This window comes from Amblyomma americanum, chromosome 6 (assembly GCF_052857255.1).
Source record: "Amblyomma americanum isolate KBUSLIRL-KWMA chromosome 6, ASM5285725v1, whole genome shotgun sequence".
NCBI classification, from domain to species: Eukaryota; Metazoa; Arthropoda; class Arachnida; order Ixodida; family Ixodidae; genus Amblyomma; species Amblyomma americanum.
The window spans coordinates 57,321,647-57,464,877 of record NC_135502.1 but is presented as its reverse complement, the minus strand read 5'-3'; the positions used below and the strand labels follow the sequence as shown (position 1 = coordinate 57,464,877).

The window sequence follows — 143,231 nt, the reverse complement described above, 5'->3', positions numbered from 1 at the left end:
ATGCTTCGTGCATAGTACCCTTCAAAAAACAAGTCAAGCAGGGATCTTTTCTACCGCAAGAAGAAACCTTCTGCTAGCATTTCAAGGTCATTCGGTCTTTAATAGTGCCGCAATGCCTCTGTTATAAGGCTGGAGCAAAAACCTTTGACCTTAAGACTTTTGACCAAGACTGAACAAGGCCTGAGGCATGTGGATACAATAAAATTAATACTTCGGACAGTGTCGGAATTCACCCTATACCATCAAAACTGCGGGCGCTCCTGCGTACTCGCTACTGAGTGTTACGCATACATCGTTAGTAATGGACGCTGCTCTTTCTACGAAGAAAAAAGAATAAGAACAGCATTGGGCCAAACATGCATCCTCTTTATCTCGAAGACTCAAGTCTTCTTTCATTACTTGGACACATAACACGTGTACGCCGTGCAAAGCGTCGCGCATAAACGTGATATCGGGTGCTGGCGAACCTGGAAGACGAATCGCGAATAGCGCTGTCCCATGTGACTCTCGTCGGCGCTGGTGAAGAACTTGCCGAAGCTGAAGTACGGGTTCTTCATGGGGTCGAAGCCGATGCCGTAGCCGACGGCCCAGAACATCAGACCCCCGAACAGCACCGTGGTGGCGTTCTTCACCAGGATGTTCACCTCGTTCTTGCGCGACACGAACCCGGACTCGAGGAGGCCGTAGCCTGCGCAGTTTGAAACGGTGCGAACACACGCACTAGCCGTAAATAGAACAGTCTTTGATGAGGACCTTGTCACGGCTGTCACCGTGGAGAGGTTATCAGGGGTCGGAGACTCTAGCCTCACCACTCTTCAATCTTGAGGTTAAAAGCGTGTAAATCGAGTTCTATCCCGAGATTCCCGCAAATATTTTTATTTTATTGCTTCACTTCCACAGACACATACATACGCGCCCGCACACACACACACACACACACACACACACACACACACACACACACACACACACACACACACACACACACACACACACACACACACACACACACACACACACACACACACACACACACACACACACACACACACACACACACACACACACACACACACACACACACACACGCACGCACGCACGCACTCAAACGTTCTAATTGCACGTTCAGAAACGCACATCTGTTGAAAACGTGCAGTAAAGGTTAAACATCGACACATGAAACATATCGCGCTCGGTAGTATACCGTTGCTCATATGCACTGAGCCCGTGGACTACAAAGGCATGGATGCATGAAGGCAGCATGCACGTGTTCCTTTAACTGACTGAAAAAGAAAGGAAATCAACCATTTAAATAACCTAAGAGACGCATCCAAAAACTGATATAAACGCAAAAAGCAAACGGAAAGCTACATTGAAATAGCCATTTGTTTTTTTTTTTCCTCCCACCCTGGAATCGGCCAGTGGCGTATGTGATGTGTTACATAGCGTACAAAAGGAAAAGAAACTGCAAGCTGGGATTCCATCTGCGATGTATCCCTCGCTATGTTGAGAACTAAAAGAATAAGAAAATGAAGAACGTAAAGGCGAGTTATATGGCTAACATTCCTGTTAAGCGGTAGAAACCGCGCTAAAGGAATGCCATACAGTTAAGATGGCTCGCGTCCTGTCCACCTTTGCCAGTGTCTTACGTCCCTTTAGCACTCCATCTACCTCCAAAGAAAAATGAAGCGCATCTGCCTGCACCCTTCACGTATAACGGGCTCAACGCAATCATAACGCACAGCAAACAAGCCGAAAGAGTGGAAAGCAATTTTTGTTCGCTAGTAGGTGAAATAAAATTGAAAAAAAAACGTAAGGAAAGCTACTAAGCAACCCCATAATCTGCAGAATGACTCCCCTGATTTTTTTTCTGGGAAAGGACGGGAAGGGATGCGATGTTAGAGATGGACAAGTTTTAGAAGACGTGGTTGCCCCCAAAAAAAAAAAATTCGTTGTTTCGTTATATAGAGGGTGATTTTCTTTAACCTTTACAGAATTTTATTTCAAAAACTGTGAAAGACGCGTCGACGCGGTCTGTTGAGCTGGCTGGATTGTACGGCAAGGCGGGCATTATATATACCACATAGGGATCAGTAACTCAACGATTAGTTAACTGAAGTTAAGTGATAAACTATTTATTTCTGATTTTCAAAGGCAAGGTTACATTGCGAAATTAATGGCCGTCAACATCGAAGGTGAGTTGTGCTTTTAAATTTTCCTAATCGGCAATAAGTTTCGAAATATCGAACATCAAAAATACACATTTGAAAGCTCGTTGAGCTGGCTTTCCCGCATTGCAATTAATAAAATGGCGTCTTTCGCGCGTATGCATCAAACACAGGCGCATCTGGCGTATTTGATGATGCAGAAGTAGTTAACTTGATTTAGGCGACGATACCACGCGCAGCGACGCCATTTTATGATTAGGTAATGCGGGAAAGCCAACTCAGCAAGCTTCGATATTTCTGACCACATTGCCGATCAAAGAAATTTAAAAACAGAGCTGACATTTGATGTTGACGGCCATCAATTTCGAAATATAACATCGTCCCTGAAATCAAAACTAAAAAGGTCATTAGTTAATTTAAGGTAATTCTTCATTTAATTATTGATCCATATGAAGTTCGTAATGTTCGCCTGTTGTACAGTACAGCTCAGCAGACATCACCGACGCACCTCTCACAATTTTTAAAATAAAGATCTGTAAAGGTTAAAAAAAATGACCCTGTATGCCAGTCATGTGGTATTCAATCCTGCGAATAGAGCATGCATATTCTCTTATGCTTCCTAGCTTTTCAGTGATCTGAAATGCTACGAATAAACAATTTCTTTTCAACGAACCCTCATCCCGCAAAATTCTGAGTGCACTGCAGAAGCAGCAGACGCCTCTGTTGTATATACATGTGCCCGTTTTGTATGCCAATCTTCAGCGTCCATGTAAGGCGAAGATTATCGGATACCACAAAATCTATGCCCTCGAACCAGCATTTCATGCTCGTGAAATAGTGAATATCGCTTTTCCGCTACGTGGCAGATCTCACTACACCATGATTCGGTCACTGGAAATCTTCACTACACCTCCGCCGTTCACTCAACAAAGTGGCGCACAATACATTTGATGCGCTCCCGTCATTATCAACCATCACCGCTTTAGACATACCTCTACAAACTGAGCTCCTTAAAATGCACTTCTTGCTGTAAGATGTAAAATTTAGAGGTAAAATGTGTCACCAAGACCCGCTGAATTTCGCGCAAGAGGCGTATGAACGAAGGTTTCAAACTCTATACGAGACGGACCCTATCGCGACACATGACGCGATGTATATGCGCATGTGCTATTACGTTATACAGAAGCATCGAACTTAAGGTATTTGCATGTCGCAAGCAATGCTCCGGCAGCACAGCTATTACTCGCGTTCTTCGTACAGGAAGCACAAGGACTTTTGTGTACCAGCCAGGCTTAATGCTGTCTAAGGCCAGCAAACGTATCTGGCCAAACTGCCAACCTCATGTCCCACCCGCAGCTATGTACTCTGCATTGGGAGTTCTGATTATTGGTAAGCCTGGAAAGAGTTTTAGCAGATTCCCTTCCCAGCACTGCATCATTGCCTCGTGCGAGTTTACCATGCAGGGTAGGCCTGGACTCGAAGGTGTAAATACCTTTCGCTCAATGTCTGCATAGACACTGTCTGCTTCAGGGTCTATCATCCTTTTCCTCATTTCCTTTTCCTCCCATAGAGTTCCTTTGATCCCAATGAGGAAAACCGTTAAAACAGAAACCTCGCAGAATTCTCTCGTAAATAACATATACCTCCTTCTCACAAAGGCTGACTCACCGGACTGCATGGTGAAAATGAGAAAGGAACTGGTCAGGATCCAGACGACGTCATTGGCGTCTTCCTTGTTGTCGAAGCTGGTCTCGTTCATAGCCATCCACGACAGTGCGAGAGGTAGCTGCTTTCAGGCGTGACAGCGTCGCTACACAGGCGCTGTTCCCGCTCCTGTAGGACCAGCACGCCGGGTGAAATGTCACGTGGTATCCCCAAGATTGATTTCAGATAGGCAGCACAGGAACGATCGGGCCCCCCTCCTCGCTGCCACAATGAATGCGGTCGGCTTGGAGAGAGAAACTTGCACCCAATGAGGGTGAGGTGGCGGAATGTTTGAGCCATAAAAGCCCACATCGACCGGCCTAATGGATTCTTTCAGTCTTTTAGCATTGGCGTTGGCTCCAGGTTTGAAATTGTTTAGAACTGGATGGGCACTGAATTTTAAATCTATACTTGAAAATGTTCAATGTATTTTTAATTCGATTTTATGCCAGAATCCAATGGGCAACCTTGAATATCAGTCAACTAGGAGAGAAAAACTGAATCTATCTTCTTTTACGAATGTTTTCACGACCTGATAGCACTAATGTATCACAGTCTTTAACGCACCAACAAAACGGCTGAGGCATCAGAATGATTTTTCGGTGAGAACACCTCGTACTGAATCTGTAATACAAAAGAAGTTGTTTAGCTAACCCCAATGGGGACCATGCTGTTGATACTTTCCTCCCGTGATGTATTGAAGCTTTCCTCGCATCTGTGATTGGTATATATACCGCTAGGAGAAATTATTCCGGAGCCCTCCACTACGGCACCTCTTTCTTCCTTCTCTCAGTCCTTCCTTTATCCCTTCCCTCACGGCGCGCTTCAGGTGTCCGCCGAAATGTGTGGCAGATACTGCACCACTTCCTTTCCTCAAAAACCAATTTAATAACACGATGCTGCGCATCACGCGTGCATTCCTGCTTTAGCCCGGGTTCAGCCAGCTTTTCCAGTGTTTCCACCCAGTATCCCCGCTGTGATCTGACGGGTATATACTAAATGTGTATAGTGGGCCACTGTTAATATGTCAATTGCATTGGCTACAGCTGAAACAGCTCGCACTGCCCGCTGTGATGTGAAATTATTTTATTTGTTTATTGTTCCAATTAAAAGCGCCATTGGTTTATGGTACACAAACTTAATATCGAATAGTTAACTATTAACTATTACAGTTAGTCTCCTCAGTGATTTATTGACAGGCTTGCAGCCCACCGAACGTAATACCGAACGTAATATCCACATCAGTTCTAATGGCGAAACATACAGGCCCGCATACTACCCAACCCAGCCCGATACATCCTCCACATGGTTTGGAACTGCCCTGACTAACTTAGAGCATACAATTATCAGGAACTCGGCCATGAGCAGTGGGAGGCGAAGCTGGCCTCCCCCTTCAGCGCCAGCTGATCGGCCAAGCCTGGAGGCAGTCTTCGACAATGGTGTCCCGGGCCTGGGCGACAAATCCCTCGAAGTCAATAACAGTTTACTCTCCATCTCTTGCTCCTCATCGTTATCAAGGTCACCTGGATAGCATATTTTCATACCTACGCGGCCATGTGTGCAGTGTGCGCTTTACGTGGGAATGTATTGTGTCCGCTTACGTTGAGACGCTTTGTTGTTATCCAGGAGAGATTTGTTATTATTCGTATGAGGTGCACGCCACCGAACAGACGGACGGATTGAAAATTGGCTTTGAGGAAAGAAAAGGGCGTGTAACTTTCATGCATTTCCTCATTCCCCTTGAACAAGAGTACCCAGGTTCGAACCCGGCTGCGGCGGCCACGTTTCTGTGCAGGCTAGACGCATAAGGCCCCCGTGCGCTCTGCGATGTCAGAGCACGTTAAAATTCCCAGGTGGTAGAAAGTATTCCGGGGCCCTCTACTACTGCACCTCTTCCTTTCTTCTTTCAGTCCATCCTAAATTCCTTTCCTCACGGCGCGGTTCAGGAGCCAATGTCCGGACCCCGTAGAGTATCTGTTACGGGTCCAATGGACTTATTTTTGGAAATGTGGCGGAGAGTTTGAAGGATGCTTCACTCCCGCCACCGGTTGGCCCGGTATTGCCCTACCTCCGGGATCGGCCTTGTCTTTAGTGCGTCTTTACTATCCTGTCTTTCTATCCCATCTTTCAACTCTCCTACTATCTGCACGTGGTAGCGATTGTGGCTCGGCTTGAGCGAGTGAGCAGGCCTGTGCGCTTTCCTGTTCTTTCTTCCTGGCAACAGACACAGACAGACGGACGGACGGACGGACGGACAGACAGACAGACAGACAGACAGACAGACAGACAGACAGACAGACGGACGGACGGACGGACGGACGGACAGACAGACAGACAGACAGACGGACAGACGGACAGACGGACAGACGGACAGACGGACAGACGGACGGACGGACGGACAGACGGACAGACGGACAGACGGACAGACGGACAGACGGACAGACAGACAGACAGACAGACAGACGGACGGACGGACGGACGGACGGACGGACGGACGGACAGACAGACAGACAGACAGACAGACAGACAGACAGACAGACAGACAGACAGACAGACAGACAGACAGACAGACAGACAGACAGACAGACAGACAGACGGACGGACGGACGGACGGACGGACGGACGGACGGACGGACGGACGGACGGACGGACGGACGGACGGACGGACGGACGGACGGACGGACAGACAGACAGACAGACAGACAGACAGACAGACAGACAGACAGACAGACAGACAGACAGACAGACAGACAGACAGACAGACAGACAGACAGACAGACAGACAGACAGACGGACGGACGGACGGACGGACGGACGGACGGACGGACGGACGGACGGACGGACGGACGGACGGACGGACGGACGGACGGACGGACGGACGGACGGACGGACGGACGGACGGACGGACGGACGGACGGACGGACGGACGGACGGACGGACGGACGGACGGACGGACGGACGGACGGACGGACGGACGGACGGACGGACGGACGGACGGACGGACGGACGGACGGACGGACGGACAGACAGACAGACAGACAGACAGACAGACAGACAGACAGACAGACAGACAGACAGACAGACAGACAGACAGACAGACAGACAGACAGACAGACGGACAGACGGACAGACGGACAGACGGACAGACGGACAGACGGACAGACGGACAGACAGACAGACAGACAGACAGACAGACAGACAGACAGACAGACAGACGGACGGACGGACGGACGGACGGACGGACGGACGGACGGACGGACGGACAGACAGACAAAATCCTGAGCCGAGGCTCGGAATCAAACCAGGGCCTTTGGCGTTAAAGGCGGAGACGCTACCACTCCGCCACGACGGTTCAAGCTTCAACCACGAATAAGGGCGCATCTAGTGAATGCACTCTTCCGATGCAGAAGTCTCGATATTGTTAAGAAACTGAATTATGGCTAGCATCAAACTGCCTCAAAAGGAATCCCTTGTCTGTATTACTTTGGAAAGATATCGTATTCATAAACGCTTTCCGTGCATTTTTACTTCGCGAACGCTGCCGACAGCCGTAAATCCAAGGGTTGCCCGTTTATTTGCAGAGCACATGTTCACATTGAAACAATGTTCTCAGCCAGCATTTTCATGTGTCTGGGACAGATTAGCACGCAACAGCACGGACAGCAGGAGGCATGTATTTTAAAGCTAATCCATTACGCTTCGGGATATAAGCCCAATGCAGTAGATTTAAGCTGTTATGTTCCACAGTGCTGCATTTCCCTGGCTGCTACGTTCTTGCGGGCCGGTCCCAGTGCGCCTTCCATAGATTCACAAGCAATACAAACTCGGCTTTTACATCGCAAATGTGGCAGCGTTCCTGCACACACATCGTGGATGCCACCCCGCGCCTGCCAGTGCAACGAGTGGTGGTGGTGGTGGTGGTGGTAGCGGTTTTTTATTAAAATAATAGTAAAAAGGAAGGAAAAGATTTTTGCTATCCCCGGCATCTGCCATCGATACTGAAGCACCTGAGCTGGGGCAGCGGAAATAAAGGATAGCAGGCAGAATGGAGAAATTAAATGAAAGAGGTCAGGGGACAGTAAGAGAGGACAGGGGGAGAAGTAATATATACAAACTATTTACACAATAAAAAATGTGTCCAGGTAGTGCGCGTGATTAGTTCATTTTAGAGGAATTAAACACACGCGCACGGCACTGTGTTGGCTACAACTGGAGTGGGGCGTCCAGTTAATATCGATCAAGGTAGAACTCGCGGAGCGTTCGGTCATTGCGTGTAACTACCTGACTAAGAACAGACGGGACCTCAAGCCCGTGTGTTTGAGGAATCCACAGAGGCTCACCAAAGTTCGCTCACGAGTGCGCGCACTGCCCTGCGGCCACAATAGCAAAGCTGAGCTCGCAATCTCCAGCGGGCTCAGCTTTGCAACGAGTGCCAGAGTACGTTTAAAATAATGACATCGGCTTGGCCTGGCTTGGCTAAGCAAGTATCAGCCTCGGCGAGCACTACAAGGGCCGCACGTGCCTCAAGGCACGTTTGGCGTGTGCGTGCGGAACGGCCACAGCATGCTAGCCATAGCGGGACCCTGTAATGCTTGTCAAAGCTTGGCCGCGCTCCGCTGTGTTCGGCGGCTACCAAAGCGCTCAGACCGCGCCGATGAACCCAGCGCTTACAGGCGGCGTAAATTTTGTTGATGAGGTTCCATCGATGCAGTAAGGCAAGCTGATGCCACCCAAAGCACGAAAACGAAACTATGCCGCCATCAACAGCGCGCGGGCAGCGCTTTAGGAGGTGCCGTTGGGTCTCCAAGGCCTTTGTTTCTCTTGTACGCTTTTCCCTAGTTCCCTACAGTGTAAAAATGTTTCTTTACGGCATAGGCTGCTATACGGATCCCACCTCGAGCCGACGCGTGGATGAAGTCCGTCGAAAGTCACCGACAACTGCGGCCAGGAGAGAAAGATGTAACGAATGTACGAGCCGGCGATGGGAGAACAAAAAGAAAAAGTGGCGGTGGTAGTGGTTTTATTAAAAATAATAGTAAAAAGGAAGGAAAAGATTTTTGCTAGCCCCGGCATCTGCCATCGATACTGAAGCACCTGAGCTGGGGCAGCGGAAATAAAGGACAGCAGGCAGAATGGAGAAATGAAATGAAAGAGGTGAGGGGACAGGAATAGAGGACAGGGGGATAAGTAATATGTACAAACTATTTACACAATAAGAAATGTGTCCAGGTTATGCGCGTGATTAGTTCATTTTAGAGGAATTAAAGCACACACGCGCACAGCACTGTGTAGGTTACAACTGGAGTGGGGCGTCCAGTTATTAATCGTTCAAGGTAGAACTCGCGGAGCGTCCGGTCACTGCGTGTAACTACCTGACGGAGAACAGACGGGACGTCAAGCCCGTGTGTTCGAGGAATGCACAGAGGCTCACCAAAGTTCGCTCACGAGTGCGCGCACTGCCCTGCGGCCACAATAGCGTCTTGATGGAGTCTGGTAGTATGCCCTGCGCCCTATAGACCTCGAGCATATCGCGACGAGCATCGGCGAACGCGGAGCAGCGAAGGAGCAGATGTTCTAGTGTTTACACTGCACCGCATCCGTCACACACATCACTCGTCGCGATTCCGTGACGCACCCGTCGTTCCCCGGGCCACACGCAGCCAATGCGCGCGCGGAGGATCATTGCACGTTGCGACCGTGTAAGTGCGCGACAGCCGGTGACACTGTCGATGCGCTCACCTCCCGCGATGCGTGGGTCGGGGTGCTGCTTTCGGAGATGGTCGTGAATGGCCGCACGCACGTCCTCCAGCGCAAGGGGCAGATCGCTGGCAGGTAGTTGGTGTGCAGCGGTCGCGAGGTCGTCAGCTTCTTCGTTGCCGGCGATGCCGCAGTGACCGGGCACCCACTGTGCACGCACGGCACAACCTCTCTGTGCGAGGCGCTCGATGCGCGAGCGAATTTCCCGCACTAGTGGGGTACCGCGGCCGTTAGATTGCAGGCGGCTGAGGGCGGCGCGGGAGTCGCACAGCAGAGCACTCCTGGGCGGCGGAGGGCCGAGGGTGAGCAGCAGGTCCAGCCCGAGCCGGATCCCCATCAACTCTGCCGTGGTGGAGGAGCCCAGGAAGGTTGCGTGTTGCTGGCTGTGCAGTCGTAGGGCGGGGATGGTGGCCGCCGCAGCAAGGGAGCAGCTGTCGCGGGCCACTGAGCCGTCGGTGTACACGAGGAGATGGTCCTGGAGCTCCTCGTGTATGACGGCTCTGGCCAGCTGCTGCACAGCGCAGAGGGGTATGCTCCGCTTTCCCGCGATGCCGAATATCTCTCGCTGTACCTCCGAGGCAGCAGGCCAGGGCGCGCAGGAGCCGTAGGGGGGTGGGCCTTGGGTCAATTGCTCATACTCGAGCAGCGCCGCGCCCAATCGTGAGCGCGGGTGCGAGCGCATACGCTGCAGCAGCGAGCCGCCGTCCGGTGCGCGGTGAAGCCGGTCGATGTGATTCAGTGCCCTGCGCGCTGCTTGGAGCTCAAGGGGCCACGCTCCTGCCTCGGCCAACGTTGCGGCGCACTGCGAGTTTTTGGGCAGGCCTAGGCACACGCGCAGGGACTTGCGGTGCTGAAGCTCGAGCTTCTTCCAGCACGGCTTGCGCACCGTGACGAGCGGCAGCGCATAGAGCACCGCCCCCAAAGCTGCGGCATTGTATAGTCGCAGCGCGGCTTGCTGGGAGATGCCCTGGCCTCGAGCGGTGAGCTTGTGCACGGCGGCGGTGATCCTCTTCATCTGCAGACAGGCCTTGGTCGCCGCGGGGCGGAAGGAAAGGCGCCAGTCGATGTCCAGGCCAAGATACCGCACCGATTTACGCCAAGGAATCGGAGTCCCGTCCAGTGACAGAGGCGCAAGGTGCGCGCGCAAGCGCGAAACGCAGGCCATGGCCACCGATTTGTCCGCGCTCAGCGACAGACCAGGGCCGCGCAAGCTGGCATCGATTGCGGTCAGGGCTCCCTGAAGGCACCCCCGCACGCGGAACGCCTCGCCCGGTGGTCCCCGGCACCACAGAGCTATGTCGTCTGGCTATGTCGTCTGCATATATGGACATGTACACATGGTGTCGCCGGCAATATTTGATTTTGATACCTGTGAATAATAAAAAGGAGGTGACAATTCGAAAATGCGTTTCGCGGTTTGCCTTACTTATCTGTACAGCTTTTGAGAATGCACTGCCCCAGAGGGCGCAGCGCAGGCCCTTAGAAGATTCGCCATGACCTTTGGGGCGCGCACGATGAAGCCTATTTCACCATCCAATAGGTTATACACCAAGGTACCCTTGTTAAATTCGTAAATCTACATAATATGGTTTTTCCAAGAAGCGTCAAAGAGTGTGCGCAGTAATTAACTATAGAGTTCTTGATGTGCAAAAACGTGAGAGAAAAGCGCTAGAACGGCGACCCTGAAGACGCACTCTACACCACAACTGAACTTTGACGTCAGGGAGATGAGGTGGCACTGCTGTCGGCGCATGAGGTTAACAGTTGGGGTACGGCCCATTGCAAAAGTAAACGAATGCTTTCAAAGTAGTTTCTGGAATTGCAGTGCACCTATGAAGTCGTGCCTTCGTTCACAAAACTCAACTTTCCAAAATTTTCTTCTTCTTTCACTCCCTCCTTTATCCCTTCCTTTACGGCGCGGTTCAGGTGTCCAAAGATATGACACAGATACTGCGCCATTTCCTTTCCCCCAAAGCCAAAAAAAAAATTCCCTTCCTACCCGCCGCGGTGGCTCAGTGGTTAGGGTGCTCGACGACTGATCCGGAGTTCCCGGGTTGGAATCCGACTGCGGCGGCTGCGTTTTTATGGAGGAAAAACGCTCAATAAAAACGCTCAGGCGAACGAGTGCTGTGCGATGTCAGTGCACGTTAAAGATCCCCAGGTGGTCGAAATTATTTCGCAGCCCTCCACTACGGCACCTCTTTCTTCCTTTCTTCTTTCACTCTCTCCTTTATCCCTTTCCTTACGGCGCGGTTCAGGTGTCCAACGATATATGAGACAGATACTGCGCCATTTCCTTTCCCCCCAAAAAAAACAATTATTATTATTATTATTATTATTATTATTATTATTAAATTTTCCTCAATTCCCCCTATGAAAGATGGATGGATGGAAACAACTTTTATTAGACGAGAAATTCTTCCGGAGCCCTGCACTACGGCACCCCTCTCTCTACTCTTTTAACCTTCTTCCCTTCTCTGAAGGTGCAGTTGAGGCGTCCACCAATAAGTGAGACAGTCCCCGCGCCATTTCCTTTTCTCAAAAAACCAGTAATTTGAAACGGTGAACATTTTTTACCAGTAACTTCGTCTCTCTCTGATAACCAGTCGATTCATTAATGAATCGTGTTAAGCGTGCGATGCGTGTGCTCCAGTGCAATTCTTTGAATTGGTTTCTGCTTACTGAAGGGATCGAGTTATAAAACGTTTTTAGTATAGATTCACGTGAAATCTGCGAAACTAGAATGTCTGGAAAAGGGGGGCTGGTAATCACACTGCTGGACTATTCGGCTCATACAGCTGTACGCGACGTTAGTATTTCATGCGACCCGTGACAGTGGTCATGTTTGTTAGGTGTCAGAGGAGATATAAATGCCCTGAGAAACAGACACCACGCTTTGTAAAGACGGATGGATGGATGGAAGCAACTTATAATACAAAAAGGAAAAGAAAAACCTTCCAATGTGGTCTCCTACTGATCCAGGAGTCCACGGGCTTGTGCCTCACATAAGGCTCGATCCACCCGACATATCTGGCCGGCGGGCTGAGCGGTCCGTAATGCAGCCTCCCAGGAAGTATGAGTGGGATTGTATACGGGGGGGGTACTGCCTGTGTGGAAGGGCATTCCCAAAGATTGTGCAAAAGTGTGGATCTGGGCACACCACAGGTGTTACAATGAGGAGGAAAGGTGGGGTGAAAGCATGAGAGGCGGTAGGGTGAAATAAAGCAGCCCGTCTGTAATTGTCGCCATGTGGCGCTGGATACGGGCTACAAAGTAGTGTGGGGTGGTGGTAATGTCATTCGGCTGAGTTTGTAGAATGTGGTGATTTCACGATATGTAGAAAGGTTTGATGTGGCCTCTTGCGCGGGGTTGGGTGCGCGATCGTCCGGAATCCGGGAGGAGAGTTCTCGGGCCAGCGCATTATAGGCGGCGCTGACGATACGGCCGGCCACCCCCGGCGTCCACGAGCGCCTCCTGTGTTTGTAAACGTGGTGTTGGTCTATAATTCTAATCGTCAGTCTTGAGCATCGCTCTAAATCTAGTAGTAGTAGTAGTAGTAAGTGTTTGTTACAAAGTAATAATAAAAATGGAAGTTAAAAGATTTTTGCTAACCCCGGCATCTGCCATCACCGTGGCGGCGGCACCTGAGCTGGGGCAGCGGAAATAAAGGATAGCAGGCAGTATGAAGAAGTGAAATGAAAGAGGTGAGGGGACAGCAAGGAAGGACATAAGGAGTGGTCATATATACACTATTTGCAAAGGGTAACAATAAAGTTGTCCAGGTTGTGCACTCTAAATCTAAGAAGGGCCAGAAAATCGTAAGTGGGCCCGCTGGTTTGGATTTCTTCCTTTTTTTCTTTCACTCCTTCCTCTATCCCTCCCTTACGGCGCGGTTCAGGAGTCCACCGAGATATGTGAGACAGTTACTGCACCATCTACTTTCCTCAAAAATCAATTTTACATTTTCATTTCCCATGGTGGCTCAATGCCCCGCCGCGGTGGCTCAGTGGTTAGGGCGCTCGACTACTGATCCGGAGTTCCCGGGTTCGAACCCGACCGTGGCGGCTGCGTTTTTATGGAGGAAAAACGCTAAGGCGCCCGTGTGCTGTGCGATGTCAGCGCACGTTAAAGATCCCCAGGAGGTCGAAATTATTCGTTCCTATCTTCTTTCACTCCCTCCTTTATCCCTTCCCTTACGGCGCGGTTCAGGTGTCCAACGATATATGAGACAGATACTGCGCCATTTCCATTCCACCAAAAACCAATTATTATTATTATGGTGGCTCAATGGTGAGCGCGCTCGGCTACTGAACCGGAGTTCCCGGGTTCGAACCCAGAGACAGCGACCGCGTTTCGATGGAGGCTAAACGCAAAGGGCTCGTGCACTGTGCGATGTCAGTGCACATCAAAGATCCCCAAGTGGTTGAAATTATTCTAGAACCCTCCACTTTGACTCTACCTCCACTACGGCATTTTTTTCTCTCTTCTTTCATTTCCACCTTCCTTCCTTCCCTGTTGGCACAGTTCGGGTGCCCACCGAGATTAGAGACAATCATTGCGGCATTTCCTTTTCTCAACATCAATTTTCAGTTTTAATTGCGGCTATCCTTCCTTTCTTCTTTCATTCCTACTTTAACCCTTCCCTTACAGCATGGTTCGGGTGTCGACTGATATGTGAGACAGATACTGTGCCATTTCCTTTCCTCAAAAACCAATTTTCAATTTTTATAGCTTTTCTATCCTACATTTCTTATTGTGAAAATAGTGTGTATTTTACCTCTCACCCTATCCTCTCTTCCTGTCTCCTCACCTCTTGCATTTCATTTCTCCATTCTGCCTGGTAGCCTTTACTTCCGCTGCCCTAGCTCAGTGCTTCAGTATCGATGGCAGATGCCGGGGCTAGCAAAAATCTTTTCCTTCCTTTTTACTATTATTTTTAATAAAACCACTACCACTACCGCCCTACACTACGGCACCTCTTCCTTTCTTCTTTCACTCCCACCTCATCCCTTCCCTTACGGCGCGGTTCAGGTGTCCGCCGATATATGACACATACTGCGCCATTTCGTTTCCCCCAAAAAACGATTATTATTCAATGTCCCTCTTCCAGGTTGGTGCGCTACCGCCACTTCAACTGAAGTGGCGGACAAAGAGGCCTGTGTGCTGTCCGATGTGAGTGCACGTTTAATATCCCCCGGTGATCGAAATTATTCCGGATCCCTCCACTACGGCGCCTCTCTCTCCTCTCTTATTTACACCTTCTTCCCTTCTCTTAAGGTGCAGTTGAGGCGTCCACCAATAAGTGAGACAGTTACCACGCCATTTCCTTTTCTCAAAAAACTAGTAATTTGAAATGGTGAACATTTTTTACCAGTAACTTCGTCTCTCTCTGATAACCAGTCGATTCATTAATGAATCGTGTTAAGCGTGTGATGCGTGTGCTCCAGTTCACTTCTATGAATTGGTTTCTGCTTACTGAAGGGATCGGGTTATAAAACGTTTTTAGTGTAGATTCATGTGAAATCCGCGAAATTAGTATGCCTGGAAAAGGGGGACTGGTAATCACACTGCTGGACTGTTCGGCTCATACAGCTGTACGCGACGTTAGTATTTCATGCGACCCGTGACAGTGGTCATGTTTGTTAGGTGTCAGAGGAGAAATAAATGACCTGAGAAACAGACACCACGCTTTGTAAAGACGGATGGATGGAAGCAACTTATAATACAAAAAGGAAAAGAAAAACATTCCAGTGTGGTCTCCTACTGATCCAGGAGTCCACGGGCTTGTGCCTCACACAAGGCTCGATCCACCCGACATATCTGGCCGGCGGGCTGAGCGGTCCGTAATGTAGCTTCCCAGGAAGTATGAGTGGGATTGTATACGGGGGGGGGGGGGGGGGGGGGGGTACTGCCTGTGTGGAAGGGCATTCCCAAAGATTGTGCAAAAGTGTGGATCTGGGCACACCACAGGTGTTACAATGAGGAGGAAAGGTGGGGTGAACGCATGAGACGGTAGGGTGAAATAAAGCAGCCCGTCTGTAATTGTCGCCATGTGGTGCTGGATAAGGGCGACAAAGTACTGTGGGGTGGTGGTAATGTCATGCGGCTGAGGTCGTAGAATGCGGTGATTTGATGATATGTATAAAGGACCGATGGGGCCTCTTGCGCAGGGTTGGGTGCGTAATCGTCCGGGGTCCGGGAGGAGAGTTCTCGGGCCAGCGCATGAACGCGCTCATTACCGGGAATCGAGGCATGCCCAGGGATCCGCGACAGAGTAACCGTTCGGTCGAGAGAGGTGGCTGGGGCAAGAATATGGTGTGGACGGCGTCGCCACACCCTTCAGGTGGTGGTGGTATGCGGCCTAGTTATCTGTGCAAATTTCGGTTATGTTTTTGTCAATGGTGGAGTGGGCCAGCGCAAGTGCGATGGCGGCTCCTTCCGCCTCTGCAGGTGAATTAGTTCGGACAGTGGCGGTGGTCCCCACAGTGCCGTCTTCATAGGCTGCGACTGCCGTGAAGAATCCTACTTTAGAATTTTCTGACACGTCGACATAGAGGATATCGGAGCGGTTGCTGTATGTTTTGGTGTAATAGCTCGCTCGAGCCTGTCGCCTACCCTGATGGTGGCTAGCGCTCATATCTGTAGGGGCTTCTGATATATGTGATCCTGCGTGCGCAGAGAAATCATGTAAGGTGTATGATTTGTTGGGGTAGGAATGGGTGGTTTGAGACGGAGCTATCGCAGTAGGCATTGTCTTGTTTCCGTGCGAACTCCGGCGGACTAATTGGTTGGTGCGTTGAGCCCCTATCAATTCGATCACGGTATTGTGGGTACCAGTGGCCAGGATGCGTTTCGTGTTAACCGTCCGTGGAAGCTAGACGTAGGGCGGAGGTGACAGCCATGCGTAGTAGGATGTCTGCCTGTTGTGTTTGGCGCTGAGTGAGTATTTGGCATGGGAGGTGGTATGTAATGCGGCTGATGATTAATGCATTTGTCATATTGAGGGTCTAGCCTTCAGACAGCCCATGATTGCGTGCTGCTACCCGCTTGATTAGTGCAGCCACCTGTTTGGTCTGTCTTTGCATGAGCTGAAGGGTGGCGGTACCATCGAGTGTGTTGTTAATAAGAAGGCCGAGAATCTTCACCTGAGACACAATAGGCACTGGATTCCCGTACATGTGTAGCTCAAGGGGGGGGGGGGTCATTGGGCAGGGGTTTCAGCTGCAAGAGTTCCGATTTATTTGGAGAGCAACGAAGGCGTGTGTTTGCTAATTGGGTGGTGGTGATGTCTATGGCAGATTGCAGGATATCCTGGGCTGTTCCAATGGATCCTCCCGTTGTCCAGAGGATTATGTCATCTGCGTATATGGCTGTGTGGAGCCCTGGGATAGCACTAAGGGCCTTTGCCAGTGGCGCTAGGGCAATGTTAAAAAGTAAAGGTGATAGGACCGCCTCGTGTGGGTTTCCCCGGTTTGGCAGGGGGAAATGCTGGGAGGTGACATCCCCAAGATAGAGTTTTGCCGTGCGTCCCTGAAAGAAGGCCCGAACATATTGCCATATGCGGGTGCCGCAGCACATGGTGGCTAATGTCATCAGGATATGGTAATGGCTTATTGTTTTGAAAGCCTTATGAATATCCAGGGCCAGTATGGCTCGCGTAGACGCTGTACGGCGCTTAGTGTAAAAGAGAGACTATTTAAGGGTGAGAAGTACGTTTGCGCCGAGATGTTTGGACGGAAGCCAAATTGAACGTTGGAGAGGAAGCCAGTTGTTTCTAGGAATGGTTGCAGGCGATTGAGAATAACGTGCTCGGAGAGCTTGCCGACCCAGCTCGTTAAGGAGATGGGGCGCAAATTTGGAAAGGTGAGGGGTTTTCCCGGTTTGGGTATAAATCGCATGGTGGCATGGGTCCAGGCTGACGGGAGCGTCCCAGCGTGCCATTGGTTATTAAAGAGATCCGTGAGTTCCAGAAGCGACACTTCGTCCAGACTGAGTAGTGCCTTGTAAGTTACGCCATCCGGCCCCGGCGCCGTAGAGCGGTGAATACTAAAGAGTGCTCGGCGGACTTCGGTTAAAGTAATGTCGGCATCAAGTTCCGGGTTAGGTGGAGGTAGATTGGGTGGATCTGCTGACTGAAGGGATTGTGGTATATAAGTGTCCCGTAGTTGGTCAATGCCGTCTGTGCCCTTTTGAAGCTCTAGTTGTATTAGACCTTGTGTGCTTACTTGTGTCTCAGATTTATTGGTTTTTGGATCTAAGAGAGCGCGTAGGAGGGACCACGTGCGTTTGGTGCTTACTATACCCTTAAGGTCGTTACAAAAGGTTGCCCAGTTTGCGCGGGCTAGGGTGTTCGCGTATTCGTCTGCCTCACGATTGAGAGCGGCTATGCGGAGTCTCAATTTACGATTGTGTCGCTGGTGACGCCACCGCTTGAGAAGTCCCTGTCGGGCCTCCCATAGATGAGCCAGATGCGGATCAACCTGCGGTGCCGCAGGGGTGTTTTTAATGCGCTTGCTGTTCACCCGGATAGCCTGCACCAGACGGTCTGTCCACTCGCTGACAGTACGGGGTTCGGTAGAATCAGCTGCCAAGTATGAGCGCAACTTATCCCAGTCAGTGACGAGCTGTGAACGAGGGCTGAAAATCTTGGAATCGTAAGCAATAGTAGTGGAAACCGGAAAGTGGTCACTCCCAAGGCTGTCTTGGAGCACCGTGTGAGATTTAACGATTATGTTCGGTGTGGCCCATGTGAGATCGGGTGTGGTGTCGCGGGTGACACTTGTGCCAATGCGAGTCGGTACGGTGGAGTTTGTGATCAGGCCAATGTTGTAATCAGCCATTGCGGTAGAAATGAGGTTACCTTTGGGGGTATCTGAGATGCATCCCCAGTGCGTGTGACGTGCATTAAAATCACCCACCACAAAGAGCTTTGAGGATTGAAAGGAGCCCAGGATGCCCGGAATAACTCTGCCTTTCTCTTTGGGATTGCTGTATATGTTAAGATTAGTGAGGCCATATGTGTGTCCGGGTGAGCTGAGCTCTATCGCGGTATACTGAGTGTCCATGCTTGAAGGCGTGTTTGTCGGTGCGCGGTCTAGCACCGGCATGGATGCGAGTGTCAAGATTGCCGTACGTGGCGTAATGGTGTAAAGACGATAATGGCTTTTCGTTCCTCCGACTCTCATTAGTTTGGGCTGCTCGAGGATTCGTTGCAAGGTCGCCGATTTCCCATAAACGTAGACGTGTGGGAGGCAATGCAAAAGTGTCCACGATTAACCGAAAGCTTTTAAAGCGAAAGCTTTACTGGCCGCGAACTTGCGATTTCACCGTGGCGCGATTTCACCGCAGCAGCGCTCCGAGGAGGCACGTGATGTTACAACGCACACCTCACTTCGGAGCCGAACCGGTCTGGCCGGGCCGGTGGCGGCTGGCGCACTCGGCGCGAAATAGAGACGTGCTCCAAGTCTCCGGCAGTGCGATCAGAGTGCGCCGAAGCCGCCCAACGCGTCGGAGGTCAAGCGCAGTTAGAGTATAGAGGGTCTCGCTCTGGCCGACGTGACGTTGTCGTGCAGGTCGCCGTGCACAAAAGTGCGTTACGCCGGAGTATAAGCTCGCCTTAATAGAGCCTGCGCTTAACCGCTAACCAAAGTATTCGGTGGCGGCATCTATGGGAGCCACTGAAACCACCCGCACTCCCACTGAATATAGGGGAAAATCTGTGTCAAGGCTCGGAATTGAACCAGGGCCTTTGGCGTTTGAGGCGGAGACGCTGCCACTCCGCCACGACGGCTCAAGCTTTAAGCTCGAATAAAGGCGCCTCTACTGAATGCACTGTTCCGATGGAGAAGTCTCTACGCTTTCGCTACGTATATCTTGGCCTAACAGAGCTAGGCCATCAGCAGTTTTTTTAGAGCGAGCGCTCTAGTCCTCCCGTAAAAACCTGAAGGTCGTGTGGCTATGATATTTGACCTTCAAATCAAAAACTGTCGAAGCTTGGCTCTGATGTCATGCCACATGACTATCCACACCGCTCACGAGCTAGCCAGAGTTCTCTATTTTCGGGTAGCCGTAAAGCCTCACCGAGCAATGGGGGAAAGAGGAGAGTCTGCAAAATTACGGGGTTATTGTTCACCATTACAAACTGGGACGTAGGCTGGTACCCCACCAGACCCAAAACCAAATGATAGAGAAGTAGTAGTAGTAACTTTATTCATAGAAATATATGGGAGGGTCTCGGTGTCGAGCCACTCTTCACATCTTTTGATGTGGTCTGTGGCTCTTGTGGCAGGGTTGGAGCCCCTAGTGCAGGGCCCCACTGAGTCTTGCCGCCAGGTAGGCTTTCCGGACCAGTCCTGCCTGAACCGCCGGATACTCACTGGAAAGCATCCTCTCCCACTGCTCTACACTCGGGATTTTGTTTATTGCAGCGGCATTTGTTTTCTTTTAACACCACGTTGTATGAATCAACGTGGCTTTGTCCTCGCACCACGGGCATTTGCTGCTATATAGCACTGGGTGGATCTTACTTAGCATGCTTAGATTCGGGAATGTTCCCGTTTGTAGCTGTCTCTAATAGACCGCTTCCTGCTGGTGGAGATTTTTGTGAGGTGGGGGATATCTAATCCTGAACCCCTAATAGTAATTCAGAATTTCTAAGTATGCCAAGGACACTTGTTCCGCGTCACGCTGCTCGAAGCTTGTTTTGGTCTGAGGCTCGGTTTGTAAGCTCTCCAGCTCTCCTATCCGCTTCGACATTCCCCGCGATGCCTGTGTCCCGGTACCCACATTATTATGTGTTGCAATTGTTTTTCCTTCGGCGGTAATTTGGCTGTCTTTAGGATGCGGAGCGCTGCCCCCCCCCCCCCCCTTTTCCTTTCATGTAGTTTCTGCACACTGTTTGCGACTCTGTTAGAATTATTAGGGACCTTTGAGCACAATAGCCCTCTGCTGCCGCTAGGACAATGGCAGCCTCTTCGGCCTCCTCAATCGTGCCATCCCTGATAGTTGTGCTGGCTATTTCTGTGAGCTTATAATGAATTGCCGTTGCAACCGCTCTATTTCTGTTGTGTTGTCTAGTTCTCCCTTACGCAGCCGCATCCGTGTACGTAATGTTTTCTTTTTTGCCTATGTTCTGTTGCACATACTTTGCCCTAGCTTCCCGTCGCCCTTTGTGCAGGTTCGAATCCATATTTTTGGGAATTGGTGCTGCCCTAATTGTTTGCCGCAGTTCATCGGGTATTTGTTTTGATCTTTTTATCTCTGACAGTGCAACCTCGTTGCCGCATCTTTTGAGCAGCTCTTTCCCTGTTTTGGTCTTTTTTAGCCTCTGGAACTGAGCTACCAGTGGGGCCTCCCTTAGCTTCTCAAAGGTGTTATGCAGACCTAGAGCCATTAGCTTCTCCGTCGAGGTTGATTGCGGTAGGTGTTGCGCTGTTTTGTATGCTCTCCTAAGTATTGTGTCCGCTAGCTTTATTTCTGCTTTGTTGCAGTTGTAGTACGGTATGCCATATGTAATTCGGCTAACCACTAGGCTCTTTACAAGCTTAAGCGTGTCGCTCTCCCGCATGCCGTGTGTTTCCCTAGAGACCCTGGTTATCACGCGGGCGACCTGTGTCGCCGAGTTCTGTATTAGTCTGAGCGCCTGCGTGCACCTTTGGTTGGATTGAAACCGCATTCCTAATATTCTGATGGTTGTTCTTTCCGGTATGAGTTGCCCTTCTAGATAAACATTTAGGTTTAGTTCTTTTGTTTCCGGTACGGATCGATTGAGTTTACCTCGCCAGACCCTTAGTAGTTCTGATTTTTCTGTCGAGCAAGCCAAGCCCCTGTCTCTGACATATTTTTCTACGCACGTTGCGGCAGCCTGCAGTTTCGCTTCCTTTTCGCTTAGTGAGCCCTCCGTGACCCACACAGGGATGTCGTCCGCGTACATTGCATGCCTTATGCCTTGTATGGTTTCTAGCTGTCTAGCCAGCTTAGCCATTGCTATGTTAAAGTGTATGGTTGAAATCACTGACCCTTGCGGCGTTCCCTTATTGGGTGTTTGAAAGCTCTTGGACCCGATTTCCCCGAACCCTATTGTAGCCATTCTATTTGTGAGGAAAGCTCTTACGTATCCGTAGATTCTTTTTCCGCAGTTCAAATCGTCCAGACCTGTTAGTATGGCTTCGTGGCTAACTTTATCAAAAGCTCCCTTTATGTCTAGGGCCATGATTATGCGTTCGTCGCATCTGGGTACGTTGGCTAATATTTCGTCCTTGATCTGCAGCAGGACGTCTTGCGTGGACAATTTTTCCCTAAATCCAAACATGCTATGGGGGTATAGCTCGTTTTCCTCCATGTAATCTTGCACCCGCCTGGTTATAATTTTTTCGTATAATTTCCCCAGGCGCGAGGTTAAAGACATCGGCCTGATGATTTGTATCTGCAGTGGTTTACCTGGTTTGGGAATCATTACTATTTCTGCGTGCTTCCACTCTTTTGGAATGATTCGGATCTAGAAAATTAGCCATGGCTGGTACAATCAAAATAATAGAGAAGCTGTCGCGTGGAGGCGGCTACAAACCAATACATTTATGAACACGGTATGGGCTAACTACGTGTACCCAGAGCTGATGTCGCATGATCGATGCACACACTGTGGGGCGAGAGGGACCCTCGACCAAATAATTTGTGAGTGCCCAAATTATCCCGGGGCTGGCAAAAACATTGATAGTAGATAAGTCTGGGAGACCCCGTAAATTAAGAAGCCCGGGCATTGCGCTCCAGCGCACCACCGTCCATCTGGCGGAAGAGGCCGCTACCAGTCAAGGACTGACAGCGAGTCTCTAACCGCGGACGTGCTACTCCCCGTCTTCCAGGCCTAAGTGCCAGGGACGGGGACGAATGTCTTTTCTGATGGCAATAACAGTTGTTCAATCAATCTCCACGCCCAGCCGCTGATGCGCATGTTGAGCCGACGGTGAGAGAGAACTTTATTTGCCACAGGTGTCGGGAATTAGGGCAGGTGGGTCCTGTGTGGCCCTCAGGTGAGGGCAACGTCGACCAGCCACGGACCAGCGAGGCAACGTGTGCCAGTCTGCGGATCGGCCCCGTCGTGCTCCTCAGGTCCTCGGACTGTCGCAGTGCCCGGTGAACAAATTGAGTTTTCATTATTTGTCTCATCACTGCGTTAGTGCACTTTAGGTGCAAAGATTCTGTTGAATTGTAATCTCTCTCCATTGTTACTTTGCACGAGTTGCATTGTATTTGTAAATCACTTCGCATCCGCTCGTCCGAGTGATTGTGAAATCCTCTGTATCGTCTCTTAGCTGTATAAACTTTGTTTTGTTTGTGAACCTTTGGCTCCGACCCATTCTCTGGCTTGCGACTGGCGAAAGCTGGGCACCAAACGACCAACCCCCTTCTCACTTGGTAGCTGGTCTCCGGCTGAGCTTGCCACGCTGTGTCGAGGGCAACTCCTTTGTGACCGAGACCGCTACCCCCACATGCTCTAAGGGTGTCTGGGAGCGCACGCAAAACTGCGCGAAAAGGTAACACCCACCCCTTCGAAGCGCGCAAATGGCGATTTCGGAGCAAAATTCGGCAGAACTTCACCGCCCGTCGCCGTGTCCCCGACGCCCGCCATCTTGGTTTTGTTCGGTAGTGCGCGCGCCCTTCCCTACATCCTGGTATTACTCACTACTGTGAAATCTTTATGTAATGTCGGCATTCCACCGTTTTCTGAGGGCTCTACAACGACCTCCTATTGGCCTGCACGTGCAATTCAAATGTGATTTTCTCAGATTCACGTTTTTTACGTGACTAGCCTTACGGAAGTTTTCTTTGTTTTTATGGTGCAATTTCAATTCATCTTATACCATTCAATTCAGAAAGAACTAATCTATAGAGCTATGCTACTTTTTATGGCTGAGTCGAACATATTTCGAACATCAAATTTTATGAACCATAATGTCACCCAATTATATTTCATACTTACAGTGCTTGGACATAATTGAATATTTGTACATAATGATGTACCTCAACAACAATATAAAGAGCATAGCTCCAGACGGAAGGTCTTTGGCTATACCATTTAAATTTCAACCAAGAATATTAAGTGTCTTAATGAGCTGCCAGAAATTAACCAATTAGGCTTCAGCTAGTTTCTCATAATATGAGAACTAATTGAGATATACTGAAACTAATTATATATTTGAAAATAGGAAAAACAAATATATTATACTCACCTAATATTATTAAATATCTTTTAAAAATTTTCATTTTATGACCAGCACCTCTCCTTAATAAAACTATGTGTTTAAGTTTCGTATTTTTCTAAACAATCAGAAAAAACAGCTTTTTTTACAGAACTTTCAAAAGTTTCTGCAGTGAAGCTTTGGCTGTCCACATTCATGACTGCTGCACAGTCCAGAGTTAAAGTTTTTCTCTTGACCTGTACAAACATGTCACAAGACGAAATTATCAGCACAAAACTTTTTTAAGTCTTTGGCTTGTTTGATAGACAAGCGTCAAAAAACTGACTTCGTTTGCTGTCGTGATTGGTAAGCCGAGTAATAAAACACTCGGCGGCCCATGCCCCATTGCTAATAAGTGCCATTTTTTTTTTAGGTTGTAAGCGGAATAATTTTTAGGCTGTAGCTTGGTTCCTTGCAGTGAAGCCAGGAAGTAATTACCACCATATTTTCCCTTCCAAGCTAGACTTTGCAGCGGGAAACCAATCATACGTATGCCTGCAGCCTGGGCCGTATGTAGCTTTATTGCAGAACGTAGAAATCTGGCTCACTCCAATAGTGCCCAAATACAAACACATGGAAGACATCTAACCAGCTCTGCTCAGCAAAGCGGCAGCTTTTTGTGAGTGCGAAATGAAGCTTCATGCTCCAATTTATATGCCCTGGCAGTGTTTATTTTAAGACAGCTTGCACCTGGCAAACACCCATGATGACCAATACTTGCTCATTTAGCTTCAGTTCTGGTGGAAAAGGACACAGAAAGCAGAGAAGTACATGCAAACAAATTAAAGCCTGTGCTGGACAAAATTCTGGCAACCATGCTTGAAAAATGGTGTATTTCAATAGCACGGAGAATGCAGTATTAGGAATATACAAGTTGCGTGTTTCAACACGCAAGAACAGAGTGCACACTAAAAGAAGGCACTTTATTCAGCTTTGCGGCCCGAGCTTCTTTGGAAATTTCCACAACAGGAGAATATCACAAACATTCCTTGCTTCAACATTCCCTTCTTTTCTTGCCACGTTAAAAGAACAAAAGAAAGTGATATCACACAGCTTGAATACAATTCTATGCTAAGCATGCAGTACTAAACAAAAAGCTGCTGTCAAGACCACTGCGCACCGATTTCCGTTAAAATGCGAGAAGCGTGTATGGATGTCACATTCGAGCTGTACGATCGTCACGCCGTAAGTATAGGAAAATTACTTCTTCCTGTTGATGACGACAGCGAACAAACTAGCGCTAAATCTCAGTTGATGAGATGGACGAAAGTTTGGCCATGACCTCTGTAACGGGCATGAGGCAGGATTTGCTAAACCTGGCTGAACCAAGTCGCGTCGCCCAATTTTGAAGGGATGAGCATGACATGTATGAGCATTATTAACGCCACCACATTAATGGACCGCGTCAAGGATCTGAAGTCTCCTTCCTGCGCAGACTGATCGGATCAGCATGCTGTGCGGCATTGGGAAGGGTGGGCCATTTTTGAAATGGTCACAAAAAAACAAAAACAACTACAGCGTGCCTTTTTCGAATGTCACGCCAAATTTTTGAAAACTTGACAAAGGTCTCCATTCATTTCAAATAATTTGAACTTGCACTATTTAATTTTTCTGCGAACTGAACAGAAGGGTTTCTTTTCGCCATTCGGAAATTTATAATATTCGTGCACGCCTACACTTACTCTCACCCACGAACAGACAAATAGCGGGATGCCAGCGCACATGCGCTGAAAGTTAAGGGGCACTAGTATTCTGCACATGCGCACCCACTGGCGCCCTGCTATGAAGTTGACAAATGAGGCAATTACTGGTCCCTTTATTTCCCCAAAATCAATTTTAGGTTGCCCACGGCACATGCAGCTCTCGTAAAATGCTCCCCTCAGTTGCTCGGCATTAAAACTGGCCATCGACCCGCCGCTCCCTGTGATGCCTCCACAACGTAAGTCATAGTGAACTAGAATACTAGTATTCTAGTTCTCAAGGATAGCTATACGCCTATGCCCTAAGTGCGCTGTCTATGACACACATGTTCTGCGCCAAGCCGCCTTCTCTACCAAACAGCATGGAAGCCCTATTGTACCCCTGCAGTGCCCGCGTCTTTGACAAGGCATTCACCATGCCTTCCCATAGAGAAAGGGAGTGTAGAAATTTCTCTTTGGCCTTTCCTTTCATCGAGCAGTTGAGCATCATGTGCCAGCTGAGGAAACTCCTCATACTTCTCAACTCCTGACTACTTCCACTTCAACTGGTCCTTCTCAGTCTTTATTCAATTCATATTCAAACCCCTGATGTTCAGGTGTCAGCCCTGGGCGGCCAACTCGCTCCCTTTTCTTTCTTTACATAATAATAAACTACAGTTTATTACTATAAATCATTATTATTTATATTAATAAGCATATTATAATTAATATTAATAATTATATTATTAAAATTAGTATTATTATTATTATATAAACTACAGTTTATTATTATGGGTGGGTTGTATAGATACAACCTGGAGGTGCGCAGTCACATAATCCGCATGGACTAGGTACCCAGCTTGTGTTCACCCATAAATGACATAGTATTTTAGTGGCCCCGAAGACTTTGGTAATCATGAGAAATGCCTTGGAGACTGTACGATGCCCTCCGGAAATTTCCCCAAACGTGCCACAAAAAAAAAAAGAAGAAAAAATAAAGCGTGTACTATATTTAGCTTTCACCAATTTTCTCACCTCTCTCTCTGGGAGCCTCGTTCCACTTACAAAGGCCATGGCTGGTCACAGAATCTGGCTCCCGCCACTATCTTGGGCGGGCAGTGTGGGTAAGCGTTAGCGCTGACTATCCTGCATCTCCACCGATGCCGACTTCACTATTAGTGCTCCCTCATGATGGCGAAAAACGATCTTGCCTTTGTATGTGAGCGTTTCACAGCTCGGCTGAGATATTAATTGCATGCACTGGACCATTTATTTGTTGAAGTGCCATGCGCAAGAAGTGGTTTAGGATATCTTAAAAGACTGATGCAGGTTTCACAACTGCTGATCCTTAGAGAAGAAACGCCCAACTTTTAAAAATGCATTCTTGCATGCATGTGCACAGCTAAGGTTACTAAAAACACACTGAACTGAAGATGACTCTTATATAAGAAAATTGCGTTGACCCAGCTTCACTGCATGCAACACAGCATACAAGAGAGATTACGTGTTTTCATGGCATGCGTCCGTACGCTGAAGCTGTTTCTGTTCAAATTAGTTTCACCCTCTTTATAGAAACAACCTATAAATACACATTCTATTACAAGTTGTGCCACATGGCAGACTTTCCATCAATACAAAGAACCAAAGAAAAAGAAAGCTGCCACTTCTAGCAAATCATTAACAATGTGAAACCGAACACACCCCTCTCGCCCCTTTCTGATTAGGCACAACTAAATAACAGGCAGATTTACATAAGCACATATTTCCAACGACAGCACTGCACCCCTACATGTGGATAACAAGACAAAGCTACTCTATAGAACAACAAATGCAGGGTTTGCCTTCTGGAAAAGGATTAATACAGGAACAGTGCCGAACAAATTTATAAGCCAAAAGCTAAGACACCAGGGACTCCTACTACATCAAAAAAGTTCCCACACCATTCATTATGTTGGCTTCAAACTCGAAACGTGTTTAGAGTCTTCCCAATGCAGGTGAAGACTGTGGTTCTTCAATACGCGCATTTAAGTCTCTTTACCCAAATTCAGGGACACTAAGCGTTACGAAATGCCATGGATATAGTTTCATTATAATGGAACATGAACAGTAACAAAAATTTTTTTAAAACTCTTGTCTTCCACCCACTTCTGGAAGGGCTAGTACTGTCAGGCTACGCTACTGTACACATTCAGTGACATTTTATGGAAGGGTGACAAAAGCCAGCCAGATCAGTGCAAGTTAGCATTGTATGGATAGTGCACCGAACAAGTGATGCAAAAAGAAGCAACACAACTGGCTGATATAGTACATCTTATTGCTTCTAGTAGTAGCTCTGCCCTTTCCCCCTCTTTCATTCTATGTTAATCCATACGCCATCCCTCCTAATGCACCAACAGTGGGCGAGAGCCATCCCTCCCTAGCAATAAAGGCTTTATTCATTCATTCATTCCGTTTGAGGTTTCATATATTATGAACATTAGTGAAATCTGCCGTTGTTCAGCTCTTCATGCAGCAATAAAACCTGCTTCTTTACAGCCAGCAGGTGTCTGCACAAAATGCTCAAATGTCAAAATGGCACAAAAGAAAGAAAGATGAGCAGAAACTGGTTTCTTCCAGATCTCAGTGACACTTCCTCTATCCACAGGCATCAACAAAAAACTCAAGCATAACATGTATTAAAAAAAGACAAGAACTATGGTTCCATGTATGGTTACTTAACAAAGGTCGAACAGCATGGATGTGAAAGCTTAGCTTTTCACAAACCAACATGTGCACATTGATACGTATAATACGGCATGACTGCTTGGTTTACAAACTTGTAGATTTCCACTTGAAAAATTCTCGGTGACAGTTTACATGTATGTTGTGGCCATGACTCACATCTGACTCAGCATCAGTGAACAGCAACTCAGGTCATTTGTGAGAAGGACAACTATTGTTCTATCAAAAGGCAAAGAGTTTATCTGATGACTCCACTGATGCAATGATGACAAAGAAGAGATGGTGTTTCACTGAAAGCCATGCAGTAAACACTAGACACTCAGAAGAAAACTTTGAGCCCGCCAAAGCCGAGTCAGATTAACACTGAAGGACCAACCGATGCAGGGCTGGGTCAGAAATAATATTTTCAAGAAGTGTTTGTATAGAGCGGTGGGCTTTTTGTGATGTCTGAAACTAATATAATATTTGCTGACCACAACGACTACAATGTCTGTGAAACTTAATGACTGCAAACGGTTAACCGATGTGACAAATACCAGGGTGGGGCAGAAAAGTAGGTGCGCTTCCTAATCTGAAAGGAAGCACTTCAAGTAAAAAGAGTTCCTTTAATCAAGGGACACACAAACCTCTACAGCAGTGCCTTCTTTGGCAGGAACAACACGTCAAAAACAGCTCTTATCACCAGTAAACATGGCCTGCCGTTATCACAATAAGATGATCAACCAGTAAGGAATTTTTGGTCTGCCTTGTTCCTTCCGCATACATGTCTAAACTTTCAAACTACCATGTTAAAAACGCATCTTGTCCCAGCTCAGCCGAGTCACAAAACCTTGGCAGATCTCCTTAACAGCAAAAATGGCGAGCTTCTGCACTCTCCTGCTCTATCCTTGGTACTATGTAGCACTGTCCTTCATACTGCAGTACTAAACAGCAAATAGACTCTCGTTAAGAAGAATTCAGTTAATATGAATTCTCGAATAAGATTAACACTGCAAGACCTTTGGTTTGTTTCCCGTAGGAATCAATGTAAAAAAAAATCCACTCAAGACAAACTGTTCCGCATATTCTTCAGTTAAAATTAACTTTTGCAGTGACCGCGTACCACGGCAACCCCTCGCAACGGCGCTTGCGGGGCATCTTTGCGGCTGTCGAGCAAAGTAAAAGTTTATAAAATGCTTCCACGCAAGAATGTCTACCTCGACAAGATAGGTTCCGTGCAACTTCACGCCATTGTGAGGAAAAGCTCTCTTGCGGCTGTGCACTTCCTTGCGGGAAAAGTTTCTTGTCAATGCAGAAAAGGCAGAGCATCTTTGATCCTGCCTGTGTGCAGCGCATACTAGATGCCAGATCTCAGCATTGTGCATACGTCAAGAGCCGCGCGCTGCCGCCGGCTGACTCAGATGCGTGTAGGCGCAGAATGCACCTGCTCGTTGACTTAGGGCATAAACAGTTCGGAGCGGAATTTTTAACTGACATGGTGGCGGAATAGACGTTATTGCAGCATAAAGACGGCCAGATATTGAAGCCGCATGGGCACCGCCTGTGGCGGACGGAAAGTCACATGGTGCATCTGCTCATTGAGTTGATAACAGCTACACTGCAGAAGGAACGAGATAAGAGAGAGCTGCATAGCTGCCCAGCAGGGCACCTTGACAGTGCTCCCAGCCTCAGAAATCAAATCAGGAACAGAAAAGAGACAGTGAAAACAAGAAAACTACGCCAGCCCTGTTTTTAAGTAGGATAACGTGACTCTTTCATGCCTTCACTGTTCAGCTCACTTCAGGCATAGTGCCACATATAGGTTCTATTAGCAGTTATCCTCTCACTGCAAGGTCATTTTATTCATTGTTTTCATGTGACACAAATAAATTTGGAAATGCATAGCATGCTCATATATCTTCTTTGTGGGCACTTCTGTTAAGATGAACTTGTGATATGACGAACAAATTTTCTGGTCTCTTCAAGTTCGCCTTAAAGGGAGCCTACTGTACTCAGCTCTACTTAGGACAATAGTACTAGGTATGTGACATTACTAAGTGCAGCTTAGTAAACCCAGCATTACAGTGCCACCCTGTGTTAGAATGAGCCAATGAACAATCTGAAGAACATACACAATGGCAGTTGTTCTTGTAGTTCTCGCTCTACACTGACCCCTGCAGTACTAATGAAGATGGGCATAAATGCTGGTCCTATCTGAACTCCGTGCTCATCATTACTTGTGCAGAGGTCATGTTTGGTTGCAAGTTTTGTATAATGCTAGTTTCACTAATGCTCGTTACATGTTTTGCCCCCATAAATACAACGAGCCACCATCTGTGGCAGTTTCAAGCAAAAAATGCAAAAAGCTTTCGCAGCTCTGTGTGGAAAGCAACACATGTTGATCAGAAAGCAAAATGGCTGCTACTGCTTTTCATCTTGTCTTTCAGCAGGTGTTTCACCCTATTGATGGTGATGCAGCTCTCTTCTAATCCCAATGGCACCATTTCTTGTTGGCAACTTGTTTCAGCCAAAGCAGGCAAGTGTACAGTCACCAGGCTTCATACTGGGACAAATTCCAGCATCAAACACCACCTCATTCAGATATCCGAGGACAAACTGCTCAGCACTTTAGGCAGCAGAAGCATTTGTGCCAGTACCCTCATGACGCAGGAGTTGCTGCTCCAGCTGCCTCCCAACCAGCGATCGAAGACAGCTCAATTTGTTCCACTGAGTGCACAAGAAAGCACAACAATACTAGTAGTCGCCTATGCTTGTAGTGTTTCTAGGTATCCCTCAACAGCTTGCTTTGCATGGTAGATGCACTCATTGGCTCCTGGGCCTCGATATGATGCACCAAGCAGGGTTAGAGGCAGTTTACTGCTGGTGATAGTCTCACACATATTCGACATGCGCTCGAGGTGGCCAACCAGGTACTGTGGAATGCATTCCTGTAATGGCGAAAGGGGCAAATAATGAAGCTTTCCCTATTTTCTTTCAAGAAAAAAGTTTTTCTACATCTAAGGATGTGAAATGTGCATTGCACAGAGCTAGCACAAAAAGAAAACAAAATTTGCAAATATGCACTTAACAACATGACCAGTAGCACATGTTAAAATATTGCTAGTGCAGTGAGACCCCATTAAAGCGTGCCTTGCGGGACCAAGGAAATATTAAGCTCAAAGCGACAGCACTTCCTGACCGAAAACATCTTAAATGTATCCCCTGACATAACAAAGGCTGATACCTGAGGTGTTCCCTTGAAGGAAGGCACACATGGAAGCTTTTACTCTCGTGGGACCACAAAAGTCTGTTATGTATGCCTGATGCTGAGGCAGCCAAGAAGCTACTAGCGTAGCTTCGAAGGCATTTAATCCAGGCCCCAACTGCTCTATTAGGCCTCATATTCGGCTCAACAGGCGAATCACATATAGCGCACATGCAGTTTCTGCAACGGCAGGGACTCGGGCTGTCTTCAGCGGCACTTGTCCTGTCAGCGTCGCTTGCATTGGGTGACGCTTTGCCAGTGATAGAGGCAGCAGTGTCACATTGGACTATGCTACAGAGGTCCCAACTGCACTGTCTATGTCCCTAAATATAAAGAAGGTGAGAGCTCCCAAGGTGCCTTTGAGTTGCAACATTTCTGTGAACAGCCCTTGGCAACCACGGCAACATGGCAAACATGCAGTGCACTACAAATAAGGAAAAGCTAATTCTGCATGCATTCCACTAGATCGTACCACTGTATGCATTCAGTAAGTCTGCCTGTTATGAAACTTGTTATCAGAGTGTTGAACTCTATTTGCATTCACCTCAAAGTGCTGGACCATTATGAATATTGGCAAGAATAGTACATCCATTCCACAGCCAAGCTGTCTAAGGCTCTGGGTTCTAGTCTAGCAGATATAGGTTTGAATCTCGCTGGTGCATAGGGCAGTTTCTTCAGCATCCCAACAAACAGCCACATACATTATACAATCACACCAAAGTAGGCACTAGACATAGATAGACACAAAAAGGAAACAGACAATTCTGGGTTGCTCAAAGGCTTTGACAGAACACATGTTGCATTCTGAAGGTCAACGTGATTACTGTTAGCAGAAGAAAGTGAACAGAGTAAATTAAAGCACTGAAGGAAAAAAGTAAGCCATAAAGCCATTCATGGTGTTGCAAGTATCAAGTAACAGCAAAACAATAAAATATGAGCGTGCAGTATTACTTGTAATGAGTGAAAAACCAAAACTGAGTCTCATAGTATTCATTATATCGATCAAAACCAAACAATTGCTAATATTGAACAGATAACTGAGAGAAGTCAACCGCAACAAAAGTTCACTTTGGCTACGATACATCCTACGTAATTTACTTGGAAGTCATGAAACTAATCGTCACAAAGGTTCCATGCTTGTTAGAAAACTAGCAGTACTGTTGTTACAATAGTTTAAAAGCTCTGCACCAGATGACACATTCACTTGGTGGCATCGCATAGTTAGGCAGGTTACTGGATGTGACATAGGTGCGGAAAACTGGGTCTCTCCTCAAGCCAGCTGATTAGAGTGAACATATTATGGACAATGTGGAACGAAACACTGGAAGCTAAGATGCAGCTTTACAGTCCCAGATTTGGTACTTTAGTAAAGTTTTTCAAAATTTCAGGTGCAATTACCATGGCGAAACACTCTGTAGCCGTTGGAGGCGCGAACACACATGCGCAGTCAAATGCACAAGCAACACACGTTTCGAGGTTTGGCTTGAAAAAAGGGAATTTTTGCGAGCAATTGCTACTGCACTCACTCCTATTACAAAAGCCAATCTCTTGTTTTTAGGATTTCAGAACTAGAAAAGGTCTCTCTACGGGGTGAAAATTTTCATTGCAGTTGGCCTTCGAGCACTCTCTCAGAAGCTATGTAAAAAACCAGGCCCCAGAGCAGATGCCACTGCACAGTTACGGTACCTGTACCACTTGCACAAAAACTCGTGCCTTTGTGAGCTCCATGATTACTGCGCAGTGCCCCTTTGCAATAACAGCACTCTGTACGCACCTTGAGTATATTGACATGGTGCCTAACGGGTGGCTCCTCAATTTGTAGGTACTTCCGAGCAGCCTCCTTGGCGGCTTCCAAAATGGCATCTGGATCAGCGCTGTCAACCTCTCCGAAAGTTTGTTTGAACCAGCGGCCTCCCATCATGACCTGAAAAGCCCAGTTGCAAGAAAGCGCCATATTCATGAATGTTAGTTGTTGATCATATCCAAGATTTTGTTCCTTAGCTTCGGAAGACTTTGACAAAACATGAGGGACCCCTCATGTGCTTGACTGAAATTAGCAATTAAAACTACTTCCTGAAAACAAAAAGAGTACAGCTCACATACCTCCGCAATAAAGACAGTAGTAGATTTCATACCACAACAGTGCCTGTTTTCATGACTTTCACTCTACAAATTCTTCACACGGACATTGACTTTCAAGTTCCTTCCCAACAAGCCCATGTAGAGCATAGGATAGTGGCTGCTGTTTACGAGGAGTAGTTGATTTGAGAAGAGAAGAGATGCTACATATTTACTTCATGCTGCTGCCACCTGGAAATATCTGCTGTTGGGAACAGAACTGCCGCTGAAGTTGTGATTGCTGTTAAGTGTATGTTTTCAAAAACTGCGAGATATAAACCATACTGCACACTTTCTCAACATCGAGCAGAATAGCAGCTGCTGAGATGCTGCTACATTCGCTGGTACAGTAAAACCTCATTAATTTGACCCCCGTCAATTCGGTAAAGCAGATGATTTGGAGTGCCAGCATGGCCCCTGCCAATGCACATGTAATTCTATACTGGTTGGGTTCGAACCCCGGACCAGGACGAATTTTTCTTTAACTGCAAAGTTTTTGAGAAAGCTGTATAGATTTCCTTTGTAGCCGTATGGCTGCGCTTGGGTGGATGCCAATGAGTACTTGCTCCCTTATTAGTAATTTTATACCGCGGGACACCTGTTAACCAGGATGCCACTGTGCCTGCACTGGCTAATTCGGACCCGCTCCCGAAGTGGGACCGTGTCAAGGTATGACCCACACAGCAAGCAATTTTCCAGGCATCCAAACTCAAGCCTGAATCGCATGGTGCATAGCTGACGATAAACCTCTGATGTTCTATGTGTTACTAAGCGGGGAAACAATCTGGCAGAGTAGTTTTCTTTTTCAGAGCTCCGCCACCAGCTTGCGGAGATGCTGGTCATTGGCCACACATCAGTCAGCCATCCAAGCCCAGTTGCGTGCAATTTTGAATGCCAATTGGCACATTTCGGGTCTTTTCTTCTGCATTTTGAAAGGTGTCTCACCGTTTTGGTGGCAACACGTGTTCTCTAGCTTTTGTCTGTGTGATTCCTCCACTTTTTTTTCAGCGCACCAAAACTGTGCACTTACTAGGTGCTGTTTGCGGCTTGTGTAGTGAAGCCTCCCCACATGCGACGATGCCACTCACAAGGACACATACCAACGCTACTGCGTTGCACCATGAAAGAGGCCACAGAGGCTTTTACACGTTTGCAGTAATTCTGCTTTGGTATTACTGATAGTATGCATGCAGTAAATCATTTGACGGAAATGTGAAAAACTGTCGCTGCCCCATAATTTTCATGTCAGAAGCAGACAATCATAACTTAGCATTACACTAAATAAGTTTAGGTCAATATGAAAGCGCTTCTCACACTTTTTGGGGAAGCATATGATAACTGAACCTCTGGATGAGTCAAACGATTTTAAAAGCATTAGCTCTTACTCTTCACGTTTCGAGATTCCGTGGGGTCTGCTACCACCCTGAGATCACAGCACCATCTGTGGCAGCAACTACTCATCACGTTTCAAGATTTCATGGGCTTGCTACCACCATGAGATCACAGCGCCATCTGTGGCAGCAACTAGAAAACAGCACATCTCACATTGAGACTTATAGCGCCATCTACAATCTATACATTCGTTCCGTTATATATACTCCGACAACAAGGGACACCCATCCGGGGACAGTTGGGTACCGAATCTGGTAGGCAAATAAAACCCTATGGGTTGTGGTATAGAAATAAAATCACAAATAAATAATAGGTAAACATTGTATAAATTGTATACAGCAGTTCTCATGCAAGAAATCTTAAACAATGACAAATGTTCCTGCCACCTGTTATGAATATAATTAATCAAATTACAAAGAACAGATGATCAATGCCACATAGTAATTTCAAAAGCGTCCTCAGCTGGTAGTTCTAAGTCTTTGGTACATTGCTGCCTGTAGCCTTTTTCAGCGATTTAGTAGCTTCTACAGCAAATGTGTAAAGGGAAATCTATTCTATGTGTTGGGTAATCCGGCTGTCAACAAGTCATATTTTAAATTGTAGTTAGCAACTGTAACAGCACTTTAGAATTTGTACTGTCCGCATGTAGAATACATGGCTATTGTAACTAGCACTAAAGAAATGCAGGACATCCAAAACTGGTTTGAAGACAAAGGCTCACCGTGATACGTGTCTTTGTGTCGTACTGCCCATCGTGTTCAGGGAAGCAGCAGGAGTCAAAGTTCACGTTCAGCAAGTGCGGCACCTCAGAGGAGGGCACCATGAAGCCTGACAACTGAAAGCACAACAACGTTGACAATTTCCATGTGAACACAGGACAACCACACTACTATGCATCGTTTTATCTCCTCAGCTCCAATTTACAGCTATACAATGCTCATGACAACTATCAAAGACCGGCCGTGTGCTCATGACACACACTTTCGTGGTGCTGCATTCTAGACATCTAATTTTCTTGAATATTTCCAGCTCGTACCTGCTTTGTATAAGCACAGAGTAAAAAATCTGCACATGGCACATTTCCTCACAATGGCAGTTTGGCATCACAAATTTGTATATTGCTCCAACATGAAAAAATAATTAAATATACAGTAGCCTCCCTCTAAGGAGAACTTGGAGGGATCAAAAAATTTGTTCGTCTTATCTGAGGTTCATAACAGAGGTTCCCCCTAACAAAGACATGTAAGCATGCTTGAGGTGTCCATATACATGTTACATGAAATTAACTATAAAGCCTTTCAGAGTGAGGACAATTGCAAACAGAGCATTTTTGCACTATGCATAAGGTGAGCTGAAAGCCGAGAGCATGAAACAAGCTCACATTATCGTACCTGAAAATAGTATTGGTTCAGTTTTCTTTTTTTCACGGTCTCTTTTTTTCTCAGTGTATTCCACAGCGGCTGCTATTTGCGTGCCTTTTGTAATTTTTGCTTTCCATCTTGCTCCGAAGATTCTGAAGGTGCCCAGCAGGGTAGCCGTGTATATCTCTCTCTTATCTCCCTCCCTCTGCAGCATAGCTGTTACCAACTTCATAGGCAGACACACCACACGCCTTTTTGTACGCCACAAGCAATGCGCAAGGTGCCAATATCTCGCCATCTCTGTGCCGCGATAACGCACGTTGTGACACCGTGTCAGTTCAAAAATGTGGCCCCAGAGTTTTTAAGCCCCAAGTCAACGGTGGATGTACTTTGTGCATACATGCCTTTCAGTCTGTGGGTGGCAACATGTGGCATGTGATACATGAAATACATTTACTGGGATGCTCAAACAACATGATAAGTTTTAATAGTCTTAAATTTGAACTTCTTCCTTTCTTTTTGCATAACAATCCTATTTATTTAATTTTCACAGACTACCACAAGATCCAATTTATGAAGCACTCTGTAGTAGAGACTATGGGTTAATTTTGACCTCCTGCAGTTCTTTAACATGAGCCAAACTCTCAGTATATGGGACCTTGGCATTTCTCCCCCATCAAACCACAATCTCAACTGCACACAGAATAGCAAAAGATATCATACACCTAAAACACCAGGATTAACATAGCTAAAGCACTGATAGCATCCTCACAAGATTAGCTTCCATAGTGCCAGGAGTTCCAATTAATGCAACAAAAACCAGGAGAACAGGAAGATGGTTCTTCTTTGCCTTGATGTGAGTAAAGATATTGATCAAGTTTCTCACAACACCTGCAATGAAAAATCAACTTGCCTCATGGGAGAGCACCTGGCCCTTGAATTCCAAGTTGACGATAGCCAGGTGAACAGATGGTATGGACAGCAGTGATTGAGCAAGCTCTGGCCAGTCATGGATCAGCAGCTGGGACAGCTCTGCACATTAAAAACTCAGATTTATGCTCCAGCTTCATTGTTGCATAAAACTAATCTTAAAGGAACACCGAGGGAAAACAAAAGTTGGCATGCATCGATGGTGTACCACATTCTAATAAGAAAGAGATCACTCTCACCCAAAATGGAGGTAGAAAAGACTAAATATGCAATACAGGTGTCGCCATCATCGACAGATTTCACTAGTAAAATGTGTGCATCGGCACCAATTTTCAGGCGCAGATCCCAGAGGCTATGCTACACTGCCATTCACTTCAAAGTGGCAGCAACCCAAACTTTTTGCTAAGGGCGTCATGAGTTTGAATCGATTGGCGGGAAGATTCTTAAACCTAATAAGGATGAGTCTTTTGCTGCCAGACAAATGTTAACATGCCCTGAAAAAGGGAGAGAATCAATTCTTACTGATAACAGCAATTGGATGGAGTTGTACCCAGTGCCCCTTCAAGTGCCCTCATTAAATGATTAGACAGCTATCACAACACTGTGCAACAAAGGGAACTAAAAACACACACCATCAGCTTGCCCTTCCACTATTTAGGCATTATATTACACTGGAGATTTGAATTCTGCCCCATAAAATATTAAGCAACAAACTGCCTTTCAATGTTACTTTACATTAGCAGCCACCATTTTATTTTAATGTACTAGTAGTACACTGTACCAAGCTCTCTGTGGGTACGGCAGGATTCCAGCCCAACAGGTTCTAAAATTAACTACAAGGACATGGTTTTTTTATTTTTCCTGCAGATACGGAGATATATGTGCTCGATGAGAATACAAATCTTGTTTCTGCCAATCCAAAAAAACAATATTGGGGCACCTGGGCAAAGAAGGGAAATACCAAAAAATACCAAAAATGGTTAGACCATAAATGTTGCTTACTGCGTGCTGGAATGCAGCTGAAAATGTAGTCCACAGGCATGGCCAACTCTGCAAATGACAGCTGGATCAAAGGGACAAAATATGCACAGTGAGTCACTCAAAGCACATGCACAGGTATGTCTGCAAAAAAGTTCTTTCAGCATTTACAAAGCAGCCAAGCTATATATCACTGTTCTGATCACCTTTACTAACTTTTCAGCACGCACACAAATAACCAACCTTTTAAAACTGCAGGCCTGCTCTTTGTTTGCGTTATCACAGTTTACAAATCATCTGAAATTCAATTGAGACAGGATAATTTTTATGCTATTTGCTCCATTTCAGGACGGATTATATTTGACATTTGCTTCCTTGTTATGTTTCACATTTGTTTCTTGATTATAGTGAAACCTTGTTGAGATAAGTTCCCAGTACACATGCTCAAAGTCACGGACAATAAACATATCCCATAGAATAACACTATTTTTCTTGCGATTAATACGTTTCCAGACAACACGATTCCAGGCTAAAAAGTTCAAAATTTTGTTAACTTCTGGTCGTATAATGTGCTCTGCAACCAACCGGACATGTGCAAATATACAAGTGGGCCAAACCCAAGGGCATGCGACTTGCAGCCAAGATGCAGTGGTAGTCACCTGCCATCATGGCTTCTCTGCAGTACTCATGTGCATGGGGAGAACCATACAAAGCAAACAACAGGGGCGGGCGGAGTCTGGGGAATGCGGAGACACTTTATTGTTTGTTTTTTTTTTGCTCATGTCCAAGTCTTAGTCGCCCATTTCACGAAGAGCAAGAACATTGCAACAGTCAGCCACCACGATGGCTTTCCCTCAGTGCAACAGTGCAAGGGAATGAAGCATCCAAAATTAACAAGGAAGTTATTTTTGCATCATCTTCAGCTGACCAGATGTGTTGGTAAGTTTCTTCCGCACCAATGACAATGCAAATACAAACAGAATTCTGCGAGTACTAAAAAAAAGAGCTTTTCAGACATTGTGCCAAGAAGTGCTAATCAGCCTTTTTAATAAGTGGGATTCTCAATAAATGCCTTTGTACTTTATTCGATAGTTATTTATTTTTCAAAATTATGTGGCTTTGGATTACATGTTTTCCCTGATAATACTGCCACGTGCCTAAAGCGCCGCGCGGCCTCCACGCTTAGTCGAAACGACGACGATGCGGTGGTTGGCTCTTGAGGCGCTCTGGCTCTGTGACCTGGACCCTGGCTCTCTAACTAAAAGCTCTCAGTCCTGGGTTCTCCCCGACGCCTACCTGCACGGCTCCTCAGGTCGTGACACTAATGGAGGTGCGACCGATGCTCCATTCTCCTGCGGAAGACTCTATGCGCCCACCTCTTGTGACCACCCCTGTCCATCGTGCCAGCCGGAGGATCTGAGGGCTGTCCCCTGAGGTCTTCTCTCGTGACGGCGCACCCTCGGCTTTCACTCCGCTCATGGCGGCGCCACTGCCCGCCGTGACTATGACTGTACCTTCGGCCCGCCCCACCTATCTGACCCTTCAGACCCCACGAACACCTAAGCCCTTTCACGGTGGCCAGTTCGAGGATGCCGAGGACTGGCTGGGCCACTATGAACGGGTTGCGACCTTCAACTGCTGGGACGACGCGACCAAGATGCGTAACGTGTATTTCAGCTTTGAAGACTCTGCCCGCATGTGGTTCGAGAACTGTAAGGCTACCTTGTCTACGTGGCTAGACTTCCGACGTCAGCTCCTGACCACGTACACCAACAACGACCGCCGGGAGAGTGCGGAGCATGCCCTGACCTCTCGAATTCAACTCCCAAATGAGGGTGTTGCAATGTACGTAGAGGATGTGACACGTCTTTGCCATCGCGCCGATCCGGCCATGAGTGAAGAATAAAAGCTGCGGCACCTGATGCGCGGCGTAAAAGACCAGCTCTTTTCCGGCCTCGTACGGAACCCACCCAACACTGTCGCGGAGTTTCTGGCCGATGCCCGGCAACTGCGTCTAGTTCCGACGCTGTCCACTTTGGATCGGTTCGACTCCGATCCCGGGATGAATCCGATCTCCCTTCGTGAACTCATCCGTTCCGTGGTCCGCGAGAAGCTGCAGCACCTTCAAGGAACATTTGCCCCTCGCATCGATTCCGTTACCAGCGTCATCCGCGAGGAAGTTCAGCAAGCACTCAGGGCACAAGCCGCTCCGGTCGTGCCGGCACCGCAACCAGCCCCATGCGTTCCCGTGCCGTACCCGGCCCCTGTTCAGCCAGTCACGTACGCAGACGTTGTGCACCGCCCAGCCCCATTTCCTGGGCCTTCGCCTCACAACCCTCCAGTGGTCACGGTGCATGCTGCTCAACCGCTTCCTTACTGGGCCGACCGACGCCAGGCGCCGCGGAAGACTGATCTCTGGCGCACTCCGGATCAACGCCCACTCTGCTACCACTGTGGTGAAGCCGGCCATCTCTACCGGCGGTGCGCATATTGCAAAATGGGTCTACGCGGATTTTCTCTGGACAGTCCCCGTCCACGACCTGGAGAGCACCCTCAGGACATCGCCGAGTATGTCGCCCGCCAGCGTAGTTCTTTGCCTCCTCCCCGCTGCCCGTCTCCCCGCCGCGAGTCGCGCTCGCCTTCTCCACGCCGGTTTTCACCTTCCGAGTCCCGTTATGCCTCAGCACAACGTGGTTCCTCGAGCCCTCATCGGGAAAACTAGCTCCGGCGACCTTTGGAGGCGAGGCTGCCGAACGCCGATCCGCCGCAAAGCTTCCACCGCCGCACCGACCGACTCGCCCCGACGTCGAACGCCGCATCACCATACGATTTTCCCCCACACGTCACCCGAATCACCCCGACGCTGCAACCCCAGTCGCCGATCAGCTTCCGCCACTGCACCGATTGAGTCACTCCCAATAGCTATAGACAGGCCGCGCTGAAGGCAAAATCTCCTTGGACATCCCTGTTCTCGTCGACACTAAGGTCAGCACGTTGGTCGATACGGGCGCAGATTACTCCATCCTTAGCGGGCGGCTGGAGACTTCCCTGAAAAAAGTGACGACACCGTGGGAAGGCCCCGACATACGTACGGCCGGCGGACATGTTGTCTCACCATTCGGTATGTGTGCGGCCCGGGTTACGGTTCGAGGCTGCACCTTCGTCGCCATTTTTCTTGTTCTGCACGAATGTTCTCGCTATGTCATCCTTGGCATCGACTTTCTTCGCGAGCACAGTGCTATAATAGACCTCCCGAATCGCTTGGTGATGTTTTCTACCAAAATGGTCACAGCAAAGCCGGCACACCAGGGTTCTCGGTCCGCCCTGCGAGTCGCTGACGATAATGTTACGGTGCCCCCATGTGCCAGCATTCTCGATAGAGTTACTTGTGACGAGCCACATCGGGGACTCTGGGTTGTCGAGCCTAATGTCTCTCTCATACTCACTAAGGGAATTGCGGTGGCACGAGGCCTTGGCTGCCTTCATGACGATTGGACAGAGGTCCTTGTTACCAACTTTTGCAATGAGCATCGACATCTATTCTGTGGCACAGCCATCACTTACGTCGACCATGTTCAGGAAGTGGCCGAATGCTTTGCTTGCGAGGAGGGCACACCTGGAGGTGACGCAGAAGCACTCAACGATGTCAACATAAATCCGGGCCTGTCATCCGCTGAAAAGGGGCAACTCCAGGACTTCTTGCGGGAGTTTCGTGCGCGTTTCACGTCGTCATCTAAGGTGCGACAAACGTCGATAGTTAAACATCGCATCATCACGCATGAAGGAGCTCGACCCATCCATCAGCAGCCCTATTGTGTGTCCCCTCGGGAACGAGATGCTATACAAACACAGGTCGAAGAGATGCTCACGGACGGCGTTATCCAACCGTCAAGCAGCTCGTGGTCGTCTCCTGTCGTCCTCGTGAAGAAGAAAGACGGAACACTGCGATTCTGCGTCGACTATAAGAAACTTAACAGTGTGATTAACACCTCTTTTTGGGCTAGTTGGCGCATACTTGAATTGTGTCTCGTTGTCGTTCGTCTTTGTGGTTTGCATGGTCTTGGTGCTGGGTTTTCTCTAATTTAACAGTGTGACAAAGAAAGACATGTATCCGCTGCCGCGTATCGATGACTCCCTCGACCGTCTTCGTCAAGCCAAATACTTCTCTTCAGTAGACCTCAGGAGCAGTTATTGGCAGATAGAAGTCGATGAGAGGGACTGTGAGAAAACTGCCTTCATCACACCGGACGGGCTCTACGAGTTTCGCGTCCTCCCATTCGGGCTCTGCTGCGTTCCGGCCACTTTCCAAAGAATGATAGACACCGTCCTCATAGGTCTGAAGTGGCAGACACGTCTTGTTTATCTTGACGATGTCATTATTTTTTCCGCAACGTTCACGGAACGTCTGTACCGCTCCAGAACTGTCCTCGAAGCCGTTCATTCCGCCAACCTTTCCCTCAAACCACCAAAAATGTCACTTTGGGTTCACCGAATTGAAGTTTCTCGGGCACGTCATTAGTGCTGATGGAATCCGAGCTGACCCAGAGAAGCTTGCTGCTGTTGTTGCCTTTCCGGTCCCCGTTCACAAAAAAGCAGTCCGACGTTTCCTGGGCCTGTGCTCTTACTATTGTCGCTTCATTAGAAACTTCGCCCAGCTTGCCAGCCCTCTGATGCTCCTAACCAGGGATGATGCATAATTTTCCTGGGACAATGAACAGCAAACTGCCTTCAACGAATTACAACGCCGACTCCAATCGCCGCCAATCCTAGCACATTTCGACGAAGAGGCCGACGCGGAGGTACATACAGATGCGAGCAACGTCGGTCTTGGCACCGTTCTCGTCCAGCGGCAAGACGGTGTCGACAAAGTAATTGCCTACACCAGCCGTGCACTGTCGCGCGCTGAGTTGAACTACTCTGCCGCCGAAAAAGAATGTTTAGCGGTAGCCTGGGCAGCAGCTAAGTTCCGCCCATACCTGTACGGCAGACCATTTTGCGTCGTGACCGACCACCATGCGCTGTGCTGGCTGAAAAATTTAAAGGACCCTTGCGGCCGCCTCGCACGTTGGGCGTTACGCCTGCAAGAATTCGATTTCACTGGCACCTTTAAGTCCGGCCAGAAACACACCGACGCTGATAGCCTGTCACGCGCTCCCGTCGAACCTCCTCCACAAGACACCATCGACGACGATCGCTTCCTTGGAGCGGTCAGCACGTCTGAGCTCGTTTCCAGATGGCGTGCCGACGCCGAGCTGCGTCTGCTCATAGAACATCTAGAAGGCGGGCACCCTGAGGTACCACGGTACCTGGCTCGTGGGCTATCATTGTTCTGCCTCCCGAGCGGGGTGCTTTATAAAAAGAACTCTACTTCCAGTCCAACAACTTACCTGCTCGTCATACCGTCTGATTTACGGGAAGAAGTTCTCCTTGCCTGCCATGATGAACCGACTTCCGGCCACCTTGGTGTCACACGCACCTTGTCTCAAATCCGGCAGAACTACTACTGGCCCCAGCTCACTACACGCGTCAAGCGCTATGTCCGGACATGCCGGCAATGCCAGCGGCGGAAAAAACCGGCGCTCAAGCCTCCTGGACTGCTTCAGTGCATCGAGCCGCCACAAATACCATTCGACAAAGTCGGCATGGATCTTCTGGGGCCATTCCCTCTCTCGTTGACCGGCCACAAGTGGATCGCAGTCGCCACAGACTACTTGACCCGTTACGCTGAAACGAAGGCCCTTGCGCGAAGTACTGCCGCCGAAGTTGCCCACTTCTTTATGCACTACATCGTGCTTAGACACAGCGCCCCATCGACCATCATTACTGACCGAGGCAAGTCATTTACAGCCCGGCTCTTACGTGACGTCTTAACGCTCAGCCATACAGCTTATCAACCAACAACAGCGTATCATCCCTAAACCAAAGGTCTAACGGAACGGCTCTACAAAACATTAGCGGACATGATCTCGATGTACGTTGACGTTGAACATAAAACTTGGGATCAGATCTTGCCGTACTTCACCTTCGCATATAATACAGCGACGCAAGAAACCACCCAGTTTACCCCGTTCCGTCTTGTCTATGGTAGAGAGGTCCACATGATGTTGGACGCAATGCTCCTGTACAGCGATGCAGAGGTAACCCCTGAAGCAGGCTGCTTCATGGAACAAGCAGAGCAAGCCCGTCAGCTGGCCCGCTTGAACATCAGGGACCAGCAATCCGTCGATGCTCGACACTATGACCTGCGGCACAGGGACGTGCACTACGAGCCGGGTGACCAGGTATGGTGCGCCGCCTGAACAGCGTCAGCTACGAAGTTGTTCCCGATGGAACTGTGGTCGCCGGCCGTCAGCGTCGACGGCCTGAAGTCGTTCATGTAGTGCACCTAAAACCGTACTTTTCGCGTGACTGAACGCTGTGTGCACGCTGTGTTTTGTACCTTTATCTCCTTACCCCACGTGCGAACTTGACTCTCCTCACCTTTCAACTAGCACCAGATGTATAGTTCACCTCACCCCTATTTTTCGTTTTTTTTTCCTTCCTCTCTCCCTGTACATAACCCACTCCACATCGAGACGATGTTTGCTTTTGCGGAGGGGAATAACACCACGTGCTTAAAACGCCGCGCGGCCTCCACGCTTAGTCGAAACGACGACAAAGCGGTGGTTGGCTCTCGAGGCGCTATGGCTCTCTAATTAAAAGCTCTCAGTCCTGGGTTCTCCCCAACGCCAACCTGCACTGCTCCTCAGGTCGTGACAATACATCTTTTCTCCCCATTTTTCATAAAACATGTCAACAAGGTTCTACTGTAATCAGTCACTTTGAAATGCACGTCTCAAAGGGTCTTTAAGGGTATGTGAACAAATTACAAATGATAATGTATAATGCATTATATAATTAGAAGCCAGAAACAGCTTCAGTTAACAGCCCAACAGCATGTTCACCTTTTCTGTCTGTTTTTCCTTTTTGTTTTTTCCTGTTTTTTCCGTTTTTCCTGTCTGTTTTTCCGTGTCGTGTAAAGACTTCAAACTGACGCCAACAGAAAATTTAAATGAGCAAACAAAGAATAAATTCATGACACATTAATCTAGCAGCATTGACATTTTCAGGCTACATGATTCTAACCAGTACCATAACGGCTACTAAGACCATTAAACTGAAACTTGGCGACAGCATTCCTGCACTGTTCTAAACAGCAGCGTCCTCAGAAGTGCCAATGTAAAATTTTATATACATTTTAATGCATGTTGAAGCTGCAAGGCTTTAATTTTGTAACTCTTCTTGTGCAAGCATTCTGCTGAAAAATAGAATGTGCCTAATGCACTAGCAAAACCCCTGCAGGGAACTATACGGCGGCTTGATGATTCCGTACGGGGTAAGCACAACCTACCCTTCGCACTTTAACTCCCCTGCCCGACACTCACCAGGATCTGGCCATCTGAACTTGGTTTCAGAGACACGTTGGCTTCATTGACAAACACGTGGACATTAGGCGCTGCATCCAGTTTTTCTGCGAGAGTGTCACACAGCTGCTGTAAGCCACGGCGAAGGCTCCATGTGGACCAGTCAGCGGAACGGGCAAGCAAGCTTTCAGCCCCGCCGGCCTCCAATTTAAGCATGTTGAATTCCTGTTTGTCCTTCCAGTTCTGCAGGAACAAGTGGGTGGATACCAGCTACAAACCAGAGAGCTAAAAAGAAAGTCGTAACTTGTTCTGTGACTTCAATGGCAAATTAATTTTGTTCATAATTGTACCCTGCAGGGCTAGCTGGTTTCATGTCAGAATTCTTGCAGTAACTACACGCTCCCCGCCAGTGTGCGCTCTAAATGGCAGAAGCCAAGACACATCACAAGAGAAATTATCGTAAGCTGAGGGAATCAAATAATATAGGGACACATGTGTCAGTGCTACATTTATTTACCTCTCTCTCCTTCTTGCTCCTTTACCTCACTCCTCAAAAAAGAATTCACAAACCTGCAGGAAGCGAGATGACGCACACTGTGACAAGAGTGCGGCATACTGTTTTGTTTGCTTTTGTTTGCTTATATTTTGCAGAGATATGAAACTATAAATTTTAAAGCACTGCTCAATACACATTCATACAAAGTCAGCACTGTGTTCATCTCCTTCTCTATTTGTCTACACCTTTGTGCACTGGAAGTACCTTCAGCTTTTCTCCTATTGAAGTCGCCCATTGAAACCAAAATAACATGGCCTCTAAGCATTTCTTGTTCAAAATAATGCTGGCAATGAATTTCGTTGATGCAGATCTAGTGTGTACTTACACCCAACAAAGCCTTAGTATTTTTGTCTGGAACTGGACTAGTAGTGACAGTGCCGTGTACTACTGAGCAAGGCACCCACCAAATAGTATAACCATGGCCCTTACCTGCTCCATCTTGCCCTTTAACACTGAGCCGTGAGTCAAGGCTGCTTGAAACGCTTTGGGCAGCAATGATCGGAAGCTGATCTCCTTGGAGCAACCCCCACAAAGGGTGCGTGTCAGTGGGTCCATAATGTAGTCTGCAACCTGTTCAATGTGGCCACATCATGTATGCACATTCTTGAAACAAATATCTAGAAAGAGAAATCTAATGAACTGAAGAATGTAGTAACAAGGATGAACAAGAAATTGAACAACATAAAGCATAGTTCTGCTTAGACATGTCAGCACACAAGATTCACTCGATGTAGATAAATCCATACATCAAAACTCTCATTAAGAGTTTCTGAATGAAACAAGAACACACACACACAGGCTAGCCACCAAGTCTCTGAAGAAAAACTGCATCAGTTGACATTAAGACTACGATGCCTTTCCAACCATTGCAGTGATGCCCTGTTTACAACTATACGAGTAAATAACAAGTAAAAAATGTGCCAGCTGTTCGTACTTCCTTGTTGAATCGCTTTCGTGAGAAGTCATAAACACTCTCGTCACTGCCAATGCTGGGTCGACCAGCCAGCCACAGGTCCTTGAGCAATGGCAAAAGTAGGGGCGTGCGAAAGATGTGACCGGGCCAGAGCAGCTCCTTGAAGCTGCCAGGCAGTGGAGTGAGACGGCCCTTGCTCAGGACCAGCTGCTCTTGCCCTGTAAGCACATGAGGACAGTAAAGACTGGCTTTCAAATTACTGGCCACCTAACAATCGGACTACAGATCTTGAGTTCTAAATGTAGCAAGTAGTATTCATGTTAAGAATACATGACTCGTAAGAAATAACTTTTCAAGTTGCAACGCAAAGAATTTCGTCATTAAAAGAGATTTCTTCACTAAAATTTTATGCAGAGCTGTTCATGAAACAACTGCTCATTACAATTGCCAAAGATGTTTAAAACAGGAAAAAGTGTGACTACCACTGCAGGCAACATTAAACGAGAATGACAAGCTTCATTAAGAAAACAGTGATGCTGACTTCTGTCACAGAGAAGGCAATAGACACACTAAAACAAGTGGTAGGGAATATGACACGGTATATACTTCTATTGGCAGATGCTATTCTGCTGGACGAAAGAGAGCATTAGCTTGAATGCACCCATCCAAATTTCTAGGGATAAAAAAAGCGGCTTTTCTAAGCTGCTTCTGTACTGGTCCGAGTGAAATCTATTGTGTCTAAGAGGAATTGTGAGACTTTGGTTGATCAAATAGGATTTCAGTTAAGGACAAGTTTATCTTTATTTGCAAAGTATTAAAGCGTTCAAATTCCAATCTTTTAGCTCTCCGATTCTCTGGTTGTGAGAAAGCCTATCAAAACCAGGTAGCTCACCAAATGGAAAATGTGGCTGACTCAATCCCATTGTCACATAGCAAAACTTGCTTTGGGCCGTCGAGTCATAACCTTGAATAGTAGTTCCAGGAGCACTCCAGCAATGTTTGCTAGAGCACAGCATCATATTAACATTGCTAGCAGTGCAACTGCAGACCTTTGTTCTAAAAGTGACAATTTAAACTACTATATGAGAAGCAAGCAAGCTAACATGCGAAACTGTTGAAGCATTGCCACTTGCAAGCAGACTGCATGGGCATCATTATCAGTATCAAGAAAAGAGGCGCAGAATTTGCACACCATATTGATTTTGAGGCCTCCGAAAAAAGTGGAGTGCCTGAATTTCATGTTTTTATCCTTCTGATATATGTATATGTAATGGTTTCTTGCATTAAAATAACACACACCAATCAGGACTATGACTGTGCACTTCATTTCTTCCACCCTACACCTGCTTCACTGGTTTCCAGACTGCGAAAAAAAAAACAAAAACCGCCAATTGTTCTAGATATCCAGGTTTTAATATCTGTCATCACATGCAGTTTCTTTCAGAATAAATAATGGGTTAGCATCAACAATAAGATTTCCAACCCTTCCCTCTAAATATTACCATTTCCAAGAACAAGTACCTTCTTTTAGAGCCCCGCTCCTGGATTGTACTACGTACTGACAACACCCTTCATCACAAATTACAGGTTGAAGGGTCAATAGAAATGGCATGAGTCACACTAACACAGAAGAAGTTCCATGTATTTTAGATGGAAATTAATAAATAAAGGTCAAGTACAGGTGGTACTTATCCCTTTAGATTTTTCACATAGCTTCCATAACCTCCAAACCCTTACCTTCAAACGCCAACTTTTAAACACCCACCCAATGCAGAACAATTTCCAGACTAAAAGTCTTATATCAGCTTTATCGTGGGCATTTCAAATATCCCAATCGATTTGCCTTCATGATCCATTCAAACATTCTGCACATGCTAACCACAAAAAAACAATGCGACAACCAAGGTGTCGCATTAATTCATATAAATATTCTCTGTTCCCATGTGCAATCGTCCTTTGAAATCGTTTGCCTGCCATGGCAGCAAACTGTTGTGCTGTCGACACTTCTGTGAATTGTGTACAAAAACTGCAAAAGTGCATTTGTCATTTATCTATTTGATTGTCTTTTTATTTCAGTCAATAGCATTGTTCCACACATCCCAGAGTATTCCTTCACTGTTGTTTTCCAAGTGACTGTGATGTCTGTTTATTGTTTGTACAATTCATTGTAACCACTCCTGCTTGGCCCCCAAAAAAGGCCTGCAGTATACTTGCACAAACAAAAAAACCTGCTCTGTGTCACAGTGTCTTAGATTAGCGCCGAGGCAGTTACACTCTTAAAAAAAATTGTCACATGCGTACTCAACCAGCCTCCAAATCTGTTATTCTATAATTTTTCACCTCTTCTGTTATCTTTTCCAATTAGTCTCTCGATACACTCCAAGGCAACTTGCCTAATCAGATCATTCTTTAAATCTGTGAAGCATAGAGAAGAAGCTATACTTCGTCTCACCAAATGCATGTAGAGTCATTGAATTTACGGTGCATACCAAGGTGTATGATAATCAGAACAAAATGTAATTCCCCACTCTGACATTGCTGTCGCTCTTTCCAATATATTTTCGCAGCAATCCTCTTAAAAGTGCTTGTGGTACATTATATGTACTCAAGTAACGAAGCATCATTATTTCAACATGCTGCGGAGGGTCATATTCACCTTCCTCATCAGCTCACGCAACCTGAGGTTTTGCAGCTCTGTGCAAAAGTATAAAGACAGAATATAAGCTGCCGTTATGATAGAAATGACTGCTCACTTTCCTCACAAGCATAATTCTTCGCAACAGACTTCATATGTTCATTCAGAAATCATAAAGGACATGAAACAGAGAATTGAATTAATGACTTCAAGAAGCCCACATTTTTCTTTAGAACTTCTGTGACGGCTGCAAATGTTGGAGTAGTTGAGGATGAACAGACAGGTAAATAAATAACAAACCTGCACGTGATGACCTTGGAACTGCCAACACATACTCAGACAAGCCGAGGTCCTGAACCTGCAATGATCCACACAGCACATTATGTCACATAATATTGAGGCAACCAATTAACATAATTTCGTGGTAAGAGAAGAAAAAAAAACATAAAAGCTTCATATTCCATGCATATTCTAAATAATTAAACATAAGTAAAATTGCAAATGACAGTGCTAAGCTGTGCAATCAATATGCGAAAAAACAATGCTGACCTTTTTAGCCTCTACTAATATTCGAACAACTAAACAATAGCAATAGCAGTCCAACTTGCCAGGATCAAATATTTGGCTAACTGGCAAAATATCATTTACCACTCACCACTATACTGACACGTGATAAAACACCTCAGGTTGCCTGTGCATGCTGTTGCCCCATGTACATCCGGAATATCACGCGGTAAGTCAATTTCTTACAGACCTTTTCTTTTGAAGGTTAGGAGGTTGAAACAGTATGTAATACTACGAAAAACAGGCACCTTAGAAAGAAGTAAAAAATCTACAATACACAAACATGGGCAATTGTAAAAGTGAACAGATGTGTTTACTTTCACATAGCTGCATACAACTTAATGCAATACATTGGTAATGCTTTTCAAAGAACATTTCAAATTATTATCACCCTGCTCAGTGCCAACAGTAAAGCCAGTTCATCCCATACCTGTGCTCCAGCATATATGAGTAGAAGAACTGCAGATTGGGCTAGCTGGTGTTGATGCATAGTGGGGGTTCAACAGTGCAAACACACACAGACCAAGTAAAAGACGAGACACACAAACCAGCGCTGAGCTTACAACTGATTTTTTATTAGGAAGAAGCACGTCATATATATATATTTTTTTGTGTGTGTTAATATATGACGTGCTTCTTCCTAATAAAAAATCAGTTGTAAGCTCAGCGCTGGTTTGTGTGTCTCGTCTTTTACTTGGTCTGTGTGTGTGTTTGTGCTGTTGAACCACCACTATATATGAGTAGTCAAGTTTAAAGAAAATGGCACTCTGTTAAACTGCTGGAAAAAGGGGTAAGCATGGCATGCCTTCAGCATCTGGAATGTTTTTCTATGAGAGCTCGGCATCTTGTGACATTGATCACATAAACTTAGCCACGTTACATCTGATGTCATAAAATACTTTTACTGAATTCCCTCAGCTGTGTTGCTCTGCAGAAATCACCCAGTGGTCGAGGAGGACAAGGTTCGCTGCACTGATGGCAGCAAAGAAAAGCCATAGTTGCTTTTGCATTCATGCCTAAGTGCAAAGGAAATCCTGGTATTTTTTCAGCATTGTTTAAAGTGATGCTACCATTACCAGTGTACTCTCTACTCTTCAGTCAGTGGGTAAGTCTAAAAGCATTTCATGAGGAACCAAAAAAAAAAAAAAGCCTCCCGTGGTTGTTCTCAATTTCCAACTCTCACACCTGCTCTTACAACACTACAATTGTTTCCGTGGTTGGGTGATGAAGCCTGTTCCATGATGGTACAAATTTCTACAGGTTCCTTGGGTTACGTGACACCCCGTGGTGTTTTACCCATGATTTCATATTCTCACACCTGCTCTTACAACACTAAGAATGTTCCAGTGATGGCACGATGAAACCTGTTCCTCTTTTGTATGCACTCCATTAGACAAAAGCAGTCACCTGTGCTCCTAACTGTCCACTGCAAATCATCATTATTACGATAGCTTCAAAACCAGGGTGAAACAATCATTGTGTTTCACAGTGAAATTTGCTTACATTTCTTTAAATTACCGCCTGGGAAGGTTCAAAACGCTCACCTCATGCATTTTTTTCATCGAAACATGCAGTGAAATTTTTATGGCATGCAGCATACCCACCAGCTGCAAGGAATTTCGTCCTGCATCGCCCCCAGCATTCAGTGAACTGGGTCCATGTTCGTAGACTGTGCCGTCAGGTAATGCTGTGGATCGAATCCAACCACCAAGCCGTCCGGACCTTTCAATAAGCAAAACCTGCAATGCATATTTTATTCCTTCACTGTCTAACACATAAGTCCGAAGCAACCTTGTCAGCCCCTTGCTTCCAAATTCATATTAAGTATGCAGAAGGGTTGAAATGCGGGCCAGTTGGTTCATAGTCCCTTGTCTTGTGTGACTGGTTTTTTCCATGTTATATTAAGTGACAGCCTTTAAGGTTTGTGTTCCATAACAATGTATTCTTTTGCATCACAAAAGGTGAAATGCAATTGTTACCTGGCTCCCCTTTACAATAGAAGAAAAAAGTTTACATATGCAAACATCAGAAATAGCACAAAAATGCATTATTATCCGAGCATTGTGAATGCTACACAGGCCATCCCATTACCAGGCTTTTAGATGCCTCCATGCTGGAGGTCGAGATCAGAAGATCACGTCTTATCCTAGAGAGCACGCATTGACCACAAGAAAGAAAGTGTAGAACTTGTGCCTAAATTACGCCTGTTCTGTTTGAAAATGAAATGAATAAGTATACCTAATTAACTGTATTCAACTTAGTGCTTAAATTTATAAAAGTAAAACTTCTTTTACGACATTTTAACAAAATCTCTATCCATGTGCAAGAATTCTTTCAAACCAAGAACAGCAACTTTCTGCAGATCTGCCACAGTCAATGCCGGCAGCTCTCATAGTGGTCCTGTTTCTTCAAGACCAGTAAACCCATCAAAGGGCCCTGCCTGCACCTTCCAGCACACTACCAAAATGCCAAGAGGGTAAGGGAAGGTATGATAGATAGAAATATGGCAGTTTCAACAACATGTGTACTTCAGTGTCCATTTCCTGAACCCTGCCATATTTCTCAAGTGCTGCTAATAGTAAAACCAAAAAAATAAAAGTGCAGTATTTGCAGGGGCAGAACAAGAACAGGAAAGCATAAAAGAGGAGGGCCTTTAGTACACACAGAAATAGAATTTGCACAAGGGGAAAGAATGCTAGGGAATCACAAAATTTATCTGCTCCCAATATTTCACACTACCTTTTTGAGAAAATATGCTCCTTGTTTCACAATGCAGGCACTCTTTCAGCACCTTCATTACTGCACATTGTTCTCAATAAGGAAAATGCATATTTTATAAATAATGACATGATAAATGGACCTTACTGAGAGCGTCTTTTTCCTTAATCTGCACAGGTATCACAGGCACAGTTCCCCTTTCCTAGACCACAAACAAATCTCAGGGATTTTGAAGACAATGAACTGTCCCAGAAATGTAATGCCCTGGCAATGTCCCCGTATGCGTGTATTTTGCATCTTAACCAATCACCTATTTTTAAATAAAAGTTCCGATAAACTTTGTTCATCAGCATACAGCCTATGTCATTCTCGAATAATGAAGAAAAAGAATAGAGGCATATATGATGAGGCACAATATATAATCCTGTTCACAAGCCATAGCAACGAAATATAATGAGCTCTTAATTTCGCTATCCTTATGAGCTAGAGTGAGACATCACAGCAAATCATGGATAGCTTCTTGCTGATTTTTGTAAGTGCTTTTGTGCTGATCAAACTGTGGAAGTTCAAGAGAAGACTTCGAGTAGCTACTGAGTGTGTGAACCAACAAAAGATGAACAATTAATGAATGAATTAAATGCCCAATGAGCAACTGCAAGACTAATGAAATACTAAAGTGACATCAGAGTGAAAATATGGGAGCAGAAAGCAACACATACCATGCACACGACAAGAGTAATGGGTGCAAAACGCATTCAAAACCGGGTCTACGAGGTAGTCATACAATGCCAACTTGCCAACTTGCACTGAATCTAACAATTTACACTTAACATGTATGCATGCACCTTGTTGTGTAGACGGAACCCCGTTGATGTACGCGAATGTGGTGGTGCATGTGGTTATGCTGCATGATCTGCAAGAGTTCGTGTACACACAGACCCAATGGACTAAATTTAACTCGTTGAGATTCTTGAGTAGTGCGGCAGGGTGGAACTTTTTATGCACGGATGGCATGAACACGTCTCACTTTTTTTATGGCTTCCTTCCCAAGAGTGGAAAGGTAGTATGTTGTGGCGAGGCCACTGATTCCGCCACCCAGAACGACGACTGTTGCCATTTCGTGAATTGCCCTGCAATGAATAAAACGAAACGTAAATGCGAATCGCATGTTTATTTGCCTTCTTTCTTTTGGCCCACAAGCTGAAGACAATGATGAGCCGGGCGCTATAAAGGAAGGATGCCAGCGTGACGTGAACATTTATTTCGGCGGTATAAAGTTCGCTGAACGAAACTTTCAGAGGAAATTTCTAAGGACACCTCGACAGCTGAAAGGAACTGATGCGCTCTTCGGTCCTACCGAGAAACGTCTAGATTAAAAATTAGCGCGCTGTACGAGCATGTGCCCACTGATAAACAAAAACAATTCAGTACCTCGTGACTTACGCATGGGCGACAAATACGCACGCACTCAAAGTGATTTCACACCCACGAGATTGTGGGCACACGTGCGCCGTACGTGCTCCCGTCCATGCCGCCTTACTGGCTTGTTTTTGTTTTGTTTTAAAGTAGCAAATTCTCATACTGTAGCAATATATAAACTAATCAAAATATACAGCAAGAAATTACTTGTTTAAAAGAATTTATTTGCATGCAAACGTTGTAAAGTTTAAACATTAAAATTTATAAATTGAATGGATGGATGGATGGATGGATGGGTGGGTGGATGGATGAATACGGCTGAACCCTTTACATCGGCCGGTGGCTCAAGCCACCTAGCTATGTCTTGTGAAATTTTACTCCTGTCTTGCTTTTAGCCACCAATCAGATAACCTTCGCTTAGTTACTTCTAACCTCTTAAAATCCACTTTCCCTTCACTATCCCTAAAACCCATGCCTTGGGTAAGTCAGCCCCGCTGCTTTCCACTGTAGAGTGAAGCCCTTTACAGAAAAGTATCAAGTGTTCAGCCGTTTCCTCCTCCTCTCCGCACGCAATGCACAAAGTGTCTATCTCCTGGTACCTGACTCTATACGTCCGCAAAACTCCAGTCCTGGCCTCAAACAACAAAGAGCTTCCCCTACAATTATCATAGATATTTTCTTTGACAATTTCCTGTTTAAAGGTCCGGTATGTTCCCAGTGCCGATTTCGTCAGCATCCCTGTTTTCCACAAAGCTCTCTCTGTTTCTTTAACCTTTTTCTTAACCGATAATTGCTGATTTGCCCCCTTACTGCTGTCCAGATATTTGCTTGTCAATTTTCTAGTTCGCTTTCTCCATTTCGTGTAAACATTCTTTATATACAGGTATCTGAAAACTTTCCTAGCCCACCGCTTTTCCTCCATCTTTCTCAATCGTTCCTCAAATGCTATCTTACTGCTAGCCTCTCTGCTCTCGAAAGACGCCCATCCCATATCACCCTGTGCCCCCTGATTTGGTGTACTGCCATGTGCTCCCAAAGCTAACCTCCGTACTCCCCGTTGCCTAATTTCCAGCCTTGCTTGAACATCTGAACAGGACCGCATTACCGAAGGTCAGGCTAGGGACCATCACCCCTTTCCAGATCCCTCTTACCACCTCATACCTATTGTAATTCCACAGTGCCCTATTTTTCATGACAGCTGCATTCCTACTAGCTTTATTCATTACATATTTTTCATGCTCTGTCAGATACTCAACACTGTTATTTATCCACACCCCAAGATACTTGTACTCATTCACTACTTTTAGCACGAACTCCTGTATTCTATGCTCGCCGCCCTCTTCATTAAATATCATGACTGCAGATTTGTCCTTACTATACTTGAAGCCTAATCTATCTCCCTCTGTACTGCATTTGTCTAACAACTTCTGCAGGTCTTCCTTGTTGTCAGCCATTATCACTATATCTTCCGCGTATATTAGTCCCGGTAATGTCTGTTTAATCAATTCCCCTTGCTTGAAAAAAGATAGGTTGAAGCCTAGTCCGCTCCCCTCTAGCTTGGTCTCCAACCCTTGCAGGTACAACATGAACAACAAAGGGGACAGAGGACATCCTTGTCTAAGCCCCCGCTTTATCTCTACAGGCCCTGATACATTTTTTTCCCATTTTATGAGCACTCTGTTACCTCTATATATATCTTTTAAAAGATTAATTACTCCATTTTCCACATCCAATGTGCCCAGTATGTCCCACAAATGCTCCTGAGTAACGTTGTCATAGGCTCCCCTAATATCCAGAAATGCTATAGCCATAAGGGCCTATGTTCCTTTTCAGCAATTTCTATACACTGTGTCAATGAAAATAGATTGTCCTCCAACCTCCTTTGTTTCCGGAACCCATTCTGTAGTTCCCCTAACACCCCCTCGTTCTCCACCCAAGCCTGCAGTCTATCCTTTATAATTTGCATCACCACCCTGTAATTAAACCACAGATGTCACTGTTATGGGACGATAGTTACTTACGTCTGCTTTGTTCCCCTTTCCCTTATATATCATGTTCATTCTACTTAATCGCCATTCATCGGGGACTTTCTCATCCACTATCATTTTGTTCACTACCTGTATTAACGTTTGCTTGGATTTTGGTCCTAACTTCTTTATCAACACAATAGTGATACCATCTGGTCCTGTTGATGTGCCACTAGGAACCTTCTTCTCTGCCCTTTCCCACTCTCCTTGCTCAAGTGAAGCTATTGCTGTAACCGGTCTATCCTCCTCCGATAAATTATGTACCACGTGCTTTGCTGTAAAATTTTCCGTCATCCTTGTTCCTATGTGTTTTATTGCTTCATCCCCTTCTAGTCGAATACCCTCATCTGTAACAATAAACCTTTGTTCTAGCCTAGTTTTATTACTCATTGCATTTAGATGTTTCCAGAATTTTTGGGCTGCTTTTCTATCCTTTTTATTTACTTTTGACATCCATTGGGCACCCTTTCTTCTAATTTTCTCATTAATCAAATAGGATGCGTCCCTTCTACACTTTATGAAGGTATCCCATTTTCTGTCTACTTCGGGTTTTGGTTCCCCCCTCTTCTTGGAATATCTGTGGATGGATGGATAGATGGATACGGCTGAACCCTTTACATCGGGTGGTGGCTCAAGCCACCTAGCCATGTCTTGTGAAATTTTACTCCTGTCTTGCTTTTAGCCACCAATCAGATAACCTTCGCTTGGTTACTTCTAACCTCTTAAAATCCATTTTCTTTCACTATCCCTAAACCCCAATGCCTTGGGTAAGTCAGCCCCGCTGCTTTCCACTGTAGGGTGAAGCCCTTCACCCTTGTGTGTGGGCGGACGACGCGCCGCTGGGTGCCCATATTTGGCAGAAAAACGAATCGACGAACAAGCCTGCTTCGTAGCCAAAGGGCCGCCGGCTTGCGCATGCGCAAGAGCGTTTCTAGCGCTTTCTCTCGTTTTGTTCCCGGCGTGACTGTTTGACGCGCCCATCAGCCTGTTCATCTCTACTCAAGGGCTCGTTGAACCCTTGCTTAAAACCGTACCAAAATGATGCAGGCACCGATCATTCTGCTCAGAGAAGGCACAGAAAACTCTCAAGGCAAGCAGCAGGTAATAAGCAACATCAATGCCTGTCAAGCAATAGCCGACGCTGTTAGGACTACGCTTGGTCCTCGTGGGATGGACAAACTCATTGTAGATAGTTCTGGAAAAGCGACCATTTCCAACGATGGGGCTACGATTATGAAGCAGCTTGACATCGTCCACCCGGCCGCCAAGACTTTGACGGACATCGCCAAGTCTCAGGATGCTGAAGTGGGCGACGGTACGACCACGGTCGTGCTTCTCGCGAGTGAGTTCCTCAAGCAGTGCAAGCCCTACGTTGAAGATGGCATTCATCCCCAGGTAATCATCCGTAGCTTGCGGAAAGCGGTAGAGCTTGCAGTAGCCAGGATTCGTCAGATCGCCGTTACCGTTCAGAAGGGTAAGGAGCAACGCGAGCTTCTCGAACGCTGCGCCATGACAACACTCAGCTCCAAGCTGATTGCCGGCCAGAAGGAGTTTTTCGCGCGGATGGTTGTGGACGCCGTCATGCAGCTGGATGAGTTGTTACCGCTGAACATGATCGGCATCAAGAAGGTGCAAGGAGGTGCTCTCGAGGAATCGATGCTTGTGTCGGGCGTCGCCTTCAAGAAGACCTTTTCATACGCGGGTTTCGAGATGCAGCCCAAGAAGTACGAGAACCCAAAGATTGCGCTGCTCAACGTCGAGCTGGAGCTGAAGGCTGAGCGCGATAACGCCGAGGTGCGCGTGCAGAGCGTGCAGGAGTACCAGAACGTCGTGGACGCCGAGTGGGAGGTCCTGTACGAGAAGCTGCGCAAGATCCACGAGAGCGGGGCGCGGGTCGTCCTCTCCAAGCTGCCTATCGGCGACGTGGCGACGCAGTTCTTCGCCGACAGGGACATGTTTTGCGCGGGCCGGGTGGTGGACGAGGACCTGCGGCGGACGGCCAAGGCGTGCGGCGGCGCTATCCTGTCGACTGTGTTTGATCTGCAAGAGTCGAACCTGGGCAGCTGCGCGCTGTTCGAAGAGATCCAGATCGGCGGCGAACGCTACAACCTGTTCACGGGGTGCCCCCAGTCGCGCACCGTCACCTTCATCCTTCGCGGCGGTTCCGAGCAGTTCATTGACGAGACGGAAAGGTCGCTCCACGACGCTATCATGATCGTCCGCCGCGCGCTCAAGAACGATGCCGTCGTAGCTGGCGGCGGTGCGATCGAGATGGAGCTGTCCAAGCACCTGCGAGACTACTCGCGCTCTGTGGCCGGCAAGGAGCAACTTCTCGTCGCCGCCGTGGCCAAGGCGCTGGAGGTGATTCCTCGGCAGCTCTGCGACAATGCTGGGCTGGACGCCACTACGCTGCTGAACAAGCTGCGACAGCGGCATGCTGCTGGAGAAATATGGGCAGGCGTCGACATTCTGGGCGGCGATGTTGTGGACAACCTGAAGGCCTGCGTCTGGGAGCCAGCCGTCGTGAAGGTGAACGCCTTGGTAGCGGCCACTGAAGCAGCCTGCCTGGTCCTCTCTGTGGATGAAACGATCAAAGCACCGAAGTCTGGAGGCAATGATGAAGGTCGTGGAAGGCCCTTCTGAGCACATTGTTTTTTTTTTGGTTTGCCCTGTCCATCAATAAAAGTCGCGACAACTTAACATTGGTATTTCTTTATCATCTTTTTTGAATGGCTGCACTAACTGGAAAAGTGGTCTTGCACGTTTATCACTGTTTACATCTTGCACATGAGTTTTAAAGGCTGAGCTGAAACAACAAAAAATCCTGACCTTGCTGTGGGGTATGGCAATCTCTTGTTTTTTTGGAGCCTAGCACAGTAACTTAGTTTGAAGTAAAAGGTTTTCCATCTTCATAAGCTGCTGTTGTGTGCTGCTACTTGAAGATGCCTGTAGGTCCCCTAGGTTGTTGGCGCCTCTCTACAAGAGCAAACATCTTTTATATCATTGCGAGCAGCTGATTAGGTAACCCTGATACCACCACATGTGCTACTTAGCACTGCAAATTTTTGTCCATGGTTGATGAAGAAAAGTCACTTTATATTAAACTCCTACTTTTTGAAGCACCTCTCTGAGTTGTCGCAAACTGGTTCCGCTGCAAGTTTCATTGCACTAGCGCTAGGTGCACATAACAGCCCAGCGAGTCGTGGAGATGTCCAAGGAGCCTTCGGTGGAAAGTTCTACAGTACTGTTATACGTCCAGGCAACACATTAATAGTACATAGCCTTGTTTCGAACATCATAGTTTTGTTGCCAATGACACGTTAATCTGGCATTTTTTGCAGCACATCATACAAAACTTGGTTGGGCTTGTGAGCTGCAAGAGGCACGTTTCCTTCATTCATGTGGCCTATGCAGAGCTGTAAATATTGCAACCATCTGAAAAGTTAGTAGCTGTCTGGAAAAGTACAAGCTTTGGGGACATTTGGTGTTGACCTTGTGAAGCAGGAATGTTTTAATGCTACTGCCATATCTAATGGCTTCAAGATATTCTGTCAAGACTGTCCCATCAAGACCTGAAGCCCTTTGCAGCACACTAGCATAGAGGAACATGCATGGACTCTGGTGAATTTGAATTATGGCTATGTGTTGAAGAATGGACTGTTTGAGGTAATCAGAACTTTTGTTTGTGTGATATAATGACATCTCATGTGTAATTCTGCCAGTTTTGACCATTTTGGCTTTAGGTGCAGCCCATGTAGCTGAGCTGACATGACTGCACTGAGCCAAGTAACTGGCTTAAGTTCGATCAACATGGAGGCAATCCAAAACTTGCTTGCCAGCATTTGCTTAAGTCGACAGATGCGTAAATCATATGAGTGCGAAGTTCAAATGGCTACATAATAGAAGATGCCAGTTTTGCAAAGAAACTGAGCCTATCATGAACAATATATTTAGCATAAGGGCACAGACCTTCACTTCCTTCATACAAGTAGATGACATGTGAAATTGTGTTCACCAGGCCTTGAATAGTGACGGGCCTTACAATCTCACATTCAAGGTGTATGCATATACTTAACCACATCTGACGCCACTTTTTTTTAGGTGGCCAAAGATGCTTTTCACAAGCATTTCATCCCTGAAAAGCCAAGCGTCACATCGGGAGAAAGCCTGTACCCATTGGAAAACTGGTGGGTGGCCAAGGCCACTGGGGATTGAACCCAGCACCTCCCGCATGTGAGGTGGATGCTCAGACCACTTGGCCACCACTGCATTTTTTTTTCCTTACTGAAGGCCACTGCTGCGGTCTAACCTCACCTCGTGATGAGAACTTCCATGATGTTTATTTCCTGGTCTTGATTTTGGAAACGCATGTGTATAATGTGCTGCTCTTTTAGTACAAGCATTGATATAAACAACGCTGGTTCGTTTCACGACCAGTGACTTTTGATAAAAGGACTAGTCGAGTTACTGTTTCAGGAAAATGGCCATTGGTTCACAACTCTTTCCAGTTACACCTTTGTGAGAAGGTACGGACCATCATAGTCATTTTCATGTACAACGAACACTTCCACTCCTAGTTCACTGTAGACAACCAGCCAGATATCTAAACAACACAATATAAGGAAGCATTTGGAGCCTGTATCTGAAGATGTGACTCTTAAGCAGAGTTTCATATTTGGTGCCTGACGATGAAGCAATCAGTCGTACAGTTTACACTAAGCTACAATACAAGTTACAGCGTAATAAAGAAACACCAATCACATCTGAAACTTTGTGGCCACTTATTTACAGCAAATGGCTACATGGCAATGTAGCCGTGTCAATTCTTACGTCTTGTCTCTGTTGGCGCTTCTTTTCTTAGTAACATGGCAATGCTTACGACTTTCTCGATCCAATGAGCTCAAATAAAAATTCAGGGGGGCACTTTGTTGACCTAAAGTGTGGCGAGGCAAAAGCCTTTAGCGCGATGTTGCTGCTTGTGGTTAAGATGTTAATTAAGTATGCAACTGTTTGCAAATCTTAAATGCTGGAGACACTGGAGGGTGTTTGGGAGGCATCCGTCTGATCAGACGCCTTAGCGTCCTAGACAAGGAGAACTACACGTGTTGGCAGGAAGTAGCATAGTCGTTAGCACGCTCAGCTGCACAGCGGAAGGATGGTGGTTCGAATCTAATCGTGCACAGAATTTTTTTCTTATCGAGTTGAAGAGCGTAACGGACGAACGGACGGTATGACGTTACTTCCGTTGTCATGACTTCTGGTTGGAGATGTAACGGACGGACAGGATCTCGATCGGGAGTATGAGCCATTAAAGGCTTTCGCCTTAATAGATAAGGCTGAGCAGCAAGTTGGTTGTTTACTATAATGGATGTCCATAACAGTGCGCCAAGAAAACAAACCTAGGCATGAGGAAACTTCAGGCTAGGTGCTGTTTCTATTATTTTGCCTAACAGTAGGTCACTCCTGCATTGCATTCGCGGGTTTTTTAAAGTACAAAGGAGAGATATTTAGTTACGGTAGTCATTAGTTACAACAAAATCAAAGGAAAAGTTAATGTTTCGTGCAAGAATAGCATTTTTTCATGAAGGGAGGGGTGCTGCAAACATAGCAACAACGCCCTTCGACAGTGAGGCACCTTTGGAAAAGTAAGACATAAGCAATTTCATTTTTTTGTGGGCACATTATGCTTCAATGCAACATCAACGAATACAACTTTTTACAACTAAATAGCTTTTAACCGCTTCTATCCAGATATGTTATTCATAGCTCTGTTAGCCTCAATCTTCTCCTATTTAATACATCATTGTACACATGAATATTTTCATCAAATGGACATATTTGTCACAAAACAAGTGGAAGCAGAATATGCAGCTTCTTAATATTACTACACTGTGACCACTGGAAGCAGCATTGCAGCTAAAGGGTACGACAGTTGCTGGCGAATAGAATGGTCATGGCCTATTTTACTCCAAATCATGGTTTTCACTTCCAACCTTACCACACAGTGAATAAAGGCACTTTATTAATTGCTAGCATCTGCAATGTGCAATGTGCAACGTGCAATGTGCACGTGCAAAACTGCACGTGGAAAATTTGCGGTGTATTCGGAGCAAATAAAGTGACACTGTTCAGAGCTAGAAGATGGACTGGCCTGCTGCCATTTGGCAATGTGCTGGAACTGAAGAATTTGCGCTGGCCACACAGGTTGAGACACTTTTAAAACTGCTGTGTACACAGTTTATAGATGCCCAATATGTCTTTCATAACATTTCATATAAACGGAAGGTTGAAGAAAGAATGCACAAATGTGAAATTTAAAATGCCCATTTATTCCGCCCACTAGACCACCATATTAAACACAGTAAAATGAAGCAGAAATAGGGCAACATTCTACTTGCTACAAGCCTACATGCTTTCTGTCAACATGCAATGTAAAGTAACATTAAAGAAAGCAGTGTAAAGTGTCACGATCACGACTCATTCCAAAATAACTTACAAAACACAAGTAGATGGCCATAGACTGCAAATGCTCTCTGCATAAGTGACTGTGAAACAGCACAGTGTACTAGAGTGCTAGGCACTTGAGTGGGCAGTGAATGCTGTCGCTACCTTCAAGGCAGTGCTAAACATTAAAAGATACTTGCAAGTGTGACAATAAATAGCTTATGGGAGTAACAGGCAATAACGGCTTAACAACATTATTGATATGAGTGTCACATAGGTTTCTGCCATCACAGACCAGTACAGCAGGAGTGCAGAAAGGTTTTACCTGAATAGCATGCCAGGTAAAACGGCAATAAATAGTAAGTGCAAACGAAAAGACAAACACTGTAGATAGAATACAAGATATAAAAGAGCCCATGTGCTTTATAAAAATGCACATGAAGGAGATTCGCATACATGGTACTTTGTATTTGTGAGCTGCCATCGAGTCATAACGTAAAAAAGTGAAGAGATCCGGTACAAAAGGCCTGCCCAAAAAAATCCATGAACGGTGAGGAGCACCTCCTTGTGACCTTCATAACTTCATGGGTGCTACCAAGCACAGTCATCTATTCAGAAGCTGCGACCTTGTATTGGCTGCATTTGTTATGGAATGTGCATAAAGACATAATACTAGTGATGTAGGTAATCCACACTACTCGAGTTAGACATGCTTGTATCTTAAGGAACGTACATACAAGTGTGGACATAAGTAAAGCAAGCATGTGATTCCGCTCCAAGTTCAATCACGCCTTTCCTATCGTAAGTGAAGAAACATTGTTTGCACACAAGAAAGCACATTGGCATCCCTTGCCATCATGCATGCACTGTAGCTGGCATTTTCAATCAGGCAATGCGTGAAAAATGTTATAAGGCAGTAGTGTGTAACGTTTACTTTTGTTCTTGCCTGTACACAATACTCGATATGCTTGTATCTTAAGAGGCGTACATTATATAGCCTGAACATACAAAAAAAAAAAGTGTTATTTCCAAGCTATAGCAGATTCTGCTTCCAAACATTTCAATATGCCAACCGTGCTGTTTTATGGTTTTTTTTTTTCCTATAAGATGCAAAAATCTTTGCAGTGACTGTCATCTTGGAGTCAGTGACCGGAAACTTTTGTCCATGACTTTACATTGCAAGGTTATTTTTTTTTCACCAACACCGAGACTACAACACATACAAACATGCTGGTGTAATGCGAATGGCAACTATGATAGTTTGAATGCAATGTCAGCTAAATAAATAACAGGTTAGCAAAAATGTCCATTATTCTCAAACATTAAGAAAAGCATTACTTAAGTCAGATGCAACAACCATTTACACCTCTTTGAAGTGCAATCAAGACTCTTACAACAAAGTCAAACACCAGAGTACAACAACAGTTAGTACCATCACAAAGTGGTCACCCTTTTGATGCCAGCTTTGTAGCTATTGTGTCACTGTAAACTTTCAACAAGATATCTACAAGATTAAGTTTCTAATTTCCGAGTTCAAGTAAAATGAATGCAGACTGCACCCTATATGCATTATTGTGACAGTCCTTTGATCAACACTACATATAACAGTGCGACTTTTCAGGGGGCATGATAATGGGAGCCAGGTCAGGCTTGCTGCATTCACGTGCACCTAGATCTCTCAGTGAGCAGCCCACAACAATAAGGCATAGCAGGACAGCAACTAAAGCCACTCCAGCCACGGAGCTGTTGAATGCCAAGGCAGCACGTGCCCCCTTGTCCCCTCGCTGGGCCCACGTTTGTAAACTGCTTCCGAGGACCTCGCGAGCCATCAACAGCAGTGCCAGCTGCTGCTTCACTTCTTCAAGAAACATCGGTGCGAGCTTGGCCTTCCGGCTCCCGCCCGCGGCCATATCTTCGGCTATGTCATCCAAGGCGGTGCTGGGTCTCCTTTCCTGAAGCTGTGCCCAGCGTGCACGGGCACGGGGCCCCAGGTGAAAGGCAGTTTCGAGCAACTCCTGGCTGATTGCACCCAGGCTGGCATACTCGGTCACATTCACATCCGCTGCAGAGCGGACATAAATGGTGCCCAAAGCAAGTTGACCCATCCTCAAAGACATACCACGAACGAAAAGAGCGTGGGCAAGGGTGGCAGAAGGTTCGTCTGGAGAACTGGGAAACAGATGTCGCTGCAGGAGGGAGTTACACAGGGAGAGGTAAAAAGATGATGTGTCTAGAGGTGAAGTGAAGTTCCGCCTGACTGTCTGGCGAAACACGGCCAGACGGGCTGTTGTGCCCGCATCTGGCGATGCAGACGCAAGCACGTCATCCGTGACTCGCCAGATCAAGGCTAGGGCACGCTGGTCGGCACTGGACTCTCCTGGAGAACCGTCGGAAAGCAGCCAGTCCACCGTTGACACTGAAGAGACAGTATAACCATTGACGAAAGTAATTCAAACTAATTGAAAGAAGTTCCACGAATTTAGACCTACAGCAAATAGCTATCAATTTCAATCGCATACTTGCTTAGCAGTGCTTTGACTGCCATCACAGGCATGAAAACAGCACCATAATATTTTGGCAGTGTCTTTTCTGCTGGCAGCTGGCAGAAACCTCTGATCACCTCTGATTGGCTACTTAAGGTTAAGCAGATCAATTCTTCCGCTTTTTCTTGGCTCCCAATTCTCCCTGCACTGCTCATTTTGGCCATATCCGAATAAAATATATGCCAGTTATACAGCCTGAGCACTGCGGTCTTGAGTAGCTCCTTTGCTATTTTCATGGCCCCTTCCGGTTAGAGAGAACCTTTAAGTCCACACAAGATCTCAATCCATGTAGCTCAACACAACCAATAGTGCAAGCATTTAACGATAGTTTGAGCCAGGTACGACAAAATGGATAAGCTAATCTCTGTTTAGATAGCTCTGTAGTGGTGCGCAGACCGCTCTACGGTGCTCCCAAGCATCGGACTCGCTAGTGAATCTTCTTCGCTATATTAGTATTATTTGCAGTGAGTAAGCTCCCAGTACACTGCGCTCAGTTCACGTTCAATATGCTGAAATTCCACACCACAATTTCATCACGCTGAAAAGCTGGGCGATATCTGGCTCACATGCATGAAGTCCACTTCAAAAGTTTCACCCAGATACGTTCCTTGTTGACGGTCGCTTGCTGTCCGAACAACATTCTAGTTTCTTGCTAACACTACAGTGCATGCAGCACGGACCTTTAGTTAGGAACACTATTTGCCAAAAGATGGCCATGAGAGCATAAACTCTGTGCGGGAGGGTATGAACAATCAGTCAGTCACGGCTGTTTTCAGGAAAATGTTACACGAGCTTTGATAACCAATCAGAGCTGAACATGTAGTATATGTGGTTAGTTCTTGTTTCGGTTTAGTGGATTATAAGTGTCATGTGATTGAAGTGTGTATATACCAGTGTCCTTGTCTAATAAAGGGTCTTTTGTATACCACACAAGCACTGAGCCTCGTCTCCGTTCTCCCAAGGCCATTGCCCCGATCACAGGATGATGGGCAGAATTTCGTCCAGGAAATACTGCCGTCTTCTGTAGCCAATCAGAGCCGACCGCTGGGAGAACTCCCAGGAAATTCTGCCAAATTTTTTTTTATGACCCACAAACTTCCATGTTCAACAAACGGCTCATTCAGAGTGGCATTATGCACGCTGTAAAAAGTGCAAGTGTAGTTTCTTTACCCATTTCATGGCCCAAGGCAAACGTAACTTTGGCGATATCCTCGTGAATCTTGAGCGCTCCCAGCGCTGCCTTCGAACATGCATCGTCCTGTACAGAACGCAAAAAGAGAAGGCATTGATGCAATCAGCTTACCACAAAGTAAAAGCAAACTCAGCATCATCATCAATGATAGCCTTGTGGCTACAGAAGAATTTATGTGATAGAAACTGCGTGCAAACCTTTAGCGTCTTAGATATCAGCACACCAGCCAGTACAGCTGTCCAGATGACAAGGAATCCCAAAGACAGCGAAACGAAAGCCAAATGTCGCTGCGACTGACGGCTGAGCTCCATGGCAGTCATCGCAGTTTTCAGTCTGCAAAGCAACGTACAGCCTTGCTCATTAGCAAATCAAACGCAATACGTTGACCCGTCAAACAAATGTGAAAAATAGAACAGCCTGACGCATATACAGGACGGTCGAGCCTCAAATTAAAAGCGCGCTTCTTTGGGGCTTAAGTGAAAACGCAGTACGACGGCAAAGTGGACAAGCAACGCTCCGAAACGGCGCGAAACAAGTAGATCACGAAGCGGGCACTGCGCTATTTTAAATGCGGCTGCGTATGGTGTGTGTGGTAACGACTCATTTATTAAGTATGAGGCGGTGAGGACAGCACAGAACTGGAGTTAAAAACAGGCGTCACTTACCGTCAGGTCGCTTGGTGAAGAACGCAAACAAGAATAGTAAACAGAAACGATGCTAAACAGTAAGCCACAAGCGGATAGCGCCTAGAAGCAAAAACAGAAACTACACAAGAGGCAGGAAGCGGATGGGAAATACGTGTTTTGTGCTTGTTTTGTGTCTGCAGCTGTCAGGGCTGCTGCTGGCTGGACGGGTTTTGTTGCAGCCGTATTAGCTATAATTTAGTGCAAGCATCACGCACAATATACGCTTTCTTTAAAAAAACAAACAAAAGTGTCTTACTGTATGCATAACGCAGCGAGTGAATTTTTAGTGCCGTAGTCACGGCCTAACCTTGGCCAGGCTGCTTATGCTGCTGGCCACCACATTTCCCGCCATCTCAACTCGCGGCGCATGACGGGATCCATCCGTGTTCAAGAAACATGGCGGACAAAGACGATGAGCCGACGATCGCTCAAGACTTGGTTGTCACCAAGTATAAAATGGCCGGAGAAATGGTCAACAGTAAGTTCAGAAATTTCTGCTCTTTGCCATTCTACCGGATGGTGCACCCAAAAGTGTGCCTGCGCTTTTCACTATCTTTGGCAGCCTGTCGGCCCCCGCCACATGTGGAGACATGGCAACGTGTTTTGTTGCTGGAGGCGAGCCGCCCGCGCCCGTGTGGTTTTCTTGTTTGGATACGCTCCCCTGCGTGCTTCTCTACAGACATAGCTTTTATATCTGTGTTGGATCGTTCGTTTCTACCAGTGTACTCATTTGCTGTGTACACTGATCAGTGGCCACTTACGCCGGTGTGGTCCGCTCCTGGGGAGATGTGAAATTCTTGCAGTGCGGTTGCCGAAAACCGGGCCTCAGGGTAGCGGTGGTTAGAACCGGTGAGCCGTGTCATTTCGTCGAATAAATATTGTTATTCGCCAGGTCCATAGTCGCGTGTCATTGCCTGTGGTCGTGAATAATGCGCGAAGTCGCGTTTCTGGGTCAGTAGCCGGCGTGGCGAAGAAACGTGCCGTATGGCTGTAAATGTCGCGTCAGGTATCCTCGAAGGCATATTTTCGCCGTTATGTCAGCCTGATTTATACTTTCACGTATCGACCAAGTAGTTCACTTCGACAGCGTTGCTGTGCAGAAGTTTCGGGGGAAGTACTCGCTGTAACGCCGGCCATATGGACGTTTTTACTGACCGGAACAGGTATTTCTAGCCAAGGCGAGATTCATTTTGGACGCAGTTATTCTTTGCATGCATCGCCATCATTGTTTTGTTTCTTTTTTCAGAAATTCTCAAACAGCTAGTGACCATGTGTAAAGCTGGAACATCTGTGCTGTCCATTTGCGAAGAAGGTGACAAGCAGATCATCGAAGAGACTAGCAAGGTTTTTAAGAAGGAAAAAGAGCTGAAGAAAGGTACGTTTGTATCAGTCATATAAACTGCCCATTCATTTGCTGTGGTAGAAACCTATTAAGGGTAGCAGTGTTTTCTGTCAAACGCCTCTTAAAGAGTTTTGTAAGTTTTGTAATCTCGTTGGCAGCAATGTTACAAGTAGGGGCTTAAGTTCTCATTTTCAACAAAAAAAAGATAAACATATGGCAAACTAATTTTTTGAAATTAGGTTTTAATCGAACACGGTCAGTATCTTCATATGTATGCTGTAGCTTGTTGCCTATTGAGTATGAGATAAGTGGTAACTGTACAAAGCGATGTTCCTGGCGACAGCTGTCGCCTATCACTGCAGCTGGTACACCCACACGAAGCGATGAGACTTGGTAATAGAGTGGCGCATTTTCAGTGTTGCTCTGGTGCCGCCACATCACCGTTCAGTCATCTTGCGTCATCAGGGAAGTATGACTGTTCTGATACCCATTATTTTTTAGACTAAACAGCATAAAGTATGATAAGAGCACTGATGGAAATTCTTCTGGTAATACATTGCATTTCAAGGGACACAGCGCAGTGGTGCTAAACTATATTCTGCAGTACTCAGGCTTGCACAAAGTGACGTTTCTTTCTCACACATTTCCAAAATAATTAACAACATCTATGCCACAGCAGTCTTTATATTTTCCCTGCCAAGCTTTCCCTGAACTATTTCGATGCATGGCTCAGATGTAGCAAGCGTGAGCGGCTTCTTCACTGAAGCCGCACTAGAAAATCAAACTTCACTTGCAAAATATCTAGATCGGAAGTTATATACCCCCAAAGTCCTCTTCTATTGGCTGGGCTCGTGAGCTGTTGGGCGATGAGTGAACCCAGAAACTGGGGACGACAGTGGTTCCACGGCCCTCAGCTTATTGCACGGTGTGTTGCTGTGAGTTATCGCCACATGTGGTTAACGTTTTACACTAAGTCACAGAATTTACATAGTACAGAAGCCAGAAGCCCATTGAGACAGTGGGATCGTTGGATTAAGTTGTGCAGTTTAACATTTTGTGACATTGCTTCGCTACTTTAAGACAGGTGCTTAGTGCAGCCGAGACACTACACTACCTCATCAAGCTTCATCTTCTAGCATAGTGTCCTCTGCTCACAGACTGTTGTCACCTTATCAAAACCTTACTTTGTTGGCAAGTAAGGGCACTGCCAACGTTTGTAACTGTGACAGGCGTCTGTCAACTCAACAATATTCAAAAGCTTCACAAAAGAGTACATGTTATCGTTTCTGTGACGGTTCAGGGGCACTTCAACGCTGCTGTCATAATGCGGACTGTTGGATCAGTGTTGCAAGTAACAAATACACTACATTTATGTGTGACCAGGTGAAGCGATTCCGACATGAAGGCTACCAGACAGAAAGGCCTGGTTCCTCTTGTCTGAGTGAGACGCGTGTATATGTGTGTTGCCTTTGTTTTTTTTTTTGCAACCTAATTTTTATAAATTGATCAATTTTTATAAATGGATTTCTATAAATGGTGGATCGCTTCCATGCTGTTACTTTTTTCTGACTGCAGTAGTATTGCAATATTGCAACCTCTACTCTAAACACAACCGCTTGTGTGTTGATTACTTGTACATAAACTAAAGCAAAGCCAAGATAAACTGTACATAACTTTTGAGCACACAAAGGGGGCGCATGTGTCACCGAAAAAAAGGGGGGGGGGGGATTCTTTCGCAGGAATCGTGTTCACTGGAAATAATAAAACAAAAATTAAGGGCTGAAATAAACAGTGGAAAAAATCTGTGCATTTTCAAAACATATAAACTGAGAAGTCCAACCCCTAGTTTCGAGGAGCAGCAACTTACTAAGTTGTATGGTATAAGTACATTGTGTATTGTAGGTATTTGTGGCTGATGCATAATGCTGGCAGCTGTGGACAGGGTGTGAAGAATGGATGAAAGCAGTGCGTCATAACAAAGCTGCATCGTGTAAAATGGGAAGGATAAAGGTTGCCCTCGCAAGTGGGAAGGATAAAGGTTGCCCTCGCAAGTGAATGTTATGTGAGAGCATGCTATGCAGAAAGTCTGTTTGATGAATTTTCATTGCGCGTCTTCTAAAAATACCTGACAAACTAAATTTGTTGGGAAAGCCTAAGTGGTCGCATGTTGGGCCAGCTCTGCCAGCCTCTTGGTTGGTGAAGGAGGTGCAAAGTGTGGGGAAGTTGACTTGTGAAGACTGTGCTCTACATACCCTTTTCCTTGATTCTTTCGTTCTCTATTCCTTGCTTATGCTCTTTTTTTTTCCTAGTTCTGCTTGTGCTATTTTCTTTCCTAATTCTGTTTGCACTTAAAACTCATCATGAATGTACATATTTGGACATCGGTTTCTCACTTTGCAGGCATTGCCTTTCCAACGTGTGTGTCGGTAAACAACTGCATCTGCCACTACTCCCCACTGAAATCTGATGCCGAGTATATCCTGAAAGATGGGGATGTAGTCAAGCTGTGAGTACCCGTTGCTATTCTCTTAGAGTGACATCGGTGTTGCTGATTCTTTGTGGTGCAGTAAAACCTCGTTAATTTGATCCCCGTTTATTGGGATAATTGGAACTCTTGACTCGGTCTTGGCCAACAGCCATGTAAATCTATGGCGCCGGATGCCCGCTAATTCGGACGCTATGGGTCTAGCACCGGTTTACTCGAATGGGCTTCTGAAGGAGGCCGCGTGCAGGTATGACCAGCATGGCAAGAAATTGTCAAAATAGCCTACTTAAAACCTGAGTTCCATGCTCCATAGTCACCTGGGCACCTCTGATGTGCGGGCAACGGCAGACGTGACGACGAATGAACGTTCTTGGAGAACAGTCGGACCGCTTAGTTTTGGTTTCACTTTTCTGAGCTTCGCTCCCGCCCACAGCGATGGCTGCTTGACCAACCAACATCAGCCTGGTAACCTAACTCAGCTGAGCACTATTTCGGATGCTAATTGGTGCAGTGCTGGTGTTCTCCCTCCCACCCTGCCATTTTTTTTCGCTCTTTCAGCGCCATTTCCTTTGCCTTCGTTTGCATGGTTCCGTTCTTCCAGAGCTCCGAAATAGCACTTTCGTCACGTTCTATACACTCAGTAGTGCCGCTTATGATAGATGTGACGTGATGTGGTAGAGACGAGCAGCCCCATCGAGTCGCACTTTGAAGGATGTTGGAGGCTCTTACGATTTTGGAGCAGTTCTGCTTCAATGCTCCCAACAGTATGCTTGTAGTAAAGCATTGATGGGAATGTCGAAAATAGTTATCGCTGCGCTGTTCTTATCTCGAAATTGGGCAACCTTTGCCCAGTCTTTCACCAAATAAATTTACTGTCATGCCAGCAGTTCTCGAGAGTTTTTCTGGGAGTCATTCGATAATTCGAACATTTTCTCCGGTTCTTTGAAGTTTGAATTAACGAGCTCTTACAGCATTAAAGATATTGCAGCTCAGTCTGGCTCAACCAACTGAAAAACACATTTGAACATGATCACTCGGTTGCTTTGAGGAGGCCTGCACCGAGTGATTTGTATCTTTTCTCATTTCTGACTGTTTGTGAAATATAAGTAAACTGAGAAAATTTGTTCTTATGAGATCAGAAAGCGTTTATGGAAAGAAAAGTTTCTTACTGTGTTTAGATGCCGCAATGTTGGTTTTTGGTAGACATCTTTTTTTATGTACTTGTCAGTAAACATAAAACTGGGGCTTTGTATTGGTTTAATCATTACTGCTTCTCATTTGAGCAAATCAGAGAGGAAGGCATTATCTCGGCAAATTTAAAAGTATATTCTAAAAAGTGCATTTTGTTCTTCACATACAACTTACGTTTAGTTATTGTCTGGTTCTTTGTAGTTTCCTCAACGTTTTTTAACATGGTGCTTTTTTAAAACCACTCTTGGATGCTTTAGTTGAATGTTCTTTAATTTTCAATTTTTGCATGCTATTTTTCAGGGATTTAGGAGCTCACATTGATGGCTTCATTGCGGTTGTGGCACATACAGTCGTCGTGGGTGCTAGCCATGTAAGTAAAACGAATAGCTAGAGAAAAAGTATCACTTGTCAGTAGTACTTTTTAGATTCTTTGTCCCTGCAGTCAGAGCCTTTCATAAGCATTTTTTTTTTCTGATGCCATAATTACTCGCATAATTTGCACACCACTAATTTATTACCTGTGTTTTTATAAAAAAAAAAAAACTTACTCGCGCATTCTACGCTTTCTGCTGTGCTAGACCACCAGCATGCACGAGTGAGCGTGCAAGGCAGACTTGGTAAGATCGGCGCGCCGGCATTGCTGTGTGTGGCTGCGAAAGGTGCGACTAGTGAGGGGACGAACTGCATGCCATTTACCTGGCTCGCTCGTGCTTGCTTTCCCGAATTAATAGTTGTGAGAGCAATCTCCTGGTAACCGTCGATGCGCGCCGGAATTCAAAACTACTGAACTTTTTGCTGTTTGGTTTCCCGCTAGTCAGCCGGGCTGCATACGAGGGTGCCGGTTTATCGCCTTTGTCTCCATTTGCCTCTGACTGCTGGCTTTGCAATTGTATTGTTTCATGTTTATTGCTTTGAGCTGCTCAAGTGGCATCATGCCATCCCGCAGGGAACTACACAGCATGAGACGGGGCAGAAAGTGGGTATGCGTCTTGCATTTGGAGTCAGTCTTATTATTTCGACCAGCGAGGGGTGCAAGATGGAAGGGGGGGTCTGTATATAGGTGGCAGTATACAGTATGTATTGCAAGTTATGACCTTTGTAGCATTCTTTAGGACAAGTTCAGAAATTTTTCACGAGATTTGCCTACCCTTTTTTGAAGCCTTAAAGAAATGTGCACAGATTACACGAGTAAATACTGTAAAACTAACATAACTCTGCTGCTAACAAAATGTTTGGTGTTATTCTAAGACGTCATCTTTGCAATGCGCCTGAGCTTGTCAAGTTATTAGTCTGCAAATCACTTCAAGAATCAAAGTAAAGAAACCAAATGTACCCCATAGAGATTGCGTGACGCAAGTGCACAGTGAATTGACATATAAATGGCATGCTGTATGGGACAATGAAATAAACGAAACTGCGTCTTTTAAAGCCCATCCTGGAAAAATGGCAATGGTGCACACTCCAGGAACATTTTACCGTAGAACCCTGCTGTTACGTTCCCGGGTGCTGTGTTTTTCCAACCACTATGTTTTCATGAGCCAGCCCTATCCAATCCCCCATAGAAATCCGTGTAGTACAAACTCCGCTGTTACAGAGCAGTTGTGGTAGTGCTCGTGCGTGATATGTTGTGAATGTACCCTCATGCTACTTTATTTTGTGCCAACGTTTTGACAGCCGCTGCGTAACTCAGAGTGAGTGGTAGTGGGACTTGACTTTATCGGCGCTTCGCCACCACCGTGTTCGGCGGCTTCCGGGCAGCATGAATCTTGTTTGGTGCAGTTGGTGCAGTTCATGATGGAATGGTATACAGTCGCCGACCGATTTTTCGGACTCAAAGGCACCTGAAAAAGGGTCCAAATAATCGAACAGTCCGAAAAGTCCGTGAAGTACAAAACAAATCACGTTATTAAGATTAAATAGGCTTAAAAAAGTCACTGATTTTTGCCTTGCAGCAAATTTCTCTTGCTGGTGACGATTTGCGCCTGTATTTTTGCCAAAGTTGTGCTTTCACTGTACACACTAGACAGCAAGGTCACGGCGTTTAGTTGAATACTTCCCACGCTTCTTTGATGGACCCGGCGGCACCGGCGGGGCCATGTTGTCCACAACCCGAGTGTGCACCACACCGCTCGTCAAACACATGCAAAAACAAGGCACTTTGCGTTCAAAGTGGTGGCACTGCCGGACGCAGTCACAAAACGGTGAACGGATGTAACTTCGTGAAGACGGAGCGCCACTCGGTCGACACGGGCGGAGGAATCCAAGTGACCAAACGGGGAATGACGAACGTATGAGACCCACTGCGGTGGCTCAGTTGTTATGGAGCTCGACTACTGATCCGGAGTACCCGGGTTCGAACCAGACCGTGGCGGCTGCGTTTCGATGGAGGTGAAACAAAGGCGCCCGCGTGCTGTGCGTTGTCAGTGCACTTTAAAGATCTCCTGGTGGTTGAAAATATTCCGGAGCTCTCCTACTGCACCTCTTTCTTCTTTTCTTCTCTCAATCCCTCCTTTATCCCTTCCCTTAATGCGTGGTTCAGGTGTCCGCTGAGCCCCAACAACTAATTTTCAACGTGTGGGACAAGAGATAACTGCCTGCGACAACGTTGTCGACAAAAGCAGGTTGACAGCGATGACAATCCGACTGCCGCCTCAAAGTTTCAGAGATCGCTGGGACATCTACTGGCATAAATGAGGTGCCGAAAGTATGTCAAGCCAATCCATTTGCAGAGTAAATCCACCTCAATCCAAGATGGCGCCTATTGCGCTGGCAAAAACCAATAAGATGGCTGATTTTGGCCCGCAGGTGCCAGAAATTAGTCCGAAAAATCGTTCTTTTGAACTTTTAAAGTCCTAAATACAGTCAAACCTGGATATAACGAAATTGAAAAAGTTAGCAATTTTTCGTTATATCCAGGTTTTCGTTACATGCAGTTTTGGGTTAAGACTGGTAAGGATTATGCCAAAACGAAATAAAAATTCGACAGATATCAATTCAAGTGAACTCGCCATTCAAAGAATTTATTTAATAGAGAAAAACTGCGTAATTTTCGCTTGCTGTTTTTGCCCGATCGAAGCCACTACTCGGCGCTCCAAGGAAACTAAGGCATCCATGGCTGCTTCATCGTCCTGCGAGCCGACGAAATGGCGCAGAACGTCCACCGCGTCCATCAGTTCCCTCGCGGTGGGAACAGCACAAAACGTATCAGGCTCTGACGAACCGTCACCTTCAAGGCTATCTTTAACGGTTTTGACAAGTGCCGCATCAGTCATCTCTTCCGTAGCCACGGCGCCGTTGTCCACGAACAAAAAGTTTCACAGCTCGACACCGTCGGGCACACCACCGTTCATGCGTAGTTCATCCCACGCTTCTGCGACCTCGGGTGGGCTTGAAGGTTCGTCTTCAGTGACTGTAGCTTGAATGGCCTTATTTACCTGAGCCTTGGCGAAGCAATTGGTGATCACTTGTGATCCGACCTCTTGCCACGACGCAGCAAGCATTTCGATTGCTTGGTAGATATCCACTTTTGTTGGCCATTCAAGGCGGATGTCCAGGAGCATCTTCTGTATCAATCGACGCCGGTAACAGCATTTAAAGCTGTTAATAACCCATTTGTCTAAGGGCTGTACCAGAGAAGTGCAGTTAGGTGGCAAATGCTGCAGCTCGACCTTAGAAAGCTGTAGGCCTTCCACATGGTGCGCGGAGCAGTTGTCAAGCAGCAAACAAATGCTGCGAACTTGTCGCTTGACATCTTGGTTGAGCTCCTTCAGCCAGTCGTAAAAAATTGCCCGCGACATCCAAGCTTTGGAGTTTGCCACATATTTTACTGGCATCCGCCCTGTTCCTTTAAAACATCCGGATCGGGCATTGCGGAAAATAACAAACAGGATTCGCTTGTCGCTGGCATCAGTGTTGGCGCAAAGCAAAACCGTCACGCGGAGTTTAATTTGCTTTCCACCGCGGCAGTCTTCTCCTTTCAGTGAGAACGTGCGGCTCGGTAACATTTAAAAAAACAGGGCCGTCTCATCAGCATTATAAATGTCGGCAGCTTCATAGTGGCTGAAAATGCCGGGAAGCTTCTTGGCCACCCACGAGGCAGCAGCATCGCTGTCTGCGGAGGCAGACTCGCCAGATACCACTTTTCCGACGACACCGTGCCGGCTTTTAAATCCTTGTAGCCAGCTGTTACTCGCTTTGAAGTCGTCGTGGCCCAGGATACAAGCAAAATCTATGGCTTTCTGCTGCAAAATCGCGCCACTTATGGGCACGTTTTGTGCTCGTCTGTCCAAAAACCATGCAAACACGGCGTTGTCCACATCAGCATACGTCGACGTCTTCAGTCTTTTCTTCTGGGCGCTTGTGCCCGACTCCATCGCACTGCGGATGCTTTGTTCTGCAGCAAGAATGGTTGACAGGGAGCTGGCTGGTATATTGAAGCGGGCAGCGACATCCTTCTTTTTTTCGCCGGCGGTAACCGCATTCAAAATCGAGAGCTTATCTTCAAGCAACAAAACTTTGCGTTTCCTCACAGCAGAACTCATCGTAACGAACCGACACCGTAAACACACACCAACACACACACGTCAACACGCTGACGAAGAAGGCTTACCATAACTGCGCCGCAACACCACGAAAAATTTGTCATAGTAGTGCCACCTAGTGTCAAGCTACAAAATGAAAGCTTAAAAGTTGCTACGCTTGCCACGGAGCGGCGATAGCGGCGCTCAACATCATCATCATCACTGAGGTCTGCTTGTTTGCTGCGATTGCAAGCGTTCTGCTCGCGGTCTACTTTACCTTTTAATATAAAAACTTACTTAAACAATATTCATTAAAGTTGCGCACTGTCCGGTCAAATTTCGGGCAAAACATTACAAGATACAGCTCGATGATCAGAGCCACGGATTCGTTACATCAAGGTGAACTGCCGCAACGAGTTCGTTACATGGAGGTCGCCTATACATGGGCTTCAATGGGGGATGTGCTGGGGAATTGAAAAATTTCGTAAAATCCAGGAATTCGTTACATAGAGGTTCGTTACATAGAGGTTCAACTGTATTCGTCGTGAATATAATGGCTTCTATGGTGTGACCGACAGTGCCTCATCGAAGTCCGAATTACCCGTCAGCTACTGTAAGTTGATGCATCACTGCTGTAGCATGAGCGCCAACAACCGAAGACGCGAAAATGAAACTATGCCGTGGCTGACGGCATGCGAGCTGTGCTGCCGTTGGTTCTGAAGCGTGTTTCTGTCATCAGAACTTTCGCTATCGCCTGCAGCTTGCTTGCTGTTGGGAAAAAATGCAGTTGGAGATCCTTCATGTTCTTTACGCTCCATTTCATACATAGCAGGTAACGCTGCTAAAGCTAGCGTGCCTGTTCGCGCAGGCTAAGTCCGCGCTCAAAAAGTAGTTCGCCATACAACCACAGTGAACACAAGCGTATTTCATTGTGACATACCTGAGCTGTATTTGATTCAGCTGTGGTTCACTGCACCGCCTCCACCGGTTCATGGTGCGCTGCAACAAAGCCCTCGATTCACACCGCCCTCTGCACCGTCGTCCACGATTGATTCGGATGCAGCCGTGGTGCCGCTTTGGTGCAAGGTACCATGGCACCAGCCGCCAAGAAGGTGCAAAAAAGTTGTGTGCAGACAGCTTTCAGCAGACGATGCGCTGACGATGCTAACATGCTCGTAAGTATTGAAGGTGAATTGAGGGAGGTCTTCGCTGTCGTCGACGGGTCCTATGTCATTTTGCGAGAAAATGACGCTGAAATATACGCGACAGCAGGCACTTTCTGTGTTTTTCTTTTTGTACTTGCTACTTGTAACAGCTAGCTAAGCCGCCCGTGTGCGTGCGAATTCACACAAAATATATTTTTTTTTTTCCGACGGTGCAACAATGGTGTGTGGGCTGTTGGAAAAATATGGGAGGGGCGAATCCGGGCGTGTTTTGCTTGCGCCAGTACCTCTGCCTGCTGCGCTAGCATGCAGGCAGATGCGGCTGGTTCGCCGCTGCCTGGTCATTCTGCTGCTGCTACGGGGATGCTGGGTTAAGCAGCGAGGTAGTTTTTAAACTGCTTATAAAGAGCTAAATGAGCGAGGCAGGCTCTCGGTGGTAATTTGTGGGCGCCCCCCTTTAGGTGTCGGAAAGTATGCAGGGCCTTGAAACGCACCGAAAGTTCTTTGAACTACTCTCTAGAGATTCTGAAGAGCCTCATGAATTCGAAATTGAAGTAGCAATTGCAACCACGCTTTTGCAGTACTCCGGAATTCGGCTGCAATTGGTCCAAACAAGTGAGTTGCGGCAAAGGACAGCACAGAGTCAGTTTTCTCATATTCACAGTCTGAAGAGTAGAACTATTCCATAACAACGAACTATGTTATGTCCTCGTCGTCGACCACGGCCAACTCCATGGCTGACGCAAGTCTCGTTATGCACGAAAGCGACTGCACACAAAAAATACACAAGAGAACTGTACCACTGAATATCTCCACGGCGAGCAGACGACAAGACCTGCCTGCACGCGCTCTATTGAAAATTGTCGCACGTAAGGTGCAGCGCTGCACCGTGATTTTCAAAGCTACCAAATCGTTTTATACCGCTCTTTTGTTTTCGTCCGAACACTAATCACCAGAGTTTCAAAAAGAATGAATGATTTGTGGTGGAGTAATATGGTTTTGCGGACGCACTACTTCCGTACCCTCCACAGCGTTGTCTGCTATGTGTGAAACGGAGTACAGTTGAATCCCGCTACAACGAAATCGACGGGACACGCGAGAAATTTCGCTGTCGAGAAATTAACCAAAAATGCAAGGCAATAACTCCAGCAAAACATAGTTTTATTGCCAGAAATCTGTGAGCTTAGCCTGCTTGCGTTTCACTGCCAGCAGCAGTGTCACGCGACCCTCGCACTCTGTTAACAGTGACATCGCAGCATCGTCATCGTGTGTGCCAAGCAATTTTCTAATAACGTCGGAAGGCATCCAGTACCTGCGATGAGACTGCCGGGGCAGGTAAATCTTTAGTGGGGTCGTCTTCATGATCGGACGGCTCTTCCGGCTCGCGAACACTTTTGATGTCTTCATCGCTTCGTTCTTCGTGGACAGTCACGTCAGCGTCGAGGAAATCATCCAGCGCTATGCCAGCAGGGACGTTTCCAGCTTCCTGGAGCGGTTTCCAAGTAACGTCAACCCCGGAGTCTATGACGATGGTACACTTTCCGCGGCTGCAGTCATGCTGGTCACCTTGCTGTCGACAAACCCGGCGTGCTTGGAGCAGTTGCGGATCACGCTGCACCGTGTTGCTCTCCATGCCGCAGCCATCATTTCTAAAGCCACGAAAAGATCGACTTTCGTCTCCCTACCAGTGTCGGTGTTCAGGAGAAGCCGCTGGATCAACCTCTTCCGGTAGGAAGACTTCATGCTCCGGATGATGCCTTGGGTTGAATGACTGAGGTACAGTTCGGTGGGAAGAACTTCAGCTCCACACTTGACAGCTTGACGTCGTCAATGCGGTGCGCTGAACAATTGTCCAAGAGCAAACAAACCTTTCGATTTTCTCTGCTCATGTCGCCGTCAAGTACCACGACCGGCTGTTTGCCACGTACTTGACAGGTAGTCTCCTGTTCCCCTTGAAGCATCGCGGTTTTGCACTTTTGCCAATAACTAACGGGGGCGTTTGTCAGACCCATCCACATTTGTGCACAGCAGCACAGTCACTCGTTTCTTGCTATGTTTGCCTCCTTGGCAACGCAGCCCTTTAAAATCAAGCGTCTTTGCTGGCAGCATCTCATAGAAGAGGCCCATCTCGTTTGTGTTATAAATATCAGACGGAGCGTAACTGCTCATTATGTCAGTCATGTTGTCTGCCGCCCATGCTGATGCGCCGTAACGTCCGCAGATGCCGATTCGCAGCATAAAACCTTGCCGACGATGTTATGCCTTTCTTTAAAGCGATTCAGCCATCCTATGCTTGCCTTAAAGTTGTTCAGCCCTAGCAAACATGCATAATTTAGGGCCTTCTGCTGTACGATTTTACCGCTCAGGGGCATGTTTGTTTCTCGTGTATCGACGAACCGAGCATAGACAGCCTTGTCGTGCTCTTCATACGTTGGTTGCGTCACTTTCTTGTGCTGCGCTGAAGTGCCAGATGAAAGTGCCTTCCTAATGCTGTCCTTATTCTTCAAAATCGTCGATAGTGAACTCGGCGCGATGTCAAAATCTGCTGCAATAATTGCCTTCTCCTTCCCGCTTTCCGCTTCGGCGATAATTCTATCCTTTTCTTCTAGCGAAATAAACTTTCGCTTCTTCGTTGGCGGCGACATGGCAGAGGCGATCGACGAGATCAGACTACAGCGAGAGATCGACGATCAGCGCACACCGACACACGAGAAAATGGCAGCAAGGGCTGCGGAGAAGGCGGGGAGGGGAGCCTGGCGACTGGATTTGGATTAGTCTTTGGCCCTCGTATGGCCGGCGGCCTTCGCACGGCGCCAACAAGTCCCCTCGCTGCTTCCCTATGACGAATAAACGACTCCCAGCCAAATTTTATAATGAAGAATACATGAAAATGTAATAAGCATACATTCCGTGCATTATTTAGCTGCTCCAAGCCACTGCTTTAGCAGGGAATGAACTCGTTCAGCACCCAACATTTAAAGAAAGGCGGGCCACTGACCGGTGAAGGCTCGTGAAAAATTCGTAGAAGCGAATGGGTGCTCACAAAGTAATTTGTTTTCGAGGGAATTTTAATACGTTAACTCCTATGAGGATTTCGCGGGGAATTAAAAATACTTCATTGTGGCGAAAATTTCGTTGAAGCGGCATTTGTTGTGCCGGGATTCAACTGTTAATTTGAACTGGAAGGGGACTGGAAAATTGTTCGAATTAAGTGAAGTTCGAATCCGGAGCAGCCACATTTAGACTTGTTATCACGAGCTTGGCCCTAGGACACGTTTGTAGCGGGTGATTCTCAGAATTAAATTTATGCAGTCGTAATGGCAAATGAAATAAATTGATCTGCCAGTCATGCACCAGAAACAGAACTGGAATGCATTTGCGTGAGCAGCGAGCTTTAGTGCTAGAATATAGGACGATTTTTATGCTCCAAAACGTGTTTATTTACAGGGAAGGGTTGTCAAAATTAAAAGTAATCAGTGATATGTATTTGCTTGCATTTCTTCTGCTGAGACTCCATCAGCATCATCTACGGCTTGCCCAAGAGCTCCAGCGCAACGTCCACGTTCTCATTGGCAGAGAAGAAGCATGCTGCAACATAGAGCGCTGACGCTACTTCACATGCACTTGGCGGTGGCTTAGGCTCGTCGCCGCAGTCGGACTCATCACTGTCAGCTGTGCTCATCGCACGTGAGCCCTGTGGCGTCTGCTGACAGCATGCAGCCTCAATTATATTGGCGTCACTCATGGGCTCCAATGTCTCCACACTGCTGTCCACGTAGCTCGCGGCACCAACAAAAACCATGACGACGATGCCCGAACCTCCATACTATATAGCCATTCTGCGTTGTGTACACCACGCGATCGCGACTCAGCAACCGCGGCACAGCGAAAACCTGGAACGGCTTGCACCGAAGCATCGGCGGCGCGGGCGAGTGCTCTGGCAGCGAAAACCTGCTTCGGCATGCACCAAAGCGCGGGCTCCGCCTGCCTCGTGTGCTCGGCTTGTTTTCTTTGTTTTTTTTCCATCTTTAATAAATTTGCAGCGCATTTTACTTGCTATGGGTGAACTTCTTTTTATGAGGAGCGGTGTCAGCTAGGGGCTCCTAGTTAGAATTAACCGTAGCAGATGCCGACTTGTTGGAATTATCGGGAGTTTTCCCTCATTGAAATTTACAGAGCTTTGCCGAGACCCGGGCGTCAGTTAAAATTAACAGAGTTCAAATTAAAGAGCTTTTACTGTATAGGCTTCTAGAAGAAGGCAATGTTTTAAATAAATGGCAACTGAAAATTTTCAACACAACAAGCAGACCTTTGACTGCCATGGGTTAACCTTAGCCACTTACGTGCTGTAAAACTCGAACACAACAGGGTTTTTGGATAACGTGCTCTCATCTTGTTGATTGCGTAGTCAACGAAAGGCATGGTGCGAAAAATGTTGTCTTTGCTTGCTTAGGCTGTACTTTGATGGACAGTACCAAGGGCTCTTTTTCATCTGAATCAGTCACGTTTCGATGGAGCTGAAACGCTAGAGGCCCATGTACTGTGCACTGTACACACACCCCTCTTAGCCTGAGTTGCTTTGGGGGACGTTAAGTCCCATAAGCCAACCAACCAATCAGCGTGCTTATTGCAAACATATTGCATATAGAATAAAAGCTCAGCAATTTGAACCTCGATAATTTGAACTTCTGGCGCGATTCCGGCCAACGTGTCGTGTCGCACGCTTACTAATTAGGGTGCTTACAGGTCTCACACCGGTTAATTTGAGCAGGCTGTCGAAGAGAGGCTGTGTCTACGTATGGCCGGCACGGCTATCGATCGTCCATATAGCACTACTTAAACCTGAATTCCGTGGTGCAGTCGCTCGCACACCTGTGACATGCGTGCAACGACAGGTGTGACTGAGAATAGTCGCACTGCATAGATTTGGTTTCGCTTTTCTGAGCTTCACGTCAGCCCTCATCAGCCAACCAACCGAGCTCAACTGCGTGCTGGTCTTTTCTGTCGCCTTTTTTTTTTTATCTTGCCTTTTGGTGCTACTAACAGTTTCCATCTGCGTTATTGTTCTATTCATCCAGAGTGCTGAAACCGCGTAGTCGTCACCTGCCGTTCACAGTTTGAGTGCTGAAGCCACCTCACATGCGACGCTTCTGCTTGTGAGGTGTGCAGTGCAGTAGCAGTGAAGTTACTGCATTGCTAAAAATAGCTGTTGTCACGTCATTCTCATCTCAAGAGCAAGCAATCATTTCCCAGTCTTTCACCAAATAAATTTACCTTGATGCAAGCAGTACAGTTGAACCTGGATGTAACGAACCTCTGTGTAGCAAATTCCTCGATGTAATGAAGTTTTTTAATTCCCCAACGCTGCCCCCATTGAAGCGCCTCTATTTGAGACCTCCATGTAATGACACAGCGGTGGTTGACCTTGATATAACAAACTCACTGTTAGCTTGTGCAGAGTTACGAAATTTGGGAGAAAAGCTTCATGACAATAAAGCGTGAATTGAAATGAGAGGAACGCCAACGGTTGCAACGAGTGACCGCAGTCGAGTCAACGTGTCGTGCTCCAGCGCCGCCGCCACATCTCCGTCGCTTTTGGAACGCCACACCACGTGGCACTACAACAGTTCATGCTCAAAACCAGCGAAAAATGATAAGGCGTAGCAAAAACAAAATGGCACGAGCAGTGCGCACCCATTGCTTTGCGCGATACGTTGCTCGCGTGATTCCGCCGCCGATAGCTCTCGTGCATCGGGACTCTGGAGCGGGGACGGTGGAAAGCGCTAGTGACACAAGGCGAAGAGTCCGTTTCCTGGGGCAACAGCGGCTGGCAGACTGAGAGAGGGAACATGTGGGAAGAAGCATGTGCCTCCGCGGCTGGTCTGTACAGCAGCGGCGGGACCACGTGCGCGCTCTCCTGTAGCTCGGCTGGTGACCCCGCCTCTCCCACTCTCCCCACCCCACTTGTAGCGGCGTTGCACGAGCCGTAGCAGTCGCGCTATCAGCGCGAGTTTCTCCAAGTTTATGACTTCGAGTAATGGGGTTTTCTGTAAACATTTTGAAGTTGATTTCACCTACATTTATTTCTTAATTTGGTTTCCGTTCTGTATTGCTCTTTCGGGTCTTCTTGTAAAAACTGCATGCAACGAAAACCTGAGTGTAACAAAAAATACCGGACTTTCTTCAACTTTTTTATATCCAGGTTTAACTGTACCTGTTAGTTTTTTTCAGGGTCTTTCAATAATTCGAACCTTTTTTTTTTTTGTTCCCTTGAAGTTTGAATGAACAAGCTCTGACCGTATTTTAAATGGCAATTTGATGTTAGAGAAAATGCAGCTGTGGGTTTTGTCAAATTATTGAAACGACACTGGTTATTGGTCCCTTTTACAGGATAACAAGGTGAAGGGCAGGAGAGCTGATGTGGTCAAGGCTGCTTACTACGCAGCCGAGGCTGCCCTGCGGCTGGTCAAGCCTGGTGGAGAGGTCAGTATGCTGTGGATCTTGAGTCGCATTTATTTTCTTGCAGGTTGGATCATCATGCCCCTCCCCCCTTTTTTTTTTGTCAGAAAACACTTTAATTTCATTGAATTGTAACCCTGCCAAGTATCTTCTTGTAGTATTGCACTTGCTCTGTCCAAAGCTCTAGTAGCTGTAAACTCGTCTTTCTGTGGTAGTTTTACGCTTAGTGCCCTTTTGCTGTTGCACTTAAAATTGAATGTAACGAACCTCTAGGTAGCGAATACCTGATATTACGGATTTTCTCAATTTCCCATAGCCACATTTATATAAGTGTGTGTATTTCATGTAACAAAGGTATTGCTCCAGTTGATCTTGGTATAACAAACTTGCTACGCCATCTACTCTATGTACTCATGTAAGGGCCACAAGTTTTCACATGGTAGCTTTTAGGGCCCTGTGTCACAGAAAAGTGGCACAGGCTTCATTGACTGTGAGTGAAAAATCTAGGCCACATGACTGTGACGTCATCACAACCTGCCCGCCGCAGCAGGTGGCAGTTAAATTAAGAATTAATCACGGGAGGTTGCTTGGGAAGAGAACAACCAATTCGGCAGATATTGACGTTAGCCCACTAATAATGTATAATAATGCATAAGGCATTATTACACATGGGTTACCTTATAGTGGAATTTCTTGTATTGTTTCGGTTTCAACAGCTGAACGATGACTGTGACGTCAAAGTGTGGTTATAAGTCACTTGAGGCATGAAAAAACAGCAATATAATTGCTGCTTCTACATTTGTTGTCATTCTGGCCCTTAAGGGAGGCTGGTTCAGCACTGTAGTCAACTGAAACGATGAAGCAGCGATTATATTGCATTTTTTCATGTCTCTCGTGACATATAACCACACTTTGGCTTCACAGTCATCGTTTGACTCTTGAAACCGAAACAGCAGGAAAGAAAAATTTGATTATAAATTATTTAGCGGTCATAGGTGAGTACCACATGGTGATTCATGCATAGTAGTGTCTTCCACATAATTGTAGAGAAGGAAACATGCCACCAAAGTTAGGTGTCTATACACCTTTAAGGCGGAGCTTAAGTGTCCCTTTAATTTTTTTTTAGAGGGGGAGAAGAGTTATTGGAGTCTGCTGAAAACTCATTTTCAGGAGCACAGCATATTTTACATAGTACTCAATATCCTCAGGCCGAAACGTTCTCTACAAATATTTTTTTCCATTTCTTGTCTTTTAGAACAGTGCCGTGACGGATGTGATTCAGAAGGTTGCAGAATATTATAAGTGCAAGCCAACTGAAGGTAAGGCCTGTCACTTTTGGGCAATCTGTCTTTCGTGCCTGCCAGCATTGAGCGGTGGAAGCATTTTTGTTGCCGCTCTGGCCCGTAATATACCGGGTGTTTCAGTGAACACTTTCAAAAATTTTTAAAAAGCTTTATGGTGTGAAAATATGGCTTTTATGCCATAGTATTACCATTGTTGGCGGACACCAGAAAACTGGTGAATCGTCTTGCGTAGTAAGGTGGTGAAGTAATTTTTAATAATTAGCTTTTAACTAGTATAGTTAGGTGCATAGTTGCAATTAGAAATTTGTAGCTGGTAGTTAGTAATAGCCATATCAGTTTTAAGAAATTCGAAAATGCGATTACCTCACTGTTCTGGCTCGACAAATTTTGGCTGCATCGTGCAGGAATCCATGCGCTTTCGAAAGTATGCGGGCAAAGCAACCCCTCCAGTGCACGTAACTAGTCAAAAAGCCGCAGCGCCAAAGGTAATCGTGTTTTCGAAATTCTAAAAACTGATATGGCTACTACCGGCGGCCGGCTACAAATCTCTTAATTGCAACTAGGCACCTAACTCTACTAGTTAAAAAGTTAATTATTAAAAATTAGTTAAACAGCTTGCTACTTCGGACGATTCACCGGATTTCTGGTGTCCGCAAACACTAGTAATATTATGCTGCTAAAGCCATATTTTGCCCCAAAAACCCTATTTCTAAAAATTTTTGAAAGTTTTCGCTGAAATACCCGGTAAATGGCAGGATAATATGGAGCTCTCATAACTGCCGCTGTGACTCACTGTTTATGGCGGTCGGCTGCTGACCCGGAGGACACGGGTGCGATCCCGGCTGCGGCGGTGGAATTTCGATTGAGGCGAAATTCTAGAGGCCCATGTGCTGTGCAATGTCAGTGCACCTCAAGGAACCCCACGTGATCGAAATTTCCGGAGTCCTCCACTATGGCGACCCTCGTGGCCTGAGTCACTTTGGGATGCTAAACCCCCATAAAAACAAAAGTATGGAGCACTCTTTGGAGTTGCATTTACTCAATCGCCTTTGCATAAAGAAAACAGAAAGGATTGCCTTCTTTGTGTGTTAACATACTAAAGACTCTTACATTCATGAGTAACAAACGCCCATTAGCTCTCAGTAGGTAACGAGTCTGAAGATCTTTAGCCGAAGCGTGGTTCAAATTATTCTGTCCGTGACTGTACTATCATGCTCAATATGAGCTGCAACACAGGAGCTTTGGCCAGGGGTCACTTTGCAAGCTGATGCCAGCCCAGTACTGCTGGAAATTTGCACTCTTACCCGTTGATGCACACTCAGTGTTTGCAATTTGGGTGCCCTGTATAAGGGCACGTTATTTTACTGCAAAGAGGAATCTTCAGCACGTTCACTCCACATGCGTTAGTACATTCTCGTGGGTACAAGCTTTGAGAATGCTCGAGTAAACACATCAGCACAGCATTACGGCTTCCACATTTCTGGGCAGCCACAAATGAATTTGAGTGAAATCATTTCTTGTGCTTCAATGTATGAATTTTGTTTGTTTTTTAATACTAATTTCAGATTATGCCTGATACAAATGTTTTTCGCGGTCTTATGAGGTTCGTGCGTTGGTATACCAATTATTGCTTGTGAACAGAAATATACCTCTCAAGTTTTGTTTTCAGTAATAGCGGTGGTGCAAGTGTTTCACAGCACATAAGCTCATGAAAATTGTAGAATAGAAAACTGGGCTGGGAAACTGGGAAAAGTGAGGCTACGTTACGCAAGCGCTGTGAAAATTATTTTTGGATTTTTGGTGATCATGTACTACTGCTCTTTCTGTGTATTTCTTCCACTTTTGAGCTCTTTTAATTCAGTTCTGATGTATTCAGGCTAAAAATTCTGCCATTTTACGGAATGCAGTTCTCGCATGCGAAGTACCGTATTTACACGATTGTAAGTCAACCTATTTTTAAAAATTTGAAAATCAGAAGTGGGGGGGTCAACTTACAGTCAAAACGAAACATCGCACTATAAGTAAAGGCGAGACACGAGATATCAGGCATGCTACAGCGTAATTGCATTGTGCTGCGTGGCTCCATCGCATCGCTCTTGGTGCTGTTATTGAGCAGCTGCTATGTCAACCCGCAGAACTGGCATCCCCTCCCCGTGCGCGTGGGCGGCGGCCGATGGCAGCTGTTGATAAACAGCAAACTGTCACCCCACACGTGGCTGCTGACTGCTGTTGCTGATAAGTGGCGGCGTCCCGATGGCGCAATCACGTTCTACGGGAAGCTCAAGCGTCCAGCAAGTTTTCTTTTTACTTTCAAATGCGCGCTCGGTACTCAACGGAGCGTTGGTAGTTGATGGAAGGGCCGCTGTTTCAATCGAGGCGGCACCCCACTCGGAACGGCAGCGGTGCCGGGGAGTGTCGGTAGCCGACGGAAGAGCCGACGCCATTCGCGCGTAGTTTCTCTATAGTTTCTCTTTGGCTGTGACGCATTTGACTACTGCCGGCCGCGTTTCACAAGTTTTTGATGCAGTGCTTCGTCAGTCATCATTTGTTCTCCAGGTCCGGCAAGCGATTGGCGCTCATTCACGGCTACATTCAAGATGGCTGCCATTTTTTACGCTGAAGAAACGAACAGCCGCAAGTTCAACGTCTGCAACGGGTGATACAAGTGTGGCAGCTGTAGCGCGGAAAATTATCAGCTGTTCCACGCGATGTCATGATGTGGCTGTTTACGAAGTGCGGGATTTTGCTGGACAACGACATTAGAACGACATGCTGTGGGACCGCAGCAGCGATCACGACGACAGCGCTAGTGAGGACGATGGCGCAAGTGTGGACAACGTCCAGCGACTAATACATTTTCGTTTTGGAATGTGCCCACGCCCACGCGCGGCAGCCGATAGCGGCTGCTGATAAACGGCGGCCGCTGGATAATGCTATCGCGTTCAGCTTTGAATATTCAAGGCCAAGCTTAAACAACCTCGGAAGTTTTTTTTATTTCTCGGAAATGTGATTTGGGGGGGTCGGCTTACATTCGAGTCGACTTACATTCGTGCAAATACGGTAGTTATTTGCACTGAGGATTTCAGTGCATTAGATTGTTTCACTGAGGTTGATCTGTATTCAGCGCCTATTTTTGGCTTCAAAAGGCTCAGCTGCATGCAAGAGTTGACCTGTATGTCTACGTTGCAGGAATGCTGTCGCATCAGCTGAAGCAGTACAGGATAGATGGGGAGAAGTCAATCATCCAGAACCCAACAGAAGCACAAAGGTAAAAGCCATTGTCTGTGTCACCATTGTCTTTGTCACCATTGTCGTCATTGTCTGTGTAACCAGCAGAACTATAGCAAAGCTCAGAGCGAGGGATGGAAGTGTGGTGTTATTAAAAGGAGGGCGAAAATAAAAAGGCCTAGGAGGAGGTAGCTGCAGAAGAGGGAAAGGTAGAAGGGATCCTAAGGGGGAAAGTGGGGAAGGTGGGGTCACGCAAGAGGGGTTGTGTTCATTTTGGGCTGACTGTTGCATAATGACCTCTTAAACGCATTTACAGATAACCATCATGGTTAGAACATGCACCACAACTACCTTCGCATAAGCGATTGGGGTAGATGCATTAGCAGGCAGATACCTCCCCCAACCCCTCCATTTCAGGCAAGTACATATTGGAGGGTTTGTGAAAAATGACACTGCCGTACCCAAATGAGGCAATTCTTTGTGCAACGATTGTGGGCCCGTTATCTCACAGGTGTGGGGCTGATTATGTTCGAATCAGCGTAAGATCTGCCACAAAACTGCCAGTCGTTACTTGAATCGGCCATGGATCGGCAGTTGAGCCGTCAAGCAGCACATATGTGGGCGTCTGTGGGGGCTGTTTGTGGATACCACGCAGTTTACTATGGAAACGGGCATGCATTACTCTGAATGTGCAGGCCACGCGACTCATGACCCACTCCAAATGAAGACAGGCACATTGTAACGTGTTCTCGCAGGGAACACCGAATGCTGGATAGGACACTGCAACCGGGCAAGGGTTGCATCGCGCCCCTCTACACCACTCTTTCAGTGCGATAGTTTAGAGGCTTTTTCCGATAAAGCGGCAATGCTTTGCATTGTACTCTTAAGGGTAGTTTAAGTGTTACGCAAGTTTTATGCCTCCGTATATCGCAGAATCAAGCTGCGTGCAAATTTCACATTAGAGAGCACCATAATTATCAGTCAGATTTTGTCTTGATCCTTTTTTGCCAGCACAGGTAGCAAATTTACCAGTAATGAACGCTCAGATGGCCAGATGCAGAGCTCTGGTTGTAAAGATAAATGCTGTTGCCAGTGCCACCAAGAATTTTACGAAAGTCTGCCGAGGCAAATATGCAAGTGGAATTTCACTTCTAGAAACTGAGTTACGTTATAGTTTGGTTGATGTGCTAAAGCTAATTGAGAGGACAATGCACCTCATAGTCTCCCTGTTGACAGCAGCAATGCAACTGCCTTTGAACCGTGATGGTAGCCAGAATGTGATCTTCTGTGTTGCTTGTGCATGACTTCATATCAGTGTCCTTACATGCCGTGCAAAAGCCCACTTAACCAAGCAACAGCACTTAGTGTGTGACGACAGTGAACAAACAGGGCTCAAGAAAGTGCAGGCAGAATACAAAAAATCTGGAAGAAACATTATTTTGGATGCAGCACCTTACAAATACGCTGAGCTGTGTTGTGCATGGTGAAGTCTCCCACGGTGGCGGCTGCTATCACTATGTTGCCTTTTACTTCCCTACTGCACACACCTCCTTCACCGTCTTTCCTTTCGAAGAACCTGTGCCACCTTTTCTTTGCATGCTCATAGCTGCTGTTATTGCGTGTGCGGGCCCAGTGCTATAAAGGTATGGCCGCTATCAAGGTGTGAATTGTGGTGACAATATTTATTTATTACTTCCAATAGCTTTTGGAGTGCAAAGCATACCCAGCAGTATATTTTTTCTGGGAATACATGGGCACTAAGCAGCGTGTGATGTAAAAGAGTGCAGCATCTCTGTCACCTGCGTGAATGAAAGTTGGAAAGGTATTTTGTTAACACGCCGCGTTCTCAGCATTACGGGTGGGGTATAATTTTCATAAAGCATGCACCGCCCTTCTAGCAAGTGCAGGAAGCATGGTCTACAGTTAAAACTCGATTTAACGAAGTTGAGGGGAGCCGTGAATTATTTCGTTAAATCGAGAACTTCGTTAAATTGAATGAGGCATTTCTTGGGCACATAATTCAGTACATTCGATTACAGTAAAACCTCGTTAAAACGTACCCACTTAAACAGTACTTTCGTTTTAAAAGTAGTAAAGTCAAGTCCCCGACTGAGCACCCATTGAACATAATGCATTTTGCATCCGCATAAACCGTACCAGCTTATCGCGGTCGTATCGGTTAGCACGTACCATTTTCACTTTTCGTCGCACTCGCGCGTGACGAATTCACACCGGTAGCACCGATCCAAAGGACGGTTCGGTTAGCGGCGCAACAATCTTCCCTAAATACCGCCGACGGGACGGCAAGCCACACAGCTAATGACAAATTGGCGCCAAAGTTGGTAATCATACAACTAGCGCAATCTTTGGGGGTCCGTATGGTCATCGTCATGACCCCCCGCGCTACTTTCGAGTGGGTAGCGCCAACACCACGACCGGCGCCGCTAGCGCATATGAAAAGAAAAAACAAATTCTTACTCGACAAGAAAGGCCCGAGGGGACTACAAATTTATTTTCCGCCAAAGAAGTCGGTGATCTTTGCCTGCGTGCGCTTTGTGAGCAACGGCCGCACCGATTTCTCAAAGGTCTGAAGTGCGTCCAGCGCGCCTTCCGTCCCCTCGTGTGCGCCGGCAAAATGTCGCAGCAGATCGAGAGCATCCATCGCCTGACCTGGTGTCGGCACGGGAGCTTCGGCACCTGCAGGGTCGTCGGCAGCGTCTTCAGCCGTCACTCCCTCCACGCTTCCTACAAGCCGCAACATATCGGCATCAGTCAAAACTTCCGTTGTGACTGCGTTTGCGTCGGCGTTCACGTAGTCTGAGAAACTTATGCCTGTGGGCACTTCATCCACTGAGCGAAGGTGTTCCCAGGCATCTTCATCCTCGTGCACGGCGCTCGCGCAGTCCGGACCAGCTTCGGCAGTTTCAGGGCCTAGTGTACCGAAACCGGCAGTCCTGAAGCAGTTGACAATTATCGACGGCCTCAATGCTCTCCAAGCCGCCGCCACCATCTCAACCGCCATAAAAATATCTATTTTTGTCTCGCGCTTCAGCTCCAGGTTGAGGAGAACTCTGTCGACGACTCGGCGCTTGTATGCGCACTTCACGCTATTAATTATCCCTTGATCCAAGGGCTGAACCACGGACGTTGCGTTTGGGGGGGAAGTAGCGGAGCTCCACGCTGCTCAGCTCGACCTCTGCAACGTAGTGGGCCGTGCAGTTATCCAGCAACAGGCACACTTTCCTTTTCTGGCGACACATGTCGCTGTCAAATTCCTTCAGCCATGTAGCGAAAATGGCATGCGACATCCACGCCTTTGAATTGGCAATGTACTTCACAGGAAGCTTTTTGGTGCCTTTAAAACAGCGCGGCCTCGCACTCTTTCCGATGACAAGCGGGTCTCGTTAGTCGGTGCCGTCCATGTTGACGCACAGCAAAAGAGCCAGCCTTTGTTTGCTGTGTTTGCCGCCGTGGCACGCCTGCCCCTTCAGGGCGAGTGTTTTTTTAGGCAGCATTTGGTAGAATAGACCGCTCTCGTCGGCGTTGTAGACGTCGCTGGGGGCATATTTTCCCAGAATGTCGGGCACGTTTTCAGACTGCCAGTCGCCGACTACAGCCATGCTTACGCTGCTCGCTTCACCGCTAAGCACTTTCCCGACGATGCCGTGTCGTTCTTTGAAGCGCGACAGCCAGTCGGGACTTGCCTTGAACTCGTTGTCGCCCAGCAAGCACGCGAAAGAGCGAGCTTTTTTTTGGAGCAGGTCTCCACTCACGGGAATACTATTCTTCGCCCGCAAATCCATAAACCAGGCGAAGAGGGCCTCTTCCATTTTGCTTTGAGGAGTGGTCTTCAGCGTTTTTTTTGCACGAGAGATTCCCCGACGAAGTGGTGCGGAGGATGTCATCTTTCCCTTTCAATATTGTGGAGAGAGTACTCGCTGGAATGCCATGTGATGCAGCCACGTCACATTTCTTCTGTCCACTTGTCACAGCACGAATTATGTCCGCTTTCTCGTCCAGGGTAAGCCTTTTTCGTTTCTTGCAGGGCTCCATCTGCTAGTCAGGAGGGTTAGCGGCGCGCTTGCTCGCACACACCACGTCCGCGTTCACGATAGCAAGGCTAGACTGATGGAGGCCTAACAAGCTGAGCTTGACAAAGACGTGCGTTCAAAGGCACGGGGAAATCGGCACAAGAGCGAACACAGAGCACAACACACAAACACACACAAAAAAAAACATGGATGGATGGATGGATGGATGGATACGGCTGAACCCTTTACATCGGGCGATGGCTCAAGCCACCTAGCCATGTCTTGTGAAATTTTACTCCTCTCTTGCTTTTAGCCACCAATTAGATAACCTTCGCTTGGTTACTTCTAACCTCTTAAAATCCACTTTCCCTTCACTATCCCTAAACCCCAATGCCTTGGGTAAGTCAGCCCCGCTGCCTTCCACTGTAGGGTGAAGCCCTTTACAGAAAAGTATCAAGTGTTCAGCCGTTTCCTCCTCCTCTCCGCACGCAATGCACAAAGTGTCTATCTCCTGGTACCTGACTCTATACGTCTTAGTCCGCAAAACTCCAGTCCTGGCCTCAAACAACAAAGAACTTCCCCTACAATTATCATAGATATTTTCTTTGACAATTTCCTGTTTAAAGGTCCGGTATGTTTCTAGTGCCGATTTCGTCAGCATCCCTGTTTTCCACAAAGCTCTCTCTGTTCCTTTAACCTTTTTCTTAACCGATAATTGCTGATTTGCCCCCTTACTGCTGTCCAGATATTTGCTTGTCAATTTTCTAGTTCGCTTTCTCCATTTCGTGTCAACATTCTTTATATACAGGTATCTGAAAACTTTCCTAGCCCACCGCTTTTCCTCCATCCTTCTCAATCGTTCCTCAAATGCTATCTTACTGCTAGCCTCTCTGCTCTTGAAAGACGCCCATCCCATATCACCCTCTACCCCCTGATTTGGTGTATTGCCATGTGCTCCCAAAGCTAACCTCCCTACTCCCCGTTGCCTAATTTCCAGCCTTGCTTGAACATCTGGCCTCATACACAGGACCGCATTCCCGAAGGTCAGGCTAGGGACCATCACCCCTTTCCAGATCCCTCTTACCACCTCATACCTATTGTAATTCCACAGTGCCCTATTTTTCATGACAGCTGCATTCCTACTAGCTTTATTCATTACATATTTTGCATGCTCTGTCAGATACTCAACACTGTTATTTATCCGCACCCCAAGATACTTGTACTCATTCACTACTTTTAGTACGAACTCCTGTATTCTATGCTCGCCGCCCTCTTCATTAAATGTCATGACTGCAGATTTTTCCTTACTATACTTGAAGCCTAATCTATCTCCCTCTGTACTGCATATGTCTAACAACTTCTGTAGGTCTTTCTTGTTGTCAGCCATTATCACTATATCGTCCGCATATATTAGTCCCGGTAATGTCTGTTTAATCAATTCCCCTTGCTTGAAAAAAGATAGGTTGAAACCTAGTCCGCTCCCCTCTAGCTTGGCCTCCAAACCTTGCAGGTACAACCTGAACAACAAAGGGGACAGAGGACATCCTTGTCTAAGCCCCCGCTGTATCTCTACAGGCCCTGATACATTTTTTTCCCATTTTATGAGCACTCTGTTACCTCTATATATATCTTTTAAAAGATTAATTACTCCATTTTCCACATCCAATGTGCCCAATATGTCCCACAAATGCTCCTGAGTAACGTTGTCATAGGCTCCCCTAATATCCAGAAATGCAATAAGGGCCTATGTTCCTTTTCCGCAATTTCTATACACTGTGTCAATGAAAATAGATTGTCCTCCAACCTCCTTTGTTTCCGGAACCCATTCTGTAGTTCCCCTAACACCCCCTCGTTCTCCACCCAAGCCTGCAGTCTATCCTTTATAATTTGCATCACCACCCTGTAAACCACAGATGTCACTGTTATGGGGCGATAGTTACTTGCGTCTGCTTTGTCCCCCTTTCCCTTATATATCATGTTCATTCTACTTAATCGCCATTCATCGGGAACTTTCTCATCCACTATCATTTTGTTCACTACCTGTATTAATGTTTGCTTGGATTTTGGTCCTAACTTCTTTATCAACATAATCGGGATACCATCTGGTATCCGCGAACTGCAACAGCGCCATCTATGAAATGTGGCACGAAACTTTTTTACTGCTGGCGCTATCTCGTGAGCTCGACTCAAAATTAAAACTCGTTTTGCGCCGCGCAGTTTGAAAAAAGCGACGGGATGAAGATGCTCCGCGCTGTTACCGCTGACTCGCAATCAATAAATTTTGGGGTGCTGTCTACAAAATAGACCAAAAATTAACACTTTTTCACCTTTATTTCTCGAAAAAAGGTTTGTTAAATCGGGACTGATCACGGAATCGGTTTCGTTATTTCGGGTTAGTCAAAGCATTGAACCCTATGGGTGTCTGAGGGGGAATTAGGATACCTTCGTTAAATCGAGATTTTCGTTAAATCGAGTTTTGACTGTATTAGGTCTGCAATGCACTTGCATTGTTTCTGAGTCAGTATTTACATGATTGTAAGTCGACCTGTTTTTCAAAATATGAAAATCGACTTAAGATCGAAACCAAAGCATAGCACCATAAATAAAGGCGAGACAAACGAAATATCATGCATGCTACATAGTGGTTGCATTTTTGCTGTGCGGCCCCGTCGCATCGCTCTTAGTGCTGGCCTTGAGCAGCTGCTATGTCAACGCGCAGAACCGACTTTCCCAACCCATGCGTGGAGGCCGATGGTGGCTGTGGATAAGCAGCAAACCGGCACCAGCCCAGTCCCCAGCGTGGCCGCAGATTGTGGCTGCTGATAAGCTGTGGCGGTGACGGCCCGATAACGCATTCGTGTTCTACCCTTAATAAGCGTCGTCTGTTTTTTTTTTTTTTACTTTCAACCGCGCAGTCGGCACTCAAGGGAGCATCGATAGTTGATGGAAGAACCGCTGTTCAAGTCGCAGCGGCACTGCCACTCGGAATCGCGGCGGCGCTGAGGAGTGTCAGTAGCCAACGGAAGAGCCGACGCCACTCACGCGTAGTTTCTCTTTTGCCCTGACACATTTGACTACTGCTGGCCGCGTTTTACAAGTTTTTAAATTAGTCATTCGTGCTGCGGTGGTCGGGTTAGCCACCGGCACTCGTTCATGGCTACGTTCAAGATGGCTGCCATTCTTTACGCCAAAGAAACGAACAACTGCGCACCGGGCTGCAAGTTCGACATTCACAACGGGTGATACAGATGTGGCAGCTGTTTGCGAGGTGCAGGATTTGGCTGCACGACGATGTTAGAACGACGAGCTATAGGGCCCCCGCAGCAGCGATAACGACTGCAGCACTAGTGAGGACAATGGCACAAGTGTGGATGAGCAGTCCAGTGACTAATACAGTTTCGTTTGGGATGTGCCCACGGGCATGCCCGCGTGCGGTAGCCGATAGCAGCTGGCGATAAGCGGAGGCCGCAGGATAGTGCTATCGTGTTCTATTATTAAAGGCCAAGTGTAAACGACCTCCAATTTCTTTTTTTTTTAAGAAATGTGTTGTGGGGGGGCCGACTTACACTCGTGTAAATACAGTAGTTTGGGGATTGTTAGTGAACTTATTTTCACCTAACACGATGGGTTCATTAAACCTTGTTAAGTTTGCGTTGCGTGCCATTCACGTTCCATGTTTCTCTCTCCACAGGAAAGAGCACGAAAAATGCGAGTTTGAGCTGCACGAGGTTTATGCTATTGACATCCTTGTGAGCACGGGGGAAGGCAAGGTACAGTGCTCTTTGGCTTGCTCACGTCTTAAGTGATGTCTTTTGTCGTGTGTGAGAATGAGTTTCTTCAATGACATTGCAGGGCCGTGAGATGGATACCCGGACAACGGTGTATAAGCGCACTGACGAGACCTACCTGTTGCGAAGCAAAGCCTCTCGAGGTTGGTTTACGTGCCTTCGTGTCTCCTATACTCCATTTCATACATAGCAGGCAACGCTGCAGAGGCTATGGATGTAGTGCGTCCGCGGAACCATATTACTCCGTCATATATCATTCACTCTTCTTGCAGCCTCGTTGAGTGATTGGACGAAAACTAGGAGCGGTATAAGATGAAGTGGTAGCATTAAAAATCACTGCCAAAGCTGTGTGACGCTCAGTGTTTGGGCCCTCTGGGTATAATTTTCAATGAGCGTGAACTACTTATTAGGTGCGGGTGGAATATGAGCAGTTTGCCCTACCAGCCGCGTGTCATACCACCCCACATGTGATTTTTGAAGTCTCGGATGAGTCGCACGACGAATATGTGGCAAGCAGTAAAACGAAGTCCGGGATGCTGTTAGTCATGGCACTAAAGATTTGTCGCTACGGAATATGCCTGTGTTCACTTTGGTTACATGGTGAACTATTTTTGGGGGGATGCAGACTTAGTTTGCGCAAACAGGTGCGATAGCTTTGGCAGCGTTGACTGCTATGTATAAATGGAGTATAGGCACAGTTGTGAACCTAAAAAATTCCCTCACATTTTGTTGTCACAGAAAGTATTGCGAAATGAGTGGCAAAAGTTATGTGCCATGCAGAATTTGAATGCTGAAAATTTTGCTTCAGGTTCAAACAGTGAATCAAAAACTGGTTATCGTCATCAAAAATGCTCGATTCTTGAGACCTTTATAGTCTTGATCAGTTCTTCAACATTCCCTACTGTGTGCACAAAACAAAGCAATGGATGAAACTGCGAAAAATCATCATTGTCACTTGGCTTTTATCTCAAATGTAGACAGCCATTTTCGAGGCGTTCATTAGTTAAAAGTGCAGCGGTGCGAACAGTTTTGGGCAGTTTTTTTAGGCCCATTCGATAATTCGAACAGTTTGTCTGGTTCCTTGAAGACCGAATGAACGAGATTTTACTCTAGTATGCGGGATTTTCGGAAGAACATCTTGCATGAGGCTTAGCCTATGTCTCCTTCGATTTGTGCTGTTTCTTCCAGAAATGTAGGATGTCACGTTCATATGTGTTTGGACGCTGAGGCAAGCCACAGCCACTGCACACTGTAATTGTTCTGCTTATAACATGTGCACTTTGGATGTATTTGTGTCATGTCATGGAGCTGCCTCTTTCAACTGACACTTCTGTGGAATGGGGGCAGTCTTCTTGTGGCATCACCCTTTCTTCTGTGCTGTGTCGACAATGTCACCCCCGCTGCCTTAGCTCTTTCTTAACTGATTTGTTCACCCTCTTTTTCTTTGCAGCTTTTGTTAGCATTGTAGACAAGCAGTTCGCCTCTATGCCTTTCACACTACGGTGAGTACAGCCTCATCACTTCCTTCTGATTGTTGAAATTGGAAAAAATTGAGGCCTCAAGTGGTACAAATATTGCTGGGCCATGAAACTGCAGTACTAAGAAGGAGCTCCTACCTAAGTCCAATAATCGAGCGTTTGCACTACAGTCGAGCCCGCTTATAACGAACATGTGCGTCACACGGCATCCGTTCGTTATATCCCGAAGTTCGTAGTAAGTGGACCACACCTTTAAAGACAGTTGCTTGTCAAAACACAAAATTTTTTCTTTGCGAAAAAGTCCGTGATGGATGTCTGTTTTTGCAGCGCAGATCCGTTGAGGAAGGTTTCCAGTTTATTTAAAGCAGAAGCGTGCTCTTCCCCGAGGCCCTTGGCATAGACAAGTTGTCTGAGGCTCTCTATGTAGCCCATTGCTACAGGCGCGCTTACGGGGGGTGCTGGCTCCGAAGTTTCATCCTCATCCGATTCCTCCGCGTCACTTTTTTCTGAATAAATTTACCCCACATGGTGAATGCACCGCACCCTGCAAATCTTCAGAGATCTTTTGGAAAAAAAGTGCGTTCATTGTGACAGTAAAAAGGTATTTTGATACTGTATTTTGACTTTTTGAACTGTAGCAAGTTTTTTTGGGGTCGTTCTGTAATTTGAACTTTTGGATAATTCAAACATTCATTTTTGTCTCTTGAAGTTTGAATTAACAAGCTTTTACTATACTGCTAAGCACCATCTAGTTTAATTTTAATTAACGCTCACATTTCACTATTTGTTTTTTTTTGCATGAGTTTTGCATATATAATTTTCAATTAATGATTTATGCAAAGCATTTTAACCAAATGTCCACAGTAGTTGCTTAATAGCATCATAAAGTGCACAGTGCGATTGGAGACAAACATGAATGATGAAGCATTGTTTTGCAAAGCATTTGGCCCAAATGGTTGCGGTAGTCTTCTTTCAGCGTCGTAAAGCACACTACAGCGCAGTCGGAGCACACAAAAGGGCGCAAAAACTCAAGACAGTACTTAGTCTTTTCTATGATCGAGTTGTATCCTTCATGATGTTTCCGCACCAATGAGCCCGCTAAAACAGTTAACGTCTAATAGCAGCCTATCACTGTTCATCAATCAAGATAGAGAACTAGAGTTGGCTCTTGTTCCACTCCAAAGGCCTTTTGTTAACTTTAGGTATGCGTTAATGCACATCTGCACTGCAGCACCCCTTCCTTTGTATTGTGTTTCAGAACCCAAAACCCAAACTAGTAAAGACATTCATTAAAACGCATTTCTTCTCTGACAGGGCATTCGATGAGGAGGTTAAGGCAAAAATGGGAGTTCTTGAGTGTGTCAACCACAAGCTACTTGACCCTTTCCAAGTGCTGTACGAAAAAGAGGGTAAGTGTGCAGCTTCCTTCATGTGACCTCACACAGGTAACATTAAATTTAACTTCAGGCTGCAATTTATTAGTAGTTGCCATTATCATTGTCTACTGTACGAAATGCACAGAACTGCTGCAAGAGTAAGCGATTATTTGCTAAATTCTGTGCTGAAATTTGGGGGTGCCAGTGAAATATTCATATCTTGATGCAGCTGTTACTGACACTTGAAACACCATTTTGGGTCAAGTTTGTATGAAATTTAGGGAAATTCAGGGAATTCAGCAGAGTTGTGTATTGTATTGTTGGGCTTTTTTGGTAAAGCTGCTGCTGTAAGTTTCTCAGCTTCTTGCATGTGGTATCGGAAGAATCATTATTTTGATCTTGTTTGATAGATTTATAGTCGGGTACAACTTCAGAAGACAGGAGAGGCCCCGCCCAGATGACCGAAGCACAGCAGCCAATTGCCTCCGCGACTAAAGAAATAGTCCCGCTCAAAAAATTGTTACTGCTTCTAAAACGCGTATTTCTCGGAATAAGATTTGCGTATCTTGATGAGTGGTTTGGTAAAACTATCATGATGGAGATGCTACAGCACATGCCGGATCGCGAGAGAAAAATAACTCTGTGCCTTCTACAACGCTGTGCGTTGTCTGCTACGGAGCAAGATCGACGGCACCGAGCGACACTCGAACGACGCCCTGTTAGACACTCGGCTATCTTATACTGCTGGCAACGATCGATCGTTTGCGCGCTGAGCTGTTTCCTGGGATCATGTTTCCAGACGAAGCACAGCGCAACGTCACCGATGTTCGCTGTAAACGTTTTTCGTCGGCTCACAGCTCAGAACAAACGCACGCGGCATTAATGGTGCATCGTAAGCTCGCAATAATATTTCCGGCATGACAGACGGCCACAAACAATTCGAATTCACTCTGACGAAGGGAGACACACACAGCTGACGCGACTCGGTCCAGTTCGAAGCGAGGGCGGCCATGTTAGGCATGTTCTCCGTCGGCGGGGTCACAGGCCGTCCGGCTCATGACGTCACCTGAAGTGCGCGCCTATTGGCGGAGGCTCGTGTGCATCCGCCTTTAAGGGGCAAAGGGCGCTGCCTTCTAAAGTTGTATCTGACTATAGTTTAGGTTGTTCAAGCCCATCTCTGAATATGCTGCACAGTGACAGTGCTAGGCAGATGAGATATAGAAAGCGCAATGCTATCTTGCAGCTACTTTATTTTTTTGAAAAGCTGCATCATTACGTGCACACAATGAAAATTATAACTTGGTGTGCAGATATTATAACTTTGATGGGGAACAAATGCCACGACCGGAGTGCTGTCCTAAGAAATAAACCAGTGCAGTAGAATACTGACGATATAAATATCGCAGGGTCGCAAAGAAAATTCATATCATCCGGAATTTGTATCATCTAAAATAAAAAGATCTGTATGCAGAAGCACAGGAAATGCATTTACGTAGATCTGCTTGTGGCTGACAGGATTTATTCGCAGCCATGCGCCACTGCTCTCACGATGTTGAAATGTGTGGGCCTCATGCCGCCTCTCACTGCTCACGATGCATACTGCACGACTGGTGATCGCACAACAGCAATGTGTGGGCAGCACTTGGTGCTCAAGGGTGCAGTCATGGCTGGCGTGAATGCCCGAAATTCTCTATCTGATGCAGATGGACTCTGGCCGGGCAATTTTACGAATTTGTATCAACCGTGATGGTGATGTAGAGCTCCTGCTGAACTTTGTGTGTGTTGTTCGAAATCAACCTCTCCCAGCACCATTTGTTTTTAATGCTAGGTTATACGCTGATATGTAACTTCTTTTCCAAGTCGGGCTTTAAGCTAGAGATTATGCTGCCTGCTCTTCACTTTCGCTATAGCATTTTGGCTCTACATCTTTCGAGAGGAAAAAGAAATGTGCGTCAAACCTGTTTGTTGCCACATGGCAAGCATGTTGCCCTTACAAGAGTGCTGGATAAGAGTTGTGAATTCAACATGTGTGCAGGTGAGTTTGTGGCCCAATTCAAGTACACGGTGTTGTTGATGCCATCTGGTTCACACCAGATAACTGGTGGCCAGCTAGACGTTGACCTCTTTGAGTCCGAGTACAAGGTGGAAGACGAGGCACTCAGTGTAAGTGCTCATTTCTTATACCACGGTTATGCACATACCTGTCAACCATTTTAAGTTATTTAAGTGCTGCTCTATCAACTTTGTGATTGAATGAATAGTGTACGCACACACCTTCAGTGACCATCTTATGAGTGTTCTATTGAATAGAGAGAAACAGCAACAGTATGCTCACTAAAAGCATTGTGCTCACAGGAGTGTGGTGCTGAACAGCATTAGAAGTACAGCACAGACCATTTATAACGTAACCGCTTATAATGCGGGACCGCATTTTATGTGGCCTTTTGTGACAACCGCTTCGCTTCCCATAAAGTTCATTGTATTGGTGTACCGCTTAATAAGCAGCAGCGCGTAACCGAAGACCGTGTATAGTGCGGTTTCTGGAAAGCCTGGCAGCCCGTGTACCGGTGCGAGCCCGTGGGTGCTTCTCAGATTGTGCAAGATGGGGGCAACAGGCGGGGCGGGGAAACATTTTCAGCGTGGTTCAAGGCAAGGCTGAAGGCAGGAGAGGATAGAAAAAAAAATATGTCGCAAAGCAGGCGTTTTTTCTCTCTCTCCGATGCGCCTCCGGTGGGCACACTGATTGGACAAAACTTGAAAGCACGTGATAGTGTGGCCAGACGAGCATGCTGGAGCGGCGGCCCCTGCCCTCGCCGCAGCGGCGGCGAGCGCACGGCACGCGTGGCATGACACTGCAAACGCTGCTCGTTCCAAGCGCACGTACGGCAGCGCCTTGTCGGTCTTGTCACGCCTGAGCCCATGAGCGAGATGTGTCATCGTGTGTAACAGTAAGCTGACAGCGTGAGCAAGTCTACCAGCCTCGGTTGTCTTCAGTTCCGACGGTGTCTGCTGCTCGGAAAGCCAGGAAGCAGCAAGCTCTCGAAACCAAGCAGAACATTGTGAGGGGCGTCGAGAGCGGTTTGAAAAAGGCTATGGTGGCAAAAAAGTACGGTGTAGTCGACTGGGAGAACAGCGACAAGTTGTGACAACAGCTGCAGAAAGACTGCTTTGCTTGCAAGGAAGTGAATCCGTGTGTCGAAGTACGAAGATGTCGCCGCATTGTTTGCACGGTTTCGCGAGGTCCGGGCCCAGTGCGTTCCTTTGAGTGACTCAATATTGCAAGCCAAGGCCAGGTGCCTTGCAAACATTTTGGGGCACGATGGTTCCAGCCTATTGAACGGTTGTATTCAGCATTTCAAGGGCCGGCACGAGATAAGCTCGTCGCCATCATTGACCCCTATGGCGTTGTTTGTGAAGTAGCCGCCACAGATGAAGACATCGTGGCAGCGGTGTGCTGTCGCGATGAGCCTCTACCCGAGGATGAGCCTAACGAAGTGAGTGAACGTGCAGCAGAAGTTTCGCGCAAAGGTGTGCTCGACGGTTGCAACAAACTGCGCTCAGAGAAACCTCAGCGAGCAAGTGCTCAAGTGCCTCACTTTTTAAAGATGAAGCCACTAGCAATGCAGTTCAATTGCAGCACGAGACTAAAATAACGTTCTTTCATTCATTTCAATGCTTCAACAATAAGATCAGATAAACTTCTTTGTTACCTGTGATTGCAGTGTTGTGCGTCTGATGTGTTGTCAAGTGCACTTTGAAAAGTAGGCTGGCCGTTCTGAAAACGCGAATGCATGGAAAAGTTACGTTTTGGTTACAGTGCAGTACCGTTTATAATGCGGATTTTTTCGACTCCCACGGTAAGCGTTAGAAGCGGTCTATGCTGTACTAACTTTTCCACTTGGTGAATGTAACAGAGCTGCTGCGTGTGGCACTGATAGTAGCGGTGGCAATGCATTGTGATGCTCATGAGCTGAACCATGATGGCAGGTTAAGAGACTGTTCACTAAGGTGTAGTACTGAAGCACTGAACATGTGCTCAAGGCTGTAGGCTACTTGTTGCAATGAACACGAGCAGCGGTGGTCCTTGTCAAGTCGTATTGCCACATTGGCCAATGCATAGCACTGGTGATCTTTTGTGAAAGCAAAGTTCCCACTAGGAGCCAGCATGGAGCTGGCTTTTTGTGCACCACAATGTGACGGTTCAATCATATGCCACAGTTTCTTTGGTGGCTCATTGATGCTGCAAGTGTGCAACAAACACGGGCAGTTGAAGCAGGTTTTTGGAGCAGATGATGCAAATATTCAGAATATATATCTTCAATATTTGCTCTACTCATTTACTTACTTTGAATCATGAGGATGCAAAAAACTGTTTCGCTATAACAGGTACCACATCAAATCCTACATTTTCCGTTTTGTTTTAGTACAAAGGATGAACCAACTAGACATTACATTTAGTTCATTTTATTCAATAATTGTGCAGCGAAATTCGTTTGTAATCAGGCAGTGTCTGCTGTACTCAAGCTGGTGAGGAAGTTTTTTTAATGTTGAGTCGAGGAGCTTGATATACACGCAGCTTGATGCATGCAATTTTGCAGTGAAATAAAAATGAAATTTTAACTTGTACCTCATGATTTTTAGAGCCATTCTTCAGTCGTAACTGCTAGAATCTTATATACAGTTTCCCTGACATTGTAAATGCCAGTTAGTTCTCAGTTACTGCAGCCACAGAGGTCAGAAAGAAAGTGTTGCCAGCTTTTCTGTTGCAAAGCCTTCTGTTCTGTTGCGAAAAATGCGAAGTCTTCAGTATAGCGATTTTGAATTTAAACAGTTGTTTTTTTGGATGAAACTTAACATGTTCAGATGAGCTTAAACTTTTGCCCTGGAGGTGTCAGAAACAGATTAGTGTTTAGCTATGTGTTGTGTTTGTGTGCTTAAAAGTGTGCATATTCAGTGTGCTTAAAAGTGGCATTTCTTGCCATAATGGGTGTTGAAATGGCATTTCAAAGTTTTTAAGAAGAGATTTTCGTGAAGCCAGATTGTGCTTTTCTGGAAGACTCAATATCTGTCCATTTCTTTCATTTTCAACATAGCACTAAGAATTGCTGTGGGCTATATAGAGTGGAAACTCATGCAACAAATGGTTAAGCTATCAAAGGATACATCTCTCGAAGCTCTGAGTTCCCTTTTCGCGAATTTGGTGTGCATGACAATGGGCATAATGGCTGTGCACTACTTACTCAAAGCATACTGTTTTGCTAACGGCCTCTCTTTTTGACCCTTTCGGAGCTGCGAGTCGGGCCAATTGCTTTAAAACACAGAAATTTGCACCACTTTGTTTCACTGTTCCATCTGCGTGTGACCTCCTCGTGGCTTCACTGTTGCCTTTCCTCATTTTCCAGGCACTGCTCAATCGCGCAGTGATACCCAAATCGTCTAAGAAGAAGAAGAAGAAAGCAGAGAAGGCACTGCTGACAGCTGGTGATGGAGCAGGCGAGGCAGACAACATGGCCTCTGCTGAGGACTGATGGAGTGCGGTCTCACCTCGGGGGATACAGACACTGCTTCACTGTCATCCTGGCCCAGGTTGGTAGTGTGTGCACTTGGCTGTAATGTCAGTGGTCCTTGTGAAAGTTGCAAACTATCAAATGACAGTTTGCATTTATTTATTTATTTTTTTGTGCAGGTACAAGGCAATGTGAGGGGGCTTGCAGCTGGACATCGTCATTTTCATTTTCTTTCACTGATTTTGCTTGTTTTTTAACGAACAGCCATGTGCTCACTGAAGACCGAGCCTTTTTCGGTGGGTGTGCCAGCCAATAACACCACAACCCCATCCATTATACCTGGGCCTTTGGTATGGCTCTGAGGTCGAATAAATTGATTTTGCAAACACTGCCTTAACCCATGGACAGGGTATGAACCAGTGTCTTGTTGCCAAAACGCTAATTTTGGTTGTTTCTGTGGCTGCAGCTGCAGAATGCAAAAAATTAAGTGTAAAGAGTGTTGAGTAGGTGGAAAAAGGGTGCATCATCTTTATGCATGCCTGGCTTCACTGGCAGTTTTAAGTTTTGATCCCAGCCTGAAAGTTGCTGTTCATCTCTCAGTGGTGCACCTACTGGGCGAAATGCCTGCGTCGGCGTGGAGGTCAAGAAGATGAAGCTGGAGGGAAGTCAGCGTACAAAAATTGATTCATGGAGTTTTAACGTACAAGGCAAAGTTGCAGCTTGAGGGACTTGGTAGTGGAGGCCTCTATATTCATTCAGACCACGTTAGGTTTCTTAAACATGCACTGACATTGCACAGCACACTGCAGCCTTTTGCATTTGGCCTCCATTGCAACGGGGCCAGCGTCCTAACCACTTTGTCATTAATAAATCGGTCAATAACATGCAAGCAAATGTTGGAGGATATTCGAAAGCAGTGGTGGTGTTGTGAATGAGGCTTGATTGGAGTTTCGCTAATGACAAGTTGGCGGGCTTTTTTCCGTCCATAACTTTGCTTCATTATTTTACCATTATAGCCGAACAATGATTGCTGATGACTCCTTTTCTGTGCTTCAGTATCAAGTCCTCTCGGTGGACGTGATTCGCTTGCATCGTTTTTGCCATGTAGATGTGTGTGCAAGGTTATTTGTTTGAAGCCAGTTGGTTTACTAGATAAATGTCCCTAGTAACCATGCAGTTGTACTGAGCTGTGACACATGTGCAATGAAGACGCGTAACCTGCGTTAGGGAACTTTTATGGTAAGTCTGCAGGCATGGTAGAATATACTAATGACCAAATAGTTGAGGCTTCGTAATTATCTCCGCACGGTACGATGTGCTCTGCTTCAGAAGGCATGGTGGGGCATTCTGCATATTAACATTCAGATGTAACCTCAAACATCGGAAGAGAAAAGGAGCGGTTGCGATTTCAAAGGCTGTATAAAGGCAGCCTGCAGTTACTCCGTTCTTGGCAATTTCACAAAAAGCAGTTTGCCCAAGCGCGCAGTAGTTGCAAGCACTTCAGTTAAAGCGCGACGGTATCTAGTTTTCTCGTAGATTGCTGGCACTGTGTAGTGGCAACGCGCTTTTTAACGTAACAGCATTAAATGCCCCGTTCACCAGAAAATCTGGTGGTGTTGTGATGCAGGTGGGCTACCTAGGTCACGTGACCTTGCAGCGGCGCCACAAACGTCAGTGGGCATCATCAGGGTACAGGATGCGCGGTGAGGTTGTTGCCCTAATCTGTTGCGAGCAGCGATATTTAAAAATTTTTTGTAAATTATAGGGTCCACGTAGAGCTTTGAAATTTGACACGAATGTCGCCAGAAGTGCCAACGGCCCAACAAGGAAAACCATGAGCCAGACAGGCTAAACATGCTTTCGTATGTCTACTCGGTTTAGCTACATTTAAACCCTGCCACTTTTTTTTTTTTACTTTTCTGGCTTATTAAGGCTCAGTTTTCAGCGCATGTAGAGTCTTTGTCTTGAGAACGCGGTAATCAACCGATATCAATTCGTCCAGAGATTTGCCTTACCCGCAACAAGAGGTAATTGTCGGCTCGGATATCGGCAGCACATAGTTTCTTTTCCTTCAGTACTAAGCTTCTAAAACGCAACTAATTTCACACTCTTCAACCAGTGCTTAAAGTTGGGGGGGGGGGGGGGGGGGTCTCGAACACCCCACCAGTATTGACAAGGCATCCAGACTTCCCGCGCTACAATGCAAGGACTGGATGAATACGAAGCGGGCACAATTTTCTATTGTCAGTGGTGGTCGAAACATTTTTGTATCGTTTCAAAAATTTTACTGTGATTTTTAGCGAAATAATTATGTACTTGCTAAAACTAGAGGTGGAGAAAAATTGACAGACAATTGCGATAGTCTGTATGCGAAATTTGGGCATAGCTTTTCACGTATTTTTGTTCTCCCGTGGCAGCCACCTTCGAGTTGTCTTTTCCTCCGCTCCCGCTAAGGTCCTAATCCGCACACTTTTCAAAAGCATTCCCGGACTCTCCGTGTGCACGTTCAGTTCAGAATAACTTTATTAATAGTTTCAATTGGCCCCCCTACCTGCCCTCTCTGGCACGGCACGCAGCCCTCTGGGAGACGAGTAGGCAGTTTATTTACTACTAGGCTAACACCTAAATTTAAGTGATGCTGCAGCTGCCAGTTGGGTCAGTTCCTTTTGCACCCTGGAATCTGGTCAACATTGCGACTGGTGACTCTGGGCATCCAGAACGCCTTCGATGAAATCCGAGATGTGGTCCTCTCCTGCCAACGCACGCACTTACTCACTACCTCCGTGTGACTGGCCATCCTCAAACACATCACAGGGGATCACCATGCAAGCAATACACTCACCGTCACAGGAATAATACTCCCACCATCCACACCCACCTTTACCCAAGCTCATCAACATGCACTCCGGCGTCTGCAAAAACAGTACAGGCACGATTCAACAACCGCTGTCTATGTTGACATCGCCTCCAATGCCCACCCACAAACGTTCGCCTGTGTTGCCGTAGACTGCACCAACACTCCACTTCTGGCAGCCTTTGTCCAAGCCCCAGACCCAACTGCCGCTGAAGAGATCGCCCTCGCCATAAAAATGAGTGGCACCCAGTCCAGCAGCGCTCGCATATTCTCTCAAGCCACCTGTCGAGCGTGTACAAGCGGTAGTGTCCGACGACAGGCACTAGTACATATCCTGGGACACACTCCATCAAGACCACATCATCACCTGGGTCCCCTGCAACGAGGGCCTTGACGGCAATGCCAGGGCGGGCACTTTAGCTCTAGAACATACCGAGCGTGGCCATCCCCTCCTTTCCTATACCTATATATCCTCCCTTTTCACCACCCAGCTCGAAACCCAAAGTTTTAATGATTGCCTTTACCCTCTCCTCTGAAGACTCCTGCCTCCTGCCGCATTTTCAAACACTTATCCCAACCTACACCATTTACATCACCTACACCCAACACATTATGAAGACAAATGTCCGTGGTGTGGCGACACCCCAACATATATCGCATGGACGTGTCGCCAGAAACCCCACCATCTAAAGCCGCATAATGCGGCCCTGGAGCTGTAGGAGGTGAAGCTGACCAGCGCACAACTCAACTACCAGGCAGCGCTCCTCATTGCCAGAAGGTCGGCAGAAGCTGCCGGAGCCTTGGACTGAGGGCCCACCCACATGCGCTCCAGCCATCATCCTCTTCAATAAACGGAGCCACCTAGAACTTCTAGGCGGCGTTGGTTGCGCCGGAGGCATTTGGTCACACACATTACGACGCGGAATAGGGGACGGGCGCCTAAGATCTGCGCAATAAAAAACATCGGCAGCACTACACAAGGGCTCGAAGAAAGGGGGACGAGTTGGGGGGGGGGGGGGGGGGTTAAGGAAAGCCACACGACTGTCGTGGTGGTGGCGTCGCAAGTTCTGCCATCAACCTGCAGCCATAATGTGCGGATGTATCGTCCTCGCCATGGATATTGAAAAGGCTTACGATAACAGGTCATGCTGCATTTTTCCTTCGAGTACGCAGTTTTATAAAACCCTTGAAGGCAGAAGATTTTCCATAAGCCTCTGTGGTGACTCCATAAGATCATTTGTCCCTGCTCGCGCTGTACCCCTGGGCTCTGCACTGTAGCCAACGCTGTTTAATACCCCTGTCACACGGGCACTTTCGATCCTCATTGAGCTCGATCTGCATCGAGATTTTTGAGCACGCTCGAAACATCCGGTGCTACACGGCATTTTCAATGCTCATTGAGAAGTTTCCCTCATGTGTGTTAGGTGGCGCCAAATGTTCCGCCGACAGCCATAACAAGGCGATGTCCGGCAACACTGTGCAGTCGGGGGCAGCGGCAGCCAAATCCGTAGCCAAATCGGTACATTGCGTATCTGCGCCAGGTTTTTGGTTTTTGTGGCGCACCTCTGCTGCTGTGCGATGCAACCCAAGGGCCCACAACGCCTCCGCGATTTCTGCATAGACTGCGGCGTTTCTCTTCTGTCGCCGCAAATCATTTAGGCGGTCCTGCCAGCAGTCGATGAGAGCGGCTGTCTCGCGCTCGCTCCACAGTTTCCGCGCCGACGAGCAGGAGGACGCCATCTTTGTTTACACTGACGGCGAAGCTTGGAGCGTGGTGTAGAGATTATTTTCATATGCTTGCATATAAGAAGGCATAGTACCTGAAAAATGTTCTGTATTACATTTTAATCAATCACAACAACAATTGTGGTTTGGTTTTGTTAACGTGTTTATTTTTATAGCTTCATGAGAGCGAGAGTTCTCGATTGTGCTTGGAACCTCAAGCACTCTTGAGGAATCGGCATCGAGTCAAGCAGCATCGAGCTCGATTGCGCTTGAAAGTGGCCGTGTGACAACCGTCGATCTGCATTGAGTTCGATGAGCATTGACTCAATGAGGATCGAACGTGCCCGTGTGACAGGGGTAATATTAAGGCGCAAGCCTTTCTTGACTCGTGAGTGGCGTGGACGAAAGTTGTCCGCACGAATTGGCAATCAAAAGTTGCAAATATATCGAGAACGTAAAAGTTGATTAAACAACATACATGTAATGAAATAAACCAGAAATTAAAAGGTGAAAAAATAATTACAGAAAAGAAAATGAGAAAGGATGGAAATCGATGCTTTCGCATTTGCGCTCATAGCAGACTTAAGTGCAATTCTGTAATTTTTGCCTTCATTCCCCTTGCATGGCGCTTACATGATGTCCCCGACTTCAAGATCTTCCAGTACGCTGATATCGCAGCGTGGAGCACGCACTATGAGCTGACTCAAGCGGCCAGTTATATATGTCGGCCTACACCTTTCCGGGAGCAAAAGTACGTTCACGTCAGTAGCCAACCGCTGGCGACGCCGTAGGTCTGCAGCCCGATCTTCTCGCCTTGGGCAGATGTTTTTGGCACGTCGGACGAGGGAAGCCACGACGGAGCGTTTGTGGAAAACCGGGTGGACAGAATTAAAATGAAGATACCGGCCTGTGTGGGTTTCTTTTCTATAAACTTTGAAAGAAAGGCGGCTTCCACGGCGTTCCAGCAAAACGTCCAGAAAAGGAAGACGGCGTGCAGCCTCCTCCTCTACAGTGAATTGAATGGAATCTTCCATGCTATTGATGTGATCGGTGAAAGGACCTAACGCATTCTTTTTGATAATACAGAAACAATCGTCGACGTAACGCACAAAAACCTTTGGGCGCGGTTCGAAGGTAGCCAGTGCGCGAGCTTCTATTGCTTCCATGGTAAGGTTTGCGGTTGTCACCGATATAGATGCGCCCATAGCAGTGCCATGAAATGGTCGATAGACTGTACCCCGGAAAACAAAATAAGTGTTCTCAAGGCAGAACTGTAACAGCTTCAGAAGATCCGATGCTTCGATAGGAGTTCTTTCACACAGTCCGTCGTCATTCTGCAGCGCTGAGCGGCACACCTCCACAGGTACGCTGGTGAACAGCGATTTCACATCAAAGGACACCATGACCCCGTCGTCCTCCACCGTGACATCACGTATTTTTTCAATAAAATCGAAAGAGTCACGTATGAAAGTCGAGCCCTTTCCAACGTGTGGCGCAAAAACCTTGTGTAAGTAGCCCGACAAGCGGTATAAGGGCGACCGTGTAAAGTCAACTATTGGTCGCATCGGGACGTTTGCCTTATGGATCTTCGGGAGACCATACAAGGCGGGAGCTGCCCCTTTGTGGCAGAGGAGCTTGAAATAAAGTGACTTGTGGTCCGGTGGAACAAATCGGAAGACGTCAGTCAAAAGAATCTGCAAGTTTCTTTCTGCCTTGAGCGTAGGGTCCCGCTTCAGCGTCAAGTACGTACTGTCGTCCTGCAGAAGGCCAGTCATTTTCTCAACGTAGTCGTTGCTGTCCAAGATGACGGTAGCGTTGCCTTTGTCAGCGGGAAGTATAATAATGTCCGTGTTTTTACGCAGGCTTTTGATGGCATCACGCTCCTCGGAAAGAAGGGGGGTCGGAGGACCTGTCTTCTTACAGGCCTACTCGAGCAGAACTCGCCGTACTTAAGCTCGGGTTGAACTTTAACACGGGACCTACCTGCGCCGGACGCAAGAAAAATCGTCTGTGCTGTCGAACGCGCTATAGGTCAAGTAGATAACAACCACCGAGATGAGGCCCGAACTTGTGCAGTCAGCATCCTTGCCAAGCTTCCGCGACATCCTCCGACCCCCCTTCTTTCCGAGGAGCGTGATGCCATCAAAAGCCTGCGTAAAAACACGGACATTATTATACTTCCCGCTGACAAAGGCAACGCTACCGTCATCTTGGACAGCAACGACTACGTTGAGAAAATGACTGGCCTTTTGCAGGATGACAGTACGTACTTGACGCTGAAGCGGGACCCTACGCTCAAGGTAGAAACTTGCAGATTCTTTTGACTGACGTTTCCGATTTGTTCCACCGGACCACAAGTCACTTTATTTCAAGCTCCTCTGCCACAGTGGGTCAGCTCCTGCCTTGTATGGTCTCCCGAAGATCCATAAGCCAAACGTCCCGATGCGACCAATAGTTGACTTTACACGGTCGCCCTTATACCGCTTGCCGGGCTACTTACACAAGGTTTTTGCGCCACTCGTTGGAAAGGGCTCGACTTTCATACGTGACTCTTTCGATTTTATTGAAAAAGTACGTGATGTCACGGTGGAGGACGACAAGGTCATGGTGTCCTTTGATGTGAAATCGCTGTTCACCAGCGTACCCGTGGATCTGGCTGTGGAGGTGTGCCGCTCAGCGCTGCAGAATGACGACGGATTGTGTGAAAGAACCCCTATCGAAGCATCGGATCTTCTGAAGCTGTTACAGTTCTGCCTTGAGAACACTTATTTTGTTTTCCGGGGTACAGTCTATCGACAAGTTCATGGCACTGCTATGGGCGCATCTATATCGGTGACAACCGCAAACCTTACCATGGAAGCAATAGAAGCTCGCGCACTGGCTACCTTCGAACCGCGCCCAAAGGTTTTTGTGCGTTACGTCGACGATTGTTTCTGTATTATCAAAAAGAATGCGTTAGGTCCTTTCACCGATCACATCAATAGCATGGAAGATTCCATTCAATTCACTGAAGAGGAGGAGGCTGCACGCCGTCTTCCTTTTCTGGACGTTTTGGTGGAACGCCGTGGAAGCCACCTTTCTTTCAAAGTTTATAGAAAAGAAACCCACACAGGCCGGTATCTTCATTTTAATTCTGTCCACCCGGTTTTCCACAAACGCTCCGTCGTGGCTTCCCTCGTCCGACGTGCCAAAAACATCTGCCCAAGGCGAGAAGATCGGGCTGCTGACCTACGCCAAGTGCGCCGAGAATTGAGTGAATGCGGCTACCCCAAGCACTTCGTGGATTCTGTTCTTCAACGGTCTTCACGCCCATCAGAACCAGTTGGTCCTCCTTGCCGAGCCCGAGCCGCTATCCCATATGTGCCGGGCGTGAGCGCGTCTTTGGCTCGCGTTCTGCGCACTTACGGTGTGCACGTCGCTCACGTTCCTGCGTGCAAGCTGAGGCATGAGCTGGTGGCCGCCAAAGACAAGATAAACAAAGAGAAGTTTCCTGGCGTCATCTATAAGATTCCCTGCGCAGACTGCGACTACTGCTATATCGGCGAGAGCGGGAATTTCGAAAGGCGATTGAGGGACCACAAGAACGACGTCAGGAACAAAAAGATTGCATCTAATGCACTTGCGGAACACGTGGAAGCCGCGACGCACAATATAGCTTGGGAAGAAGCATCAGTCATCGCACGAGAAAATAATTGGCTGTCACGTCGATATCTGGAATCCCTGATAATCCAAACTACAGATAAAACCCTTAACCACAACGCAGGCAATCTCCCGCCTACGTACGCAAGATGCTTGGGGCGATTACTGCGACGTAGTTAAGCTTTGTGCTTTGGGCTTTCCGCCCAGTGATCAAGGCTTCCATACGGAAGCCGAAACGTCTTTGTTTTAAACAACAACCTTTTGGTCGGCGTTCCTTTTTCTTCAGTCATGTAACTACGCCCCTTTGTCTAAAACTGTGTAAAACAGACTGTCAGCATTTCTCCCTCTATTTCCCTTTCCACCTGTGCTCGAATCACTATAGAGACCCCTTTATACGGAGTAAACACTGCACAAAAATTTCTCACGCTCGCTTCATACGTGAGCTGCAATAAGTCCCTTTCGAGCAAGTCATAAACCACCTCCAGCTTCGGGAGAGATGGGTGGTCTCGGCGAGACCTGCCTTTAAGCAGCACTATCCTTTGGCAGCGGGCCAGCGTGATCAGTAAAAGGCCGCATGCCTTGAGAATTTATACATACTTAAGTAAAGCAACGCAAACTTTGAAGCCCCACTTTTCCATCCACCGGGCGTGTAGTATACCTTGCAGCTGAAGAATCTCGCTGATCTCGCAGCCTTAGCCTTTCGGTGGGGCATATAGAAATCGGAACATTAACCCTCCGCCCTTAGCGACTGTTAGCTGTCTCTGGACCCGCTTTCTATATCGGCGACACAGGCCGCTTATTGGCAAACCGGGCCTACCGCTGCGTGCACTTTAGCATACTTGAGCTTGCAGGACGCGCTAGCTGTAGACAATGGCGGCGATCTGTTCTTACTCGTACCTCTGCAGTGTCTAGGTTCTAATTTCGCCACTGTTTTTGCATGTTATCGGAAAGGTTCCTCTGCTCCTGGATAGGTCCATGTTATCGGTCGTTTTTCATCAATCTGATGAAAAGGAGCGAAAATGAAATTTAAATGGTTTCGAGAAAAGGAAACGCGCAAGTGAAAATGAAAACTGGTTTTGGGGGAAAGGATATAGCACAGTGGTCTCGCATAACGGCGCACACCTGAACGTCGCCGTAAGGGAAGGGGAAAAGGAGGGATTGAAAGAAGAAAGGGAGAGAGGGGTGCCGTAGTGGAGGGCTCCGGAATAATTTGGACCACCTGGGGGTCTTTAACGTGCACTGACATCGCACAGCACAAGGGGCGTCTTAGCGTTTTTACGAAGGCAAAACGCTAAGGCGCCGGTGTGCTGTGCGATGTATGCACGTCAAAGATCCACAGGTGGTCCAAATTATTCCGGAGCCCTCCACTACAGCACCTCTTCTTTCACTCCCTCCTTTATTCCTTCCCTTACGGCGCGGTTCAGGTGTCCAACGATATATGAGACGAATACTGCACCATTTCCTTTCCCCAAAAACCAATTATTATAGCCGAGCGCCCTAACCTCTGAGCCACCGAGGCGGGTTGGAAAGTCGCAGTAAATCGGATTCTGTGGAGTTCCCGGGTTCGAACCCGACCGCGGCGGCTGCGTTTTTATGGAGGAAAAACGCTAAGGCGCCCGTGTGCTGTGCGATGTCAGTGCACGTTAAAGATCCCCAGGTGGTCGAAATTATTCCGGAGCCCTCCACTACGGCACCTCTCTTCCTTTCTTCTTTCACTCCCTCCTTTACCCTTCCCTTACGGCGCGGTTCAGGTGTCCAACGATATATGAGACCGATACTGCGCCATTTCCTTTCCCCCAAAAACCAATTTAAAAAAAAAGTGGACATCGCCACCACGCCGTGAGAATTGGTTTTTGGGGAAAGGAAATGACGCAGTAACTGTTCGCATATATCTCGATGAACAGCCGAATCGCGCCGTAAGGGGATTGAACAACTTTTATTTCCATCATAAAAGGTTCCTCCCCGCCCCGGCACGCAGGCCTGGGAGACGGGGAGTTGCGCGTCCGCGGTTAGAGAGGCTGCCTGGCAGTCCTTGACTGTGGCGGCCTCTTCCACCAGATGGATGGTGGTGCCCTGGAGATCAGGGTCCGGGCTTCTTAGCAGGGTCCCACAGGCTTCTCCACTATCAATATTTGCCCGCCCCGGAAGAAATTGTGGTCGAGGGTCCCTCTCGCCCCACACCGTGCGCATCGATAATGCGACCTCAGCTCTGGGTGCACGTGGTAAGCCCATAGCAGGTTCATAAATGTGTTGGTTTGTAGCCACCTCCACGCGACAGCACATCGCACAGCACACGGGCGGCTTTTCAGTTTCGCCTCCATCGAAACGCAGCCGAAGAAACGAACGAAGAGTGAAGCAAGGAAGACAGGAGGAAGGGGTGCCGTATATGGAAAGCTCCGGATCAGTTGAGACTACCTGGGGTTCTTTAACGTGCATTGGCATCGCACAGCACACCAGTGAAAATTGGTTTTCGAGGAAACGATATAACGCAGTAACTCATATCTCGGTGGACACCCGAACCGCGCCGTAAGGCAAGGGATAAAAGAGGCAGTCAAAGGAGAAAGGAAGAAAGAGTTGCCGTGGTGGAGGTCTCCGGTGATAATTTCGACCACGTGGGGATCTTTAACGTGCACTGACGCCACACAGCACACGGGCGTCTTTTGAGTTTCGCCTCCATCGAAACGCGGCCGCCGCGGTTGGGTTCGAACCCGGGTACTCCGGCTCAATAGACGAGCGCCTTAACCACTGAGCCACCGCGGCGGGTTCCTTTTCCATTTAGCCTCTAACGAAACGAGGCGGGGATTTGACCTCGTGCTCGGCAACGGTTCGTCGTAACCACTGAGCTACTGCAGCGAGTAAACGAGCGAGAGCAGTTGTTGCTTGACGAACGTGTGAAATATTTATGCAGAGGCAAGGTAGCCTCGATTCGTCTGGGCGCCGCGGCTGCAGCGCCCACATCCTTTAGGCGCGTGAGGTCCGCCCGCCGCCGGCAGCAGCAGCGGCTACGCTGCAGTCCCGGTAAGGGTTCGGTGACCTCAGCGGCGGGGGACACCTGAAGGCCCTGGCGAAGTCCTCGTTCGCCGCCGTCACTCGGTTGACCCAGCCAGCGCGGTCCGGGCGGACGCCATCGTTGCGCTGCTGCACGGCGTAATGTAATGAATCAATAAATAAATGGTCAGTCAGTCAGTCAGTCAGTCGCATTGACATAAGCTGTTACTAATTACAGTTACCCAGTTACCGATGTCGGAACATTCGCCGCCGAATAAATTTGCATCCAGAAAGCGACAGCAATGCTTGCAGTTTCTTCGGTGATCCAATGACTATATTAACAGTAAATGCGTATGCGCGCACACCATACACGGGTGGCACGGGGCGGCATGTATTAATTGAATCGAATGTTTCACTTCGTGCGTTTTCTTTGGAGTGCCGAGAGCTCTTTCAGAAAAAAAAAAGCTACTGCGACAAAAGCGATGTTTGTGGTTTCACCCAGCGCGCTATCTTTCGAGTTGAAATAATCCTCGCATCTCTAACGGTGTGCGGTTGATGAGGAAACTGTTTTGGTTGCTGGAGACCACAGGAGTTCCTTTAGGCCCTTGGCTCACTCTATAGCTAAGGCACTCTGTATATATCGATTGAAGTTGAAGTTCACTTACTTTACCACAAAGTACAAATCAATTTGCACATGAGATATGGTTGAGGAGGTGGGAGAAAAGCTAGATACAAGTAACTTGACTAGCCCCACCTCCCAGTAACCGGCAGCGGACACAGCGGTAAGCACCGGAATTCACACACAGAATACCACGACTGCACTATCAGTTTGTGAACGCTAGATAAAAGATGCAAACTACTGTACTATTTACCAAAATGGAATAAGAAAGTGAAAAGTTGACAAGCACTATAAAAACGCGTATGTCATTTGTAGAACGCGCACGCAACTTCTCTATTGTGAGGTGGTATTTATTTAAAACCTGTAGAACGCTAGACTGAGCCATCTGAAATGCATAGTTGGTGCGAGATATTTGGACATGCCAAAGTTCCGTGTGCCTCATTTAGTGTGAAGACGTGTTGCCTTGAAAGTTTGCTTGTTAAAGTGTGTGCGTCTTTACGTATTTCAGATTTAAATATTGAAAGTTGCTTAAACTCGTAGAGCTAGTGTAATTTCACGATTTTGAGTTTGGTGAACGAAGCAAAAATTTAATGACGGAAAATCAGCGCCATCACTCGCAGAAACAGCCCATGCGGGACTACGAATGCAGACAAATGCTTTTCCAGGGAGCCTTCGGTCTGCTTGTTTTGAAAAAGTGAGCGCTAGGCGCAAGGCACGGGCTATGTGCACAGGGTGGTCATGTGAACGCGCCTAAGAGTCAATATAAAATTTAAAAATTTTCCAGTGACTATCTTGCCCTAGAGTCATTCGAATAATTAGAAATTTTACAGTTACTATATCTCGCATTACTGTATAGGTTCCCAGAGTTGCGCAGGTCCGTCATATTGCTCTCTCAAGCGTCCAAGTTGTGAGGAAAAGCCTTTGAATGCAAGAGACAGACCTGGTGCAGCGGTTCGAGAGCGGGCTCTATCCGCTTGTTTTTGGCTGCCGAACTTGCTTTACTCCAAAATACTGTTGCAGCGAATGACGGCTTGCTAGAGTCGGATACAGCTCAAGAACGAAGCGGCTTTTCTCCGTCAAAGGACCCGCTTCCAGCCAATGACGTCGGCCTATTCCCTATTCTCATGACCCTGCTATTGTGAAAAAGCAGGGCAGGGAGGGGGCTATTCCTTTTCATCTACCACTCCCTGCATTATCACGCTAGCAGGCTGATGGGAATCAGCCGACGCCATTGGCTGGAGAACTACTTTTGAAGGGAATTTATAGTTTTGTTCTTGAGCTTTATATCATCGGCTAGACCTTCGCCCTGGCGTTGTACCAAAAGCAATAGAAACAGCACGTGCTGTTCTTTGTATTCCCATGCTAACTTCAGACCTGTACTTACTACACACTTCCACTGCCCCACCATTTCGTAACCGCAGCACAAGTGCACACGCTCCGGGCCATCCAGCTGAACATGTTCATCACTTCAGTGTTCCAGATCTATACAATCCCCTCATTACCCAACTCCCCTGCTTCCCAACTGGCGGGTGTGGTTGGCGTCGGCGACCCGGTCCGTGGCCAGTCCTGGCGGAGGGCTGTATAGGTCTCAGTTAGGCCTAACTATCTTTTTCTCTCCCACTGCCTGGCAAACCAACAACCCACAGAAGCCTCTCCACCCACCCTGTGCATCGCGGCCAGGGTCTGCTGCACGTCGGGTCCATTGGACTCGCACTGGTTGAGCACGTAGAAGATGAAGAAGAGCTGCTCGGGCTCGAGGTGCTGGAGACCCGGCAGTGCCAGCTCGGGGGCGCCCGGCCACGCGAGGAAGGCGCGCAATGCCAGCGACAGCGCCCGCGTCTCCAGCGCCGCGTCCAGGTGGTCGGGGGAAGCGCGCCAGAACGAGCAGCGATTGTAGCCCGAAGGTTTCGCTGCATCGTTTTGCTGCAGCTGGCGCAGTTGCCACCGGAACAGGTGGCCGAGCACGGGCTGGAATGCGCGGACGCCTGCAAGCAGGCGGGCCTTGTATTTGGGCGTGATCCTCACATCGCTTCCGGTCGTCGAGCGCGATCATGACAGCTAGCAGTGCATGCACGACGTGCACATAATATCAGCTTTGAATACATTTTCAGCTGTAAAGGTTTTGAAAGCTTAAACAGTCAACGTGCAAACGAAACGGACGATGGCACGGAAGTAGCATTTGTGGTTATTTCGGCGGCTGAGCCCGAGACCAACCCCCGTCAGCAGTACCCGCGTTTCAATGCCGGCGAAATACAGAAAAAAATCCCGTGCCTTGTGGTTGTAATTAATCCGGAGGATTTCACTTAGTCGCTTCTCCAAGGCGAAGAGGAGCAGGTTTAAAAATCTTCTTGCCCCACTCAGCTGCCTATCTTGGTCTCGCTTAAAGATGCAGCTCCTGAGGGGCCACAAAAACGCTAAGCGCGTGCAACGCTGCAAAGACCTCATCGAGGTCGTGTTTCCGAAGTTGGCGTGCAAGGAAGAAGCCGCGCGAAGACCGGTTCCTTTAGCTGGATTCAACGGAAAGAGGCTGAAGGAAAACTAAACTCACCCACACGCGGCACCTGCAACATTGCGGTCGAAGGATTGACGCCCCAGAGCAGGTCCAAAGCCGCCGGTGGCACCTGGACCATGAGTTACATTGAGAAATGAGTTTCGCAGCACTATTGTGTGCTTCTCTGGGAACATGTTCTTCACAGAATAAACACACAAGGAGCCTGGAGGAAGTTGTGCTTCACAAACATGTGCATTCTATTGTGACGTTCCTTGTGTGTGCTACGAGGTTCCGCGTTCGACGGCGCGGCGTAGACGGAGCCCCCAGTGGCGGCGAAAGCACAACCGGACCCCCTTTCATGTTTCTACTGTATATGGCTGCAAGCAACTTGAGTGAGATTGCTTTTGGGCCTGCCGCCGTGGACCGCACGGAGACGACCCAGATGACAGCGGCATCATCAATTACCGAGCCATACTCGTTGAGAGTGACGACCAGAACGAAGGGGTTTAAGCCCAACCGGACCCCCTTTCCATAGTGTCGGCACGAGTCGAACGCCGCCGCCGCCGCCGCCGCTGGGAGACGGGCGTTATCTTCCCCAATTGCCGTGGCCGTTCCAGGGCGGCCTCGTTTCGGCGGGCCTGGCCCCGTGGCAAGACGGCGGGCCTCATCAATCAACCCTCCCGAGCACATCCCAGGACAAGGGACCACTTTCCCGGCCTTTTAGTGACCTCGCGTTCCGGCCTTGAGGGGTGAGTGTCATTTGATGGAGAACGGAGGCCGGTGACCCGCGGGAACCGACAGCGGGCCAGAGCGCGCCTTACCACAGCGGACGCTATGCGCTACCTCGAAGACAACCTTCTTTCCCTCGGACTCAACACGTGAGGGGGGCGAGACCATAAGTGCGGTGGGGTGTTTGTGCGCCCAAGTGAAAGCCCTAGGCCCCCCCCCCCCACTTCGGCGTGGGCGTCCTCACCCTAGGGAGTGTGGGGATAAGAGGATATAAAAATCGACAAGGAGTACCGAAGAAGGACGCTCAGGACGACATCGTTCGCCAAGGGGGCCAGAGGAAGCAGGAACGACAGCGACGAGCGCTGACTAACAACTCACTAACTATAGCAGAGCATTTGCTAGTCAGCGCCCATCCTTGTTTCAGTGTACCTCGTCTACACTGCTTTGTGTGAGACTGCAGATAAGCACGTCTCGAAAGACCAGTTAGCCTTGAGCAGAGCCTTCACGTTCCTTATGCTTCATTAGACAACAAATTCACAAGTAGGGTTCGCGCTACAGGAGTCATAAACATGAAAAGAATGAAGCTAGAAGATTGGCTGTAAACTGTTATTAGTTTTTATAGAAGTTTTTTTTCTTGTATTGAGTGAGCAGGCTTTAACCTAACTTTCTTTGCACGTATGTTTTATTTTTGCTCGCAGAAGCCAGCATGCGTACTACACTCAAGAAAGGACTAGATTGAATGCTGGAATTATTCTCGATGCGAACAACCAGGCATGTGTTGACCCTTTGGAATCTGTTTGGCTGTTTATTTCGTAGATAGAGCATTCAACATTTTAACCGCGTCTATCATGTCCACCCCTTTTGACGAACAGAGTACTGCGCGACGAAAACAAGGACACAGGGTGCATGCAGCGACACTTTTCACTTACTAGTTTACAACTCTGTACCTTTGTCCTTATCACGCCACACTCGTTGGAGTCTTATACCAAATAACTAAAACAACGTTATTCCTCCGCCCTCTACCGTAAAGGCTGCGCCTGAGAGTGTTGAAACAGTCAAGCAATGGCTGCTGGCTTTCGTGCTAGTGGCCTTGTCTGTTCATGGTTGAGTACGGGTGTCTTGCCCTCCTCTGAAGCCGCAACCACGTCAAAGCACAAAGGCCTGGCGCGAAAACCTCTGAAAGCGTTGGCATGCTGAGTGTGTTACGTTATCCGCTGCCTTAGTTACCGTCATGTAAAACTGCCACTTTAAGACGACCCGTTGAGCTACGCTGCTGGCGCTGAAACCCCAAATGTTTATGACGTGCACTTTTTGACGTCATTCCTTAATTTTGTTCTTATTTTTTTTCTGTAGCGTAACTGTCTCAAGTTGTTTGCGTCCAGACGTAAAAACGAACGGGTGAGCAACTAATTGCTGTCCAACCATCACGGTTTCACGCTGTTCACTTGATGTGCATTGTTTCTTTGCGAGCAGTCCGGAGACAGCTGTTCGCTTTTAAGGACAAACCTGGAGCGTGGCTTCGGGGAGCGCGTCCTCGTCGCCGCTGACTGGACCGTCCTGCTCGCGCGGCACGAGCCGGCAACGCGTCGAGAGCAGGCCCGGCGCCCAGCGCGAGTCCACGGTCCGTTCAGGCTCGCTCAGAGCCAGGTGCTCGTGGACCGTCTTCTCCTGCATCCAGGCGAAGACGGCCTGCGACGTCTGCGAGGATGCAGGCGCCGTGCTCCCCTTGTAGAACCTGCGACAGGCAGTCGGCGCAGCGCGCGTTCACAATCACGTAGTCGTTGGAAGCGGGAGAGAGAGGAAGCTTTTTAATGAGGGATATAAAAGTTGAAGTGATTGGCCGGAGGAATGCGTGTATGGCTTTTTACACAGCATAACTGCTGCTTTGTACATAGCAGTGGTAATATGAGGTCTGAGAAGAAAGACCACGCCTTCATACTACTGCGACTACGTAAGGACCGGCAGTAATTGTGTAAAAATTGGATAGGACACTTAAGCTCCGCCTTAAGGATATGACACGATAGCGTTAATGAGTCCATGCCCACATATGCGGAATCAGTCGCTCTCAACTCTGCATTCATAGTTCCCTGGGAATCCCCACACCACCCCTTCCGCAATGGTGCAGCGGTTAAGGGATGCACCACTGCCCTACATTGGCAGGCGCGTGTGCGACCCAAGTTGCTCGTCCCAAGCAATTTATTCCACCTGCCACTGTGGTCAGTTTGCTCACAATCCGATGGGCACGTTGCGATAACGCCACTAGGTCACGTGACCTAGGTAGCCTACCTAGGTTGCTTCTCCTGCGTATGGCCACCTGTGCCACCCTATGCCGCCCTAATTTCCGCTCAGAGCACCGACGCCGGATTTTCAGGATTTTCTGGGTTACGGGGCATTTAACGCTATCGGGTTAAAATGTCCTTACATATATAGTATGCAATATCGATTGAATTCTTGCAGACACCAAACGACAAAAAAAAAAATTGGAAGGGACACTTAAGCTCTGCCTTAAGGGTATAACGCGATAGCGTAATGGGTTAATTACCGCATATGCAGGTGGTCATTCTCTATTTCACATCCTTAGATCCCTGCGAGTCCTCATGCCCCTTCCTGGCGCAGTTGTGCAACGGTTAAGCGATGCACCCCTGCCCTACGATGACAGGTGCTCCCAGCGGTGAGCCTTGTGCGACCCAGGTTGCTCTTTCCGAGCGACCAATAATTAATTTAGCTGCCACCTGGCACCGTGGGCAGTTTGCTCACTATCCGGTGGGCAGGTTGTGATGGCACAGCAAGGTCACATGACCTAGGTGGCTCACCTGCCTCCTAGGTTGCTCTCTGGGGACGACCTGCCAGCGCCATGACCGTGATTTTTCGCTCACAACGCCGCCAACGAATTTCTGGTGAACGGGGCCTTTAACACCATCGCGTTAAAATTTATGAAACTTGACACACCTGGTGACGTACGCCTCGCGGAGCGTGGCATTGCTCATCCAGCGAGGCGCGGGCCCAGCCCAGGGCAGGGAGTCAACGAGGTCACCCATCCGGGCTGCGAGCGACTCGTCGCTGGTGTCCAGCTCCCCTCCGCGCACCAGGTTGGACAGATGGCGCCTCAGGAAGCTCAGCAGGACATCGGCATCCAGGCCATTCACCAGCGGAGACCGCGTCGCCAACGCGTAGAGCGCCAATGCCGGCTCGTACTTCCCTGCGACGTATATAGATGGCACTACGGTCGCTGCATCGCCCTCTTCTTTATGAGTCGATCCTATATAGAGCCTTGGTCAAAGAACCGAGATGAGTGCGAGCAAAAGTTCTTCTGTGCTTGAAATTTTACTGTGACCGGAAGCAATGCACAATCAGAAAACAATCTGTACCTTGAAAATCGCGCGAAGGGTTGCTCAGCTCGCCAACAGGCGGCATGGACGAAAGTGGCCATTGAACTACTAGTAGTAGTAGTTGTTTATTTAAAAAAGAAAATAATGTGAAGGAAAAGAGTGTTGCCGGCCGCGGCAATTGCTATCTAATATCTTAAGCACCCGAGCTGCAGCCGGCGGAGGTTAAACGAAAAGGGAGAGGATAGCGAGGATAAGTATAGAGGGGAGCGATAGCAAGAAAGGACAGGGGAGAAGAGCTTTGTACACTATTTACAAAATATAAAAAGCAATCAAGTACGCGCTGCTCGCGCGCTAATGTCCAGACTGTTCGAAATTAAGTGCGCTCGAGCGGCAACTGTGCACAAACATTTCCATCGAACTGCACTCTATAAGGTTTCCGTGACTTACGTTTCGTCATAAATTACTACGCTTGTGTCATTTTCGGATACCGTCGTTTGGAATCAGTGATGTGTTCAGTGCTTTCCAATGCGGCCAATGCAAATTCTTCCCTGGTAGGAGCGGGTTGCGGCACCACTTAATTTTTTTTAACGTAGCGTTAAGGAGCTTGTGTCGCAGAAAATTCGGCGTTGGCGTCGTTGATCGTGAACGAAAAATCCACGAAAAATCATTCGGAGGAGCAACCTAGAAGGCAGGTGAGCCACCTAGGTCAGGCAACCTTGTGACGTCATCACAGCCTGCCAACCGGATTGGTCGCTCGGGAAGAGCAATCTGGGTCGCACAAGCCCCACCGGTGGCATCGCCTGCCACCGCAGGGCAGTGGCGCATCGCTTAACCGCGGTGCCACTGCGCCAGAAGTAGTACAAGGACTCCCAGGCATCTATGAATGTAGAGTCGAGAATGACCAATTCTGCATGTATGGGCATTAACCCATTAAGCTATCGCGTCATAAAAAAAAAGCTATCGCATCAGGCCTAAAAGACTCGAAGAGATTCCATCATTTTTTTTTTTTCAGAAATGAGGAATCTCTTCGAGTATTTTAGGCCTACTGCCCGCAAGTATCCAAACTCGTCGACCTGACTGTATATTGCCCTTGACTGCGTTTTCCTTTCACTGCCACTCTGATAAGAGGCTGCCGATTGTCAGTTATCTCGCCTATAAAAACTTGAGGGGACACTTTAGTTCCGCCTTAAGGGTGCGACTCAATAGCGTTAATGGGATAACGGCCATATATGCGAAATTCGTAATTGCGAACTTTACATCCATAGATCGCTGCTCTCATATCACTCCTGATACAGTGGTACAACGCTTAAGGGATGCACCACTGCCCTGCGATGGCAGGTGCTGCCACGGGTGGGGCTTGTGAAACCCAGGGTGCTCTTCCCGAGCGACCTCTCGCGGCCAACCATTAATTGAACTGCCACCTGCCACGGTGCGCAGTTTGCTCGCAGCCTCATGGGCAGGTTGCGATGACGTCACAATCTCACGTGACCTAGGTGGGTCACCTGCGGGTAGGTTGGCCACGTGTTCCACCCTATCGTGGGCCATTTTTCGCTCACAACGAAGCCGAAGACGACATTGGATTTTGTAACGGCAGCCTCAACACTATCGCCTCATCAGCCGGCGCCAATAATATGATACTCTGGTCTTGCAATGTGCCGGAATTGAAGGGGCAGCAACAGCTGGCGTTAGAAAAATAGAGTGAGAACTGTGCAAAACATTTCCAGCATGCAAAAGTGGTTTGATACTTGCTCGCGCTGTTGAGTTCGACCAACGTGACAACACAGCACCTGCCTGCAACTGTCCGGGATTGAAATGGCTACGAGCCATATTGGCCACCTCTTTTTCATCGTCATTGTCGTCTACGCCTCAACTGCAAGCGCCAACACCACTCGAGCAGCGTCGATTACACGACAAAGGCCTATCCTCGATGACCGACTTCCATTTATTCGTTTTTCGCCAGCCGAGAGATTTCATTCCACTTGAGTGCCAGAAAATTATGTCAGAGCACAGCAGACTGAGCAGGAGGTGGTACTGCGTCGGTTCCCTTCATTCAGTTTCAAAATCGTATGATGCCAGAAAAAATAAAGTAGCCGACGATTATGCGCATCTTGCTAATAATATTTTGAGCGCAGCTGCTGCGGTACTTCAACCGTAGGCGACCACGTACGGGACGCGTAGCGCCGAACGCAAGCGGCTCTTGGTTTCCGACGTGGGCATCGCGATCCGTCCCCGTTGAGCTTCGCCTAGGGACAACGGACGACGGCGCGCTAGGGCTCGGCGAGCGCTACTCTGGCACCATCCCTTAGCGGGTCGTCTCCGCGGATCCCATCTTCAGGCTGCCGCCTACTGCCATCGTATCCTCCTCCCCTGATTCCTCCCCTGCTTCCTCCTCGCGATACCTTTGCTACTGCAGTCTTTCATTCTCTGCTGCGCTCTGCATTCGCGCTTTCATCCCCCACTCTGCTCCTCGCTCGCTCGGTTACGCCGAGGCACGTCGCTCAACGCAAGAACGAGCGCTTAAGAGCTGCGCTCTCAAAAAATCGGCATACGCTTGTGCAGTGGAAGGCGGGCCGTCTTGAGCAATAAGACCCAACGCTTTTATCACACTGCGCGCGCACCTATCATGCGGACGCAGTGCTCGGCAGCGGTTCGGGCGGGCGCCTCGTCGTCGGCGTCCAGGAGCCGGCACAGCAGCTGCTTTTCCGGGCCGGGCGGCAGCATCCGAGACGCCAGCAGCGCGGTGCGCAGGCCGAGGTAGTTGAGCAGCTCGTGATCCTTTACGTGCTGCGTCGATCGAATGACCTTCCGGTTACGCGGATATCTGCGACGCTGTAGCTTTATCCTTGATCGCGTTTGTCCAGTTTTGAAAGTTCAGGGCGCATCGCGAGAGCAGTAACACGTCGTAGCTCCCTTTCAAGTAGATCCGCCTTTTCCTTATGTTTTCTTGTTCCGAATACCAAACTCTCCCCTTCTCGAAATCTGGCGGTCCAACTGCTGGTTGTGGTTTAACTTCCCAAAGCCGCACATACCGGAATGGAGTGCCTCGGATTCATCCCGACCAAGCGGAGTTCACCCGGACACCAAAAGCGTACCACATATGGTTATACGCGGGTATTCTTGGTTGGGCTGAAGGTCGTTCAAGGTCGTTGTTCTGCCTACCCGAAGACTGCTTCATCTAGCATAGTGAAGCGTTTCGCTTCAATAAACTTCTAATTTCTTCCAAACCGCCTGGCTCAGAGTGAATATCAGTGCAGGGAAGCGTTGGGTGCTCGCCAGCAAGCCTTGATTTCAAAGGGAAACATCGTACAGGAACCTCACTGGTTGGTTGAAACTTGATAAAAATATTACGGAAAGAAAGCGCCAACGAACCTCAAATATTATCTGGAGGAACCCAAAACGAAAAGCCCTGCTCGACGGCGGGAAAATTGTCCTTGAGATCGAGCTGAATCCCCTAAGAAAACTGCTGCTTAAGTCCTGGAACATTCAACAGACACAGAGCACAGTTAATAGCTCTCCTAAACGCCCCCTCCGGCTCAAGATCAGTGGTCCGGCAGTCTGATAAATGTCATCGTACTTGTTTTAAACCCAGACGCGCCTCTTCCGTGACCACACCCTAATGAAGTCGAGCATGCATGGCTTCAAAACGTTGGGTTCCTTACGAGAATCTTTGCACTTGGTTGGCGCTTTGCTTACGAAGCCCCGATTTCAAGTGTAGAAGCGCGCACCTTAAGCACGTCCGGCAGCGCGTCGACGTAGCTGGGTGCTCGAAGCACGACCTCGTCGAGTTCATGTCGAGATTCAAACGCTTCCTCGACAATCGTGCGAAGGTTCCAGGACGCCCACGCACCCTGCGGTGCCTCCTCGGAGGCGTTCTGCGGCACTGTGTTGTTCTCCGCCTCTGAAATGGGAGGCACGGGAAAATGCGCTTGTCTGTCAAGCACAGCAAGGACTACAGCTCTTTCCCATTTGGGTCTACTCCACATGTGCACTGTCAAGTACATAAGTTCAAACGATACGCTTAAGTGTGTGGTTAATGGTGGTTTAACGTCCCATAGCGACTCCGGCTATGAGGGACGCCGTAGTGAAGGGCTCCGGAGATTTCGACCACCTGGTGTTCTTTAACCTGCACTGACATCGCACAGTACACGGGCCTCTAGAATTTCGCCTCTATCGAAATTCGACAGGCGCGGCCGGGATCGAATCCGCGGTCTTTCGCGTCAGCAGCCGAGGGCCATATATATAACCACTCAGCCACCGCGGCGGAGATACGCTTAAGTATTTATTCACTGCAGCTGTGTGGACTTTTTTTGCCGTAAGAATGTCATGCCCCAGGAAGCACTTGTTCCGGCAAGAGTTGTAAGCTCACAAATGGCAGCAGAATAAGAACAAAATATATGTAAATATTGCAAATATATGCAGAAGCTGAGGGGTCTCAGCTGTCAATTACTTGGGCACTATAAGGCTAGACCGGCTGCCGAACTAGTTGCCGAACTAGTTGCTGCCGAAATGGCTTGTCCTCTGGCGGGACAGTAGCAAAAATTTCCCCGTATGATAGATTACAAGGAAAATATGAAAGATACGCTGCAGATTATAATTTTTTTAGCGTTATTAAAGGCGTTGCGTACAAAAATAGGAATATATCCCTGAACACAGAGATGTACTCTTACTCACCGAGCATATACCACCGGTATATAAAAATTAAATAATAAAGCCAGCTGTAGTGCCCAAATATTTTATATCCGTCATTTTTGCGAAAGCAGAGCTCCGATCAGCCGGTGAATTACGTGAGAGTGAACGACAGTAGCGACGCCCTTGAGAATTTCGGAAAAAAGCTAGTAAGTGGTTTATTACAAATAATAAAAAAGGAAGAAAATATTTTTGCTAGCCCCGGCATCTGCCATCGATACGGAAGCACCTGAGCTGGAGCAGCGGAAATAAAGGATGGCAGGCACAATGGAGAAATGAAGGGAAAAAAAAGGCTACTGGTCACAGAATTCTCTGGTCACGATAGACTCATCGCTTTCGCGTGAAGCACTGTTTTGACCGGTACGGGAAGTACCTATATATAGGGGTTGGACTTTTCGGCTTATTTTTTGTTTGTACATTTCTGCGATGTTTTTCCCTGTGTTTATCATCATCATCATCATCAGCGTCACTACGCCCACTGCAGGGCAAAGGCCTCTCGCATGTCTCTCCAATTAAACCGCGCGCCCGCCGTATGCCATCAAACTTCTTAATCTCATCCGCCCACCTGATTCCTTTTTTCGGCGAATATTATTTTCTACGTACAAATTTTCGTTTTCTTTTTGTGAAATATATGATGTTCATGTATGGTTAAAAGCGAAGTAGAATTTATTTTTACTTTTCAATCTAATTAACACGCAAATAGTCGCTTTAGGAGCTATATCCCTGCATGAGGAGGTTGTATGGTAATAATTAAAAGTAAAAATGTTGTAGTTAGATGACCGAGAGGCAAAAACGTATGTACAACAACATCATATTGTGCGCGTGCTGACGGCAGCAATGTTATTGCCACTTATCCGTCGCGGAAGCCATAACATGAAACATCCTCGCCATTTTTGTATAGTTTCGCTTTGGCAGTTGTTACAGTTCGATAAGTTGTCAGCGTCCTTACATGCAGTGGAAAACCCACTTAACCAAGCGATGGCGCTAAACCAGCGATAAGTCTGAGTAGACAGGATATGGGTTTGTCGACAGCACTTATATATGAGCAGCCTCCCAATCTGCAACCGCGCGTCTGAGTTTGCGGATATGTGCCTGTAGACTCGCAACCACGGCACTAAATTCCAAAGCTACTGTTGTCTTACCGCGTTTCTAGATACAGGTTTTTTTAAATAATCTCCTGCGACCTACTGTAATTTGTACTCGAAAGCAAATAGCAGTGTTATGCTTCTTGAAACGTTGACCTATTTCGGTTAAAACTGAATTTCAAAAAGAATTCGGCTTAAGTTTATCGGTGCTTTTCGGTTGGTTTAAACCTAAATATCCGACCCTTACGACCGCTGGTCCTTGGGGTTAACGGAGTGGATTGCAAGAGAACGCAAGTGTAGCAGGGAGCGGCGGAAAGTTAGGTGGGCGGAGGAGAATAATAACTTTGCAGGGATGGCCGCGCCTGGCAAAAGCCAGGGTTAATCGGAGAGGCATTTACCCTGAAGTGGGCGTAGTCATGGCTGATGATGACTATAAGTGCTGTTGAGAATATGGAAGGTGAGGCCAGGAGCTTTCAGGGTCGTTCGTGCTCTTTCCAAACCATGGCGCTTCAACGGGCTTCAAGAGGGCACGGCTCACCGGGCAGGTGCAGCGTGGTGTTCCAGGGCGGCGGGTCGTCGCCTCTTCGCGCCTTGTCCAGGAGCCCTTCGAACCGGTTGACGTCCACGGGCGGCGGAAGCGTTCCTCCCGCCGACGCGAAGACCGCAGCGGCCGCTTGCGCCACCTCGGCGGGACCGACCGTCAGCGCGTCGAGCAGCAGCCGAGGTTCGGCCAAGTATACGCGCCCATTGGCATCTACGCCCATGCTCAAAAGCGCCGGCTCGTTGGTGAAGTAGTACGCGCTGCCCAGTGCCTGCGCACAACGGTGACTTTATTGAGGCGAGAGCATTAGATGGCTCTTAAACACGGAGTCCTCGCTATCTCCCGAAACGAGCCTGCGTTACAAAATGCGCGATTGGTCGAAACTGTGTTCCGTCATCAAAGCACGTACAAAGGAACAGAATAGAATCGGAATAGAATTAAAACAGAACTAGAATGTAATTGAAATAGAATTGCAATGCTCCCGCAATACTCCCGCGTAAACTCTCTAAGTACCGTCGGTAACCTTTAATGGAACAGGCTGTGCTTCGTTAAGTGTGGTAATCTGCGAGTCGCCGCAGCGGTGGCCAAGTTGTTGAGCATCCGCCTCGCATGCGGGAGGTGCGGGTTTCGATCCCCAGTGCCGCCGGGTACCCACCGGTGATACAATGGGTACAAGATTTCCCCTGGCTTGGTGTTCGGCTTATGAGGCGCGAAATGCTTGGAAATGGGTCTTCGACCCCACTTTCAGTAATCGAAAATACCTTGTGCCATGGCGTTCTTTGGCCATAGAAGCCCTTGCGCCATAAAAATCTATAATCATCATCATAACCAGTGAGTTGCACGCAGGCAGTCGTAGCGAACTTCTTATACGATCTGGAAAATAGAGCACCCGTACCAGATTTGCAACCCGTTCAGTTTTCCGACCCGCCGTGGTGGCTCAGAGGTTAGGGCGCTCGGCTACTGAGCCGGAGTACCCGGGCTTGAACCCGACCGCGGTGGCCGTGTTTCGATAGTGCGGAACGCAAAAATGCGCCCGTGTGCTGTGCGATGTCAAGCCTCGCCAAGCCTACCGCCGCTGGCGATAGGCTCCGCTTCGCAGCCGTGCCCAGTGCTTCGCCAAGCATGGACGTCGTCACCGTGGAGGGGGAGGATCTAGCCCCTGAAGAGTATATACCCACGGAAGGGACCTACGTAGCCCATTGCTACGAACGCGCTCCGCCGCTTCATTATCTTCGAAATGCACTCCGAAGCCACCGCTGACGGCGTCGCCTTCCGCGTCCGCACAGCATACCGCGTCCCAACAGCCATCTTGTTCCTCGTCACGTAAGCTACCTCGCCGCGATCCGTCACTGACACGTCTACCTCTTGAAGACTTTAAAGTCATCATTCGCCCTCGCGGTGGCCTTAATCTGCGTGCCTGGGGCGCGAACGCTCTTCACAGAGCAATCACCTCAAGCCTCGATTTGACCTACTCCGACACCGCAGAGGACCGCCTTCGGGCGAATTTCGTTGACAACATCCTCACCTTTAGCACCCCGAACTGGTACCGCGCCGTCACTTATACGAAGGTCCAGGCTACGACAAGCTACCCAGTTGCCACCTATTTGGCCGCACCAGGCGCATACGCCCGAGGTATCATTCACCGCCAATACGTGGATGAGACCCAGGAGGAAATCATGGAGTACTTGATACCCCAGAATCCAGAACACTGCATTCTCTACGCCCGCCGTTCAGGCAAGACCCGATATATTGTCATCACTTTCGCAGGAACCAAGGTCCCCCGCCAAGTCTCCTACGCCGGCAGTGCTGTGCGCTGCTACATCGTCAAGAACAACGTGGAAGGACACCGAGAGGACGTTTGCCCGTCTCACAAGCTCTCCAAGCGTCCTTGCTGAGGAGCTCGCGACTCTTACCAGGCCCATGAGTGTACTCCCACTTGTGTAGTTTGTTCTGGTCCTCACCAGACTGGTTCCTCCAAGTGTAAACGCCGCTACAAAGTGCCTCCTGTCGTACTGCAACGCCAGCTACACGCTGCGAACTCAGATAGTGCCTCCGCCTCTCATCGTTCCCGATCCCGAACCCGTCGCCAAGGAGCTGAGAACACCTCGGCCAAAATGAATTCCGACCGCTCCTCCTCCTCTTACAGGGGCTCCAGCCGGAATCGCTCCCGGTCCTTCCCACCCCTGGACTTCAGGTTGTATCCTCGCCGAGAGTCCGCCACGAAAAATCGGGTTAGCTGGGCAGTCGCGGCTTCTCACTCTCAGCAGTCTCAGTCTCGCGATTCAGAGCTTCAAGCCCCGCGCGACGAGATAACAGCCCTTAAAGTTAGCAACCATAGACTCCAACAAGAAAACGCTTCTTTAAAGCGTCCACCCTTTGCACCCCATCCACCATATCAAACAAATCCTACTCTACCCTTTCAATCTGTTCCCACCACCTCGCTTCAGGCGCCCACATCTACTCCCCCGCAACCCAAAGATACTACTAAGTGAAACTACCTGGCTATAAACCATACTCCCTCTAGATGTCACCGCACCCGACATCGCTATTTTGGTTCAACGCAGCCTGCCGGCCGTCCTACACTCCTTAGACGACGTTGGCGTAGACAGAGTCTTGCTCCAACTCCTCCCTCGTGAAAGGGGCGACCAAAGCCTCTTCATTCTCAACCTTTATAGCTCCCCAAAAGACAGAAGACGCGACTTCACCCCCTTTCCCGTGTCAACAAGCTCGCGCACCATTCAGGTCTCCTCATTCTAGGAGATTTCAATGCCCACCAGGCCGCTTGGGGTTACTGCGCCGCCAACTGAAAGGGTAACAGTCTGTGGTTACGGGCACAGGAACTGGCCTTCACCCATGTTACTGACCCTCACACTCCCACCCGCGTAGGAAACAGCGTGTCTGTTGACAGTTCACCTGATCTAACATTTAATAAAAAAACGTGCGGATCGATCGGTGCCTCAACACTGGGGATACCCTTGGCAGTGACCACTATGTCCCTGCGACCACCCGCAGCACGTCCCCGTACCGTCAGAAAGGTCGCCCAACCCTAATCACGGATTGGGACAAGTTTCGTACCCTACGTGCTCAAAACGCCCCTACCCAGATTAATAACCTGGACGAGTGGATCTCCAATATACAGGCAGATGTCTCTGCTACCACTAAGGAATCTCCTGCCACGGCTTACCAATCCAATACAGACAGCCGTCTCCTCCACCTATGGCAGGCCCGCGAAAGCGTGCAAAACCGCTGGAAAACACAACGCCACAATAGAACGCTTCGGCGTCGAATAGCTCAGATCGACAAACAGATTGAGGCGCACACTTTCGCATTGTCTAGCCAGCAATTGGGTCAAGTTTGTGACTACATGCGTGGCCAGCTCGAGCTAACCCGCACCTGGCACCTTCTCCGATACCTTTTAGACCCGGACGGTTGCAAAAACATCCCAACAAGACAGCATTTCCCGCATAGTCCATCAACACACCGGCTCAAACCAGGATCCTCTCGATGAACTTCGTCTCCGGTATCTCAGTACTACTTCCCCGGACCCCCCCCCCCTCTCTCTCTCTCTCTCTCTCTCTCTCTCCCCCTCCCCCTACATGGGTGGTGCCAACCCTGCCCTCGATGCGGAGATTTTGGAGGCTGAGGTACGATTCGCTCTCACTCAGCTCCGCCCTAACTCTGACCCGGGACCAGACGGCATTTTCAACAAAACTCTCCGTAATTTAGATAACCCGTCCATGGAGGCTCTCAGTGCCTTCATGAATGATTGCTGGAGAGAGGATGAAATCCCCGCAGCATGGAAACATGCACGCGTGACTTTCTACAAAGCCAGGCAAACGACTAGCTCTCGAACACCTCCGCCCCATCTCCCTCACTTCCTGTGCTGGGAAACGGATGGAGCACGTCAATCTCAACCATCTTAATCGTTATGCTGAAGATAACTATCTCCTACCTCGCATCATGATTGGCTTCCGCTCAAATCTCTCTACGCAAGACATTATATGCTCCAGCTCTCTCGAGAGATACTGTGCCCCCTCTAACAAAGCGGGCACAAAGGCTATTCTAGGGCTCGATTTAACTAAAGCATTTGACAGCGTCTCGCACGGAGCTATTCTCCCTGACCTCTCCGTACTAAGTCCTGGTCACCGTATCTACGAGTATATACGCACTTTCTTCTTTGGTCGTATACAGCTGAACTTAGCTTTGGTTGTCTCCTCTCAGATCCTATACCCCTTGGTAGCAATGGCAGCCCCCAAGGATCCGTTTTCTCCCCCGTTCTTTTCAATGTCGCCTTACTCACGCTACCTTATAAATTAGACGCCATCCCCCGGCTGTCCCATACCTTATACGCAGACGATATCACCCTCTGGGTTTCAACAGGCATGATGCTGAGGTTGAATTCGCACTTCAACAAGCGGTGGATGTCATTGAGCGCCGCGTAGCCGGAGCCGACCTCTCGTGCTCCCCTCAGAAGTCCGAGCTGCTGTTCATCCGAGGTCAACCCGGCCTTCACGGCCATCCTCCCATCTGCATTACTGCTAGTGGCCAACCCATACGCGAAGTATCCACAATTAGGGTATTGGGGCTTCTCATCCACAGCAATCGGGAAAACATCGACACTCTGTCTAAACTCACAGTCTCTGTCTCACAGGCCATTCGTCTAATTCGTCGCATTGCTAATAAGCATAGAGGCATGCGAGATGCTGACCTCCGACGTCTTGTTCAGGCGTTTGTTATCAGACGCCTCACATATACCCTCTCTTACCTCTACTTTAGCTGCCATGAACGGGACCGCGTTGACTGCCTTATTAGACAGGCATAAAAGGCGGCTTTCGATCTCCCTTACCGGATCCCCACGTATAAAATACTGGAACTAGGGGTCTGCAACACACTGACGGAGATCTCGGAAGCTCATCTCACTTCTCAGTACGAACGTCTCACCCACTCCTCCACGGGCCGTCACATACTCGACAAGCTTGGAATAAGCTTCGCAACTACCGCAGCCGACAAGGCCCAGTTTCCGTCCCATATCCACAGCAATCTTATCGTTACCTCTCTCCCTAAAAACATGCACTCAGGGTATCATGTCGCTCGCCGCAAGGACAGGGCTAAGTCTCTGCATAAAAAGCATTTAACAGATCAGACAGTGGTCTACGTCAACGCCGCCGGATACCCCGATCACGATGCTTTTTCGCTCGCTGTTGTGAACTACTGTGGACGGCCGTTGGTTGCGTGCTCCATTCCCGTCAGATCGGCTGAAGATGCCGAGGAGGCGGTCATAGCCTTGGCGATGGTCTCCACCTCTGCAGAAACCATCTTCAGCGACTGTAAATCTGCGATTCGTAATTTCACCCGCCGCGGTGGCTCAGTGGTTAGGGCACTCGGCTACTGATCCGGAGTTCCAGGGTTCGAACCCAACCGCGGCGGCTGCGTTTTGAAGCGAAAAGCTTCACTACGCTAGTCAACACCGCGCTTCGCGCGAGCCTGCGTATGTCGGAGCACGAGTGACGTCACGCACGGCGCAGGTGGCCGCCGCCGACTCCGTCGCCTGACCTTTCGGCGCAGCCGCGTGCTACTGCACATGTGCGTCATGTGCATGCGCAAGGAGGCTATATAATTCGCTTGCCAGAGAATAGACGTGCGCACTCGAAATGGAAGGGAAGGGGAGTGCGGCTGCTGCTAGACTACGCAGAAAAGCTGAGAAACTAAATTCGACCGATCCAGAAGTACTCGCTTGGGAGTTGGCTGCACAACAGCGAAAAAAAAAATGAGAAAGCCAAAGCTAAGCTACGAAGCATAACCATGACGTCAAACCAAGCATAACTGAAGCTTTTCGCTTGTATATCCAGGCTTAACCAGAGCTTAGACACTGCCTAAATTTTTTTTAAAGCGAAAGCTTTACTGGTCGCGAACTTGCGATTTTGTCGTGGTGGTATTCCGAGGAGGCACACGGCGTCACAACGCACGCCTCGCCACGGATATTTCTCTCTATCTCGCGCTCTCTAGTCATTACTGCGCATGCGCCACTAGTAGCACCGAGCCACAGGTGTTTCGCCGCTGCGCAGCGCCGCGCCTTTCCTCAAAATCCAACTTTCAAAGTTCAGTTCTCTCTTTCTTCTTTCCCTCCCTCCTTTATCTCTTCCGTTACGGCGTGGTTCGGGCGTCCACCGAGATATGTGAGACGGTTGTTATGCCATTTCTTTCCCTCAAAAACCAAGCAAAACAAGTTAGTCGACGGCGTTCATAGAGTTCATTGGCGTTGACAACTTTGCAAAGGCCTTCATTTTCACGAAAGGAAAGGCGCACAACCGGCTCCGTGGGTCAGTGGAAACCTCAATATCGCTCAGTGGTTAGTGCGCTCGACTACTGACCCGGAGTTCCCGGGTTCGAACCCGACAGCGGCGGCTGTGTTTTTATGGAGGAAAAACGCTAAGGCGCCCGTGTGCTGTGCGATGTCAGTGCACGTTAAAGATCCCCAGGTGGTCGAAATTATTCCGGAGCCCTCCACTACAGCACCTCTTCCTTTCTTCTTTCACTCCCTCTATCCCTTCCCTCACGGCGCGGTTCAGGTGTCCAACGATTTATGAGACGGATACGTACCTCGCCATTTCCTTCACCCAAAACGAATTATTATTATTATTATTATTATTATTATTATTATTATTATTATTATTATTATTGCTTAAAACCAATTTTCATTTCATTTTCCTTCGAACCCGACCACGGCGGCTGCGTTTTTATGGAGGAAAAACGCTAAGGCGCCCGTGTGCTGTGCGATGTCAGTGCACGTTAAAGATACCCAGGTGGTCGAAATTATTCCGGAGCCCTCCATTACGGCACCTCCTTCTTCCTTTCTTCTTTCACTACCTCCCTTGTCCCTTCCCTTACGGCGCGGTTCAGGTGTCCAACGATATATGAGACAGACATTGCGCCATTTCCTTTCCCCAAAAACCAATTATTCATTTTCCTTGCCTTACGGCGCGGTTCGGGTGTCCACCAAGATATGTGCGACAGGCGTCATTTCCTTTCCTTAAAATATCCAACGGGCAAGGCGTCGCGCCGCACGGACGATGGCTTTCCGTGGACTCCTTGGCAACGTTGCAATACGCTGTCGCGTCCCACTCTTAAAGACAAACCTTGAGCGTACACCGTTTTTTTTAATCTGTTTTTTTACTTTTTTATTCTTTTTAGCCAGTTATGCCGGCGCTGTTATACATTATGCGGTTTGCACTTCACACGAAGACTTCGAATGACGTCAACCCCTTTCGAAGAAGCTGCAAACCTAATGTTTACCGGACCCCGTCGGACGGTGTTCCCATAGTATACAAAAATGTACTAGGAAGCTTACGCAGCGCCTGAGATGCAGAAATATTTAATGTGCTATACACTAAAGCGCTCACTAGACAAGTACAATTACGTTTTGTTTCTTACAAAATCAGTGCATTTTCGGGCGTGCTTTTCTTTAGCTTGGCGTTTTATTTTATTTTTGTTTACGACGACACGAAAATTTTCTTGGACGGTAGAGGTATGCAGCTTTGCACCAACTACGTGCGCTCAAGCGATTGGTTCATCTTCACTGTATTCATCCCATCCGTGGTTTCATCTGTTAATAATAATGAACGGTAACTGGTTTTGGGGGAAAGGAAATGGCGCAATATCTGTCTCATATATCGTTGGACACCTGAACCGCGCCGTAAGGGAAGGGACAAAGGAGGGAGTGAAAGAAGAAAGCAAGAAAGAGGCGCCGTAGTAAAGGGCTCCGGAATAATTTCGACCACCTGAGGATCTTCAACACACACACGCACACACACACGCACACGCACGCACGCACGCACGCAAAGTTCAGCACTATGCGACACGCTTGCTGTGCGCCGCCGTCTGCTCCTGTCTGCTTCTAACGCTCTCCGTTCATAATTTTATTGAGGGTTGGTGGCGGTGAACTTTTATTTGATGGAATAGAGTTTGGGAGCCACTCTATAGTCGGCGTCCCAGTCCAGCCTCGCGCCTGTTTCACCAGGGCCCTTTGGGACTCAAGCGAGGAGCAGTTAAGGAGGGCAGTCTCCCATGCCTCTCGGTTAGGGGTAGGGGAAGGGGAATTTCAATTGAGTGCATGCCCACACCATGTGGAAGATATCACAGGTCTCCCATAGCAGGTTCTGCCACTTTAATTCTAGGCTCACCTTCCTGACATGGCCTTCTCTAGCAGACGGTCTCATGCCAACTGCAGCTGCCTTCCCTGTCCTGACCGCGGACACACGCGCAATCTACGTGATAAGTACGTTTACAGTCGTTGCTATGCCGCACTTTAAGAGGTCGTCCTATCTTCACGGATGTACCTTGGATACGCCTCCAGCCTGGGTCACATTGCCAGGCTTGTGCGGCCAGGGCGAGATGCCGGCGCTGTCCAGGAGTTTAGACCGCAGCTCGGCGCCGTCGTTTGGGCCTGGCTCGAGGCACTTGCGGTAGAGGCGCCGCATTGTAATGGGCAACCAGCGTTTACCGGCCCTTCCTGCCAGGAGCATGTGCAGGGCGCTAGTCAGCGCCGCTTGGTGCTTGTGGTCCATCGTGCGACGGTCGCGCCGCACCTCCCAAGGCTCCGTCCTCCTAGTATTCGACAGTAGGCCCAACGAATCAAACAGTGAATTTATAGACTACAAAATGTATGCGTCCGGTAGAGCAACCGATATGCACCCAACGGATATTATCAGGTTAGACGTCGAAATTCACACGTGTTTGGGTTTGCCATTTCTGTGCGCATTGAAAAACGCGAACCCGCCGCGGTGACTCAGTGTTAGGGCGCTCGGCTACTGATCCGGAGCACCCGGGTTCGAACCCGACCGCGGCGGCCCCACTTCGATGGAGGCGAAAGGCAAAGGCGCCCGTGTGCTGTGCGACGTCAGTGCACGTTAAAGATCCCCAAGTGGTCGAAATTAATCCGGAGCTCTCCACTACGGCACCTCTCTTCCTTCTTTCACTCCCACCTTTATCCCTTCCCTTACGGCGCGGTTCAGGTGTCCGCCGATATATGGGACAGATACTGCGCCATTTCCTTTCCCCAAAAACCAATTATTATTATTATTATTATTTTCATTTCAAATTGGTTCCAGGGAAGAGAAAATAGCGTAGTATTCTGTCACATCTCGGTAGACACCTGAACCGCGCCGTAAGGGAAGGGATAAAGAAGGGACTGAGAGAGAAGAAAGGAAGAAGTGCCCTAGTGGAGGGCGCCGAATAATTTCGACCAACTGGGGACCTTTAATGTGCACTGACATCGCACAGCACACGGGCGCCTTAGCGTTTCGCCTCCATCGAAACTCGGCCCTCCGCGGTCGGGTTCGAACCCGGGCACTCCGGATCAGTAGCCGAGCGCCCAAACCACTGAGCCACCGCGGCGGGAGAAAAGCGCGAAGGCATTTCTAGGCTCTTGTACACCCGCAGGTAGACTCGCGACACGTACAAATCCATACAATATGAATGAAGGGGACAAAGTTTGAGCATTCGGTTGAGGATTACTGCATAATTTGGTGTGCCAAGCATTTTTAAAGCGAAAGCTTTACTACGCCAGCCAGCGAGCCATTTCGGCTCGTCGCCGAAATGGCTCACTTCAGCCGTATGCCTTATGCCGTGGCCGACGAACGACCTTGAGCCGCCGTTGCCTAACAACGCCGCTGTCGCGCTCCAACAGATGGCGCCGTCGTCGACGCCGCTGCCATTGCCGCTCGCTCCACAAGATGTGCTCCGCTGGGGTAGAGGGAGAGGAGGTGTCGCCTCGGGGGTGTATATATATATATATATATATATATATATATATATATATATATATATATATATATATATATATATATATATATATATATATATATATATATATATATATATATATATACGTGTGTGTGTGTGTGCGCGCGCGCGTGTGTGTGTGTGTGGTGTGTGTGGTGTGGTGTGGTGTGTGTGTGTGTGTGTGTGTGTGTGTGTGTGTGTGTGTGTGTGTGTGTGTGTGTGTGTGTGTGTATACCCCCGCGCTTCGCCTCAGTGTATTGTTCTGATACCTGATTTCATATCTGCTGCGGGTCCTTGAACCCAAAATATTAAACTTATTTTTGGAATAAGGCGGAGTGCTTGAAGCACTCTGGCACGGGTCGGCCCGGTATTGCACTGCCTCCGGGTTCGGCCCGGGGCCTAATAGCGCGCGCCTTTTCTTTCTATTTTTGCTCTCCGATCCTTTAACTATACTTTCAGCACGCGGCAGCGAGCGTTGTTCGGCTTCAGCCAGTAGGCAGGCCCGTGCACTTTCCTTTCCTTTCTTCCTATCAGCAACAACAACGCAACATCAGTGTATTGTAGCCGTTATGGAGAGTGCGAAAGAGACGCAACAACGACAGAACGAAGCGAGAAAGAGACAACGCGCTTAAGAGATGCCAGAAGAACGCGCCGCACGACTCGAGAAGCGTCGTAACGAAGATGCGGCTAGAAGAAGTCGTGCCATGTCCCGGAGTGACTCTCCAACTGCGGAAGAGACCGGTTTGAGTTCTCGAGAGCTTCGGAATGAGACGCTGCGTAGACGACGTGCCGAGGAAACGAAGCTTTTGCAGTGCAGCTAGAGTTAAGCAGAGCTAAACCACAGCCAAGTTCTTTTTCTGTTTTCTAACTAGTTTTCCTCTAGGCGTATAGTTTCAAAAAGTAACTTTTTTGGGAAGTACGCAAAAAATCAACTTTTTGTGAAAACTGGTTGTTCCCTTTCATATACGAACGACCTGTAGGTGCTTGTTTATTACCCTTCGCCGGTAAGAAGGCTCTTGGCCCGTTGTGCTAACAGGCGGCGAGGTCAGGGCATTACTATATATTTTTTTCTGACCCTCCTATGTAAGAATGCTTGCTCGCCAAATTCAGTTCTGTAGTAGCAGACATGACGTGTCTCATTCTATTTCAAGTCTCCAGAAAAAGGGAATGACTCTTGAACCACACCATTTTCTAACCGGAGATCCGCAACAAGTTTTCTTGCTCCATGAAACCGAAGAGGGTGTTTCAATGGCCGATTTGGATTCAGATCGTGAGTTTCGATTGGACCGCGGCGGATATTGTACTCCCTCGCGGATTCAGAGCGACGCTTCGAACCTCCGCTTGGAATGCGCCATTAGAAATGTGAACCCCGGAGCTAGGGCCGGACTAATAATAATAATAATAATTGGTTTTTGGGGGGAAAGGAAATGGCGCAGTATCTGTCTCATATATCGTTGGACACTTGAACCGCGCCGTAAGGGAAGGGTAAAGGAGGGAGTGAAAGAAGAAAGGAAGAGAGAGGTGCCGTAGTGGAGGGCTCCGAAATAATTTCGACCACCTGGGGATCTTTCGACCACCTGGGGATCTTTAACGTGCACTGACATCGCACAGCACACGGGCGCCTTAGCGTTTTTCCTCCATAAAAACGCAGCCGCCGCGGTCGGGTTCGAACCCGGGAACTCCGGATCAGTAGTCGAGCGCCCTAACCACTGAGCCACCGCGGCGGGGGCCTAGGGCCGGACTGAAAATTTGGAAATTGATGGTAATTTCATCGTCCTTGCAGCAGCGACGCGTATACACCTCATTATTGTTTTGGTGACAGCACTACGCAAAAAGGTGCCGTGACAAGCGGCTCGAACATTCTGCCATTCAGTACATTTGGCAACCGACTGAATTAAAACTTTTTAAGCCGAGTTGGACTCCTCCTTTACTTGATGCTAATTGGCACATGCTATTCTTGATGGTCGAAGAGGGTCTTTTCCTGTCTACTCATAGCGGGTTGTCTCTGCACAAATCATAACACCACCGGGTCAAAACGGGCGCTGTCAACACATGGGTGTGCGTTCTCTCTCCCTCCTCCGTGCAGTATTACTCGCGTACACAACCGAAGGCGAAACCGCCGCAGTCGGTGAGCGGCTGTGGTCAGAAAAAGTTACCATTTCAGCCGCATTAGTCCTGCTGATAGATTTGCCGTAGTCGAAAAGAACTCATGAATGAACGAAGCGGCGAATGCTCCTCAAAAGATGCCCTCCAGCCCATGGCGCGCGAACTACTGTCACGTCGGCGTGGACATTCACCTCGCACCTTAAAGCCACCGGCAATGCTACGCTAGCAGGTGCAAGGCGGTTGACAGCGACGTCACGGCAATAGGAAGGCGCCATTGGTCGGAGGGGCATTTGCCCTTTCGGTCTAGACTAGGAGCCCCACGTACTCATCGATGCGGTGGTTCCTAATCCAGTTGTTGCAGACGTGTCCAAACAGGTCGTCGCAGGGGTTGACCGTTGGGTCGAGGCTGACGTTGGCGGCTGCCGCCATGCACGCCTCGGTGCGGCAGGTGGTTCGGCTCTCCTGGCGGCGCAGGGAGGAACCGCGCGGGGGTGACCAGGCTGACGAACCGACGAGCGCGCTCCCAGTCCCCGAGCAGGGTGGGCAGGCACAGCGCGAACAGGGGCAGGAAGATGACCAGCATGCGGAACAGGCTGAGCCAGCTCGCGAGCCGGTCCACCTCTTCGTCGTCGACGGCATCGTCTTCGGGGGCGCCCTGCTGAACGCCGCCGCCAGCGCGCTCCCTGCCGGCGTCGCGTCCGTCGGCGTCAGCTCCAGGGGCGTTGGGCTGGGAGAAGCACGTACGCGCGTGAAATCAAAGCTAATACATTGTCCACGTTGGGCGTCCGGCGCCCCCGCGACTCCACTTGGTCCGGCGGGCTTTAAGGACGACGAAGTAGAGGGCTGCGGACTACATTATACCACCTGGAGGGGGGTTCTTGAACTTGCTTTCACGTTGCACAGAACATGGGCGTTCGATGCGTCTCGCCTCCATCTAAATGCGGCCGCCGCGGCCGGGATTCGATCTCGCGACTTTGCGATCTCCAGCCGGGCGTCACAGCCGCTGACGGACTGCGGCGGGTTTATGCGAGTAAGCGGAGGCGCTTCTATGAATACTTGCTACTAAATACAATACATCTTCAAGGCCATCTGCGTCCTTCAGATGTGCCTAGGGATGAGAGTTCGCGGGTCAGTCTGGCCTTAAATGACGCGGCGCAGATAACGCCTCAGCCTGTCTAGGCACTGTGCGAATGCACACGATTGCAATGCCCGCGTACGCGCGAAATCTGGCATCGGCTTAGGTTCACGCTCTGTGGGCACTTTTGCGTAGTCAGCATTCCTACACATTTTTGCTTCATATTAATGACACATAAGAATCCCGAGGACCCGAATCCCGAGAGCTCCAAGACTGTAGCTCTCGACGAGCGCATGCAGTAATCCGCGAAAGCCTGAGCTTGG

At 47.8% G+C, this 143,231-nt stretch overlaps 5 protein-coding genes and 1 pseudogene across 6 annotated transcripts; 3 read left to right on the top strand and 3 right to left on the bottom strand.

Moving 5' to 3' along the window:
* Positions 1 to 28,819: 28,819 nt before the first annotated feature.
* Ppox (protoporphyrinogen oxidase) lies at positions 28,820 to 54,624 on the bottom strand. Of its 2 annotated transcripts, none has more exons than XM_077627060.1 (12): positions 54,510 to 54,624; positions 54,106 to 54,208; positions 51,965 to 52,099; positions 50,097 to 50,154; positions 47,183 to 47,379; positions 46,678 to 46,818; positions 45,714 to 45,935; positions 38,314 to 38,374; positions 37,295 to 37,413; positions 35,742 to 35,855; positions 33,285 to 33,434; positions 28,820 to 31,193 (listed from the first exon to the last, which is right to left on the bottom strand). In XM_077627060.1, exons 2-12 carry the CDS (start codon positions 54,193 to 54,195, stop codon positions 31,011 to 31,013), a joined length of 1,470 nt encoding a protein of 489 aa, XP_077483186.1. In that variant the 5' UTR covers positions 54,196 to 54,208; positions 54,510 to 54,624; the 3' UTR covers positions 28,820 to 31,010. The 2 variants fall into 2 exon arrangements, with proteins under 2 accessions (XP_077483186.1, XP_077483187.1); XM_077627061.1 differs by having other exon boundaries at positions 54,522 to 54,610.
* A 1,223-nt stretch (positions 54,625 to 55,847) lies between these two features.
* Positions 55,848 to 59,224, top strand: CCT7 (chaperonin containing TCP1 subunit 7). Its single transcript, XM_077627059.1, has one exon. The coding sequence runs from the start codon at positions 57,563 to 57,565 to the stop codon at positions 59,165 to 59,167; it is 1,605 nt and encodes a 534-aa protein (XP_077483185.1). The 5' UTR covers positions 55,848 to 57,562; the 3' UTR covers positions 59,168 to 59,224.
* A 3,608-nt stretch (positions 59,225 to 62,832) lies between these two features.
* Positions 62,833 to 67,504, bottom strand: LOC144093534 (uncharacterized). The gene is made up of 4 exons (XM_077627058.1): positions 67,369 to 67,504; positions 66,901 to 67,036; positions 66,682 to 66,769; positions 62,833 to 65,384 (listed from the first exon to the last, which is right to left on the bottom strand). Exons 2-4 carry the CDS (start codon positions 67,021 to 67,023, stop codon positions 64,564 to 64,566), a joined length of 1,032 nt encoding a protein of 343 aa, XP_077483184.1. The 5' UTR covers positions 67,024 to 67,036; positions 67,369 to 67,504; the 3' UTR covers positions 62,833 to 64,563.
* A 213-nt stretch (positions 67,505 to 67,717) lies between these two features.
* Positions 67,718 to 105,652, top strand: LOC144093533 (proliferation-associated protein 2G4). Its single transcript, XM_077627057.1, has 14 exons — positions 67,718 to 67,867; positions 68,636 to 68,764; positions 71,132 to 71,237; positions 72,708 to 72,777; positions 84,481 to 84,573; positions 85,805 to 85,868; positions 89,043 to 89,121; positions 96,804 to 96,882; positions 96,965 to 97,043; positions 98,351 to 98,402; positions 99,693 to 99,787; positions 101,790 to 101,917; positions 105,157 to 105,340; positions 105,441 to 105,652. Exons 1-13 carry the CDS (start codon positions 67,786 to 67,788, stop codon positions 105,280 to 105,282), a joined length of 1,182 nt encoding a protein of 393 aa, XP_077483183.1. The 5' UTR covers positions 67,718 to 67,785; the 3' UTR covers positions 105,283 to 105,340; positions 105,441 to 105,652.
* A 10,752-nt stretch (positions 105,653 to 116,404) lies between these two features.
* Positions 116,405 to 142,309, bottom strand: LOC144094722 (uncharacterized). The gene is made up of 10 exons (XM_077628634.1): positions 142,159 to 142,309; positions 138,284 to 138,551; positions 129,945 to 130,218; positions 127,361 to 127,533; positions 126,254 to 126,419; positions 123,256 to 123,505; positions 121,813 to 122,041; positions 119,635 to 119,707; positions 118,749 to 119,071; positions 116,405 to 116,617 (listed from the first exon to the last, which is right to left on the bottom strand). The coding sequence occupies exons 1-10, from the start codon at positions 142,260 to 142,262 to the stop codon at positions 116,441 to 116,443; spliced, it is 2,037 nt and encodes a 678-aa protein (XP_077484760.1). The 5' UTR covers positions 142,263 to 142,309; the 3' UTR covers positions 116,405 to 116,440.
* On the top strand, positions 140,005 to 140,128 carry LOC144095729 (U2 spliceosomal RNA; annotated as a pseudogene).
* Positions 142,310 to 143,231: the final 922 nt, after the last annotated feature.

What these genes read in the sequence shown, in the direction of transcription:
- Ppox (XM_077627060.1), bottom strand. Translation starts at nt 54,195, where the DNA reads ATGGCAACAGTCGTCGTTCTGGGTGGCGGAATCAGTGGCCTCGCCACA. An exon ending in TCCAAGGTCATCACGTGCAG is followed by an intron (nt 47,380 to 50,096) that starts GTTTGTTATTTA and finishes ATGTGCTTACAG; the next exon opens with GGCAAGAGCAGCTGGTCCTG. An exon ending in ACACAAAGACACGTATCACG is followed by an intron (nt 33,435 to 35,741) that starts GTGAGCCTTTGT and finishes TGGGCTTTTCAG; the next exon opens with GTCATGATGGGAGGCCGCTG.
- CCT7 (XM_077627059.1), top strand. Translation starts at nt 57,563, where the DNA reads ATGATGCAGGCACCGATCATTCTGCTCAGAGAAGGCACAGAAAACTCT.
- LOC144093534 (XM_077627058.1), bottom strand. Translation starts at nt 67,023, where the DNA reads ATGACTGCCATGGAGCTCAGCCGTCAGTCGCAGCGACATTTGGCTTTC. An exon ending in TGATATCTAAGACGCTAAAG is followed by an intron (nt 66,770 to 66,900) that starts GTTTGCACGCAG and finishes CGTTCTGTACAG; the next exon opens with GACGATGCATGTTCGAAGGC. An exon ending in TGCCTTGGGCCATGAAATGG is followed by an intron (nt 65,385 to 66,681) that starts GTAAAGAAACTA and finishes CTGTCTCTTCAG; the next exon opens with TGTCAACGGTGGACTGGCTG.
- LOC144093533 (XM_077627057.1), top strand. Translation starts at nt 67,786, where the DNA reads ATGGCGGACAAAGACGATGAGCCGACGATCGCTCAAGACTTGGTTGTC. An exon ending in TGGTCAAGCCTGGTGGAGAG is followed by an intron (nt 84,574 to 85,804) that starts GTCAGTATGCTG and finishes CTTGTCTTTTAG; the next exon opens with AACAGTGCCGTGACGGATGT. An exon ending in TGAGCACGGGGGAAGGCAAG is followed by an intron (nt 96,883 to 96,964) that starts GTACAGTGCTCT and finishes ATGACATTGCAG; the next exon opens with GGCCGTGAGATGGATACCCG.
- LOC144094722 (XM_077628634.1), bottom strand. Translation starts at nt 142,262, where the DNA reads ATGGCGGCAGCCGCCAACGTCAGCCTCGACCCAACGGTCAACCCCTGC. An exon ending in CACCACGCTGCACCTGCCCG is followed by an intron (nt 127,534 to 129,944) that starts GTGAGCCGTGCC and finishes CTCCCATTTCAG; the next exon opens with AGGCGGAGAACAACACAGTG. An exon ending in CGCGAGGCGTACGTCACCAG is followed by an intron (nt 122,042 to 123,255) that starts GTGTGTCAAGTT and finishes TGCCTGTCGCAG; the next exon opens with GTTCTACAAGGGGAGCACGG.